Raw genomic sequence first — 144,179 nt, 5'->3', positions numbered from 1 at the left:
CCTTGGTATTCCTAGAAGACCCCTCAGGACCCCCATAGTTGGGGAGGGTGTTCAATGGAGGGTCTTATATTCAAGGTTCAGTGGATGTAGATGCTGGTTGCCTCCAAACTACTCATCTATCTCTAGTCTAAATATTGAAGTTCTGCATAAGCTTTTATTCTAATAAGGATTTCTGTGACCGAAAATGTTTGACAATGACTATCCTACCCAATACCTTTCCTGATGACCAATGAGAATCAGTTATTATTTTTATTATATCTTTGTGGAATGTGGTCTTACAACCTTTCCAGAGAAGCTGTGTTAGGAGAGTCTGCTTTGTATAAAAATTGAGCTCCTTGTGTGGTAGTTTAGGTCTGTTCGTGGCTCTCAGCCTGCTTTCACACTTCCTCCTGTTGTCCTCACACTGTCTGCCAGTCCCCAGCCTTTGTGGGGTGACCATTCTCTCAGTCCCCTCTGTCTCCCCACACTGCGTCTCACCAGCCACCTGCCTCACTGCTGCCAAGGTCACTGGGGGATGTCTTTACTCATTCCTGGAAAACTGTAACTGCATCACATCTTAACCTCTTTTTTTTCCTTTTTCTAGCTAGTTGGTCTAGCTTCTTTGTTCTTTTTTTAAAAAATAAATTTATTTATTTTCAGTTGAAGGTTAATTGCTTTACAGTATTGTGTTGCTTTCTGCCAAACATCAACATCAATCAGCCATAGATATACCCATGTCCCCTCCCTCTTAAGCCTCCCTCCCATCTCACTTCCCATCCCACCCCTTTAGGTTGTTACAGAGCCCGGGTTTGAGTTCCCTGAGTCATACAGCAAATTACCATTGGCTGGGCTTCCCTGGTGGCCCAGATGGTAAAGAATCTGCCTGCAATGCAGGAGACTTGGCTCGAGAAGATCCCCTGGAGAAGGGGGTGGCAACCCACTCCAGTATTCTTGCCTGGAGAATCCCATGGACAGAGGAGTCTGATGGGCTATTGTCCATAGAATCTCAGAGTCAGACATGACTGAACAACTAACACACACACATCTGTTTACATATGGTACTGTGTATTTCCATGTTACTCTCTCCAGACATCCCACCTTCTATTAGTAGAAGAAAGTCTGATACATTCCTTTGAAGCTTATTTCCTTCAAAATTAGCCCCAAATCACAAGTGAATATCAATACTGTTTCTAAATCTGGGCAGAGAGAGGCCTGGGATGCTCTGTCGTGCCATTAAAGTGCCATCCTCACTGTCCGATGCTGCCCAGAGCTCTGATGGCAGCGGCTCAGTGCTCACTCAAGTGCTCTGTGGATGCTTCCAAAGCATAATACTGGTCAGGATGGCTGGGCCCAGGGACCCTGCGTCCTGTGTCCTCATCTGTGCCACACCAACTGCTTTAACTTTGTGTTAAACTCAGAACCCTCTGCACAGGGCCCTCTTTACCTTGTAGCAAGTTCTTTCTGCAGCCAGCAGTGCCCTTCCCTACTCTCTGGCCCATGGTCAGGGCTATTTACTTCTGGCCTCTGCTCTGGGAACAGGGCTGTGGTTGTGGTCCCTTCTCCTCGCCCTCAGAAGGGCTCCTTTGGGGAATTGCCTCTCATCCTTTCCTGGCCCCAGGGCCCAAGAGCTTCAAGGACAACGAGGCGGAGAGGTGGAGCAGCCTCAGCTAGAGCACTGGACAAACTCCCTGTTCTTCCCTTTCCACAGACAAGGGCTCACTCCAGAGATTTTCCCTATAAACACGAAGTCCGCTCCAAGGTGACTTGCCATCCCCATGTCTGGATGCAGAAGAGGCTGGCATTGCATAGGCTTGCCTCACCAGCCACCCCCTGTCCAAATCCACATTTGGTCCAGCAGTGACTGGGCCAGCATGACTCATGGGTCACACCCTGCTGCATTCCTGTCCTGGTTCGACAATTTGCTGTTTTCTTAAACACGCTCAGAACTTTCCTGTTTTCAGCCCTGTACGCTACACTTGCTTCATTCTTTCGCTGCCAGAAATGCTCTCTTTTCAGTTTTCAACCACCCATCTCACCCATCCTTCAGAGGTCGGCTCAGAAACCCCGCCTCCCGTGGGTACCGAGATTGAAGGTCTCAAAATAACCAGTCGTCCCTCTTCTTTGAGTGCCCATCACCCTTTGCTTTGTCCCTCTCTCACTGCACTTATGGTTTGAATCCTGGCTCACTCTTGTCTGTGTGGCCTTAGGAAATGTACTTAACCTTCCTGGCTCTGGTCTATAAAATGAGGATGGGGATGATTCTTGCCACATGGAGTGATTGTGAAGCTTAACTGGGATCAGTGCTGACTAGCACATGAAAAGTTAGCTATTTGTTCATTAAATATTTCTTGCAGGCCTATCATGTGCAGGGCCCTGAGGATGCCACGGTGAACAGACCAAGTCCTGGCCTTCATGGAGTTCACATTTTAGTGGCAAAGAAACACAAGAAACAAACAAGAAAACAATAACAGCTGTCATGTATTAAGCAGTTTCTTTGTGCTCTGATATTTTCATTGATTATTCCCTTTGGTCCCCCCAGAAACCTTTGGTGCTACACGTAATTATTATCTGCTGACAGACAGGAAGCTGACAGTCAGGGAGTTAGTAATTTGTTCCAAATCACACGCCTAGAGGGTGGTGGAACCAGGACTGGAATCTAGACAATAAGACTTCAAACTTGCACTTAAGTATTAGGAAAAAATAAAGCTAGGAAAATAAAATAAATGGGGAAGGGGACTGAGAGTGTGTGTACAGATGGTCCAAGGGAGATCAGGGAAGGATGCTGAGAAAGTGACCTTGAGCTGGGGAAGGTCAGGATGGAGAGAGGGCAGGGCAAACACACAGACTCCAGGAAGGAATTGAGTTAGGTTTGTGGGACCAGCAAGGCTGGTCTGGTCAGATTTAGTGACCCAGGGGAGGAGGTACAACATGAGGTTGAGGAGCTGCTACCATGGACTATTTTGACTGCTGTTAGAGTATTTCCAGAGAAGGCAATGGCAACCCACTCCAGTACTCTTGCCTGGAAAATCCCATGGACAGAGGAGCCTGGTAGGCTGCAGTCCATGGGGTCGCTAAGAGTTGGGCACGACTGAGGGACTTCACTTTCAATTTTCACCTTCATGCATTGGAGAAGGAAATGGCAACCCACTCCAGTACTCTTGCCTAGAGAATCCCAGGGACAGAGGAGCCTAGTGGGCTGCCATCTGTGGGGTTGCACAGAGTCGGACATGACTGAAGTGACTTAGGAGCAGCAGCAGCAGAATATTTCCAGCCATTATAATTACAGGTCTTGCATCTCCCACTAGCCTGTGAGGCAGGGACTGTGTGTCTTGTTCACACTAATATGTGCCCAAAGCCCAGCTCTATGCCTTATTATGCATTGAACATTGTTGTTGAATTAGATTTTTAGTCTAATTGAGAAAAGCACAGGTTTTGCCAAAAATGAGAGCGGGGTTCACATTCTAACCCAGTCACTTAGTAGCATCCGTGGGGAGTTCACTCTCTCTCAATCTGTTCTTTCACTTGTCAAATGCCGAGAGGTCATGTTCCCTTTACAGCATTTTTTTGGGATTAAAAGAGATGCTGCATATAAAACAGCTAGTGCATAGTAGATTTTTGGTAACACTTCCCTTCTAATAGTCTAATCACTTACGCTTAGAATACCAATAACCAATCCATCGCCCCATCCAAGAAAGTTTTCTTTTAATTCCTTGAATGCCTTGGAAAACTGGCCTATTCTATACCCCAGATGGCCTCTTTTTGTGGTCTGGGCTCAAAGGAAGCTTGAGGCATCACCCTGGACGATAAGTCCTGGCAAATCCTCACTTCACATGTCCTTTGTGGGCATCACCTTGATAATCAGTTAAGATTTTAGGACTGTGCATTGCCTCAAAACTTGCCTAGGCAGAGGCCCAACTCTCAGCTCACCAGTGCTGGCCAGGAGGGGCTGGTGAGGACATCTGTGGGACTCCCCACTCAGAATAGAATTGGGCTGCAGTCAGGATCCTATCCAAATGTACAGGGTGATTGCTTTCTCCTTGCAGCAGGCCCTTTATGAGACCTCATATTCTCTCCAGTAAACAAACGATCCTTATTGTAGCTTCATGGTGAGTCCCTGGATGGTCACATTACTCAGGATGCCATCAAGTGGGAGGTTACCCCTTTTCACTCTTGGTCATTCTTTTTCACTCTTTGTCAGCTATTCACAGAGTTGAGGCCTTTTCTTTGTCTGATCTGTGATCTGAGACTTAAGGCTCCATTCCTTAGTTTCTCCTCCCCTTCTTAATCTTGTCCAGTGATAAATCCTCTGAAGCACATGATCCTCCCAGAGCTGAATTCGACTCCCCTGTGAGGAATTTCAGGGCATATATGTTAGGTAGGAAGGCAATTTACAGCTATGCTCCAAAGTCAAGAGTCCAGCTGTGCTGGCTACGTGCATCCCCCTCATTGCCCTGTCTGGCCAGCATGTTTGCTCAGCCCAACTCTTGGGTAAGCCCAGTCCTTTCTGGCTAGACCTCTGGTCTAACTCTTCTGAAGCCACTTAGTGCTAATAGTTTTCTGTCCTGAATTCTATACTTATTCAGAAACCTGCGATAGTTCTTCCACCTGAGCTCCCAAGTATGGGGAAAGTTTTGTTAACATCCAGAACCTCAATCAGGGCTTCCCAGATGGAGCAGTGGTAAAGAATCTACCTGCCAATGCAGAGACACAAGAGACATGGGTTCCATCCTTAGGTTGGGAAGATCCCTGGAGTAGGAAATGGCAACCCACTCCAGTATGCTTGCCTAAAGAATTCCATGGACAGAGGAGCCTGGCGGGCTACAGTCCATGGCATCACAAAGAGTCAGACACAACTGAGCAACTGAGCATGCACACATGCAGAATTTCAATCAAATGGCTCTCTTTTCTGTAGGCAGGTGCCCACTTACCCCCAAGGACTTCCTTTTTCTTTTACTTATCCTTCATGCAAAGATAAATTTACATTTACATGACAACTCATTGTATATTAAAATTATTGTTGGTCTTAACAGAAACAAGGAAGGTCCAAAATGTTAATTAGACCTGCGTATTCATCGGGCCATATGGAAATGACTATATAAACATTTGTGGAACTGAATTAAGGTTTTTAAGGAGTACACCAGGTTATATCCTTTTCAGAAATCCAACCCAGTCCTCTGTGAGTATGCTCAGCTAAGACACTTTCAGCCTTACCACTGAAAAATACTTCAGTAGGATGGTAGGAGATCCTCTTTCATGGTCCTTCCAAATGGAGCAGGTGCTGATGGGCTGGGGGTAGGGGTGAAAGATGTAACAGTAATGTCACAGGAAGGCAGAAGCTGGGCTGCAATTTGATCGAAGCTGCAACCTTATCTGTCATCAGCTAGATTAACTGTCATAGAGTGAGTGGGCCTTCTGGTATTATCACTGTGGGCACAGGGCCTTGGCAACTGTCTCATTGACCAGCACAGCCCAACATAAAATCCAATGGCATGGTAGGTTCTGGAGGCAGAAGCTATGGCCCCTGTTAATTTTGCATCCCTAATGCCTGGACCTTGTTCATAGTTGATGCCCAATAAATATATAAATAAATCAAGATATGGACTATATATAAGAGAGGCATTATTTTAGACTTTTCCAGGGCCTTGAAGGATGAGACATGAGATGGTTATATAATAAGTTACTGGGTAAGAACAATCTAAAACAGCTTGGAGTGGGAAGCTGCCGGCATGCTTCCAAGAAGATGGACACAGCTGGTCACCTTGGTTCAGGGTGAGTCCCTCAAATAGCGTCTCTCAGTTTAGTAAGTATAAGCAGACACCTACTGGCCTGAGAGGAAGGTGAAACGGGGACTTGTCTTTTGTGGCTTAACAGCAGCTGTTTCCCTCCTTGGTTTGCAGGACCCTGAAGAAGTTTGGGTCAATTCACATCCAAGGCCCAGGAATCTTCTGGCTGGGAAAGGACCAGAGCACAACCTCCTTTTGCAGAGTTTGGAAGTGACGGGAATTTAGTGGGAGTGGCCAGGACCTTTGACTGACTGGCAGAAAATCATTCCAAGGTCTACAGTGTCTGGTTTTGTGGTGTGGGTTCAACACAGATGGCTGTGGAAAGCCGCTAGAATCCAGATTTGGGGACATAGCTCAGCAGAGATGTAATGATAGGAGCTATAACCTGTGTCCTGGGTTGGGATGGATGGTGTTCTAAGGTGGTTTAGGGGTGATCCTTCAACTGTACCAGGGGATAAGAAGCAAAAGAAGAAGCGAACACTGATTGTTTCATTTATCCTTAGAAAGCTCTTGGGGTTCTTAGACAAATTTAGGAGAGCATAGAGGGAAATATAGTTCTAATAAGAACATGCAGGACCTCCAGGGGCTTCACTAAAAAAAAAAAGTGACTTTGTTTTACTGCAGGCCAATGAAGTAGATTAATGGGCTTCCTAAGTGGTGCAGTGGTAAAGAATCTGCCTACCAATGCAGGAGATGCAAGAGACACGAGTTTGTTTCCTGGGTTGGGAAGATCCCCTGGAGGAGAAGGAAATGATAACCCATTCTGGTATTCTTGCCTGGGAAATCTCATGGACAGAGGAGTCTGATGGGCTATAGTCCATAGAGTCATAAAGAATTGGACATGACAGCATGCACGCAATGAAGTAGATTATACCAGTTACAGGTTGAGAAGCTTAGAAAGTTTGTCAGGTGGGAGGCACCCAATGAGCAAAGATGTGGACATGGAAATAAGTCTACTGTGTGGTTTGTGGGTTGGTGAGAAATCTTGACCCACGGTAGAAGGGATTTAGCTGGCCAGTGGTCAGATACAAGTCTGTGTGGATGAATGAAGCTAGATTCTGGATGGATTACCACAGTGATGGACCAGGAGTGTATACAATATTCCCAGGAGGTCCTGGTTTTTAGGGCACTTAAGCCCAAGAAGTCATTCTGAATGGTGCCCAGAAGAATGGATGGGAGGGGCAGAAGCTGGGATTCTGGGAGGTCAGCGAGGCTTTGGTCCAGGGAAAGGTCTCTGATTCCTTGAGGGAAGGGATTCTGTCTTCTGCATCATGGACTCCCAGCAGAGCATCTGGCATATGGGTATTTGATAAAGATTTGTTGAATACAGGAATGCTGTCACATGGTGGGAAGCAATCTTTCGATGTCAGGCAGAGCTCCTGATTTCTGAAGTCAGGAGATGCAGATTCCAAATTCTGGCACTTCCTCTTAGTGGAATGTGGTGAAACTCTTTTCATCATATTGGAATTTCTGTTTCTCAGGTCTGATGAACAGCCACTCACTCACCAAGCATTTGGGGAGCACTAGTCACGTACCACTCGTGCCACGTCTCAAAGAGGAATGACAGGTACTGTTCAAAGCAGTGCAGGTACCGGCTCACTTGATACTCTGAGGGAGCTACTTGTAGGATCCTCATTTTCTGGAATGGGAACTGGAGCACAGAGGTTAAATAACTTGCCCAGGTTTCCACTGTTAGTAAGCGGCAGAGCTAGGACCCAGTCTGATTGTGGGGTTGGAGACAGAGGTTCATTGAAGGATTCATAGGGATGTGATGTTTGAACCATGCTGGAAAGCTGCATAGGCATTTGAAAGATGGAAAGGGGCAACTAGCAGAGAGAACAGCAAAAGCGCAGGAGTTTGAAAGAGCATTTTGTTTGTTGGAGAGGAGACTGGTACAGGGACTAGAGAGGACCCACACCACCATGGGGTTTGAATGCTATATGAGAGAATTTGAACTCTATCCAGGAAAACTTTCCCACATTTTCCAAAGTGTACAAAGAAACCTCAGTTCAAAGGGACATAAAGAGGTATGTATTAGGATTCTCCAGAGAGAAAGAACCACTAGTAAGTATGTGTGTATAAGAGATTTATTATAAGGAATGGGGGGCTGAGAAGTTTCCAGATCTGCAGTCAGCAAATGAGACCCAAGAGACAGGATAAGTTCCAGTCTGAGAGCCAGCAGGCTGGAGACTCAAGAAGAGATGGCATCTCAGTCTGAGTTCGGAGGAAGGAGACCCACGTCTCAGCTCAGGCAGCCAGGCTGGAGGAACTCACTTTTACTCCACCTTTTCATTCCACTCAGGTCTTCAACTGAGAATGGATGAGCTCACCTATACTGGGGAGGGCCAGCTGCTTGACCCGGTCTACTAGCTCACCCAGAAACACCCTCTCAGCCACACCCAGGGTAATGTTTGGTCAAAAGTCTGTGACCCTGTGGTCTAGTCAAGTGACACAGAAGATGAACCATCACAGATACTGGTTGTGAAAGGAAGTATGCATTTGGAGTAAATGCTGTGGGCAGCCCACTCCTTCTCCTCTGCCTCCAACAGAGCTCCAGTTCTGTTCAGAGATGTCACAGGGAAGCTGGCCCACCACCAGCCTGAGGGGGACTGATCGGAGGGAAAGGCTGTTCCTTTTGACAGTTCAGGACATGTGACCTGACTGTGGCCAGCGAGACCGGAAAGAACGCCAGGGGCCTTGTGGGAAAATTTCTTTTCATGAGGAAATGGTTGTTCTTCCTCTGCCCTGTCTCAGGCCATCTCATGACTGCCTGAGGAGAAAGCTGGCACTGAGGATGCCAGGAAAGAAAAACATGAGGATGTCTCCAGAGCCTGCCCTACATCTCTAAACATCTGCTTCGTGAAATATCAATGTCCTGATTGTTTATCCCAGCTTTGCTTAAGCTTTTCTGTCCCTTGCAGCTGTGTCCTACCTGACACCACCGTAAAGTAAGACTGGGGATTAGACTTAAAGCCAGTGAGGTTTTCTTGATTCCAGGACTCCTCAATGCAGCAGCATTTAGTATGTGGATGCACATTGCAACTACCCAGGAATAGCATTTCCCAAACAGGCGAGACCAGATAAAGTTTTTCAGGGAAGAATCTCCTGAAGCTGGTGTTTGTGGAAATATTGGTACAGGTCGTGGGGAGACTTGTGAGACATGAAAGCAGGCAAATGACAACACAGTAAACCCCACGCTTTCCTTCTCCAACCACACCAAGAATTATGTCTCTGGTGACCATGAAATTTAAGGAAATTCAGAAGTAGCTCCTCAGAAACAAGTTACCAGTCTTGACTTGCTCTAATGACTGATTTCCTTATCTCTTTCCAGTCCTCAAACTCTGTGAGGCTTGTATAATTTGGTACATTCATCTCTGAGCATTGAACAAAGTTTCCCTTCTTTTTTTAGTCACTTGCCAGCATCTGTGAATGAAGTTGAAGTTGATATATATATACATATATATCTACACACACACACACACACACACACACACGTACTCTTTTCTGGAGTGAATTATTTAAAGTAACCAACTGAATGAATCCCTGCTCAGTGGGCCTCTGACTAACGTTCAATTTCACTCAGTCTCTGACCATAATTTTTATTTCTCTGGTTTTCTGTTTTATTAGTCTAACAGCCTCAGGGAAACAGCTTGAGGCCACAAAGGACAGTGAGAATGTTTTCTCTGCAGTTAGTGACAAGGTAGACAAATGGCGTAAAATCAAAGCATCTACTCCCTCTCAGATGAGAAAAATTGCTTCTGTGACTCTTCTTGATCTATGTTAAATTCATCATGGTTTTCAGACTGAAACTACTTTGGCTCCATAAAAGCAAAGGAAGAAGAGAAAGAGGAAAATCTCTGGCAGAGTCTCTGCACTAAATGAGCGGACCCCATGAGAATATGAACTGTGGAACCTGGGCAAGACAACTCTCCTCAGTTTCCTTTTCCACACCATGGGATGCTGGCCATGACCTCCCAGAGACAGCATGATGTCGAAGTGAACTAAGGGACGTAGCAAACAGCAGAGCCCCTGTAAGGATGTGATGACGTGTCCCATGCTGTTTTCTGGTCTCCTGGGCAGCGGTGAAGTCACTGCTGAGAACAACTGTGCTCCAGGGTGTGAGTGTGTCTCGTAGATGATGATTTATCATGAGCTGGTGGTCATAGGAAGAAACACTTTCTCAGTCACCTCTCTCCTCATGAGAGGAAGGGCCCTGTCCTTTCCTTACCCCAAAGCCCAAACCTCAAAGGCCTGCCCTGGGAATTCCTCTTTAACCCTTAGAAAACCATGCTGCTCATCTGGGTCTTGTGGTGATCCAGGGTTGCCCACATTACAAGAAATCCTTTACTTCTCTGTTGACTAAGTTCTTATTAATATGGAATCTGCTTTAAAAAGCCCAGCTAATGCCAGGAAGGCCAGATGAGTGGACTTTTATTGTGGTGAAAGGATTGTGTGTTTCTTCTGACGAGGTCATTATTGGTTATAGGACAAGGTGGAAGCCTGATCAGCAGTCAACACAGTGAAATTAAAAATTAACATGCTCCTGTTTGCTGAACTATAATCTTTGAATCAGTCAATAGCCAGAGGCTGTGCCACTTACCTAATTTGAGGGCGGTCACAGATTCTGCTCAGAGACCGGCCCAAGTAAACAGTGAAGGCTGAGACCAATTGAGCAAGACTAGGATTAGATACATTTGGGAGTGGGGTCCTGACAAAGTGCTTAGGGATTTCGTGCAGGGAACTGGCATCTATGGTGCTGGGTGTTGGGGGCTTGAGAGGACCCAGAGCCCTTGACTTTTGGGAAGGCAGTTATTCCAACTGTCCCTTTCCAAGGAAGGCCAAGGTTAAGGGCAACATCTTTTCCTTTTTCTCTCCTCTTTTCTACCCCTTCTCATTTCCCAACCCAATATGGCAGGCAGTCAGTTGGAGGTTGTGGGCAGACGGCAGGAAGGGAGCTGATCAGAGCTGGTGCGAAATCGAGGAGTAACTGCACCAGGCTGGATGACTCTTTACCAACCACCTCTTCATTTTGGGGATGAAAATATCTATGAAGAAGGGGGTGATGGTGAAAATTTTAGCTGTAGTTTAGTATTTTAATTTTATCTCTGAGGACAGTTCCTAGAACATAGGAAGTACTCAATAAATATTTGGCAAATGGAGGAAAGAATGAATGTGTGGACTAGGACCACAGAAGACTGGGAATTAGGAACAGGAATTGCAGCTCATGTTCAACTATTTTACATATATGGGCTTCTCTGGTAGCTCAGCTGGTAAAGAATCTGCCTGCAACGCAGGAGACTCCAGTTCAATTCCTGGGTCGGGAAGATCCTCTGCAGAAGGGCATGGCAACTCACTCCAGTATTCTTGGGCTTCCCCGGTGGCTTAGATGGTAAAGAATCCACCTGCAATACAGAAGACCTGGGTTCCATCCCTGGGTTGGGAAGATCCACTGGAGAAGGGCATGGCAACCCACTCCAGTATACTTGCCTTTAGAATCCCCATGGACAGAGGGATCTGGCAGGCTATAGTCCATGGGGTCACAAAGAGTTGAACACAACTGAGTGACCCACCACAGCACATTTACATATATGTATCTGAACTGAACTGAACCTATGTCTAGGCCTTCCCGGGTGGCTCAGTGGTAAAGAATCCGCCTGCAAGCAGGAGACATGGGTTTGATCCCTGGGTTGGGAAGATCCCCTGGAGAAGGAAAAAGCAACTAGAGAACTAGTGATTAGCTAAGATGGCGATAGTCAAGCTCTCTTGCCCCACTTCCTCTAAACAATGACTTTGTATGGTTATATAACAACTGAGATCCTCTATAGCAATGCACACACACATCAGTATGCAACAGCTTGGGAAATTGCCACCTTTGTTCATGTATACCTATGTAAGTCCTCCTGGAACATCTCTGGCTGCTGTGCCAGGCACTAGAGAATAAAGCATATCTGCAGTTTCTATGGCTCCTAGCATTTTCTTCCAGCTTCCCAGCTCGTGCCTTACCTACCCAGGGTTCAGTGATAAGCAAGAGAATTGTCATAGTAGGCAGGATTCCCACCAGGTAGGGGAGCCTGAGGCTGCAATGAATGGAGGAAGTCAGTGGCCACTGCAAAGTGTGTGGTACCCGGTGGCCTCAGTCCTCTTGGTGTGGGCCCCAGTGGAACACACCAGTGGGAGGTGGTAGAAGGGTCACTGGATAGTCTTGATAAGGCATTACAAGCGGTAAGTTCCCATTTGCCAGACAAGGTGGCACACCCTGCCACCGTTACAGTGAGAAGGATTTTCTTAACTTCTCTGGAAGCTAATATGGATAGTGCCATATGCAATGCTGCACAGGTCTGCAAATTGCAGGAATGTAAGGAAGAACTGGAGCAACGTATATGGACATTAGAGCCAGAAATGCATGGCCGGAGGAACCCAATGTCTCCCATAGCGAGGCGACACGGGACGGTGATGATGAATATTATGATACCAAGGGTCCCTGCTTGTTAGCAAAACCCGTCGTGCGTCAGAAGATGAAACACCAGCAGCCTATGGCCCAGGTGTGGGGCATCCCCAAGGGGCTCCCAGTGTGACTGAGTTCACAACTTATCGGTCATGTATCCAGGCGGAGTTGGTTGACCTGGGTAAGCAGTTTCTACAGCAGCAAGGGGAACACTTGGCAGCTTGCCACAGGGGTGGATGGTATTATTTGAACCAGAGATGAGATAGAAGAGTTGGCATCTATAACCATTAACCCCTGGTTGAAACAAAGATTACAGAACATTAGGTGACACATGCAGGGGGTGCCTAACCAAACATACTCCCTGATGGAATGGATTAATGTTGCCATCCACGCTGTATGGACGAATGAGGGACAACTCCTGGATACTGCAAGTAAGTGGCATACCTTTGCTGAGTTAACTCAAGTTGTGAGATAGTTAAGAATGAAACAGTCTATGCTTAACTTAAATACATGGGGCCCAGATGAAAAGCATTTTACAGGCAGCGTGTGAGATGCCATTTTGAACAATGTCCCATCTACCTCCTTCAGGTCAACTGCTATTCTTGTGCCCTATGTTGGCCATGCCATCTAGGAAGTGACCTCAATGGTGGCAGCTTGGAAGAAGTAGAGGAATGGTGGCAAGCAGAGGGGATTAGAAGTGTGAAGACCCCAAAGGAGGGCCGAACTGGTAAAGGACTCATCTGGGTACGCGGATGCAGATGTGGGCTGATTGCTGACAGTGGGAGTCAATAAAACCAAGATGGATAAACAACCCAAAGCTACATCCTAGAGCTATGGAGGCAACTGAGGCCAAATCAGCAGTTTACCACGTGTGGGAAATGCCCACAGCAAGAGAAACAGACCATCTACATGGAGGACTATGTGGCCTCCAAAGGTGTATCTTCAGATGCCCTCTTTCAGTTTGAATAGGGCTCAGGCCAAGGTGTCCACCCAAAGAACCTAAGTGGGGACCAGAGGCCCCATGTAGAGCTCGAAACTTACTGATCACAGGCTAATGTACAGAAGGTAATGGCTCTGGGTGACACTGGTACCCAATGCAGCCGTATTTACAGTAAGCCAGAACAGTTTCTAGGCCCCAGTGCACACGTTGATGGCTATGGTGGCCAAACAGTTAAGGTAAAGTCTGTGTACCTGCCTTTAGAAACTGAATGGCTCTCTGTGCGGATGTATACTGTGGATGTATCTCTGATCCCAGAATATATTTTGGGGATAAATGTTCTGCAAGGCCTAAAGTTGCAAACCTCTGAGAGGGAATTTTGTCTCCAAGGCATGTGGTGAAGGCTGTTGTGAGGGGATACTTGAAGCATTCCCCACAGTTACTACTGACACCTCGGAGGGTGACAGCTGGGAGACAGTACCGTCTACCAGGGGGCATGAGGAAATAGTTGCCACCATTGTCAAGCTGCAAAAGTGGGCATTGTACAGCCCATTCATAGTCTAACTCCCCAGTGTGGCTTGTTCAGAAGGCTGACAGCTCATGGCGGATGATAGTGGGCTACAGAGAGCTCAACAAAGTCGTGCTGCTCTTGCATGCTGCCACACCGTCAATCTACGACGTGATGGACCAACTGACCACAGCATTGGGCATGAATCACTATGTGGCAGACTTAGTTAATGATTTTTTTCTATAGCTCTACCTGATCAGAGCCAATATCAATTTACATTTACATGGGAGGGTCCTTCCCCAAGGATACCTACACAGCCCAACTGTATGTCATGGGCTGGTTGTGGAAGACCTGGCAAAATAGAAGCGCCAATGTCAGTGAAATTGTTCCATTATATTGCTGATGTGCTACTAACCTGATTCTCTTGAAGATTTAGAACAGTGTGTACCAGAGCTTTTTAAGCATTTGAAATCATGTGGGTGGGCTGTGAACACTGCAAAAATCCAAGGGCCAGGATTATCTGTTAAGTTCTTGGGAGTTGTCTGGTTGGCTAAGACCAAAGTGATACTGGAAGCAGAAATTGACAAAATATAAATGTTCCCGCAATCTACCACCATGACTCAATTGCAGGCCTATGTGGGACTCTTAGGATACTGGAGGGCATTTATACCTCACCTGAACCGAGTGGCATGCCCCTTATACTCGCTTATGAAGAAGGGGGTGGCCTGGGAATTGTTGGATACCATAGAATAAGAATTCCGGGCCACTAAGTGAGCAGTGCAGCAGGCCCAGGCATTGCAGGTTGTGGGTCCAACCAAGCCCTTTGAATTAGAAGACCACGTCACCCATGAAGGGTTTGGATGGAGCTGGTGGCAATGGCAAGAGTGGTTATGCACCCCTTTGGGGTTTTGGTCTCAATTGTGGAAGGGGGTAGAAATGAGATATTCCTTAGCAGAGAAGCAACTATATACCACTTTATTGTCCACAGAAGCAAAAACGAGGAAGGCTCTCGTACATATCAAAGCAATGTACTCTATAATGGGCTGGCTACGGTCTTGGGTATCATCTCCCAAGATGGGGGTAGCACAAACCTCAGCTTTGGCTAAGTGGGGAGCATACCTAGAACAAAGGAGCTCCTTGTCTGCTAGTCCTTTGTCACAAGAGTTGCAGCAAATTCTAGGACCTGTTACATTTACAGAAGAAACATCTGCTGTTGATCTTGGGAGACACCCTGACAATAATGGAATGGAACTGGAACCCTTGCCATTTAAAGGAGATAAACCTTCAAAAGATGTTCGAGCCTGGTACGCTGATGGGCCCAGCAGAGGCCAGACTTCCTCCTGGATGGCCTTTACTATCCAGTCTGCCACAGATACAAATATGCTTTGACTCAGGACTGGGCCAAAACAGCCAGTTGGCCAAACTGTGAACTGTCTAGGTGGTAGCAAAGAACGAAGTAACACCCTTTACTGTTTGTACAGATAGCAGTATATAAAGGTCTTAACATTATGGATCAACACATGGAAAGCACAGCAGTGGCTTGCAGGACACTCACCCCTTGGGGAAAAGCTCTGCGGCAGGACCTATGGAACTGAGGGCATGAGAAAGACATAACAGTAGTACATGTGACTGGACATCTGCCTATGGCAGGCCTGGGAAAGATGAAGCTGACAGGCTTGTGTATGCCCCATGGGTGGAACCAGCCCTGACCAATGAGGGAGTGGGCTGGCTGCTCTGGTGCCTGCATTATGCAGGGATGAAAACCATGTGAGTGGTCGCTAAAAGATGGGATCTCCCCATCTCATGGAAAGAGATAACAGATGCTTGCCATGACTGCCCGACACGTGCCCGGGAGGACCTCTATCCCCGTAGATTGGCAGCCACTGATGGACAAGTGGTAAGAAGAAGGGTTCCCTTGACTCAGAGGCAAGTGGCCTTCATAAGGCCTCTGCCAGCATCAGATAACCCTCGCTTTGCACTAACAACTGGAGACACAGGTACAGGTTTGCTTTTTGCCGGGTCATGTAGAGCCATGGGTCAATGCTATACGCTTAAGGCATTTGATTGCCTGATGGACCTATACGGCTAACCTCTGACAATAGAAAGTGATCAAGGTACCCATTTCACTGGGAAGGTTTGGAAATGGGCTCGTAGACTGGGGACACAATAGATATTTCATGTCCTGTGCCACCCACAGGCAGTAGGTATGACTGAATGATGTAATGCCTTGCTAAAACAGAGCCTATGGATGTCTATTGATTCCCCGCTCTTTGAAGGGTTGGGCCTGATACCTATGGGAGATTTTATGGGTCCTTAATGAGAAACCCTTCAGGGGTGGAGTTGCCCCTCTGGAGGCTCTCCTATGTCGTGCCGCTGAACCTACACAATTGCAAGTAACAACAGCAGACATTTTGTTAAAGCCTAGATACGGAACCTGAGGTAATATCCTGCTCCTGGCTCCAACAGGGATTTCACAAGGGCAGATGGTGGACTGGACTTGGCCATGGAAGATAAAAGCACCCCACATGTGGTAGATGGCTTTTCTAGCCCCATGGGGACAAGGACTGCAACATGAGTTTCAGGTAGTACCATGGGTGATGAGTGCCTGGCCCCCTCGTGTGCAAGTCAGCTGGTTAGGACCACAGAGGGCCACCTCAGTGCTGAAGGGTACATTCATGCTCTCCGTGTGGCCCCTTATGAGTTCTCCTGTTACGCTTCATATAGAATCATAGGATGTGAGCAATCAGGCAAACAAAATGTGGTATACAAAGCCAAGTAAACCTCTGGGACCAGGAGCAGTTCTCTCCCAAGACACAAAGCTTGCATGCATTTTGTTAGATGGGAGGGAATTGCCTATGTTGGTACCTTTGACTTCTTTGTCTTTCTGCTTGTATGTGTGTCATGATCAGTATGACTGTAGATTGGGTATACAGTTATGCGATGGTACAAAATGTGTTGGCACGTTGGGTCTGCACCAAACATGGGGCTTCCCTGGCATATTCAGCCCATGACATTGACTAACTGGACCTGGAAATGAAACACCTCTGGTCAGAAAAGAAGAGTATTGAATATAATGAGGCAAAGCACCTGATTGTACAAGATGTGAAGAAATGGTGGAATATGCCCCTCCCGTGGGGAGAACATGTAATGTGGGATGGGTTTTCCTGGTTGCCCGCAGTAAGTGTTGAATTACAGGAAACTGTACCCTTCCTGCAGGGGAGAAGAATGGTACTGAGCCCGCAGGTTGAAACCCCCATCCCTCTGTGCTAACGTTAGCCTTAATTATACATATCAAGAGGCCAATAATGTAATCCCTGTCCCTCATGGAAACCTATGGGTATGTGGGCTATATGGGTACCTGCCCAGGAATTGGACTGGACAGTACACTTAAGGCCAGTGGTACCTGCCTGCCTCAGTATGTGTGATCCTCCCACAACAACCCACTAACTGGAATACAGTCTGTGCATCGTACCGAGTGAAAGGGACCCCCTGGTGGTACTATCCACTAGCCTTGTTTTGGCCCCAAGGGGCAGCTATAGTTACTGAAATACAAGTGACTACACTTGCCTTGCATACCACCTTTGCTTTGAATCACACGTGTCACATCAGGCCTTAACTCTGTTGGATGAAGACGTTTACCAACTGAGGATCACAGTCTTATAGAACTGAATGGCCCTAGATTTATTAACTGCTACACAGGGTGGAAGGTGTGTATTTCTAGGTATGGAATGTTGTGCGTACATCCAGATAATCATAAAAATATTACAACAGCATCAGATCACATGACAGGAAATGCATCAGATACAATGCCTTACTGGAGACCCACTACAAGAAGGGTGGGCCAGTCTGTCCAGTACCTGGTACTGGGTTTTGCTGTGTATTGGGGGTGTAGCTTGCACCCTAGCATTTTGTTGCTGTAGTCTCTACTGCTGTTGTGGAATGTGGGTTCAGGGGGTTTCTTTAGTCACTAAAACAATGCCGCAGAAGCTGGAAATTGCGTAGTCTGTGGGACGAGAACCCCTGAAGGGGTGGCATATAGAGAACTAGTGATTGGCTAAGATGGTGACGGTCAGGCTCTCTCTCCCCACTTCCTGTAAACAATGACTTTGCATGGTTATATAACAACTGAGATTCTCTATAGCAATGTGCACACATATCAGTATGTAATAGCTTGGGAAACTGCCACCTTTGTTCATGAATACCTATATAAGCCTGCCTGGAAAATCTCTGGCTGCAGAGTCAGCCAATAGCAAATAAAGCATGTCTGCAGTTCCTATGGCTCCTCGCATTTTCTTCCAGCTTCCCGGCTCATGCCTTGCCTTTCGTACCTGGGTTCAGTGATCAGCAAGACAGCAACCAACGCCAGGATTCTTGCTTGGGAAATTCCACAAAGGAGCCTGGTGGGCCACAGTCTATGGGGTTAAAAAGAGTCGGACAAGACTTAGAGATTAAACAACAACAACATACCTATGTCTATCTGTCTTTCCCTGCACTGTTGCTCTGGCTTGTTTTCGCTTTCTCTCTGTATATGTATAGAACAGTAGATCTCAAGGAGGGGTGATTTTGCTTCCCATCCCCCGCATATTTGGCAATGTCTGGAGATGTTTTTGGCCGTCACAACTGAGGGGATGCTACTGGCATCTTCTGGGTAGTGGCCAGATACGCTGCTGATCATCTGACAGTAAAGAATTATTCAGCTCCAAAATGCAAATAGTGCAGGGTTGAGAAAACCTAGTATGAAAGAATGTTTGTTGCCAAACTGTTAGTAATGGTTATTGATGGGACAGGGCGAGGAGGATGGAACAGAGTTTGGGAAAACTTTCCACTTACTAAGTTTATTTATGTGTTGTTTGGACTTTTTAACAACATGAGTGTATTACATTTGCAGTCAGAATCAATAAGTAAGACAGAAATTTTTATGGTACACTTAGTGTATCTCAGGAGTCATCTAGACCCTGGGGATATAGAGATGAGTAAATAGTAGATGTTGCTCTTAAGGGGCCCACAGGTCAACAGAGAAGATCAAACAGGACTCATTTAGAGAGGTAGGAAGTGCTCAGAGCTTGCTGAAAATGACATTTTTTTTTTTTTTAATTAAGGAGAAAAAGTACTTGGTGTCACCAGGTGTAATCACTGTGCAGGATGGTTCCAAAGCACACAAGGGCACGTTTGGCCTAAGGAGGAAGTGATGAGGCTCTGTCCAGGCCTGGAAACCCTCGTCTGGTTCTGGCCTCCAGGGCAGCCTCTCTGGACAGTCCCAGCCTCTGCTCTGGCATCACCAACTCTCTCCCAGTGCCTCTCAGCCCTGAGGGTTCAGGGAGCAGAGTTGCAGAGGAGACCGACATGAGAGGGAGCTCCCAATACAGAGTGAGTAGCAAGATTCTCTGACCAAGCCCAGGGTTTCTGCTGGAAGGATGCTGGGAACGTCAGTGTTAATAGCTCATTTAATGGAAGAGGCCAAGGGAGGGGAAAGGCTTGTCACACAGTGAGTTAATCTCAGGGCTGGGACTAGAACCCAGATGCTAACCCCTAGGCTCGGGGGTCTGCTGCCGCTCCAGGACACCCTTTGATTCTTTCAGGGCTGGCCAATTTCCTCATCCCCCTCCCATCACCATGTGGTGGTGGTGGTGGTTTAGTTGCTAAGTTATGTCCAACTCCATTTCGATCCCATGCACTGTATTCTGCCAGGTTCCTCTGTCCATGGGATTTCCCAGGTAAGGGTACTGGAGTGGGTTGCCATTTCTTTCTCCAGGGGATCTTCCCAACCCAGGGATCAAACTAGCATCTCCTGCATTGCAGGTGGATTCTTTATTGCTGTGCCACTAGGGAAGTCCCCCACCACCATAGCAGCCTTCAAATGTGTTTGCCTGGCCCTGAGATTGCTCCATGTTCCCAGGCTAAAGTTTTTACTTCTGCAAGTTCTGGTGAAGGCTAGGGAGATTCAAGAGCAGCCTGTTCAGACTCATAGGTGGAATGGTTTCCACCACCTCTGAGAGTCCAACCAGTGAGATTTTGAAAGCTGTTGTGAGGGAAAAACCACACAGCAGTAACCTTATGTTTAGTAGACTTGGGGCAGTGCCAGTATGAATAGCCTTGGGAATGAGTGTGTGTGTATAATAATACATACATCTGTGTTAGCAAAATAGATGTGGATTAAGTGTGTGGGTGTGCGTAGCCATTTAAAAGAGTTAGATCCACATGTACTGGGTGGAAGGAATGTACAAAATACAACGTTAAAGATGCGAGTTACCGAAAAACAAGCTTAGTAATAACACAATTTTTAGATCCAAAGTTCTTGATGAACGTTTACACATGTTTGTATTAGTTCAGAGAAAGATACAGAGGGATACACACCAAACTGCTAATGCATCTTATCAAGGGATTGAGACCACTGGTGGTTTAGAGGCTTCTCCGAGAAAATCCACATCCCCTTGGATAGGGTTTGTGGGGCATCTCCAGTGTGTAGAGTAGTGTGTGAAGTAGGAGGTTTTCTTGTGGTTGGCGGGGGAGGGGTGGTGGTGGTGGTGGTGGTGATGTGGAGGATGGCTATACAAAAAAGAGGGTTTAGAAATTTCAGCCTATGTTTTTTAAAATTTTTTTTGGCTGGTCGCCACTTGTAGAATCTTAGTTCCCTGAGGTAAATGTAGAACCATCTCTCTTTCTCTTCCCCTCCCTCTCCCCTTCTTTCCCTTTTCCCCCTCCCTCTCCCCTTCTTTCCTTCCTCTCCCCTCCCCTCTCTCATTTAGCAGGATTTCTCAGGCACCAGGATTTATTTGTTGAGTTTGACTATGGGTCAGTGAGGTGGTTTACAGTGAAGAGCTCCCAAAGTCCACTCCTACCCATTAGGGGTTAGAAAGACGTTTTTTCTCATGTTAGGTGAGTTCCTGTGCATGTGTGTACGTGTGTGCACCTGCACGCTCACTGTCCCTCTGAGGAGACACACCAAGACTGACTGAGGGTTGCACTGGCTGCTCCTCTGCGCGCACGCGGTCGCTGTGAAACAGAAGCTAGCCGTTCTAGTGAGCTGATGTCCTTCTTGCTGTAAATGCTACCACGTCCCTTCTCCCCCTAAGCTGTTGGTAGCAGCTTTGGGAGTCTGAGAGAAAGAGGGACACCCTTGTCATTGGGCCCCTTTCTTTGGGCAGGGGCTTCCCAGGTGTCACTAGTAGTAAAGAACCTGTCTGCCAATGCAGCAGATGCAAGAGACACAGGTTTGATCCCTGGGTCGGTAAGATCCCCTGGAGGAGGGCGTGGCAACCCACTCCCGTATTCTTGCCTGGAGAATCCCATGGACAGAGGAGCCTGGCGGGCTACAGCGAGGCAAACATGGCTGAAGTGATGTAGCACGACTTAGCATGCTGGGAGTGAGGCAGCTGGAGCCAGGCTGGCGGGAGTAGCAGGCAGAGGTGTTCTGGCATTTTTCTGATATTCCTGGGTCCAGTCACTGGGTGCGTCTGTCCTCCAAGAACTTAGGGCTCTGTGGCTGCTTTTCCCCCAGAAGCCAGAAAGTGAGAAGAGGAAGAAGGGAACAAAGGAGGGCAAGAGAGAGGAGGGGGAGGGGAGATGGACCTTCCCTCAGAACGACTTCCAAGAACCCAGGGGGAGCCTTGCCAAGCCCTCTGCTGACTGCCTGGGGGCACCAGTGTGAGGGGCAGGCAGAGGGTGAGTGGCGGTGTGCACTCAGGCCTGCTGAGGGGAAACCTGGTTGCTGCTGTCTACTCTGTGCTTTATCATGGAGCTCTGCCATTTCTGCCTTCACTCGGGCTTCTGCAGTCTGGCCATCTTCTTAGTCCTGACAGAATTTTCCTCCCCTGAGCCTTCAAACCTGGACCCCTGTTTCTGGGGAGGGAGTGGGGTGGGTCTCTACGTCAGTCTTGTGGTCTCCAGGTTCTCCTGTGCACCTTGGCTAGACCCCGCCACACCACTGCCCGAGAGTCTGCATCAGCTGCCGAGGGCTGGCAGCCCTCAACCACCTCAAACTCTTTGCTCCATTTTACTCAATGGCCAGGTCGCCTGCTTTTCTCCCACCCAAACCCTCCCCTGGTTTCCCGACTTCATCTCTGTGCTGTGCCTCTCACTTTGCTGCAGTTCTCATCCTTCCTGCACCAGTTTAAAGTTCACTCTTCTCCCAAAACCTGTTCACAGACTGGAAACCTCAGGAAGCCTCCCTGGTCTCTTCAACCCACACTGACCACCCCGGTTGCCCCAATCCTACTGCACACACGGTTCAGAAGTCAAGAGTTTGCTGCTCATAGTTTTTGTCCCCAGCTACATGCAGGCTCCTTTAGGGCATTTACCATGCCTTTTACTTTCTTCTCTCTCTTTCCCAACCCAAGACTGTGATCACTGATGGATTAAAATGGGAAAATGATCGCAAGAGATGAGAGGAGGCAGAGTGCTTAGCCCAGAATCCTCCAGCAAGGTCGTCTTTAGCTGTGTCTGTGTTCATATGTTTGATCATCGTAGGTGCCACCAACACTGTAGCAAATACTTGGATGTTCTACTGTTTATTGTCCTTTCTAGTTTCTTCTCCTCATATGGACACAGCCCAGGAGGCTATGCAGAGGCAGAAAACACGAGAATGAAAACAGACTTGTGAGTCATTTCCCCTGCTCATTCTGTGACAAGAGAATCAACCACTCCATCTTGCTACCAAATCAGTTTTTTTGACTCCCACACAACAGGCCAAAACCCTGAGACACAGAGATTTGCAGCAAAACCACCGGTTATTCACAAAGGTAGCTAGAGGAGAAGACAAGACAAAAAAGCTCAGACTGCCTCCTGGAGGGTGCTCTGAGGAGTGAGGAGTGTTGGGAGCGTGGGCAAGCTGATGAGAAACAGGTGTGGTAGTCGTTCTGCACAGGCGTTACTAGGCTGTGGGCATCTGCATGTCCAAAGGTCACCTAGAGGACACTCACGCATGCCCAGTTGGAGGGTCAGTGGTCTCATCCAGTCTTAACAAGCTCAGCTTCAACTAGACACAGTCGATCCCAAGTTCCTAGAAAATTGCTCTGGCAAACACCTTGTTGTTTAGCTGCGTGCAGCTTGGGGAACGTGCCGGTCTTAAAACAACCTTGATTAGTGAAGGCAGGTGAAATGGATTTGACTAATCATTACACCAGGTTTCCAACTGAACCACTGCAGCCAATTTTGGTGATCGGGAACTCCCTTGATCTTAGGTGCGTGCATGTGTGTGTGTTCAGTTGTGTCCGACTCTTTGTGACCCCATGGACTATAGCCCACCAGGCTTCTCTGTCTATGGAATTTTCCAGGCAAGAATACTGAAGTGGGTTGCCATTTCCTACTCCAAGGGATCTTCCCAACCCAGGGATTAAACCTGTGTCTCTTGTGTCTCCTGAATTAGCAGGTGAATTCCTTACCACTGTGCCACTTGGGAAGCCCCTGGATCTTAAGGCCACCCATTGAATCTCCATGTTTCCAAGCATGGGGGCATCCACCCTTCTTCACAGTGCAAACCTGCCTGTGATGGGGCAATGTCCTGGTTGTCTTGTCACCGGTATTTGTAATTTTCTCCTAACTTCCTCTCCATGATGTTATGGCCTGTCTTTCCATAGAATAAGAGGTCAAGGAAGAGGGTGGATTTGAATGAGATTATCAGTTAAGATTCCTTACAATTTAGATTTGTGTTTCAATTATGATTTGCTATTGCTGTTCAGTCGCTCAGTTGTGTCCAACGCTTTGAGACTCCATGGAATGCAGCATGTCAGGCTTCCCTGTCCTTCACCATCTCCCTGAGCTTGCTCAAACTCATGTCCATTGAGTCAGTGATGCCATCCAACCATCTCATCCTCTGTCATCCCCTTCCTCCTGCTTTCAATCTTTCCCAGCATCAAGGTCTTTTCTAATGAGTTGGGTCTTCGCATCAGGTGGCCAAAGTATTGTTGTTTCAACTTCAGCATCAGGCCTTCTAATGAATATTCAGGATTGGTTTCCTTTAGGATTGACTGGTTTGATCTCCTTTGACCTCCAATTATGATACATATCTTTATTATCTTTATAATGAGTCAGGAATCTCTGGTTGCAAGTTTCAAAAAACCTACAGATGTTTTCCACAGACACAGATGTGTCCATTGGAATGATTGTTACTGTCCAAGAAGTATTGATATGTCTGGTGGACACTGTTATAATTCCCCACAGCCATTCTACTCATCTTCTCCTCTAACAACCCCAGGGGCTGAATATTGGGGGTTCCTGCGTTGGGAATGCAGGCCCAAGATCATCCCCAATTCCAGTAATTTGCTAGGAGGACTCACAGGACTTAGCACATAGTTGTACTCATAGCTAAGGTTTATGACAGTGAAAAGATAAAAAACAAAATCACAAAGGGGGAGAGGTTCATGGCCTATAGTTCAGAGGAACCCAGGCACAAGCTTCCAAGAGTTCCTCCCAGTGAAGTCACATGAGACGTTCTTAATTCCTCTCTCGAATTGTGACAGTACGTGTGAGATGTTGTCCACCAGGGAAGCTCATTAGAGACTCCACGCCCAGGGTTTGTATAGGAGATTGGTCATACAGGCACTCTCTGCCTAGCACATATCAATAATCCAGACTCCCAGAAGGAAAGCAGGTGTTTTAACATACACCATACTATTTTCACGCACAGTTTTGACACAGTGAAGGGAGGTCTCTATGGGGAGGTCCTGAAGCAGAGGCAGATAGAAGAGAAAGGTCCCTTTTTGTGTCACTGGGTCTGGGACAGACCATAGCTGGTTATGGGCTTTCTCCAGAGACAAGGACTCTTGGGGGGAGTCAAATGACAGTTACCTCTGTGTGGTCTCTGGCTTGTTTCTAGGAAAGATGGTCAGTTTACTGTGGGATGCCTGGGAATGTCCTTCTGGTCAGAATGATTCTGGGCCTCTTGAGGATACTGTGTGGCCCAAGATTACTAGCTAAAGGTATAAGAAAGTCAGAGTAGTCACAAGCCCAACTCAGATTAATTTAAGCAAAAAATAAGATTTTATTAGCTTATGTAACTGGGGGGTCCAGAGCTGCAAGTGGCTTCAGTTGGATCAAGGGACTCCTGAGGGTTGGTTTTCTTTCTCCACCTCCCAGTTCATCTTGTTTTGTGAGGCTTCATTCCTCCAACTTGCTGTCTCTACATGACTGTCAAGGAAGTCGCTCGCACTCCTGCCAAAAGTAAATCCAGTCATGAGATGATCAGACAGACCTAATTTCAGAAACGTTCTACAAAACAACTAGCCTATATTTTAAAAAGATCCACCATGAAAGACAAAAAAAGGCTACAGAGCTCTTCAAACTATGTAAGACTAAAGTGTCTGATTTTTCATTTATGAAAATTAAATATAATGTACCAACCTGGATCCTGAATTAGATCCTGGAAAGAAATTGTTATAAAGAAATGTTCTGTATATTAGGCAGTAGTATTGTTTCAACGTTAAATTTTCTGAATTTGATTTTTGTATTGTGGTTATATGGGCTCTCCAGGTGGCTCAGAGGTAAAGAATCCACCTGCCAGTGCAGGAGATGTGGGCTTGATCCCTGAGTCAGGAAAACCCCTTGGAGGAGGAAATGGCAACTCAGTCTAGTACTTTTGCCTGGGAAATCCTATGGAAATACGAGTCTGGCAGGCTACAGTTCATGGAGTCACAGAAGAGTTGGACGTGCCTTAGCTACTAAACCACAACAAATTGTGGTTATATAAAAGAATATTCTTGTTCTTAAGAGATAAATTTAGAGTATTTAGGAATAAAAGAGTAAGATGTCTGCAACTTACTCTCAAATACAGTAATAATTATGACAACAACTATATACTATACTATTAGAATAGACTAGAATAGGATATGCAGGGAAGGGGCAGAGAGATAGAAAATGATAAAACAAATTTGGCAAAATGGTAATCTAGGTGAAGGACAAACTAAGTTCATGGTATATATTATTCTTACTATTTTCTGTAAATTTGAATTTTATTGAAAATTTAGATTTAAAAGTTGACAAAAAATGTTGTAATGGCAGACCTCTGTCTCTCAGTGTGCATGTACTGATCTCATGGAAGAGTCTAATTGATGAGCCTGGATCATATACTCATTTCATGGGAATCAGATATTGTGATTGACAGCCCCACCAGGGACCTTCTGAAATGGGGAGAATTCCCCAACGAATCCAAAGTAAAGAACATCCCATTCATCACAACCCTCTCTGTCTTCTCTCTTCTCACAGCTCCCGGTCTCTCAGGCCCTCTTTTGTTGCTCTCTTGATGTCCACATGGCTCCATCTTTCCAGACCATGACTCCCTCCAAAATGGCATCGGACAAGGCAGATTCCTCTCAACAAATAGTTGCACACTTGGGGCTTTTGGGGATTCCTCTCTCCTTTCATCACATCCATCCAGATCTCAGCCCTCTTGGTCCTACTTTCTCTTAGTTCGATGATGAAAAAAATCTGTATTCATATAAAAGTGTTAACAAGGATTATGTGTGTGCTCTTACACTCAGCTTACAGATTCACATTTTTGACTGGACCTTTCTTAACCCAGACAAGAGAAGTCAATGGCAGGAGTTTCAAGCACAGAAGTAGTCCAAGGAGAGAGAAGTAATTTGGGGCAGTGGGCCTATGGCTTCCTTTGCACCCCACTGTGTGGGTGGCTTTTTTCTTCATCTCAGGCCAGGATTTCTGACAGGGGGCTGACTGCTGTTCCTTGCAGTTGGAGGAAGCCAGGGTAGCCAAAAGGAACAGGGCCAATGTCACTTCATTTCCCAAAAGGCAATTTGATAATTGATTTGTTCCCAAGCAGGAAAGCCGAGTTAGCAAAGAGATTGCTGGAACTCCATCAGTGTAGTCTTGGCATGGATATCTCTGCATTCAGCCATTTTGAGAACAAGGCAGAACAAGGAGACCCATCTGCTGAAAGTGAAACTTGTGAGAAGAAATGAAGAGAATTCATTCATCCATTTATCCTGTATTCACTCATTTGTTCATTTATGAAAACTTTAGAGATACAAAGGGAAACTTTCATGCAAAGATGGGTACAATAAAGGACAGAACTGGCATGGACCTAACAGAATCAGAAGATATTAAGAAGAGGTGGCAAGAATACACAGAACTGTGCAAAAATGATTTTCATGACCCAGATAACCACAGTGGTATGATCACTCAGCTAGAACCAGACATCCTGGAATGTGAAGTCAAGTGGGCCTTAGGAAGCATCACTATGAACAAAGCTAGTGGGGGTGATGGAATTACAATTGAGCTATTTCAAATCCTGAAAGATGATGCTGTGAAAGTGCTGCACTCAGTATGCCAGCAAATTTGGAAAACTCAGCAGTGGCCACAAGACTGGAAAAGTTCAGTTTTCATTTCAATCCCAAAGAAGGGCAATACCAAGGAATATTCAAACTACCGCACAATCGTACTCACTGCATGTGCTAGCAAAGTAATGCTCAAAATTCTCCAAGCCAGGCTTTAACAGTACCTGAACCATGAACTTCTAGATATTCAAGCTGGATTTAGAAAAGGCAAAGGAACCAGAGATCAAATTGCCAACATTTGTTGGATCATCAAAGAGCAAGAGAGTTCCAGAAAAACATCTACTTTTGCTTTATTAACTACACCAAAGCCTTTGAGTGTGTATATCACAACAAACTGTGGGAAATTCTTCAAGAGATGAGAATACCAGACCACCTGACCTGGCTCCTGAGAAATCTGCATGCAGATCAAGAAGCAACGGTTAGAACCGGACATGGAACAACAAACTGGTTCCAAATTGGGAAAGGAGTACATCAAGGCTGTATATTGTTACCCTGCTTATTTAACTTATATGCGGGGTGAATTAAGAGAAATGCTGAGCTGAATGAAACACAAGCTAGAATCAAGATCGCCAGGAAAAATATCAATAAACTCAGATACGTAGATGGTACCACCCTTGTGGCAGAAAGTGAAGAGAAACTGAAGAGCCTCTTGATTAAAGTGAAAGAGGAGAGTGAGAAAGTTGGCTTAAAGCTCAACATTCAGGAAACTAAGATCATGGCATCCAGTCCCCTCACTTCATGGCAAATAGATGGAGAGACAATAAAAACAATGACAGACTTTATTTTTGGGGGGCTCCAAAATCACTGCAGATGGTGACTGCAGCCATGCAATTAAAAGACGCTTGCTCCTGAAGAAAAGCTATGACAAACCTAGACAGCATATTAAAAAGCAGAGACATTACTTTGCCAACAAAGGTTCATCTAGTCAAAGCTATGGTTTTTCTAGTAGTCATATATGGATGTGAGAGTTGAGAAAGCTGAGTGCCACAGAATTGATGCTTTTGAACTGTCGTGTTGGAAGAGACTCTTGAGAGTCCCTTGGACTGCAAGGAGATCCAACCAGTCCATCCTAAAGGAGATTAGTCCTGGGTGTTCACTGGAAGGACTGATGCTGAGGCTGAAAATCCAATACTTTGGCCACCTGATGCTAAGAGTTGACTCATTGGAAAAGACCCTGATGCTGGGAAAGATTGGAGGCAGGTCAAGAAGGGGATGACAGAGATTGAGATGATTGGATGGCATCACCAACTCAATGAACATGAGTTTGAGCAAGCTCCGGAAGTTGGTGATGGATAGGGAAGCCTGGTGTGCTGCAGTCCATGGGGTTGCAAAGAACCTGACATGACTGAGAGACTGAACTGAACTGAGTAACATAATGTTGAATGTAGGCTCACATGAACCTTCTTACAGGTTGTGCTGTGTTCTGCACAACTCCAGGGGGTGCTGTTCACAAGGATCGTACATGGCAGCCCTAGCTTAGAAGGCAGTTGTGTTGGGATTCCATCGCCTTGTTTCAAATCTGTTTACATCACCTCCAGCTGTGTGATCTTGACTAGACTCTTCACACCTCTTTGACTGAGTGACTTCATATGTAAAGTTAGGATACCATCTGCCTCAAGGGGTGTTGTGAGGATCAAACACGCAAATACATCTTCAGTACTCTGAACAGTTTAGACAGCCTTGTAATGATCTGCTCCTAAAGGATTGGTAGAATTCTCTTGGGAAGCTGTCTGAGTCTGGAGTTTTCTGTGTGTCTGTATGTGTTTTACCAGACATTTTAAAAGCAAATCCCAGACAACATATTATTTCATGATAAAGATTGTATGTGCCTGTAACAGAAGAAGATGAAAGCAAAAAGCAAATAACAATGACAACTTACTCATTTACAAGGCCATTATCGCATAAACACAGTTATTAATACCAATTCCTCATATCCAGTTCATATTAAAATTTCTCTCTCTCAATTTTTTCTTTTTGTAATATCCCAAATGTGTTTAGAATGGTGGTTTCCCCTTCATCCTGGGGCATTTAGCACTGCTTCCATCCGAAGGAGCATCCTTCTGTCAGCCTTGCCTTGCCTCCTGCAGTAGCCAACACACACAACAGCCATTTGTGCTTGGTCACATGCCATGGCCACGCAACAGCATCTGGGCATTTTGAATCCGTGAAGTAGGGTCTGAGGCTCTGAACCAGCAGTTCTTGTGTTTCCTCTCCTGTTTTTGAGAGTGATGAAGAGACAGAGATCCTTTGAGAGACATGGTCATGTAGGAAGCTTGGTCCTGCAGGAAAGCTCATGCTTTTTACAGGTGGTTTTCAAATCAGAATCCACACACAGTTCACAAATAGTATTCATTTGATATTTTACCTGACCAGTGTGATTTGTGTGTACAAATGCCTCAAACTCCTTCCCACACGCTATGTCCTGTGCCTTTCCCTGATAGGCACCTTTGTTCCATTTCCCACTTTGTGAAGGTTCTATATCCACATTTCCAGGTTTCTTGCTTTTCTCCTTCCAGCACCCATGCTGACATGGATGGTGGCCCATTTCCCTTTGTTTTCTCAAAACTGCTTGCATGTATTGCAGCTGTCAGGGGACTCAGAAGGGACTGGAAGCAGTGGTGGTATGGGAGGAGAACTGGTAAAATGGTAGCAACATACAGCACAAAACTCATGTCCTGCTTCTTAAGTGAACCCCTGCTCTCTCCATCACCTGAGACTTCTCCCTAGCCTTTGTTTCTCCTCGGAATCCTGGCCTCTGGCCATCTTGCTGGGCCCTCTCTCAGTTCCCATCAACACGATATCTCTCCATCTCTGAGCTTCCTCATCCCTTCCTCTGAGATTGCCAATAGTGACCTGTTTCTTCTCACATTATCCAGCCAGGCACAGAGTCCCCTTGGTCTAACTCCTTTCTCTCTCTCTTTAGTAGCTAAATTGGGTCTGACTCTTGCGACCCCATGGACTGTAGCCTGCCAGGCTTCTCTGTCCATGGGATTCTCCAGGAAAGAATACTGGAGTGGGTTACCATTTCTTTCTCCAGGGGATCTTTCCGACCCAGGACTCGAACTGAGGTCTCCTGCATTGCCTCTGGGCAAACCCTCAAACCTCTTACTACAAAGAAAATCCCATCAGAGTGCTTTGTTAAACAAAAACCGGAGTTCTCAGCTTCCCAACTCCCATCCCTAAATCCTCTACAGCCTCTGGCACTGTATTCATCCAGACTAGCACAGTTGTTCACCAGGACCATCACAGTAGCTTTTTACCTGGCCTCTGTGATGTCATCCTTGGTTCTCTCCAATGCATGCTTTATACTAAAACCAGAGTGATCTTCCAAAAACACTGATGTGGTCACACGGTTGTCCTGTTTAAAATACACCAGTGGTTGCCATATTTAAGATGGATAATCAACAAGGACCTACTGTATAGCACAGGGAACTCTTTTCAATGTTATGTGGCAGCTGGATGGGGGAGGAGTTTGGAGGAGAATGGATACACGTATATGTATGACTGAGTCCCTTTGCTGTCTACCTGAAGCTATCAGTTCAGTTCAGTTCAGTCGCAATCGACTTTACTCCAATATAAAATAAAACAATTAAAAAATAAATCATTGGTGTCATATTTGCTTCAGACAACACTCCAAATCTTCCACATGCTCAGTCCTTGCCTGAGTCCAATGCCCTCCCCACCCCCATCTCTCATTGGCTGCATCTGCTGGTTTTCCTTCAGGTCCTGCAGTTCAAATTTCTGTGGTTATCTCCAGTGGCCAGACTTCGGTCATGCTTTTTTCTTCATCAGTTCTGCTCTCCTTCCTCCTTTCACCAGGTACCTCCCACTCCTCCTTTCAGTATTTGCTTATAGAGAAATTTCCTGGCCTTCAGTTGCACCTTCCTCTGCCTTTGTTGTAGAGGACAAATGTCATAGCATTGTTGGTCTAAAGTCTGCTGTCCCTTTTACAGTGTGAGGTATGTAAAGGCAGGAGCCATGACTGTCTTATTCACACCCCACTGCCAACTCCTGACACAATATCAGGCACAGATATTCAATGAATAATTGTAAATTCAACGGAGCATCTAAAAGGATACCAGTGGTGCCATGGCCTCTGGTGATAATGAAAAAACTCCAGTAACTCCGAAGCAGACTCATCACTCTTTTAAGGACATCAACAACACTGCATTAGGCTCGTACACAGGTGCCAAGATTCTGCCATTTCAAAAGGGAAAAAGAAAAAAAAAGTGCATCCAAAGCTGCCCAGCTGGTGCTTACAGAAACATTGCTCTGCAATGTCTCTTTCTTCACCCAGGAGAGAGTACTTTTTAAACCATGTTTCCAGAATTATACAGTTGCATGAGAAATGCCTCCGCTCCTGCTGATGAAGTGATTTCTGCAGAAAACTGACTGCCTTCCAAGAGGAAGGAAGGGCCCCGGAGATGTCTCTGAAAAAGATGAAAGAATTTCTAAAATAACAGCTTAATGTTGTATCACATATGGGATTTTCAAATTCACAGCTGGTTGGAAAACCATTTCCGGCTTCAAGTCACTGACTTACTGTCTCTATGGCTGGAAGCACCCAGAGCTTTTATTTATCTCCTGGTTACCCAGGAGGTTTCTCTGCCTTTTTCCTCCCCCGGTCCCTCTTTCCTGTTGAGTATGTCCAGTTGTATGATATTAGCATTTGACTAAGTGTTCACATAGAATAGAAGCTCCATGGAGGTTGTACCACATTTGTGCTTTGTCCCTTTGATCCTGCATATGGCTGTATCTTAATATGTCATTGTTTTTCAGTTCAGTCGTGTCCAACTCTTTGCAACCCATGGACTGCAGCATACCCAGCTTCCCTGTGCTTCACTGTCTCCCAGAACTTGCTCAAACTCACGTCCATTGAATTGGTGGTACCATCCAACCATCTCATTCTTAGTTGTCCGCTTCTCCTCCTGCCTTCAATCTTTCCCAGCATCAGGGTCTTTTCTAATGAGTCAGCTCTTTGCATCTGGTGGGCAAAGTGTTGAAGCTTCAGCTTCAGCATCAGTCCTTCCAGTCAAAAAAGCATCCTGAAGAGAATCCCTTATGGGTATAAAAGAGAATATTGGTACCAATCTAAACCCTCAACTTAAATGCACTCACTCATGCTTTATGCACACTTCAGTTCCTATTGCTACCTAACAAACTGCTCCAAAACATACTGGCTCAAAACAACTATCATTTTTATTATGCTCACAGACTCTTGGGTGTTCATTGGAAGGACTGATGCTAAAGCTGAAACTCCAATTCTTTGGCCACCTCATGCGACGAGTTGACTCACTGGAAAAGACTCTGATGCTGGGAGGGATTGGGGGCGGGAGGAGAAGGGGACGACAGAGAATGAGATGGCTGGATGGCATCACCGACTCGATGGACGTGAGTCTGAGTGAACTCCGGGAGTTGGTGATGGACAGGGAGGCCTGGCGCACTGTGATTCATGGGGTCCCAAAGAGTCGGACACGACTGAGCGACTGAACTGAACTGAACAGACTCTTTGGGTCAAGAATTCAGACAGGGCCAAAGGGAATGGCTGGTTTCTACTCTGTGATTTCTGGGACCTCAGCTGGAAAGACTCAAAAGTTGGGGGTGACTCAACAGATGGGAACAGTTGATTGAAAAAAAAAGCACAACCTAAAAGTTGAAGATGTAAGCCCAGGATACAGCCTCTCTGATAGCTCTGAGGGACTGTTCTGAAGAGGTAAGGGAGGAATCAGGATATATAGGAGTTTTTGCAAAAAAACCCGTGTAGTTGGAACATTGTAAGATTACTGTTAATTAAAGAAAAACATATATCTAAAGTTAATAAATTTAGTGTTTTTCCACTATTTACAATATCCAGGACATGGAAGCAACCTAGATGTCTGTTGACAGATGAATGGATAAAGAAATTGTGGTATATACAGTGGAATATTACATAGTCATAAAAAGTGAATTCGAGTCAGTTCTGGTGAGGTGGATGAACTTAGAGCCTGCTATACAGAGTGAAGTAAGTTAGAAAGAGAAAAGAAAATATTGTATATTAATGCATATATTTGGAATCTAGAAAACTTGTACTGATGAATCTATTTGCAGGGCAGGAATAGAGACTCAGACATAGAGAACAGACTAATGGACACAGTAGGGGCAGGGGAATTGAACGAGTAACATTGAAATATATACATTACCATATATAAAATATATAGCTAATGGGAAGTTGCTGTATAACACAGGGAGCTCAATCTGGTATCCTGTGACAACCTAGAGAGTGGGATATAGGAGGGAGGTTCAAGAGGGAGGGAACACATGTATACCTATGACTGATTCATGTTGATGTATGGCAGAAACCAATGCAACATTGTAAGCAATTATCCTCCAATTAAAAATAAGTAAATTTTGAAAAAAATTTAGTGCTTTCCTATGTATGGGGAGATGCAACAGTTTCTAGGCTCATTGAAATCATTCCTTAGGTATCTAGGGCAAGTACCCTGCTAATCTCCATCCTGACTCCCATCAGGGTACACAGTCAGGGGTGGCTGTAGTGACTGATGACTTGATGACCACAACATCATTTGTTTATTGGAAGAGACATTCTTCATCCACTTGCTATAATCACCTGCAGGTCCCTCACTCACATATCTGGTGCCTGGGCTGATATGACTTCAAGGTCAGTACTGACGACCAGAGCACCTACTTGTGGCCTCTCCATGGGGCTTGAGATTCTTCAGAGTGGCAGCCTCATAATAGTTGGACTTCTTACTTGGCTGTGAATTTCCAGGGAGTGAGGTGTAATCTGTATCACTTTTAATTAATTAATTTATATTAAGTCTGCATTGTAGAAAGGAATGTGAGACAGGAGAGATTTTTGCAGTCATCTTTGAAAGATTCAATCTGGCACATTCCTCTAGGCTTTCCCTGCTGATGGATGGGTAGCCAAGTTCCAGGGTATTGGAAGGAAGGACCTGGAGACAAGGTCATCTCATGTTCATACTGAAACTCTCTTGGGATTTGGTTTTTCTTTTCAAGAAGAGATAAATGTCTTTTTTTTAAATCCATGTCTTTTTAAAACAATTTTTTTCAATGATAGTTGATTTACAATGTTGTGCCAATCTCTGCTATACAGCAAAGTGACTCAGTTATACACATGTAGACATTCTATTTTAAAATATTCTTTTCTCCAATCATTGGAGAGAATGGAATTGTAGCATGTATATTATCATAAGTGACCAGTCCAGGTTCGACGCATAAATTTTCCTCTGTTCAAAAAAAAAAAAATAAAATAAAATAAAATAAAATATTCTTTTCCATTATGGTTTATCATGGGATGTTGAATATAGTTCCTTGTTCTTTACAGTAGGACCTTGTTGTTTATCTGTCCTATATATCATAACTTACATCTGTTAATCCCAAACTCCCAGTTCTTCCCTCCCCATCCTTCTCCCCCTTGGCAAACAGGAGTCTGTTTGAAGAGATCAGTCTTTGTCTTCTTAATCAGGATTGATTTTTGGCTTAGGAAATGATTTTTTTAGATACAAATAGATAGGCAAGATGAGACCAACATTTCCCACCTCCGTTATTTATCAAGGCATTAATAATTGTTTGTTGTGTAAGAAGGGACTTGAAGTTTGAAAAAAGGTTAAAAATTATTTTGCTCTTAGAAATTAATGCACATGATATAAATACTGAGAAGCCCTGCCATAAAGAAACCTTTTACATTTCAATTTGGGTACCTATTAGGTGGTCAACAAAATGGTTAATTTTGGGGGACCAGAGTCTGGTCCTCAGTGCTTCACTGACCATCTCATGACCCTGGGGAAGTTAATTCCCTTCTTTGAGTCTCAACTTACTCCATTTATAAAATGAAGAAGCTAAATTAGATGATATGGAAGGTCTGGTGGTCTCGAGGGGCAGACATCAGTTCCCCAAGCCACCCCCAAGTCAACTCATAACAGTGTGTTTCCATGCACACCAAATTTCAAGATAATCCCCTTTCCAGGTCGCTGACCCAAAGAAATGACAATTGAGAAAACCTAGCACATGTGTGTGCAGAGAAGGCAAAGGCACCCCACTCCAGTACTCTTGCCTGGACAATCCCATGGACGGAGGAGCCTGGTGGGCTGCAGTCCATGGGGTCGCACAGAGTCGGACATGACTGAAGTGACTTAGCAGCAGCAGCAGCATATGTGTGACCCACTCCAGTGTTGAGAATCCCAGGGACAGGGGAGCCTGGTGGGCTACCGTCTATGCGGTCGCATACAGTCGGACACGATTGAAGCGACTTAGTAGCAGCAGCAGCAGCAGCAGCACATGTGTGTGCATTCTAAACCGCTTCAGTCATGTCCAACTCTTGGCAACCCTATGGGCTGCAGCCCGCCAGGCTCCTTTGTGCATGGGATTGTCCAGGCAAGAAGACTGGAGTGGGTTGCCACGCACTCCTCCAGGGGATCTTCCCGACCGAAAAATAGAACCTGCATCTCTTACATCTCCTACGTTGGCAGGTGGGTTCTTTACCACTAGTGCCACCTGGGGAAGCCCCTGAGAAAACTTAGGGCAGATGCCAAAGGTCTACCTGCTCTTAACCTGCTGGGCCAGCCTGGCCCCTTCAGCCTCATGGGGTTGTGGTGAGCTTTGAAGGGTAGTGTGTAGCAAAGATGCTGCATATGCTATGTAATTCATCTTTGTAAATAACATTTATCATTATATGTATCATTGAAATTCATCATTGTAAGTAACATTTATCATAACAGCTCAGAGGTAAGATCAAAGTCCAACCTGACTCGGTTTTTACAGTGATTGAATTGAGGAGGGGTGGATGATACATAGGGCTTCCCAGGTGGCCCTGCTGGTAAACAACCTGCCTGCTAGTGCAGGAGACATAAGAGATACAGGTTTGATCCCTGGGCCAGGAAGATCCCCTGCAGAAGGGCAGGGCAACCCAGTCCAGTATTCCTGCCTGGGAAATCCCATGGACAGAGGAGCCTAGTGGGCTGCAGTCCATAGGGTCGCACAGATTGGACACAACTGAAGCAACTTAGCACACAAGCATAGATGGTGTGTGCAGAGAAGGCAAAGGCAGAGCATATGCTTAGCAACAAGCATAGATGGTACATACCACTGACTACTTGAATTTGTAAACCGTTTGTCAGGAGGAAAATTTTAGACAAGCAGGTTAGGATTCACAGTTTCGTAGAAGGGCTAACAGACGGGGTGGTGAAATCAGTTGAGCAAACAGAAGTTTCCATAAAGCCTTTGCAACACTGGGCGGAGTGGTCTCTTGGTGGAAGAACCAATCAGAAGCTTGTGGTTGTGGCTTCTCTCTCTGTGACCCCTGAGAGACCCTTACCCTATGTCCCCACTATAGGCCATTGAAGGATTTGTGTTGGGGAGTACCAGTCAGCCTAGACTGCATGATCCATAAGCTGTAACAGTAGCCAACATTTATTAAGTGCTAAATAAATGCCAGGCCCTGAGCTAATGTTCTTACAAACTCATTGCATTTAGTATTCCCAACAACCCTCTGAGTTGGGTCCTATTATTATTCCCATTTTGTGGATGAGGAAACTGAAGTTCCAGAAGGCCACATCCTTTGGCAGGATTCAAACCCAGGTTTTCTAATTCCACAGGCATGTCCTAAACACGCTTTGACCCTTGGTATCAGAGTTTCCACTGTTTGCTCCTTGAAGAGGGGAAAATGCCTTCTGAGCATCCATAGGAGGGTAGCACCAAGTACATAGTCTTCAATAAGTCCTCAGTAGCCCTGCAAGGAGGGTGTTATTATTTCCACTTTACAGGTAAGACTGAGCATGGAGACTTAACATGGACAAAGTGACACAGCATGAGGTGGAAGATTTACACCTGATCTGCCTTGCTCTTCATCCTTCTCTGCTCCTGACCCTCCCTGAGCTGTCCCAGATCCACTGACAGAAATGATTGCTCCCTTCTTGGGATTCTGTGATGATTCTCTCCCCCAGTACACCCCGCCACACGCTCTGATATCAGTGTATAGAGATCCCATCTCTACCAGGTAGAGAGCTCTCATCTCTGCTATCTGGGCCTAAGGCCAAAGGAGAACATGATCCTGAGTGGGACTGCAGAGAAGCTTGGTGGTAGAGTCCTTGGGCAGAGCTTTGGGAGCTCAGACTAGCAGGAAGGATCCTAAGATCTTATAGGCAGGGGATGGTGAACCGGGACAAAGGTCCCATTAATGGAGTTCAGAGGGGTAGAGCCAGTGCTTTGGGGATTAAAGGCCTGGACAAGGATTTAGGGTGGAGTGGGGAGGTCATTGAGGGGGTAAGAGAGATAAGAGGCTCTGAGAGCTGATGCCAACCAACAGGCCAGTCTCCAGGGCTTTATGTACACACATCCCCCCAAGGTCCTTGTTGGGAATGCCCTTTAAAAATGCCAAAGGAGCATCGCATTGCCCGCACTGTCACCCCTTGGTCCACATCGTGCTTCATCAGCGCCTGGCAGTCCCTTGTTTAGAGGTGTCAGGCACAGCAGGCAGAGGCAGAAGAGGCCAGGGAGCTGGTGAGGGCTCCCTGTCACATGCCTCAGCACTGGGCCAGCCGTATCGAGGAGCCAGGGGTAGCAAACGCTCTTGCAAACTGTCCGGGGCCAGTACTGATGCAACCACAGGCCTTGCTGCAAGCTGACGTGGCCATCAGACCTCAAGGAAATCTTGAAAAGAGGAAGAGCGGCTCCATAAAGGCTGAGTCACCAGGGGAGCCCAGGCAGGGCTCTGCCAGCACTGTGAAACGAGGGTTCCCCCTCCCCGCCCCCCGCCTCCGGCTCCTCCTGCAGCTGCACCCCGAGGGGCTGGATTGGACGGGTGATGTTTTCTGTTTGGGGTTTTGGGAGCCCTGAGGTTCTGCAAAGAGGCCTGGGGGAAACTACCAGATGGAAGCCAGGTGGTCTGAACCCTGACACCCTCCCCCCAGGTTAAACAAAGTTGGCCCTCTGATTTCTGTTCTTGGTTACCAGCGTCTCTCCTCCTGCCTGTGTTGTCCAGTGCTCTGCCTCCCTCCCTGGCCTCTGCTGAAGAGCCGATGTGCACATACATGTGCGTGAGCTACAAAGACAGTCCGCTTAGCTCCATATCGCATGTTCACAATGAGGCATTCATAATTCAGACTACAGAAGTGGGTGAGGAGGCGGCCTGAACTCAGCCGCTCCATCTGTGCGGGGCCTTGCTCCAGCCCACGGAGGTGTCCCAAGCGAACTGCAGAGCATGGCTCCCTCATCACTTCTCACCACCCTTCTCTGCTCCTACCCCGAACGCTGGCTCCTTCTGCAGTCCACTCCCCTAGATGGGGAAGTCTCCAAGCCTCGAATACGGAAGGGGGCCCTGTGATGAGTCATTCTTCCTGGGAGTGGAAGAGGGAGGGAAGATTGCCAAGGTGGCTGGGGGCTGGGGTAGGGTGTAAAGGTGTAAGGGGACCCACCTGCCTTTTCTTGCTTTCTGACACACCCTGGAGAGTGAAGCTGAAAATCTGATGTGAAAAGGTAGCTTACTCATGAGATGATTCCCAGAGCTCTGGGGGCCTTACTTGCTGTATACACCATTCATCTCCTTTGTGGTCTTGGGTACAAAGCCTGGGATGCTGTGACTATGTTCCCTCCTAGGTGGTCTCTGAGTTCTGACCCAGTGTGTGAGGTTTCTGGTTCTGTGGGCTCTGACGTCCCTTACAACCAGGTTGCCATACTGGCCACAGTAAGGAGGCAAGAAAGAAGCAGGCCTTCAACAAATCAACCCAGAGTGAGGCAGAAAGGACTTTAGCATGGTCGCCAGGCATTTGAACAGAGGAACTCAGAAGCAACAAAACCCTCCCCCGGGAGTCAGAGCTCCCTGCTGTCCGAGATCTGGTCTAACATCCACTCTACATGCCCAAACCTGCTGTGCTGAGTAGGATTCCAGGTGCAAGACTTAGGGGTGGGGTGCTTTCTGCTTATAACACAGGCTTACAAGCAGTGTATGAGTGTATGTATGTGTGCTGGGGGTGAGGGTGGGAGGGATAATGGCTCCTTTTCCAGGGTCTTCTCTGGCTCTTGGGTGGGATAGAAGGACCACCTCACTGGCACGGAGAACAGCTTTTTGTCTTTCCCCACTGATGAGTCCTTAAAAACTGGGATTAATGAGAACAAAACTGTAGGTGGTTCTGGACGAGATTCTCAGTGGTAAAAGGATGCTGAGTCAGGATGGACCCTTCATCTCTTTTCCGTCTCACTCCCACAGAATAAAGCACATGTTTCCAGCTTTCAAGGGATGGCAGGGCAGTGATTGGACTCAGATGGTGTGGGATCCAAGTTCCTTAGAGACAAAGCTTGGTGACTTCCTGGGATCAGGCTTTGCTCATAGGTGGTGACACTATGGGGGTGTCACACAGAAGCTGCTCTACCCTCCTCACCAATGCTATGTGTCCCCAGCATCTACCATTGCATGCCCCATCCTGGCTGCATGAGGGTATGGTGGCCACATCAATACTAGAAAAGAGTCTGGGAAGAAAACGCTAGGTAGCTTTTCTAAGCTGGTTACCAGCTGAGCCTTTCTGTCTAGATTGCTGCCAACTTGAGAGCCCTGGGGCAAATGTTGCTGTGTCCTGAGACCTCCAGTCCTGACCCTCTGGGCGGATCTCAGGCCTTTCCATATCAGGTAAGTCTTCCAGCTCTTTTGATGCTCTTTTGATGTAGGTAAAGCATCTGACTACAATGCGGGAGACCTGGGTTTGATCCCTGGGTCGGGAAGATCCTCTGGAGAAGGCAATGGCAACCCACTCCAGTACTCTTGCCTGGAAAATCCCATGGATGGAAGAGCCTGGTAGGCTACAGTCCGTGGGGTCGCAAAGATTCGGACACGACTGAGTGACTTCACCTTACCTTACCTTACCTTAGGTGATATAAACACCCCCCAGTGACTCTTAGAAGCTGCTTCCTCTTGTCTGCATTGATAGCGTCACTAGCCAGAACCAGCCTAGGATCCATGAGTCATGTCACATTTAGTTCAGTCAAGAGAGTGGCATGGTTGTAAAACTCCACACTTAAGGAGCCAAGAGCTCCCAAAGAGACCATCAAGACGGCAGTGTTAACTCAGATGGTTTACAGCAGGAGCAGCCCAGCCATTTGTGATATGTGCATCTCTGAGCTGTTTGGGTGACAAATGCTCCCAGTATCACTCCCTACAGTCACCAGTGTCCCAGCCTAGGGTGAAGGGCATGAGTGGAACCGTTACTGCACAACTGGTCTCTGCCAGTCTGTGGAGCCCCAGGATGGAATCCCAGGGAGGACCATGTTCTGTGGTTGACCAGGGGCAGTCAAGGGGCGAGAACATGGCTTCAGGGGTGCAGCACTGCTGCTTACTTGCTGGTGACCCAGCTCTGGGCCCCAGGGTACAAGCGGGGCCCTGGTGTTCTGTGACCTCAGCACCCCTCCCCTTGAGAAAGCTCTCAGATTCTGCCCTCAGGAATGGGAACTGGCCTATTTTGCCCGAATGTACTGTTTTCCAAACAAAATAAACCCTAGTTACTAATTACCTGACCTACATTTCCTGTGATTGCAATGGTGGGGGGCAGAGCTAAGATTCTAAGGGAGAGTTGGAAAGAAGGGAACAGATAGTACTCAGAGGTGAGGCTGAAGGCTCGCAACAATTGAACAGAATCCTGAAATTCTGGTTGATGTCAGTCTCCAGAAAAAGCTGCTTTAGAAGATCCCCTTAGTCTTCAAACACAAATAAGAACTGTTCTATTTTTTTAATAGTTATAAAAATTAAGATGAGTTTGTTATACCTATCACATTATACAATTGTTATTTATGATATATTATTACTATTACTATTCTGTCAATATAATATATATTCTATATATATGTCGCTATATGATATTAATATATCATACATAGTAACTATTATATAATGTATGCAAAATAATTATTATGTATAATTCATATAATACACATGTGTGTGTGTTAGTTGCTCAGTCATGTCCAACTCTTTGCGACCCCACTGCTAGTCTCCTTTGTCCCTGGGATTCTCCAGGCAAGAATACTGGACTGGGTAGTCATTCCCTTCTCCAGGGTATCTTCCCAACCCAGGGTTTGACCCCAGGTCGCCTGCACTCATAACTAAAATCGAACACTACAGACATGATGATTTAGAAAGAGAAAATCTCCTGGAATTCTATGGTTATCTCCTCCTAGCTGTTCCCAACCAAGTTAACATTTTGGTTTATATTCTCATGTGTATTTTCAATGTAAAACCAAAAATAACTCTATGACTTTTATGGAAACTAGATGACACTGAACATGCTGCTTTGAAGGTTGTTTTTCATACTTAACCCATTTTGGATATCTGTCCACGTTAGCATGTGTCAATTTGTTTCATTTAACAGGAAGAGCTCTTCTTAAAGCACTGGGGAATTAAAAACAAGTTTTTGAATTATATAAAGTTTTTTTCCATTTTCAATATTGTTTCTGCTGTATTCAGGAAATGGAGACTATCTGAAATTAGTTTTTAAATGTTTTAGTTATAGTTGAAAAAGCCATCACAGGAATGATAGTTGGATTGGTGTAGGAAATCAGTGAGTAAATGGGAGATGCACTTGCCACGGGCTTCCCTATTCTGACCATTCCTTATCATTTTGTTTTTGTCTGTTTTTGCCTTCAACTGGACTGTTGAACAATGGAAAACTATCTGTGGTATGCAGGATAGTGGCTTCCAAAGATGTCCACATCTGAACCCACGGACTTGTGAATGTGTTACCTCACCTGGCCAGTGGGACTTTGCATATGTGATTAAATAGGGATGTTGAGGTGAGGTAGATTATCCTGGGTTATCTAGGTGGGCCTGAGGTAACCACAGGCGCTCTCATAGTGAAAGAGGAAGCAGGAGGGTCAGAGTGCTACACTGGTGGCTCTGATGGAGAAGGAAGGAACCTTGAGCCAAGGAACACGGGCAGCCTCCAGGTGCTTAACAAGGCAAAGAAATGGATTCTCCTCCAGAGCCTCTGGAAGGAAGGCAGCCATGTTGACACCTCAGTTTCAGCTGAGTAAGACCCACTTCACACATTGGAGCCTCAGAACTGTTAAGATGATAAGTCCATGTTGTTTTAAGCCTCTGGGTCTGTGGTAGTTTGTTACAGCAGCAATAGGAAATGAACATTCATCTGTTCGTCTGCATGCTGAGATGACATTTGATCCTTTCTTGGATCCAGCCACAAAGGCTGTGTCCTAAATCATGACACTGAAGCTCCAATACTTTGGCCACTCATTGGAAAAGACCCTGATGCTGGGAAAGATTGAGGGCAAGAGGAGAAGGGGGTGGCAGAGGATGAGATGGTTAGATAGCATCACCAACTCAATGGACATGAGTTTCAGCAAACTCCAGGAGATAGTGAAGGACAGGGAAGCCTGGTGTGCTGCAGTCCACGTGGTCACAAAGAATTGGACACGACTTAGCGACTGAACACCACCACCAAAATCATGACCCATCTGAGATCCCAGATGACCAGAAACCAACCAGAATTGGCTTGTGGGAAGCATTTTAGGTTATTAAAATGAAAAGACATATGAGAGAGGAGAGCCCACTGGTCTCCAAGAGGATGTGCAGGATCTCCTGGTTTAAAGGCCAGCAGAGAGACAGACTTCATATTCTGACTCCATTTAGTGGCTGGATCATGATGCTCTGTGAGGTTACTTTCCAAGGTCACAGAGAGTGCTGGGCTTGAGCAGGTCTGAGATGGTCTCCTTCCCCGGGTTCTGTGATGGTTCCCCAGCTCCCTAAAGGGAACCCCAGCTTTGGGCACCACTGAGGTGTGGCAGGGGGAGGGGTGGGCCTACATTTGCCCGTGCAGCCAGGCCCACCCCTCACCTACCCCAGCTGGAAGCCCAAAGGGTTTCCTGCCTGAGGAGGTGCCGTAGTACCCAATCCTAGTTCCAGGTGATTAGGAACTCACCCGGGCAGCCTCCCTGGCTGGTCAGAACTTGTGTTTGGCTGGAATTTCCCAATGCTTTCATGCAAGAGGCCAAAGAGGAGGACTGGGCAGTTGTGACCATCACAGAGACTTGCCCAACTTTTCCTCTGACCACGGGAACCTCAGACGTGACAGTCAAAAGGGAAAAGTGGGTCACTTGTTTCAAAGTGGGGGACTTACTCTAGGTCTTTAGATTTCTCTCTTGGATCTGAAGGTGACTGAAGGTCCTCAGCACCTCGCAGGTCAGAACTGACAGGCCCGCACATAAACAAGGGCAGTTGTATAACCCATTTTCATCTCTCCCTTTTACTTAATACATCACTCTGAGTCGTGATGAGAGGAACTCCAGCAGGGCTGGGTGTGCTCTCAAAGAAGCCAGATCCAGTCATGAAAGCTGAGACAGAAGCTACACAGATTGGGCACCTCCTGTCCAGGCACTTTACAGACGCTATTGCTAGGGTTAGGTCCCTGCGCCTGCCACCCTGCCCCCCTCAGGGTTCCAGCAGGTGTGGTAAACCCGAGGCCAAATGCAGTTTAGACTGGCTGCTGCGTCAGTTCCCTCCCTAGCTCAGGCTCCTCTGTAAAGTTGGAGAGCGTGCTGAGACCTTGTCTGATTGTCAGATGCCACCACACTGGGCTCTCCTTCCTCTTAGGCAGCTGGTCCACATTTCTTCGACTCCCTGGCAGTTAGGTGTGGCCATGAGTGGTAGACTGCAGGCCTCCGGAGCCCCTAGGGAATGGCTTGCTGACCAGGGGCAGACAGTGCCGTCAGCAGACAGTGTCTGGCTGTCAGCTCCTTCAAGGTTAGCCTCAACTGTAGAGAGTTGCCTGCCTTCTGTCACACCCTTCCTGGGGCCACCTGACTGCCCGATGCCTGACAGGAAGGCTGGCCATTTTGGCCGACTGAGGACAACTCTGAGTGGCAGCACTGTCTCCTGACATTGTCAGGACTGGGTTTTACCTCAGTGGACCTCTCCCTTTGCCCGATGAAGCTGCCTCTTTTTTCCCTTTCACAGGCATTGACTCCCAATAGCCTTTGTGAACCCCACAACTCCACGTCAGCATCTGCATCCTGTGAGTCCAGCCTGCGACTGTGTGCCCGCTCTCCAGGGCGGTGTGGGCAGAGTGGTGGTCAGAGGAGAGGTTAGAGTGAGGGATGGAGCAGTCCTGGAAGGGGGCCCTGAGTGTGATGCATGCCTACTGAGCAGGATCAAGCAGCTCTGGGTCTCACCCCTGCTTATCTGCCACTGTTTCTTGTTTCTAATCTAGTGTAGTTTTCCTTTTTATCTGATTATAATTTGCTAAAAGCTTATTGATTTTATAAAGCTCAAATCTCCTTTTGAGTTTATGCCCCAATTATGCTGCTTTTATATTTTCTAATTGAACTATTTATTGATACTTTTTTCTTTATTCCCTGTCATCTCCTTCCCTGAACTTTTGTTTATTGAATTCATTACTTTTATCTTGTAGGCGTCTCTGATCGCACAGCAGGTAAAACATTTGCCTGCCAATGCAGGAGACTCAGGAGATGTGGGTTCAATCTCTGGGTCAGGAAGATTCCCCAGAGGAGGAAATGGCAATCTACTCCAGTATTCTTGCCTCGAGAATCCCACGGACCGAGGACCTTGACCGAGGACAGTCCATAGGGTCACAAAGGGTCGGATACTACTGAGCAACTAAGCATGCACAATTTTATCTTTTAGTAAGTAAAATATTTAGAGCTATAAATTTCCTCACAAATACTCTGTCTATATCCCATGAGATCAAATATATAGTTTGTTGTCACTGTCATGGATTTCCAAGTAGTCCTTATTATAGACTTTATTTCTTCCTTGACCCAGAGCAAACTGTAATCTGTACTATATTTTAAAATTCTAAGGATATCTGTCACTTTTTTGGAAGACAAAAAGAGAAGCAAAAATATCATTTAAGGTTATATAGCAATTGAGTGTCAGACTTAGGGCTAGAACTCAGATTTACTGACTCTGATTCCTGTTCAAACAGGGAGAACAAGTTTTATCTATTTCTATCAGAACAGTTCAAGCTTGGGAGTTTCTGGGAAGCCTAACTAGTTGAGGGAGCATATGAAATGGGATATAGTGATATTTAGAGCCAGAGAGACATGAATTCGAATTCTTAATGCCTGTGTGATCTTGGGCAAGCTTCCAGGCCAGAGTTTCCATTTCTTATCTTTAGCATGGGGACAATAACATCAATTTTATTCTGTTGTAAAGATTAAATGAAACATGAAATGGTGCACCTCATACATCTTAGATGATCAATAAACATCCATTTCTGCTCCTTCAATTTATATTCTATAGATACTTAGGATACTGAATGATTTGTTTAGCCAGCGATTCGTGTCCAACTGTCTTGTGAACCTATGGACTGTAGTCTGCCAGGCTCTTCTCTCCATGGGATTCTCCAGGCACGAATGCTGCAGTGGGTTGCCATTTCCTTCTCCAGGGGATCTTCCCGACCCAGGGATCAGACCCATGTCTTCTGCACTGGCAGGTGGACTCTTTACCACTGAGCCACCAAGAAAGACCTGGGATACTGGATAACTGGTTTAAAAAATTAAACAAAGGGTTTTTTTCTCTTATTACAAACTGTTCATGTCAAGCAAATTTTTAAAGAAGCATGACAAAGCAAAAAAAAGGTAAAATCATGTATAATCCCAGTGGTAATTACGTTAACTGTGATAAAATTTTTCAGAACATACACGCACATATACACACGCATTCATATACATGTTCACACTCACTCACATGCACACCCTCAAAATCTGGGTGATACCACAGAGCTGCTCTACAACCATCTTTTTCTGCTTTCATAGTTAATCCACAAAGGCACCACTGCTCACTGGTTTTGTTTCACTTGTTGAATGAGCCCTTGGTCACTGGCGGTGGGCTGGCTAAGGCTCTGTGTGGGAGTGAAAGGCTGCCTAGACTGATGGGAACAGGGTAGTAGGTTAGGGGGGCAGGGTTTCAGAAGGCGCTTCCCTGAGGCTGCCACTTCCAAGTCATGACAGCCAGGCTGATAGCGGTTCTGTGAGTCAGGGCAAAAGGTAACCAACTATAGATCAGACTATTTACCCATGAGGGTTTCTGGTTCATTCCACTAATTTGATGAGTGTTTCACCTGCCCAGTCAAGGCAACAAGTCAGGTAGGATTTTTATCTGAGTTGACTGACCCTGCTCTGTGCTGGATGAGGACACAGGAGATGCTTCTGTTCTCAAGTGGCTAATATGCACACAATGAACCACAGCAAGTCTGAAAATATTAAGAGCCACCTGAGCAATGAAGACAGGTGGGATGGGTGTGAAAAAGAGGGAGAGACACCTTCCAGCTAGCTTTTTTCTTTGTGGGGGGAGGGGTGGTGATGGTGGTAGTTCAGCACAAGGTTTGGCAGGGGAGGAGAGAAAATTCTAGTCTGGGGAGGTTTAGAGGGCAGGAGATCTGAGCTGGACTGGGGCTGAGGGCAGAGTTGATTAGAAAGCAGGAGGAGGACCTCAGAAGCACTGGGCTGAGCAGTGATGCCACGGTGCAGGGTGTGCACAAGACACAGGAAAGGAGCAATCTTTCTGGAAGATGGTACTGGGGAATATGCAAAATAAAAGTGGAACACAGGCTAGCTTTGGAGTTAGGAGGTGGTCAGATAAGCATGGTAAGAACAGAATTTGATAAAGATTAATAGTGGGGACCTTATGATAAATGGGGGAAGAGTAAGTTTATAGTCAGGGAAGCCAGTCAGCTATTGAGGGTCTTAACCCAGGAGGGGTCTGTGGGAATGGAGTAGAAAGAAGGGTCAAATCTGAGAAATAGCATAAAGATGAGGCTTGCAGACATGAGGTTAAAGAGAGTGAAAAGTCAAAATGAGACCAATGTTTATGAGCCAAGCTAATCAGGAGAATAAGATTGCCAGTGACAGCAGTAAGGAAGGCATACTGCAGGTCTTATAAGCAGAGGTGACCTACAAGCAGGTGGAAACAGCACAAGATTATGCTCCTTGAGAAACCCTACTGAAATAATTCTCAGCTTTTTCTATTGCAATTTGTGTGTGTATTTGCACACACAGAAGAAGTCAAGTTGGGATGCTGAAAAAAAATCTACCAATTTAACTCAGTGGTGACTAATGCTTCTATGGTGCATATATCTGAGTTGTAAAATTTATATGGCATGAAAACTTTGAGTTGTACAATTATCATGAAAGCCCTAGAGAAATTTTCTTGCTATGATACACATTAATGTTTTGCAAGGTAAGTACTCAGAACCACATCTGCTTATGTTTGTAAAGAAAAAGCAAGTGATGTATGGAACTGATCAGCCTCCAACTTAAATATAATAGGCATGCAATACATAAATGGTAAATTAACACATAAATAAATTCGTGTAAATCATCTATAGGAAACAATGCATTTAATAGTTTTATGCACTGAATGGGGTAAAAAATAACCAAGGGGCAGGCCATGTATAGGCTGAGCTGAAATGGAAGAGGCCAGTTACTACCATAAACTTTTATAATTTTGGGGCAAAATACAGCTACAAAAGTCCTAAAATATAAATGTCCAAGATTAAAAGGAAGGGAAGAAGAGAAATAATCAGTAATGGGAAATGAGGAAGAAATGCAGAAATAAAAAGCAAGATTAGGTGACTCATGGGGGTCATGAACTCTCTAATGGATATTAATGCCCATTTTAATTCCATAGACATTCCTTAAGCCCTATTTAAGGTGAGGAGTCAAAACTGATTCCACTTCATAAAGCCCAGAATTTAAAAGGGCTGCTATGAAAATGGGATAGAAAAACTTTACTCATAAACCCCAACCTGTGCCACTATAGGGGAAGGGCCCAAACATACACAAGTGGGAAAGGAGCCCTAATCTGAGGAGGTCACATACAAATTGGTATAGAAACCTGTAGGGTCTTTGTTGACAACAATATGAAATTACTCTACTAGGACACTTGCATTTCTCAGGGTCCAAAATTAAATTAAAAGCAAAATTATAAGTGACACAAGGAAATAAATTACTATGGAAGCCCGTAGATGAACAAATACAGGAATCAGTATTTCAAGAACTGGGGTGAGTAAAAAAATAATCTAAAATAGAATATCTGTATACTGAAAAGGAACTGAAAGAATTTCTAGAAATGAAAAATACAACTATTGAAATATACCTTGGTTAAACAGCATATTAGGCATTGAGAGGGATTTAATGATTGAGATGGTCCAATATATGTTTAGTAGGAGAGATTAGAGAGAAGAGGGAAAAGCAGTGTTCGAAGAGGAAATAGCTGAAGAATTTTCTAAAACTGAAAGACAGAAATTCCTAGTTTCAAGAACCATAACAAATCCTAGAAGAGATTTAAAAATATACATATACACTATACATATTGTCTGTGATGTTTTGCAGTTTCACAAGAAAAAAAATATCTTAAAAGTGGCCAGAGTAAAAGAGACTATCTACCAAGGAATGACAATTATACTGACAACTAACTTCCCATCAACACCACCAATACTTAAAATGGACAACCAAGAAGGTCCTACTGTATAGCAAAGAGAACTCTGACCAATATTATGTATCAACCTAATTGGGAAAAGAATTTGAAGAACAATAGACACGTGTATTACTAAATCACTTTGTTGTACAACCAAAACTAACACAACATTGTTAATTAAAGGTGGGGCTATTGGTGAAGAACCGGCCTGCCAATGCAGAAAACATAAAAGATGTGAGTTCAATCCCTGGGTCAGGAAGATCCCCTCGAGGAGGGCATGACAACCCACTCTAGTATTCTTGCCTGGAGAATCCCATAGACAGAGGAGCCTGGCAGGCTACACGTCACAGGGTCGCAAAGAGTTGGACACGATTGAAGTGACTTAGCACACATGCACATAGTACAAAAAGTTAAACAAACAACCACCCTCTTAAAAAAAGCAATGAAATGCAAAGATAGTGGATTATACATTAAAAGTCCTAAGGGAACAGTTAAGTATCACAATAGAAATGCATGCTTGATGAATTTATCTTTCACAAATAGAGGTGAAATAAAGTCATTTTCAGACAAATGGAAAGAGAACTTACTAATTTTAAACAGCTTCTAGCAGATGTTTTGGAGGAAAAAAACTGATCCCAGAACTGGGTGTGAAGAACATTAAAAGAAGGAATGGTGTGCAAAGAAACTGTAACTATGTGGTTAAATCTAAACAAACTACATAAAATAATATGTTATGGGCTGTATTTAAAATTTTTTAATTCATATTATAAAAGATAGAAGTCAGGCTACAACGATATCTCTGCAATACATGAGCTATAACAATATGGTAATGATAATAATATCAAACATATAAGGCTTATTATAGGTTAGGCATGATATAAATATTTATTTATATATGCTAACTATATTTTATATGAGTATATATATATATATTATGTATAAGCATATATCTATATGAGTGACCCTAGTGGCTCAGCAGTAAAGAATCTGCCTGCCAATGCAGGAGGTATGGGTTTAATTCCTGGATGAGGAAGATGCCCTGAAGAAGTAAACTGTAACCCACTCCAGTATTTCTGCCTGGGAAATCCCATGGATAGAGGAGCCCAGCAGGCTGCAGTCCATGGGGTTGCAAAGAGTCAGACACGTCTTAGTGACTAAACAACAACAATATATATCTAATACATATATTTACAATAAGATATATACATACATAAGTATATACACACACCTATATAGTTCTACAGAGATTTAACAACTCTATGAATTATGTATTATCAGAAGCAGTGGTTATAAGAAGTAATATCACTGGAATCATGGTTCCTCTGGTGTCACATTATATTGCTTACTATATGCTGGGGACTGTGTAAGTGCTTTACACATACTAATTCATTTATTTCTCCCCAGAACTCTATCATTGAGTTAGGGTTATTTTCATTTCACAAATTATTATCACTTGATAATTAAGGCATGAACAGATTAACCTGCCCAAGGAAACACAAGTATTGAACAATAAACTCAAACCCAGGCAGTTTCAAAGCTTAGTTCTTAACCACTCACCAGGCCCTCTGCGTGAACCGATCTTTTACCCTCCCCTGTGAAAACTCACCTCAGTCTTCCACCCAGCTACCTATTTTCTCCCATCTATCACCCATGACACTCTCTCCTACATTCTTAGAATCTCCTCTCTCTGTTCATTAATCAAGGAAAATGTGGTAAGGGAAAACATGGCCAAACTAATGGTTTTGGTAGGGGATGAAGAAAGCTGATCATCAAAGAATTGATGCTTTTGAACTGTGGTGTTGGAGAAGACTCTTGAGAGTCCCTTGGACTGCAAGGAGATCCAACCAGTCCATTCTAAAGAAGATCAGTCCTGGGTGTTCATTGGAAGGACTGATGTTAAAGCTGAAGCTCCAATACTTTGGCTATCTCATGCAAAGAGTTGACTCACTGGAAAAGACTCTGATGCTGGGAGGGATTGGGGGCGGGAGGAGAAGGGGATGATAGAGAATGAGATGGCTGGATGGCATCACTGACTCGATGGAGGTGAGTTTGAGTGAACTCCGGGAGTTGGTGATGGACAGGGAGGCCTGGCATGCTGTGATTCATGGGGTTGCTAAGAGTCGGACATGACTGAGCAACTGAACTGAACTGAACTGAATAGATCTGAAGTTGTTGATTGATGGCCAATGAAATGTCAAACTTAATTCATTTCTAGGTGACCTCCGGAGAAGGCAATGGCAAGCCACTCCAGTACTCTTGCCTAGAAAATCCCATGGATGGAGGAGCCTGGTAGGCTGCAGTCCGTGGGGTCGCTAAGGGTCAGACACGACTGAGCGACTTCCCTTTCACTTTTCACTTTCACACATTGGAGAAGGAAATGGCAACCCACTCCAGTGTTCTTGCCTGGAGAATCCCAGGGACGGGGGAGCCTGGCGGGCTTCCGTCTATGGGGTCACACAGAGTCGGACACGACTAAAGTGACTTAGCAGCAGCAGCAGCAGCAGGTGACTTCCATAGTGCTATAATGTTCATTTGGTGGAATATTTGTGTGATCATCCAGTCATTGCCTATATGTTGTTTCATATGGAAAAATAATGCTAGAGGTTAGCTGCATTTGGTGTCAATAACCATCTTTTGAAGGAGTATGCATTAATTTTCTGAAGCACCAGTTTAAAAGACAGTGTAACAGAGTAGTTTGCATTTATATTTTAAACTTTTAATTCAGTGCATAATGTTCAAAAAAATGAATTGAAGTCTAGTTGATTATATAACTTTAATATTTGAAAAAATTTATCCAGAAATTAACAACATAATACAATACACATTTGTACAAAAAAGAGGGGCGGTTAAAAACTTCTGATCATACAGACAAAAATATGATTAATTAAACAAAGATTAAAAAAGGACAGAACATTTTGTAAATACTGATAAATACTGTGCAATGCTTTAATTTACTGTGGCAGATACAAAAATCAAGAATTCATGAACAGATTATATAAAAAGAAAGCAACTACATGAATTTTCTAGCTGTTTAAATTAACGAAATATAACAGTAGTGGTTCTTTTAAAAAATGAGGTATTAATTACACTGTAAACCAAAACGAGAGCATAAATAAATAAAGGCAATGTGCAATTTAGTGATAAATGATTATAAATTTCAACAACAGACAACAAAAATTTTCCAGTTATTTATGGACTCTGTCATTTAAAAATTTGGCTTGCTTGTATACTTCTTATTTTAAAATGACATACCTATTGATATACAAGCACATCATAGACATGCAGACCAGGCCAACACAATTTCCCCATCTCTACCAAATAGAAGTTTTTGTTTACATCTTATTTAACACTTAAATCTGGTTTCTTATACATGATTCTTTTGTGCTTATTAGTTAGCAGTAACCTACATTAAACACCTTACTTTATAGTTCAAGCAGTGTTAAGAGAGAAGCAGTTTTATTTGCATATGGATTAAAAACAGAGCAAACAAAACAAAACCAACATGCCCTTAAATCTCTTAGGTGTTCCAAGAATTTTAAGAAGAAAAATCCTTTAAATAGTATGTCCAAGTGGAAAAGTGGAGTCACTTCTGTCTCTAACAGAATAGTAAATGAACTAACTCCTTTCCTCCAAGATTCACAAGTTGGCTTTGGAAATGCAGAACAAGCTGATTAGTTCCTCCACCCTAGAAGAATTCTGCTGGTGGGGGTGTAGGAATCATAGCAATAAGATAGTAGTGTAACTTGGAAATCGGGAAAGTATTATTTGCATGTGAACCACGTGCTGGTACTAAATGCTGGCTTCATTATTATTGCAAATACATCTTCAGAGTTTTCTGAAGGAAAGCTATCAAAGTATAACACAGAAGTCGATTTGGAAATACTGTAATGTGCTAATAAAACTGCTTCATTTGCTGTAAATTGAAACCATGTACTGTCTGACTTAAAATGAAGTTTCTTTTTACATGCTACTTTATTAAGAAACTCCAAAAAGGGTACTTTTGAATTCGCTATATTCAGAATCCAGTGAAAAACAAACATTTGGGCCAAAATGTTGAACCTTATCTTTATATCAAGCTATGTCACTGAGTGACTTTCGCTTCGCTTCATGTCATTTTGACGCAAATGTTATCGTATTCACTTTTGTCAAATATCTTATCCTACTTGTTTTCAAAAATTAGTGTTTCAGTACAACAGGTGATCAAAAAATACTATAAATAAGTCTTGTATGCCAATCAAAGTATATATAAAAACAATTCTCTCTTTTTGTGCTTGTAATTGACTTAATTTATCAGTGACTAGTCAGATCTATTTCCTTTCTAATATTTTGACCCTTAAGAAGAAAGGATTATACAAACATTACAGAGTACTCAAAGTAACTAGTTTACTGTGCATGTGCATGCAGACTGACGATACTTAAAAGAATATAACCTCGAGTCCAATTAGTCTGAAAATAGTTACACTCTTGTACAATCATCTTTATTGATTTGTAAAAGCTGTACACACATCTAAAACCCTGAATTTACTTTGTAAAAATAAATCTTTAGCAATAAATGGCACTATCAAAATCCCATTATTTTCAGGCTATTATGTAGTTATTTACATGCTGATTTTCAGGAACGGTTGAAAAGAATCTTTAGAGGACCAAAGCCAGTATATCAAAAAAAACCCCCTGTAAATTGCATTTGCAATTATACTGTTGTTTAACCGCTATATGAAAATATGGCTACATGCCCCACATTAATGATAATGTAGCTATCCATGTTGCTACTGTGTGCGAGCAGCACACAATCTGCCACTGGGATCCACCCACTCTGTCATCACTGCACTCTTCACTGCACGATGCCTCCCCAGTGGAACACCTGTGACACACTACTGATGGAGGATGATAAAGTGCTATAAAAAGAGGGGCTGGACCCACCTGTCTCTGCCATCGGGTCTTTTTCTCACTCGGTGTTGTGTTTTTAGAAAACCATGCCTCTACTGAACACATTTCATATTGGATTTTTTTAAAAAAGTCAGTCTTTTAAAGTTGGTAAGCTTTTTCAAGGTATTTTGAGACAGAAAACATGAAAAGGTTAAAGGCACAATAAGAGGGAAGTGAATGCTACATATAAATGTATTTCAAGTCTTCTTGGTTACTCAAGTCCAAAACCTTCTGAATTTGAAATTCCAATGATCAATTTCTGTTTCAGGTCCTTTTTGCTCTTGTAGGGGGGAAGGCAAAGTTGATTGAAGCAGGTGTGGGCCACAGGCAACCTAGGGGAAACATTTTCTTCAAAGATACCAAGTCTTAAAACACACACAGAATGACTGCTAAGCAACTTTCAAAGCACCTGAACACACATACTCAAATCTATTTCACTAGACTGAGACAACTCATCCATTCCTTTACTGAACAAATACTTCTGGAGTACCTGTTGTGTATGAGGCACCATTCCACACCCTGCAGCTGGGTTTACCGATAAGACAATGGCCCTGCTCTCACAAAACTTACACTCCAGAAGCATTATTTTTAGAGTCAGACAAATCAATCTGAATACCATCTCCCTCACTTTCTGGCTGTGAGATCTCGTTCAAGTGGCTTCATGTCTGCAAATCTCAATTGCCTCATCACATAAGGCAAACTATCCGAATGGGTGGAAAGACCCAATAGAATAACCCAGTAAAATAACTATTATTTTAGCCTTGACTGTCAAAAAATCATAAGAACATTTCTGAGACACTTGATACCCACACTTCTCCTGTTGCTTCCCTCAACCTTGAGGGATGCAACCTTCATCCTCCGAATTTTTCTGATCAGATCTCCCAACCCTCTACCCGATGACACTTTTATCTATATCCAAGATTCCAGTAGAATTCTTAGACCCTTTCCCTCAGTTTTTATGAACTTCACAGAATCAGAACAGCTGTTGGTGGTAGCAGTGATAAAGGAAAGGACAGATTTCAGTTCTAATTGATGAAAGGAAGAACTGACAGAGCTCAGGGAATATATAAGGCAGGAGAAAAAAATATTTATAATCAAAGTAGTATCTACTCAGATTAGCTTTAGAAATTACAATAAGATTGGGAAAAGAAGTAACTAGATCAACATTATCCCACCAACACTCTAGAAAATAATTTAAAGCCATCATCAGCATCACTTTCATATGCAAAGAGCACTAGATAAAGAAAAAAAAAAAAGACCAGCACTAGAGGTATTCCAGTACAACAGGACTTCTGGAACTAATTATAATAATAGCCAAAAACCTCACCTGGCATCTTAAATAAAAAGACTTTTAAGTAAAAATGAAGGCAAGACAATCTAAATACCATGAAAAGCAAGTTAGATTCTGGAAGTGATGATAAAGTAATTGACTTAGCAAAGTAAAAAGTTGATGGAAAGGAATTATTATCAGTTAGTATTGGTATGTCTCAAAATTAATAAAGAACCTTAAGCCATAGTCTATCTTATTTCAAAGCCATGTTTACTTCGAGGATTTTTCTAAGAAAACAACTTCATATTGAAAGAATCTTCTAATTCCAAGCATACTATTATTAGCAAAACCTATAGATTAAAAAAAAAAAGAATGACAATCTGGAAATTTACCAGTTAGTAGAAGTTTCATTCTTTGAGATTTTAAAGTTTAAATCAGCCATTCCTCCTACAGGAACTCTGTCACTTCCTGTAGTAAAATGTAACAACTTCTTTTGAAGATCAAGAGGAAATCCAAGCACAACATCCCAAAAGTATCTAGGGAACACCAAAGGAAATTTATATAAAATGTATATAAAATGACAAAAGTCCTGCAGATGAGAATAAAATGAAGTAAGCACTAGGGAAACAACTTCCCTTAAAGGTACATACTACTCTCAAACTGAAATGGAGGAACGACAGGCTTCTATATATAAATTAGATTTTTGACTAACATCATTATAAAAATAGTCCAACAATGGACAGTACATAAGCCATTTTTCTTCTATATAATTTTCCATATTTTTCAACACAGTGCTATTAAAAGGCTTTTTATAAGCATGGCATCCCTGCAATTCTAGGACCAAAGTCATTTTTTAAAAGAAGTCAACTCTCTGGACTTCTGTAGAAACTTATTTATATCACTTTCTCCCAAGGGGACTGCTAAGTGATTTTATATTGAATATCCTCACATTATTTTAGAGATAAAATAAGGCAGTGTGGGCTGTACAAGATTTCCGGTGACTTGATTCAAAGATTGTAAGTTACACAAATAAACCAACCACAGTCTCATTCCCTCTTCAACAGCCTCACTCTCAGAAGTATAAAGAGCTCACCGGATAGTCAAGTCGGTTTTTGCGTAACCATCATACTGTGTACTTCTCTGTAGGGCATGCATATCCAGTTCAGGACTTCCACAGACCAGAATTTCGACCTCTTCTGGACGAAGCAGCTGCCAATAATTATTTATCAAAAATGATAAGAAAAAGTGATGATCCAAAAAAGTGAAACTGGAAATGTTTTCATTGAATCAAGCAACAAAAATCATGACCTTCTTATAGTAAATCAAACCATTTTTTAAGGAAAAATATTCTCCATTTATATTTTTCCTACTGAGATATTTTTGCTTCTGAAAGTTTATAAATCCTGTCCAACTCTTAGATTCCCCCTTTTGCAAATAACAGCAATTAGCTAGAAAAACAAGCAGAAGACTAAGCATAAATCCAAATTACAGCTCTTCCCCAAAACCCAGCTTGAAACTCTTTCAGCTACTCTAGCATCTACTGACATGCCTGGAACCAACATCCATGAAGCCTCCTGTGCACAACGTGGAGTTTGAGTAGTAGGTTAGTCCATTTTGTGTTGTTCCCTTGTTTTTTCACCTACATAGCTTGTCTCCCACCTAAAGAGATTAGAATTTAAAAATGAAGACTTGCTACACTATTTATTTCCCCTCCTTCCACCCCTATAAATACAGTGCATCGCAGACAAAACTTAATTAGAAATCAACAAGTGCTTCATATTCAAAGGTACTTTCAATAAACATGTGATAAAGACTATCACACAGTGAGAGATGGACTATAAAGAAAGCTGAGCGCCTAAGAATTGATGCTTTTGAACTGTGGGGTTGGAGAAGACTCTTGAGAGACCCTTGGACAGCAAGGAGATCCAACCAGTCCATCCTAAAGGAAATCAGTCCTGAATATTCATTGGAAGGACTGATACTGAACCTGAAACTCCAATACTTTGGCTACCTGATGAAAAGAACTGACTCATTTGAAAAGACCCTAATGCTGTGAAAGATCGAAGGCGGGAGGAGAAGGGGACGAAAGAGGATGAGATGGTTGGATGGCCTCACCGACTCAATGGACATGAGTTTGAGTAAACTCTGGGAGTTGGAGATGGACAGGGAGGCCTGGTGTGCTGCAGTCCATGGGGTCACAAAGTGTTGAACACGACTGAGCGACTGAACTGAACTAAACTGAAAGACCATTGATCTAAAGCAAGTTCTCTCCTATGCAAAATAATTCACATGGAAGACTTCACTCCAAACCCTCCTTATAAAACTGAGTGGAGATGGCTTGATGGAGTGTGCCCAGAGGAGGAGGGATGAAGAGACACTTCTATGACATTTCTGATACAGTGTTCTCAACAGCAGTGGACCCATACTCACACAGCTAAGAAAAAGTCAAACCGACCAGAGCCCACCATGACTCTGGAGACAAACTACTTCCCGTGGGTAAAAGGCTACTTAGAGTTGCTGGGGGACCCCTGAAGAGGAATGAAACAGCTATAAAAACCTGTTCCTTAAATGGTGAGAAGTTGTAGCTTTTGCCTGGAGCTTGTGTGTTAACCATTTTCCGCACTTTGCACCTCAGTTTTAAAGATCTGGAGCCCTTGGGGATCTCTTCATCCACTCTGTTTGGGGAAATTTTTTAAAGCTTAGAAGACATAGTTTAAGACATAGCATAATGGGTGGGGGGGATGGAGTTGACTGGTCTTTCTTCCCTTTAGAGAATTAAGGCTGAAATGAGAGAACTATTTTTATTTCCAGCTCTATTTTTAAAAACTAGAAAACAAATATTTTTAAAATTTAAAAATTAAAAAAAAATTTTTTTAATTTAAAATGTTTTAAAGAATTACTTGTCAATATCATGGTATTACAAACCCTAACTGAAAGCATGAAGCTTTAAACTCACCATTAGGGCATTTGAAGCACACACACTATGAAATCCATAATAAAATGCAGCAAACTGCTTATAGATGGATTTGTTGAGAAGAAAGTCAATATAAAGCTGTACGTATTCTGAAAAGCAATTTTACATCTGTTAAATAAAAGTAAATGGCAAACACTAATGTACTTTAATTAAGAAATGGTGTTTTAACTTACCTTTCCTATTTTGATTGGTAACTGGAATTTTATCACCACCTGGCTTTAAATTATAGGACTTAATTATTCCGAATTCTTCTTGAAACACCTGATGGGAGATACCAACACACCACATTTCTTGGTATATGTTAACAGATTGCAGTGAACAGGTTTGTAAAGAGAAGTTTTTTCCCCCTTTTCTAAATTACAAAATACAGAAAGGTTAGGCTCTTGTGATATTTGTATTAAGAATGGTGTCATGAAAGCATTTTGGAGTAAAAAAGTGGGGTCTTAAAACTCTTGAATACGGCTAAACACTTTACTGACGTTTAAAAAAATTTGTGTGACCATCTGGGTAGCACTCAGACTCCAGCACTCTTGGCTGGAAAATCCCATGGATGGAGGAGCCTGGTAGGCTGCAGTCCGTGGGGAAGCTAAGAGTCGGATATGGCTGAGCGACTTCACTTTCACTTTTCATTCCTGCATTGGAGAAGAAAATGGCAACCCACTCCAGTGTTCTTGCCTGGAGAATCCCAGGGACAGGAGAGCCTGGTGGGCTGCCTTCTACGGGGTCACACAGAGTCGGAGACGACTGAAGCGACTTAGCAGCAGCAGCGGCAGGCCTTTGGAGCTACGTGGATTACTATCATTTCCACCTTCCGATTATTTTTAGGTGAGTGGAAATGAGAGAATTTTGGTCTGATTGATTAACTTCTGCTCCTTACTTCTTGTACTGAACCAACAGAAGAGGCTTGTTTTTAGAAGGTGAAAAGCTCTGAGAAAGTAACTGCGTCCAGGATATAGGCCAGGTGCCTTTCAGAGTACTCACACCCTTGCTGGCTTTCCTTGATTGCTTACTTATACATGTCTGCTTCAATGTCTTTGGGCTTCCCTGGTGGCTCAGACGGTAAGGAATCTGCCTGCAATACGGGTGACTTGGGTCTGATCCCTTTGTCAGGAAGATCCCCTAGAGTAGGAAATGGCAACCCACTCCAGTATTCTTGCCTGGAGAATTCCATGGACAGAGGAGCCTGGCGGGCTACAGTCCATGGGGGTCACAACGAGTTGGATGCAACTGAGCAACTAACACTTTTTCACTGTTTTTATCAGGTTAAGATCCTTTAAGACAGGGAGTGGTACGTACAGATCAATCCTTGCTCCTCTTTTTTAACGATGGGTATATGGTAACAAAAGGTATTTTTCATATATAAAATACCTGGTTAACAGAGAGCTATTTGCCCTTAATGGTACCTGAAATGTGGAATAGAAATCTTCTTCAACATTGCCTTCATATGACAGGAGTTCACTTAATCCATGGGCCAACTCCTGTAAAGAGAAACCTGTTATTTGTGTTTTTAAATCAAATAGTACTACCCAAAACAGTAAACCAGATCTACTATAGCTCACTGACACATGAGATAAACTCAGATTTTGAAATAAAAATAATATTGGGACATATTTTCCAGGGTAAAAATTACTGGTTAATGATTTCTACCATGTAAAAGGTTTGGAAAAATTTACTGGAAAGGTCACGTGAAGGAAAATATCCAGTTATACCCATAAAGGCATAACTCTGGGGTCTATTCTTATGCAGTGAGCTAAGAGTACAGTTTCCATCATAATTCACTGCTATCAGAAATATCACTGTTTATGAATTTGTAGTATTTCTCATTCTCAGTTTATATTCTTAAAAAACCTGTTAATGTTTTATAATTCCTCTCTTAAACACAAAAATACAGTTTATATGTGTTAAGTGGTTTTTACATTTCAGTTAAGGGCTCTCCCCTCCCAATAAAAAGTTGAGGACACTGGAAGAAATGTTTTGCTACATTGCAAGTCATGTTTCCCCTGAACAGAGATTTAAAAACAGAAAAACTAAGCCAGTATTTTTTAAAATTTCAGATTGTATGAAAAATGTTTTAAATATTAGCAGAAAGATAAAGAACAGCATGTTTAGAATGATCTTACACACTTTACATATTAAGTTTTCCATTCCACTAAAATAAATTTTAAAACAAATCTAGGGTGACATAGGTTTTAGTATTATTCTTATCCATTTGTTTCAATTACTAATAAAGTTATGGCTGCTGAAAATTATAATTGGGAGATCTGAATTTTTTAAAAGAATTCAAGGAACTAGTAGATGAATCCAATTGAAAGGATTTACCATATTCTTTTAAAGATCAAATTTTTAGTGATAAAATACAAAATCAACTAGGTTATAAAGTTATATACTCAGATCTGCTTTATTCAACTGTAGGGACTTTTATTCCCAGCCTTTGTATTTTCAAAACTCAGTTTTAAATATTTTTACCTATAGTTAAGATTCTTAAACGTAAAATATTATTAATTAGCCCATAGTTCAACATTTTTATATTTTTATAAATATAAAAGTGCATGAAGATATATAGGTTTTATATACTATTTAAATACCCTGGTATTATTTAACAGACCGTATTGGACAGTGTCTCAAACAGAAAAGAAAAGAACTACTATAGTTGCTGATTCAAGGTTATACCTAGCCTCTCCATTCTCAACTGAAACCCTCAAAGGTAATTTTCACAAGGCTGTGTAGGGAAGATTTGTTGTTGCCATGGGACAGTTCTGATGCTTTGAGTCATGGATCCCTTCTCTACAAAGGCAATGGAGTTTCCATTAACATGGTCACGGAAAAGCACTGGCCTATTAACACTATACTGAAGGCTCCATCATTGAATATTTTGCTTATTTTCTGTGTTTTTTTAAAAATCCTCATTCACAAATACTGTGTTTAAATTAAGAAATGTATCACTATAGGTCTCTCTTTGCTTGCCTGCTTACACTTCTTGAAACACATATTGTACAGATACAAATGGTAAACAAAGCACTGAATAAAAAAAGCACTTAAAACTTTTTTCTAGATATATTTTGCCATATATGAAATGAGAATTAGGTGCTAATTTTAACAGATGCCATTAATAAATTGATATTCCATTTTATTTTTTAAAAATTTATTTGTTTTAATTGGAGGCTAATTACAATATTGTATTGGTTTTGCCATGCACTGACATGAATCCACGCCGGGTGTACTAAGAATAGTAAGGGGAATTCTCTGCTGACCAATGGCTATCGAAATTCAGTTGTGAAAAGTATTATTATTGTAGGGGATTGTCAGGATGATGAGCATACTATCCATTCTTCTACTAAATTTTAACACTGGATTAAATCTGATGATTGGAAATCTAGTCTCTGAATAGCAGAATATCAGAGACAGGTCTGTGAAATTCATTAATTTTATTAAGGGTGTTGTTGCAGACATTGTTATCGATATTGCATAGTGACACATTGATAAGAATCCACAGAAGCAATCAAGTATTGAATACTGAGTACTTTATCATCTCATGTAATCTTCCCGAAATGTAAGTTTTACTATTCCACTGTTCACATAAAGAAACTAGAGTTCAGAAATATAAACAGCTTCAAAGTCACAGAGCTAGTTAAGTTGCAGAGGCCAGATTCAAATCTTTGCCTCTGACTCAAAGCTTGTTCCACTACGCTGGAAGAACTAAGTGCTGCAAAGTGGGTTATATATCTCTACAGGGAAGGAGAAAATTAGACAAAAGAGGAGATGGGTTACAAATGCAGAGGGAAACCATATCTGAACATAAAAACAGTTATCAGGAGGAGAGAGACTGTAGTAGAAGAAAGATGATTCAGCAGTAAGGGATAAGATACTAAACAATTGTATACTTACAGGCATAATTTGACACAAGTCGTCAGTGGTAACACTGCAGATGCCCACTGGTGTATTTTGATCACTAGGAACGATGGGAGGGCTCAATAATTTCTTATAGCAACAGGGGGGGAAACGAATATCCAAAGTAATGCTGTTATAAACAGCTAGTCCCATAAGCTATGCATACTAAATGTTAAGCATTAACATAAAATCCATGACAACAAATGAGTTTTGAATTATGCATCTATTTCTTGCATACTTCTTTCAGATCTAACACTGATTTTCTAATTAATCCCACATACTTACTCTTTCCTTTATTTTCCCTTTATTTTATGTAACATAATTCCTTGATTACCAAAAATCATGTAAAAAGGAGAGGTTCAGGTAATAGTATTTAACAATTTCCCTAGAAAACTTCATATCTAAGATCACAATAGCAAGTTTACACATTTCTATAAAGTATTTAACATATAAGAAAACTTCTAAATTTAAACAAAGACGGTGATTTTATTAGCAGCAGTTTATTCAGAACTCGCTGCAGAACATGCCACTGATTTTGGTGACTATTCTAGCTACAGGCTACGCAGAGAGAGCTGTATTGAGCAGGCATATAGAAACACGCACACAGACGTCTGCATACACACACACTGCTGATAAGACACAATCTCCCACAGTAATACCCGAAAGACTTATTACTTGGAGTTTATTCAAAGTGTTAAGTTAAAAAGCTACAGATGTTATATTTATAAACTTTGCCCAACTGTATTTTTTTTTTATCAGTAATACAGCAGAATGTAACTTCATCCATTTGCTAAACGAGGGGTTTTAGAGCAAATTTTATGACATTTCAACTGTCAAAGATTATAATAACAAGTTCTTAAGGAAGTCATTACTTCTACTTACTTAACAGGAAATCTAAACATATGATCTGGACAAATCACTAAAAACAATTTAAAAGATTAGAAAATAGCCAATATTTTAATTTGCTAGGCCAGAAAAAGGCTAATAATAATCTAAGGAACAGCTATGTTATTTCATAGGTAACCATACCAACAGAGACTGAGCAGTGTGTTCTAGAGGAAAGATACTGAAAATAAGCTCTAATATACTCCTATAAATAACAATAACAGAGGCAAGCACCATACTACTGCAGTTACCATTTATGATCATTTACTGTAGTGGTAAGTGCTAAGCATTTTTCATTACAATTTTTTAAAAAAAATTATAATCCTGAAGGAAGGTTTTTAACAGATAAGGAAGTAGGTTCACAGGATATGCTTTAGGGCACCTTCACTGCAGGAGAATCACACTGCATTTCAAACTAAAGCTGCTCTGGTTGAAGTAGGGGTAGGGATGTGGGAATTCTGTTGGAGATATCATGTGGTGCAAACAGGGCGGAGTTTGAAAACCCTGCATTATATTATATTGCCTTAGCCTTAGTTCCTGGAGAAGGCAATGGCAACCCACTCCAGTACTCTTGCCTGGAAAATCCTATGGACAGAGGAGCCTGGTGGGCTGCAGTCCATGGGGTCACTAAGAGTTGGACACGACTGAGCGACTTCACTTTCATGCATTGGAGAAGGAAATGGCAACCCACTCCAGTGTTCTTGCCTGGAGAATCCCAGGGAGGAAGAGCCTGGTGGGCTGCCGTCTAGGGGTCGCACAGAGTCGGACATGACTGAAGAGACTTAGCAACAGCAGCCTTAGTTCCAATGCCTTTCTGGTAATTCTGCTTCTAAAAAACTATTAGATTATGGCTTTTCATGTGATCTTCAAAACATTTTATAATTACTACTATAGGTTTCATTATAACATTTCTTGTAAACTCCAAGGCCTTAATGTTTAAAAATAATTATATTAGAAATACAATACTGTAAGAACTAACAGACCAATAAATCTTTGGTTCTGAAATTTTAGTGAATGCTTTTGTGTGTGTGTGCTCAGTCGTGTCCACCTCTTTGCAACCTCATGGACTGCAGCTCTGTCCATGGGATTTCCCAGGCAAGAATATTGGAGTGGGTTGCCATTTCCTTCTCCAGGGTATTGTCCCAACTCAGGGATCAAACCCATGTCTCCTGCATTGGCAGGCAGATTCTTTTACCACTAAGCCACCTAGGAAGCCCCTCTGAAATTTAAAAACTGGAATTATGTATGGAGCCAAATATATTTTCTTAATCACCACACCTATTACTTCTAAATGTTTTGTTCTCTTCACCTTTGGTAGATTTTTCAACCACTTATGTGACCACAGTCCACTGTCATCACACATTTTTCATATACAATATCATGCTTTTCATGGCAGCAACCTTTCCATAGTTTGTGTGTGAGATCAATACACATAATAATGAGATAGTGGTGGTTATAAATTAATTTTAGATATAACTGTTCAACTTGTAATATAAAACATCTAAATACATTTAATATGCTCTTTTGGGTAATGATTGAATAGAAACTAATGCCTATTGCCAAAAAAAAAAAAATACCTGGTAAGCAAGTTCACGATGTCACTATACTTCTCTAAAAATGTAGTGTAAGAGCTAATACTTGATTACAAACATTAGAAAGTCAAAATAAGCCAAACCTAAGCCATAATGGAAAAGACTCTGATGCTGGGAGGGATTGGGGGCGGGAGGAGATGGGGACAACAGAGAATGAGATGGCTGGATGGCATCACCGACTTGATGGACATGAGTTTGAGTGAACTCCGGGAGTTGGTGATGGACAGGGAGGCCTGGCGTGCTGTGATTCACGGGGTTGCAAAGAGTCGGACACGACTGAGAGACTGAACTGAACTGAACTGAAGCCATAATAAGAATATAAAGTATGACAAACATACTTATCAGGAAATTCAAATGACTTCTAGTGTAGTGAGAAGCGTTAATAACGCAGGCCTTCAATGAAGTTGAAACATTCAAAAAATGACTACTGTAAATGACAGAATGAAAATATGAGTCTAGGAATTGTTACACGTTCCTTACTGTGGGCTTGGCACTTTGGACCTTTAGATACGACAACACACAGACAAATTTCAGATTAAGTTTACTATCACAGTGTGTGGTTTTCCCTACTCCCTTTTCTTCCATGCAGTTTCTTGATTTCCATATACATTCTTCAGGATGTATTCCAACATATGTCACAAAGTCAGATGATATTCAAAGCCCTCCATCAGATGGCTCTTAATCTTTTTTGCCTGAATATTCATTGGAAGGACTGATGCTGAACCTGAAACTCCAATACTTTGGCCACCTGATGCGAAGAACTGACTCATTTGAAAAGACCCTGATGCTGGGAAAGACTGAAGGCGGGAGGAGAAGGGGACGACAGAGGATGAAATGTGTGGATGGCACCACTGACGCTATGGACATGAGTTTGAGTAAACTCTGGGAGTTGGTGATGGACAGGGAGGCCTGGCATGCTACATTCCATGGAGTCGCAAAGAGTTGGACATGACTGAGCAACTGAACTGAACTGAATCTTTTTTGCCAGCACCATCTATAGCTCTCAGAGAGCCCCCTGCTCCCATCAAGTGGACCTACACATTGCTCTGTGACAGCCAGCACAGTGTGGACTCTTTCCCAGCCATTCTCCCAGTCCAGGACTCACTCTCTCCAGTCCTGGTTTAATAAAATATATTGGTTCCATTTAAAAACTCTACCTTCTCTGGGAGGAATACAATGAATTGTTTCCTTCTCAGAATTCCTTAGCACTTAATGCCAAGTGGTCATTTGACCCTGAGAACAAACTACCTGCACGGGTGGTCATCTGTCCATCTAGATGGTAAGGTTCTTAAAGTAGATATTTTTCTTTTTTTAACCTATGTATCCCTAGGGTTTGCTCATTTATTCGTTCTTCTCTTTCTTCCACAGACAGTTATATTTTTCAGAATTTAAAAATGAATGCAGAAGCCTTCCTGTCCAATCTCCCACCCAGTGTAGGAACACCCTCTCCAACAAACCTGAAGGAATCAAGAGGATGGCATAGGAATTTATATCATTTAAAAAAACACTACAAAATAATGCTGTACACTTCAAATGTTCCTATTCCATTCAATTTTTAATTCTTATGAACGTCTCAGGATTTGAGGCCACATTAGATTTAATTTCAGTTTAGAAAACGGAGTGAAGTAAGCACAAAGTGAAAGAACTGACAGGATAGTTCACTATGAATAGGAAAGATACTCTGACTTTTAAAAATGTCTTAAATTTCTGATAATTTAGGTTGTAAATGAAATACCAAATAATGCTTGAAATAAGCTTCTCAGAGAAATATGTTAACAGTTCAGTCACTCCTTCCTGTTAACTAAATCTGCTAATAATTATACAGCTGTGATATTACAAAATAATAAAGACTACTGAAAAATCTACTAGTAAATTTAATAAGAATTTTGAATCTGAATAAATTAATGAGAACAGTTTTCCAAAATTCAGATAAAATTCTTAAAAATCTCTAATCTACTAGCACCTCCTAGTGGAAAGTTTAAAGGATACAATTCCAACCAATCGGAATTCAGAATAGTTATCACATTTAAAGCTGCTAAACCAATGGCAGTATGAATCCTTATGATACGTAAACATGCCTGGAAAACAGAAGCATAATTTCATCAATACGATTGATCTAAAAAATCAGAATGGTAAACATGGACATGATATCTTATCTATTAGAAGTAGAACAGTTCAGCAATAGTTATGTTACAGACCAATTTTCATGTTAAAATATATCAAATATGGGTCCAGAGAGTGTGAAGAGCCTTTTATTCTTCACTGGTATCCTGAACCAAGGGTTGAAATGGTAAAAAGACAGAAACTAATCAGTTGATTTATAGAAACTATAGTTTTATACTTTATAAGTTATCAAAATTAATTCTGAGGATTATATGGAGACTTCATCACTGTCATCTCTATTTCCCATTACCAGAGAGATATTATATAAACATATATACAAAATTAAGAAAAATAAAGAATAAAAAAACCCATTTACAACTCTTTTGAAGGAAACGCTTAACAATACTCAGGATTATATAGGCGTTTTCTCTAAATCAAATGAAACCAAATTAAAGTTCAAAGGTTTATTTAATACTTCTTATTTATTAAAATGGCTCATTATTTTATGAAAGAGACTTTGAATATTAGTGATGAGCAAACTATAGCTCTGATCTTAAAATTTTTAATGTTATTTTTATTTCAATGACAAATTTTTACATATTTGGCTTAGTCAGAAAACATGTGAATGCTTCTATGCTAATGCATTTTGTGTAGGATTCCCAGTAAGATAATAAATATCATAATCATCAATTTGGTCAATTTAAAAAAATGCAACTAACAGTCTTTAAAAAATTATTCAACATTTATGATTGACAAAAAAGTCTGTAAAATCATAGATTAAAAATGAGTGACTACTTAAATCTAACGATCAGGAAGAAAACACTTGAATAGAAATTAACTACTCACCATAATCTGGATGAAAAATTTGGCGAATTAGAAGGAGGAACCATTCTTTAGTCAAGCCACCCATATCCAAACCAGCTTCCCCTACAAATGTAACTTTCAACTTCTTTTTCAGGTCTGCTCTTTTTCGAGTTAACTGAGGAAATTATAAGATAGAGGAGAACAAAAGGTAGTAAAAGAGGAAATTAACCTTTTAAATTCTGGGAAATGTATTATCATATTTACAATGTCACAAAACTTCATCCATCCATCCATCCAATAAATCTGCCCAACCCTATTGTAATTTTAGTTGTATAGATCAAGCAACAGAATTAGGAAATCAGGGACCGTGCTCAAGGTTATTGCCTACTGGCATCTTACTGACTCCAAGATTTTAATTTAGCCAAATACAATACAGAGTAATTCATTTAAACTTGCCTTCAACACCAAAGTTTAAAAAAAATCACATAACTAAATCAAATATTGTAATATTCACATGAAAATCTGGTTGAAGAACTGTACATGCTTGAGCTTAATAATACATGTATATACAATCAAAGTATCAATATGTTTGACCCTAAATATACCCAATATATCCTGTAGATTAGACTTACAATTTTACAGATGAGTAATCTGAGGCCTGGAGAAATTAAAATGACTTGTTAGGCACCCAACCAGTTAACAAAGGTGGTCTAGAATCTACATTATATATTCAGAAATATGAATTACTCATTTAAGTGTTCTATGTGAAATCCTTTTCTGAATATTTAACAACAAACCACTAAAAAACATATAAATGAACACAAGGCTTAACTGTGAATACAGAACTGTTTTTAACCGTTGTATCAAAATATAAGGAAGCACACCACTGGCACACAGAAATAAAGAAAGCTTACTAAGATTTTAGTAATAAGCCATATTATCAAATTATTTAAAGCTTTAATCATTTAATACTATTCTGGAATAAATAATCTATACCTCATCAAGAGAATCGCTAACCAGATGTGTCCGCCTTACTTTCATATTTAGAAATAACATATTCATATCAGGTCTCTGTCTTCGAGATACTTTATCCACCAGACTTTGCTAATTGAAAAAGAAAGCAAACAATTTGAATTTTACTTGAACTATAATCTCATTTAAAACATTTAAACACTTAGGTAAAAATAACTTATATTCTTCTCTTTACCATCTCTTACATAAACAATTTCATAAACTCAAGTATGCAAATTTTGATTTATGAAAATGCCTTATTATTTAATTTTGGGACCTTGATAACAGAAGGGGATACAAAATGGAGGACCCCAAAATAATTCAACTTGAACAGTAAAAGAATGCTGCATTAGTGCTTCTGTATGTCTCACCTCTTACATAGCAAAGTTTTCTGTTTAATAAATACAAAGTGGGAACATTGAGAACATGGTACATACTTCTGATGATAAACTTTGCTTATGCTTTTTAAGATACTGGATTTACTCTAAAATCTACTTTTAGAAAGTAATTTTCAACATATTTCAGAAACCATCAACAATGTTCAATCCTTTGTCCCAATACTAAACAGAGGAAATATTTTATACAGTGACACTCATCACAGCATCATCTATAAGAGCAAAACTTTAGAAATATACTAAGTATGAATCTCTAGTGGAATTATAATACAGTTATCAAAAATGATGGTCATAAAATTATGTAAATAACATGGAAAATGTTTAAGGAATGTACAACTAAAAAAAGCGAGGAAACAAAATTGTATACACAATATTGTTTCAACTCTGATGCCTTTTAAAGATAATATAGGTAAAGACTATCAAAAGCAAATTCCCTACAATGTTAACAATATTTATGCCTGGGTGTTGGAAGTAAGGGGATGTTTTACAAAAATATAAGAAATATATGAATGTCATTTATCATATAAAGTCTACATGCTTGTATAATACATTTAATTTATCTAAACTCTTTTTCAGACTACCTCATCCTCTGTGGTAGCAAAGAAAATGAATTATTGTGCAGATTAAAGGTAAACATTCTGACGTTTTAAATACGTGCATCAATTTGCTTTATCAGGTAAAATTTTAATACCCCAAATCTATACAGTAAGGCTACTTTCATGATTTTGTATATTACTATAATAATACACTAATTCAGAGCCCTTCTTCATCTCTCCAGTATTCGATTCTAAAGGCTTGTAGTAGGTTTTTTTTTCTTTCCCCTTCTCTGGTCCTCTCTTTTGTGCTCAAACAGATCTATATTCCTAGTATAGTATGCAGTGTCATGGACCTGTTTTTCCAACCCTTTCTTATCTTCTGTTCCCAGTCGAGCTCCTGGGAAGCCATCACACTGGAAATATCCCACACACAAATTTAAACTAGGATGCTAATGGAAGACAAAGCTCAGTGGCTACTCCTCCCATCAGAAATTCATACTGCATAGAAAGTGCTTCAGATGAAAGAAATAACCCAATGATGGTAGAATTTTAGACACAGACTGATGAGGAAGTTATTTTTAATCTGGGAAATCACTTTCACAACTTTAAATTATACTATATAAGTTCTTGCTTATATTAACTATCTATAAGGTTATCCTGTGTCAAAATAATCACCAGTCATTAATTCCAAACGGTATGGCAGTTTACAAGCTAAAATAATGGGAAATACCCATAACTGAGAACACCACTGGACTCTTCAATTGCTACTCATTTGTGCCCATGCTCTGTGGAAGACAGTCCAGGAAACATTCTACAGCTGCCACTCTCCTTTTAATTGGAAGGAAATTTAAAAGAAGATATTTAAAATCTTAAGTGTGAGTGGCACAGCAGAAAACTGCTCAGAGGAACTTAAACTTCTGGCTCTTTAGATTTTTTTCTACTTATAAGAAATCATAGCCCAAGGCTTAAAAAAAAGAAAAACTGAAAAGGCACATGAAATGGCATAAATGCTAATCATCAAAATGACTAGCTATATATACTAATCTTTGAGCCAATATCTAACCAGGATTAATAATTCTGGTGCTAAATATACCTGTTGAAATCTACTTTTCAGCAGGGTAATATGGCTATGTTACTCCTTTGGTACACAGAGGGAACACCATATCTTCTAATACTCCAATACTCAGTATAAACTGACTCTGGGATGTCACTAGTCACTCAAATCTTTTGCCCCAATCTGTGATAGGAAAAAATACTCACCTTCTGGTAAATTACTGAAGAATCAACAATTCTTACTTTTATGGTATTTGAAGTATTATAATTTATTCCTTAGAATTCTTTTTATATCCTTGAACAAGACATGGAAATTATTTCCTTTTACCCTACAGGTCTCTCTTGGGGTCTCTATTTTAAGAAGACTATAGCCAACCTCTCTAAGTTTTAAAGTTGTAAGTAATCATGTTGCAAAAGCAGAAACTCAAAAACATATGAGTATAAAAATGTATAGTCTAGAGCTCTAATTTTTTTTAAAAAGCACAAAGTAATTATGTACTTCATCTACAACTTTACTGTGCTATGCAGAAATCATGGTAGGTAGTGGACAGGACAGGCCCAGAGATGAACTTCATCCTGCCCGAAGCCGGCCTGACTGCTACCCGTTTCAATGGGCCTGCAGGCATTTTGGTTCCCTAAGAATCAATAAAACACCTCTCACCATCTACGGACATATTTCTCAGTTTTCTAAGACTACACTTTTTGTTACACTTTCTAATTTTTCAGCTGTTTCTATTTGACTTTTATAAAATTTAGAAAACGTGTCAGTGGTTTGAGTGGTTTGCTCTTAAGGACACCCCTTTTCTTGTCCTCACAGTAGTTCTTTCTCACCAATGCGCTGCCAGTGACCCTGGAGGATGGTATCTACAAAATGATGTCCAAGTTCCCACTACTTTGGATCTGTGAGAGGCATTTAACCTTCCTGCTATATTTATAAAACAATGAGAAGTTGATGAGATTTTTTTCCCTGTATCATGAATAGGTTTAAGTACTTTTTGAGGGAGTATGATATGAATTTTACTTTTGACATTTCCTGATTATGCTAGAACAATTCACATGACATTTGACTTATTTGTTAAATTATTTACTATATATTGATTATAGTCAGCATAAATGTTTTCATAGCTGGCTTACCCTTGCGATGCTTATCATCTGTTGTTCTGAGTCTCTTTGAATAATGATTTTTTTTGCAGCTATAGAAATAACGAATGGGTACTGACAGAAGGAAAACCTGCTCAACAAGTGAAAACAGAAAAAGCAAAATGGTGTATTTTTAGCAAAATTATACTAAGGGAATCTAAGGTACCGCTTCCAACAATATTAAACCATTACTTTTGTACTGTGCTTTACCATTCACAAAATGATTTTATGAGCATAATTTCTTTGAATCCCACAGCCTTGTGACCTATACATCATTGTCCGATGTGCAGTGGCTTTATTCCCTAGAGGAAGCTACATCCAATGTTCTGAAATATGTGCTGACAGCTTATACTGTTTATACAAATAATCTCAGTTTATGCAGCCACTTGTACATCATTACCTGGGAAAAATATGGCCAACATCAGAAACAGGAGGCAGAAGTGCTGATGAAGGAGTAGGACAGAAAATCATGTGCAGAAATTAATGTAAGAATGCATTATGAGTATGCATATGCATCAGAAATGAGGAAATCTAGCAAGAACTATGGTAGGAAGAGTAACACATTCAAGAGCAATAAAAGAAAAGAAAAAGTGTTGCTTTAGCACTTTTATTTAATGAGGCAGTAATATGAAATGGTATGTATTTGTACACACACAACATATGATCAAAAGTTATGAAAATAACTTCTTTTCTGGGTCAGAGCTCACTCTATTATATAAAAGAGCCATAAAGAACACAGATAAAATGCATTCAGAGAGAACTAGTAAGGCAGCAATGACCCTTCGGGAGCTAGACTCCCACATAAGTGGCTGTAATGAATCCATCAGCCGTAGTTGGAACACATCCAAGGACAGTTGATCAGCACATGTGTGACCACTGGTCACACTGCGATGTAGGCATTAGGAGGAAAAAGCAGATAGCCCTGGAATGACCTGAAAATGAAATGGTTTTCCTCTTGGAATGAAACTGTTAGAAAGCAGTAAGAAAATTGTTCAGTATTAAGGTGTAATAATTTTGAATCACAAAGTGCTAACTAAAAATTTGGAAACAAAAAGTGCAATGAACTTAGTAGGAAAATGCTGGTCTAACTATGTATTTAAAATAGTGTTCTCAGCCCTTCTCTAGTCATAGCACCTAGACAAACAATACTACGTGTATGACACACTGATATAAAACAAGAGGCTGGCCATGGCCAGACAGTGACATGCCCTGGGGCTCTGATCCCCTTCTAGGTCCCAAGGGCTGAAGGGATCATAGGATCAAACCTCTATAACTCATTCTTGGTACCACAATGTTACAGTACAGTGTTTAGAGGAGCTTTGCATTAAAAGATGTCACCGAAATATGCACAGTAACTCTTGGCATTGTATTATAGATTTGTCTAAAACATTACAAATACATTAAAGTGGGACCAAAAATATCTTTGTAGAATAAACTCTGTCAAGAAAAAATCCACCAGACTGGCCAAGGTCCCCCAGAAACGGAATTCTTACTCAGTTCAGGTGTGGACTGAGATATATCCAGGATTCTAGTCTATGTTTTAGGTCAGTTCTGGTAGAAAGGGTCCCTGGAAGCTTGAACCCATTCCGGTTTTGGGTTACTTATATCCATATCATACCTCTCAGTTAGTCTCTCTTAGAATAATGCATTCCGTAGGACATCTCAGAGTCTGGGAATAAATTATGTCTGGGATAGTCTTGCTGGTTTAATCCAAACTATAAATGTGACTGTAAGGAGCAGGTGAAGAATGTGGCCAAGTGTTTTGAAAATCTATTACACTAATGTAACAAACCGTTTCTGGTGAAGCCCTTTCTCTGTAATATCCATTCTTTTAATGCTATGTATAAAGAACAAACACTTCATCTACAGGAAAAGGGAGAAAAGAAGTGAATTCATGTGTGTATGTGCACACATGTGTGATCACTGTGTGAGATCTGGCACCAGCATACTGTGGTCCATGGGACCAACATGGCCTACAACCCAGGCTTGTGAGTAAAGCTCTGGAACACAGACACACCCCTTCAGTTACATATTTTCTAAGGCTGTTTTGTGCTATAATGGTAGACCAGAGACTGCATAGCCCAAAGAGCCAGACACATTTATAACCCTATACTTTCCAGAAAAAGTCTGTTGACCTTTGTCCTGGGTGATGGCACACAGAATAAGAAAATTTATAAAAAACTGCATACTAAGAACTTTTCCCTCCTTAAAAAGATGTTACTAACCAAACAAAAATCATATTAACATAAACATAAATTCAGATGAAATAGAAAAGGAAGATGCTTTAGGAAATATAATGATTTCAAGGCTGGATATCTAAAATATACTTAAAAGTTTATATGTTAAGGTATGTGTATATGTAAATTTACTTACACAGACTTAAAAGCCAGTCATTATTTTGAATAGTATTTTATTCAGGTGAATAATCAAATGAACTTTTGATCATACCTGTGAGAGTTTCCAAAGCTCTGCCAGGTGTGGTATTCTTCCATGAGGTCAATGTGATCCAATGTAGAATTATAGAAATCAGTATAAGGAATAAGGGGAGGGTGAACCAAATTGTTCGCAGTATCTGTAAAGATAAGTTCTAACATAATGATCTTTCCCAATATGTACATGATTCATTCTAGTAGGAAGAATATTTTAATGCCCACCAGAAAGCCTTTATCTAGAAATTCCTCTTTTAAGCAATTACAGTGCTAAATGAAGAAGGTAACTTTAAAATTAAGGTAAAAATGCAGCCAATAACTACTTGCTTTAAAAGAAAACTTGAATGGTGAGGATTATAATAGTATAGTAAAGGGAGTAAGCAAATGGCATACTCAGGAGTGAATATAAGTTTGTGTATTCTTAGGAACCACTACTTAGGAGGTCATATGCAGTTGACAGTCATAAAACAGAATTCTGCTCAATAAAATGCATAAAGCTTTTTCATGCTTATGCATTAATTATGAAATCCATTAGCAAAATAGAAAATATATTACTACAACTCTCCTCCTCAAAGGAATGATTTAAGATGTACGTAATGCCTCTATAGTACTTTCAGGTCCTTATGGAAATATCCTTATATTTAATAAAAGAAAAGTAAAGATGATTGAATAATGAAACCTACTAAGTAAAGCCAATACTTTAGATGCTGATGGGATCCACCACGAACACTTTGATATAGGTGGAAATTCTTCAGGTTTTGCAGGAAACAGGCGTAAAGAAATAAACTGCAGCAATCTCTCTACCAATGGTTTGAACCTCTTCTGGGATAATCTGGTAAAGATTTTGAAATAATTCCAATCAAAATTCACATTTTCTATTTTGGCAATATATTTGTTAGAGATCAAAGTTCATCCTTTATGCATAAAATTTTAGACTATTCCCCCAAATTCTATTTCTTTAATTGCCCCAAATTTGAAAAGATGCAAAATCTTACCTCAAATATTGTTTCTTAATTAAATAAGAAATAAACACTAAAATTACTATACAGTTAGCATTAAACACTTCACTTTTAAGGCTTTACTAAAAGCCACTCCACATTCATAGACTCTGTATCTGCAAATTCACCCATTTCCTACTATTTAATTCTAAACCCCAAATAAATAATCGTGGTGCTTTTGTGGTCATTTCATGGCAGTGCAAAGTGACGAAAAATGGGAGTTGCTTATGCTGAGGCTGAATAGGTGATGCTCTGCCTTCCTTGTTTTAGCTCTCATACTGCAAATAAGTATTCTTTATGCAATCTACGGAGAAGGCAATGGCAAGTCACTCCAGTACTCTTGTCGAGAAAATCCCATGGATGGAGGAGCCTGGTAGGCTGCAGTCCGTGGGGTCGCTAGGGGTCGGACACGACTGAGCGACTTCACTTTCACTTTTCACTTTCACACATTGGAGAGGGGAATGGCAACCCACTCCAGTGTTCTTGCCTGGAGAATCCCAGGGACGGGGGAGCCTGGTGGGCTTCCGTCTGTGGGGTCACACAGAGTCGGACACGACTGAAGTGACTTAGCAGCATGCAATCTACTCGGGTCATGTTTTTCAGATTCTTATGCTTTTCATTTGTGATTTTGCCCCTAACTCCAGTGCTAAAGTTCTAAAGTTCTGACTAGTGTTCATAAAGGATGTGATGTGCCTTATGGAGAAGGTACTTGTGTCCAATAAACTTTGCTCAGACATGAGTTATGATGCTGTTGGTGGTGGGTTAGCTGCTCAGTTGTGTCGGACTCTTTGTGATCCCATGGACTGCAGCCTGCCGGGCTCCTCGGTCCATGGGATTTTCCAGGCAAGAATATTGGAGTGGGTTGCCATTCTCTTCTCCAGGGGATCTTCCCAACCCAGGGACTGAATCTGGGTCTTTTGCATTGCAGGCAAATTCTTCACCTTTTGTTGGCTGTGAGTTGAATGTGAATAAAATAATGATTTTATCAAAATAAGGTGTCTTTAAAATGAAACAGATAAAGTAAGGCTATGTATTGATATGCTGATGGAAATGTTGTGAGCAAAGGCTTGTAGGAATCTAACCCTCTTGAGTGGGAATAATGGTTCACTATTCACCAATTCAGTACTCACAGTAGCTTTACAGAACGTAACTATTGCTAATAATGAGAACTGATTGTACTTAAAATTAATTATGGGACAATTTAGCTTCTTTAGCTTGCATCAGTCATGGGGAAAAGTAATTGTTAATGTAAGTACAGTACTGTGAAAAAATACTTTTATAAATTGATGTTGATGGCTAATATGTTCAATGATAGAAATGTGCTGCATAAAATGCAAAAGCAGTGGACAGAAATCTCAGCAGCTGGTACAAGCAAAATGGTTACTTACACACAAAACAGATCTTTAACGTATCCTCTATGTAGTACTAAATAATACACTTGTAATTGGCTTCTGAAGCACTGTGTCATTTCTAAAGACCTGAAAACATTTAATGTTGTTATAAAATTAAAAGTTCTTAATATCATAGAGTAATTTACTTTTTAAACCAGTGAGCTAGTAAATGATGGTCAGCTTCCACTAAGCTGGCTGTCTGTCGTAGCAAGTGGGCATAGATGACATACGTAGATGTGTTATTAAATTGAGGATTCTGAAAAAGATATTGAAGATAATTGTGTTAAAATTGTGTTAACATGTAAAAGGAAAGACACTAAGCTTAATGAGCTAAGTGGCAAATTCAGAAAACTAAATTTGAGATTATGAAATACTAATTTCATATTAGTATTGTGAAATCCTTTAAAATAAGAATCTATTTGTTTCATTATTACAGAGACTTGGATTTCCACAATGGTCCAGTGGCTTTGAATTAAGAAAGATTTAGGTCTGAGGGCTAATTCTACCACTTACTACTATACACCCTTAAGAATGTTCCTTAAACTTTGATGCTCAACTTCTTCATCTAGAAAATGGGAATGATAATATCTATCTTGGAGGTTGTTTTGAGTATTAAAAAAAGAAAAGCTATAACATAAAGCACCTAGCTCACTGCCAAGTATAAATGGAGGGAATCACTCCTTTCCAATTAAGCAAAAACCTGGTTCTTTCTTGATTTAAAAAAAAGGCGGGGGGACAGAGAATCATAGAAAAATAAAAGCTGGTAATGAAACTTTTGCAATGTGAAAAGAGTTATTTGCATATTTCATAAAGAACAAGGGGAGAATCACCTAACAGCTCCTGAGAACTCATAAATGTTAAAGGAGAGCTTGTAAATGAAGCACAAACTCTAGTTACATTTCCAAAATCTAAAACTCACAATGTACATTTCAGAACTTGATGGTAAAAATAAGCATTATTGAACAATAAACTGAAATTGTAAAAAAGAAAAGAGGATCATATGTTTTTCAGCTTATGGTCAGGATGGTTCAAAATGAAGGAATGACCCCAGCTGATAACCTCATCAAGTGATAGCTCTTAAGAGTACAGCTTGCTGAGGACCAAATACACTCTCCTAAAAATTTGAGCTCCATGTTGTCACTTTCTAGCTTTTACTATCGTCACATATATTTCCTTTTTTTTCCCTCCAGTTTTGTCTTTATCTTCTTACCTTTTTACCTCCCCTTCCCCTCCTTACATCTCTCAACTGCCTTTTATCTATTTCCCCCTATTTCCCCCAACTTTTTCTTCTTTTTCTTTTTTCCTCTCTCCTCCTCCTTCTACCCATATCTTCCATATTTTTTTGTTGGACATAATATTAAATTAAACATTATACCTTATTTAACATAATTTTTCTTATCTTTAAATGAGATAATCCATACAACCATCTTTGGTAAACTGTAAAGAATAATACAAATATAGTATACTAGCTATGGGAATACCATGCTTCTCAAAAAATTATAAAAGTTAAAATTACTTTTCATTTGTTTGAACCTTATTTATTTATATTAATGAATCTGTATCTCTTGAGAGGAAAAAGTTCATCATCTGTGCTTCAGCAAACATAAACAACCACTTTGATTTTTCCATTAGAATTCTAGCTTAAATATTTATTGAAAAGTTAGAAACCTAACTAATTGGGAAACAAAAAAGAGTTTTCAAGCCCCCTTAAAAAACTAGTTACAAGAAAGGAAGTTGACTGGAGGAGGAAGTGCTTCTATTCTGTTTGTTCCAGAATCCAACAGCAGGAAGGCAAGAACTAAATTAAAACATTAATTCTGGAGATAATTTAGCTTCCCACTGTTTGTTATAACTTTAATTCTCTGATTGAAAGTAATTATAATCTAAAAAGTATCAGAAATGCCACTCAAAATAATACTTAGTGTTTGATATCATTTTACTTACACATGTACAGATCAAAGTATGAATTATACAATTTCAACTAAGTTCTTGCTTTCTTACCTGTAAAAGTATAAAATATGCTCTAAGATCATCTTTTGTTCGTGGACTGAAAGAGAAAGAAGTGTGACTGATGAGAGACACTTACTCTTACACCATCTAATAAAAATTATCAATGTTTCTGTGAGAATTGACTTGATAAAAGCTAAAACCTAGACTTAAATCTGAAAACAAATGTAAATCACTGCCCAAAGTGTAGTGTACTAGATGCCCTTTATAAATGTAAAGCTACATCATCTGAAATATAAATAAATAACATGTGTATTAAATTTTGAAATTTATATGTATGTATGTATATTACATATATAGTTTTAAAATTAGTAGTAATATTCCTCTATGGAAGAATTATCTGACTGAATAATGATTTAAATTATTTGGGTTTAAATAAAATCTAAACTATTTCTTTCTATAGTAGTCAACATAATTTCCAGATTATTTTCTCAATGGGACTACTGTTTTATTTTAGAAATTATATTTGAAAGTATTTTAATAAGATCAAAGCAATTCATAAATATTAAAATTCCTGGTGATAAGAGAGTCCTGTTTTTTTTTTTCCATTTTATAGCTGTACCATTAAAATTTCCATCTTCCTGTCCTATGCACTAGTATTTTAGTACAGTGTACAGCTTTGGGTACAGAAATGATGGTTAAGATCATAGGCTCTTTTGCCAGATAGCCTGGGTTCCAATTATGACTAAGGCACTTATTGTGTTATTGGAGAAGGAAATGGCAACCCACTCCAGTGTTCTTGCCTGGAGAATCCCAGGGACGGGGGAGCCTGGTGGGCTGCCGTCTATGGGGTCGCACAGAGTTGGACACGACTGAAGCGACTTTGCAGCAGCAGCAGCAGCAGGCAGTTTACTTCTCTGTAAATTAATTTCCTCAAGTGTGAAGTGAAACTAATCCTATTACCTATTTCACAGGATTGCAGTGAAGATTCAATATGAGAAATACATGCAAAATCATTTGAAAGGTGATTGATTAGCCCATAGTCAATAAGCTATAGATCTTGTTGTTGTTACTATAAGTCCAAAATAAAACACAATTTTGGGGGTAGAGACCACATGACCCTTTAATAAGTAAGTTGCATCAAATTATTTTAATCTGTCTCAGGTACACATTTGAGGAGCAGGGGTTAGAGAGCTGTGGGAGCGTGCTCAGAGGGGACTCAGGTCCTGCAGTTTCACACCACTGGATTTCCTCACTCTCCTAATTTGACATTCTAATTTTTCCTCTTCATCTCCAATGAGGCATTATATATTCAACCAGAAACATAAAATACAAGGAAAATGCAAAAATATTACTAGAACGATAAACTAGGAAAATATTAAGATAAAAATCACATACAAAATATATGATTTCAGTTGTTTTAAAAAGACAACTAGAAAAAAAACTGCACAGTTACATTTTTACTTTTTTAATACTATTCTGCCTTTTCTCAATGTTCTATAAAAAACCACAAATTTCTTTGAAAATTGGAACAATGTTAAAATATATAGGGTATATTTAACATATTTAAGAACTGTGGTCTGGTATTTTCAAACCCAGCTTAATATAAACATTTAAATTATAATTTAATGGCACTGCTTGTCTTTAACAGCAGCTATTATTTAAATTATGTTATTTAAGTAATATCAATTTAAATAAGTACTTTTAAAACTGTATTTTTGGTTCTGCATATTCCAAACACTATCAATTACATTGTCCATCATTCTTTATACAACAATTCAATATTTAGTTCTAGAAAAAAAAATATTTTAGTGGCTAAATTTATGTTTCCTTATATTAGAAATAAGGAAATGTCTACTCTGCTACCCGGAAGCCCAAGAAAAAATTTAATGCTCATATTATTTCATTCTAGGTTACTGATTTAACCACCCATCCTATTTTTGTAAAGCACGTATATCTCTACACAACAAATTTTATATACAGTTTTAAAGAATTCACAGATCCTCTGAGGCTCACATGTGGATCCTCCTAATAAGTCATAAGTCTCGAGTTAAAAAGCTTTGTTATAAATGGTTTACAATTTCATTCTATGTTTTTACTGTATCAGCTAAAATCTTTTCTGAGTAAAACACACACATATATATTAAAGTTGGATGAGATGTACAGATTAACCATCTATACTGATGAGCTACAACTACAATATTGGTCACAATTACCCTTTCCATTCTTGTAACAGGCTGTTAATGATTCCCTTTAATACTGTCTTCTGAATGTCTTGAGGCTGTAGGCAAAAGAAAATCATGAAATAATTAAGATTAGATATTTAGGTGACTTTTATATGTTACTTATATTTACAGATCTGTTTCAGTGGTTAAAATTGGACTTGATGACCGATTACTGCCACTTATGGTGGTCTCAATTTCACTTCTGAAAGATTATAATGAAAATGCTCCCTGGGATGTACACTGTACAACCTGCACAAACACATGTGGTGGCTGCTTGATGATTACAATCAGTTTTAAGTAAAAGTGAAAAACAGAAAAAGAAAAATAACTTCACTGTCTCTGGATTGACAAGATTAAATCATGAACACAAACTGAAGAATAGCATGTTTAACAGTATAAAATGATGGAATACATTTTGTACATATTTATATGTTATAATTAGGAGTTAAGTCCACAGTTCATTATAAAGTACAATCAAATTATGTTAAAAAAACGATAAAAAATTTTTCTTACAGAATTCGAAAAACCTTTTAATTAGAAAAATATAAGAATTAAAAAATAATCTAACTTTCTGAGAATTTCAACCAAATTTACCAAAAACGTTTCTTATGTAATTATGTTACAAGGTGAGTTTTACAACATTTGTGTGGCTGATTTCAAAGTACAGTATTAGACTCAAACAGTTGTATGATTTGCATGTGTTCGTAAATGATACTTACAGTATTAAGTAAGGCATCATATACAGCATTCACAAATTTAGTATTAATCCCAGAGTCTTCAATAGTATTAAATGAGGCAGAGGCATCTTTCTGAAAATTCAATTAAAGAACTAAGTGTATATAACAGTTTAAAAACTATTCTAAGTAATATCTGAATCATAACTATTCCTTCATAATTTATAATATTCTTAGTATGACAATATAAAAGAACTGTTATGGCTATATTGCTAAAAAGGAAGATAAATACATAAAGTTTATTTTAATAATTTCTTTTTTAAAAACTGAAAGAATTGAGTCAAACGTTGTTGTTATTTGCTAAGTCATGTTTGACTCTGTGATCCCATGGACTGCAGCACACCAGGCTTCCCTGTTCTCTATATCTCCTGGAGTTTGCTCTAATTCATGTCCATAGAGTCAGTGAGGTTATCTAACCATCTCAAATATTACATTAGTACAAATAAAAACAATTGTTAAGATATCACTTAAGTAATTATTGTGATACCTATAATTTCAGAATTAATACATATTTATATCTGCTTAAGTAGCTGCTTAAGCCAATATTGGGTAGATAAAGAGGTAAATTCAGTGTCTTTTTTTGGGGAAAATTTAAAAAGTGAAAAATGTGCTTTACGGGTTATTACCTTAAATGCAGCACTTAGTTCTGGAAAAGAATCAAATGTTGTAAGATAAAAATCATATACTGTTTTCCAATCTCCCGATGACTTAGCTTTTTCTACATCTTCCCTAAAATAAAAGCATTTATTAGCCACAACAGATAAAAACATTATTTGGATAACACAGCACTGATTCTTTACAGAGAAATATTACCCAACATGCAACTTGAAATAATGAAGCTGAATACAGGAATGTGTTCCAGTTAATGTAAATATGTAGTTTCTGAATTTATAATTCTTAATTGGATTAAGATATTAATCCAGCTTCAACTTTCCCATTTATTTGCTTTTTTAGAAGTTCATTTTTGGGCTTCCCTGGTGGTCCAATGGTTGTGAATCCAACTTGCAATTCAGGGGACGCCAGTTAGATTCCTGGTCTGGGAGGATCCTACATGCCACAGGACACCTAAGCCCATGCACCACAACCACCCAGCCCGTGTGCCTAGAGCCTGTGCTCTGCAACAACGGAAGCCACTGCAGTAAGGAGTCCATGCATCACACCTAGGGAGTAGCCTCCACTTGCTGCAACTAGAGAAAGTCCATGCACAACAAAGACCCAGCACAGGCTAAATAGATAAATATTTTTTAAAAGTTCATTTTGACATGCTCCTTATAATTATCTTTCTTTCCTTTACAGCCAAATTTCTTGACAGATTTTGTTTACATTCTGTCCCTACTTTCTCTTTCTCACTTAGTCCTTCAAGTATCCATTTGGTTTTTATTATTAGGTTGGTGCAAAAAGTAACTGTGGTTTTGCATTGTTGAACTTTGCCCTTTGATATTGGAATACACTCTTAAATAAATGTGGTTATGTTATTATACATCATTTTAATGCCCATTTCTTGCTTTATGTTTTTTTGCTATTGGCTTATTACTAGCTATTTATTTTATATTTTAGACTATACAAATGATGTTAGACAAAAAGCTAATTTGAGCAATTTCTGTATTCGAGTTCAAAATGGGTCATAAAGCAGTGGAGACAACTAACAACATCAACAACACATTTGGCCCAGGAACTGCTAATGAATGTACAGTGCGGTGGTGGTTTAAGAAGTTTTGCAAAGGAAACGAGAGGCTTGAAGATGAGGAGCATAGTGGCTGGCCATTGGAAGTTAACTATGACCAATTGAGAGCCATTATTGAAGATGTTCTTCTTATAACTACATGAGAAGTTGCCAAAAAACTCAACGTTGACCATTCTAAGGTCATTCAGCATTTGAAGCAAACTGGAAAGGTGAAAAAACCTCGATAAATGGATGCCTCATGCTGCTGCTGCTGCTGCTGCTAAGTCACATCAGTCATATCTGACTCTGTGCGACCCCACAGACGGCAGCCCACCAGGCTCCCCCGTCCCTGGGATTCTCCAGGCAAGAAAAACATCATTTTGAAGTGTCATCCTCTCTTATTCTATGAAACCAACCATTTCTCGATTGGATTGTGACCTGTGACGAAAAGTGGATGTTCTATGACAACTGGCAACGACCAGCTCAATGGCTGGACAGAGAAGCTGCTCCAAAGCACTTCCCAAAGCCAAACTTGCACCGGAAAAAGATCATAGTCATTGTTTGGTGGTCTACTGCCTGTCTGATCCACTACAGCTTTTGGAATCCCAGTGAAACCATTACATCTGAGAAGAATGCTCAGTAAATCAATGAGATGCACTGAAAACTGTAACACCTGCAGCTGGTACTGGTCAACAGAAGGGATCTAATTCTCCATGACAACACCTGACCACACATCACACAACAAATGTTTCAAAAGCTGAACGAATTAGGCCATGAAGTTTTGCTTCGTCTGCCATATTCACCTGACCTCTTACCAACTGACTACCACTTCTTCAAGCATCTTGACAACTTTTTGCAGGGAAAATACCTCCACGACCAGCAGGAGGGAGAAAATGCTTTCCAAGAGTTCGTTGAATTTTGAAGCATGGACTTTTATGCTACAGGAATGAATGAACTTATTTCCTGTTGGCAAATATGTGTCAACTATAATAGTTCCTATTTTGATTAATAAAGATGTGTTTGAGTCTAGTTATAATGATTTAAAACTCACGGTCAGAAACCAATATTACTTTTGTACCAACTTAATAGCAGCAAGGTAGCTTTTATGATCTGTGTGTCACTTAGTAAATGAAACCTTATTTTTTAAAAAGGACACATTCCTTCATCTCTGCTTGTTTTGATTCATTTTCTCTTATTTGGTGTTTCTTTTGTTGCAACATTATCTATCCCTTACCTGTTAATTATATATTTGTTCTCACCTTCAACGTGAGACATCTAATTTTTGGTGCCTTCACTCTTATAATACCTTATGAGCCATAAGTTCAATTAATTTCCCACACAAAAATATTAAATTATGTGAAGCGCTGACATGCAGTTGATTATATGTCTACATGTAACAATGAGCCAAAACTTACAGAAAGTCTTTCATAGTTTTGGGCTGAACTGGAAGGACGGGTTCTGGAAGAACTGGGGCTTTCATTTCAGATGATAATGGATCTGTGGAGATGCGCTGTTTTTGTCTAACATCAAGGGAAATTGGTGGTAGGTCTCTCACTGTGAAGGATAAAGTATTCAATGTAATTAATCATAAACTTTTCCAAATTATAAAAATGCCATGCTAAGTCAACATGAACAGAAAATGAATGGATTATTTTGTATTGCATTCACTTTGGGATCCTATAATAGAAAAACCTACCACACTGAAGGGTACTTACTGGAAGAGTCTGTTGTCACCCTACCCAATTTCACCCACAATAGAAAAATTATATGACATTAAAAGCTATCTACAGATATAATATGGGGCTTCCCAGGTGGCTCAGTGGTAAAGAATCTGCCGGCTAAGCAGGAGATGCAGGTTCAATCCCTGTACCTCCAGAGGGCTGGGAAGATCCTTTGGAAAAGGAAACGACAACCCACTCCAGTATTCTTGCCTGGAAAATCCCATGGAGAGAGGAGCTTGGTGGGCTATAGTCCATGGGGTCACAGAGTCAGATGCAACTTAGGGACTGAACAACAACAAAAATAGATATAATACAGAATTTTTCTTTCACCGCCTCCCTTCCTATAAATTATCTTTTAGAGATTATTTCAGTGAGATTAGATGTTTTTAGTGATTATTAGGTTTCTGAATATAGTTGCTCCTTGAATGGTGCAGAACTTGGGCACTGACCCCTCACATAATTTTACAGATGGCCTTCTGCACCCTCGGTTCAGCATCTGCAGATACAACCAAACACAGATTCTGTAGTAGTACAGTACTTCTATAGTGAAATTTATTGGAAAAAAAAAAAATCAGCCTGTAAGTGGACCCACACAGTTCAAAGCCATGTTGTTCAAGGGTCAATTGTATATGTAGATCACTTATTTATATTCTCTGCAATTCTCTGTTGGAGTTTTAGCACTTTGTTATCAATTTGCATGAACAGTTTAAGTATTTTTCTTTTCCCCCAAATACCCACTGGTTCACTGACTGGCCTTTTTGTTGCATTTCATAACCTTATAATGGTAAAATAAAACAAGTACAGAAATATCTCATAAAACAAATGTTTGGTTTAAAGAATTACTGCAAGGCAAACACCTGTAAAACATAACCAGTCAAGAAATAGAGTGCTACCAGCCCCTTCCTGCTCTGTCTATTCCAATGTTAGTTAATTTCTCTCAATTTCTTTATAACTCTTTCCTCATTTCTTTTTTAAATGTTAAATATCTTCTCATTTTTTAGGTCTCATAAGGTGCTTTTAGATATGTTTGCTTTTATGTTCCTTCCAGTTTATTTCTAAAATTAAATTCTAGTTATTTCCTTTATTGTCACCTCAGTTTTCATTTTTTGCAATTCTAATTTATGACATTCTTTCAGGTGTCATATCATTTTCTTAATGAATTTTAGCTCATTTTGAAATAGAATTTTATCTTTTTTTGTGTGTATGTGTTTCTGATGTGCTCTTATTGCTCAAGTGGCTGTTATTTGGCTTTTTTATTACAATAACATTTTGTAATTAAAAATTATAGAATTTTGTAGCCAATTTGATTTGAAATTATTTTCCCCGAGTTTTTAGAAGGAGGTGTAGCTCTCCTTTTTATGTTTTTATGTAGAACTCAAATATATGGTAGCTTGCTTTCTGGGATTCCAGGCCCTGTTTCCCTGCTCCACTTTTATTCTGGTTTTCTCTGTCCTTAATCTCTATTGTCCCAGAGCTGCTCAAATTTGATTCTAATCTCAGGATGCCCTCCACACCCACCCCCAGCCCGGAAGGAAGTATTAGATTGGAGAATTCACAGGGGTTACCTGCTCCCTTCAGACCTTACATGGGCCACCTGCACGCACTGCTCTTGGCAAAACCTCCCAATTTCAGTTTCTGTTCTCTAATTGGCCTCCTGAGCTTTCCAATGAATAGCCATTCCCTTCTTCAGAGGATCTTCCTGATCAAACCCCTGTCTCCCGCATTGCAGACAGATTCTTTACCATCTCAGCCACCAGGAAAGCTCTTATTCAATGAATACCTGCTGCTTATTTGAAAGCTCTCTTGGTCTCAAGCCCGTCAAACAGACCAGATGCTTCCTTCTGCTTACATCACGCTTACATCTTCTGATTCTGGTGATTTGTCCTGCTATCTTTTGGGGTTTACAGGGACATTTTATGAGCTTATTCTGTAATAAATGATGTCCAAGATGTTTAATTTTGCTGTAGAGGTGGTGTATGTGTTTTACTAGGGACTCAGGAAGATTAAAGAACAATGCTGCTTCTGCTGTTACCTTCTTTAAAATCCTTTTGCCTTTTAATTCTATTTCTGAAAACAGAAAAGTAATTTTTCTTATTTTATTCATTTTTAATTGGAGAATAATTGCTTTACAATATTGTGCTGGTTTCTGGCATACATCAACATGAAACAGCCACAGGTATACATATGTCCCCTCACTCTTAAACCTCCCTCCTGCCTCCCACCTCATCCCATCCTTCTAGGTTGTCACAGAGCACCAGGTTTGAGCTCCCTGTGTCATACAGCAAATTCCCACTGGTTATCTGTTTTACATACGGTAGAGTCTATTTTTCAATGCTACTCTCTCAATTCATCACACCTTCTCCTTCCCCAACAAGTCTTGGAAACAGAAAAGTATTTAAATAATACTTCTATTACTTAATATATCAACATATTCCTTTAGTAATTTTTTACGATTAGTAAGTCGCAGAGAGTCGGACACGACTGAGCGACTGAACTGAACTGAATCCAAGTCTTCCCTCCCTAGAGATCTAGAGAGCAGATGACCATGCATCTCTTCTAATCTGTGCTTCTTTTCCCACTGCAGTACATGTGAAGGGTGTACTTACCACATTGCCTAGCAAATAGTAAATGCTCAATAAATTTTATCATTTCTAGAATTTATGAGGCAATACAACATAAGATGTATTTTTTTCCTAAATGGCCCATTTCAGAATACCAAGTATAAAAGTATGTCACTGTACACTGTTTCTTGATACTTTTATCATATATTAAGTTCTTCTATATTCTGGAGCCCATTACTGGGCTAATGCATATGACTCTACTGACCTGTTAATTTTTGTACGAAACAATTTCAGTTACTATAGCTTAATATCTATCAATACCTGGTAAGGCAATAGGCTTGGTGAGAGATAGCTGGTGGCTTGGACCTGAGTGGTAGTAGTAAACTGATGAGAAATGGTTGGATTTGTGACATATTCTGAATATAGAATGATAGGAAGACGTGTTGGCAGACAGGCAGAAATGCCAGGATTTGTTAAAAGAAAGATGAGCCAAAGATGACTTTGATAATTTAGCTTGACCATTAACTGGGACCATTTACTGAAATGGAGAACACTAGACCAGTCAGTTCAGTTCACTCAGTTGTGTCCGACTCTTTGCGACCCCATGAATCATAGCACGCCAGGCTTCCCTGTCCATCACCAACTCCCGGAGTCCACCCAAACTCATGTCCACTGAGTCAGTGATGCCATCCAACCATCTCATCCTCTGTCATCCCCTTCTCCTCCTTCCCTCAATCTTTCCCAGCATCAGGGTCTTTTCAAATGAGTCAGCTCTTCGCATCAGGTGGCCAAAGTATTGGAGTTTCAGCTTCAACATCAGTCCTTCCAATGAACCAGGACTGATCTCCTTTAGGATGGACTGGTTGGATCTCCTTGCAGTCCAAGGGACTCTCAAGAGTCTTCTCCAACACCACAGTTCAAAAGCATCAATTCTTCGGCGATCAGCTTTCTTTATAGTCCAACTCTCACATCCATACATGACCACTGGAAAAACCATAGCCTTGACTAGATGGACCTGTGTTGACAAAGTAATGTCTCTGCTTTTTAATATACTATCTAGGTTGGTCATAACTTTCCTTCCAAGGAGTAAGCGTCTTTTAATTTCATGGCTGCAATCACCATCTGCAGTGATTTTGGAGCCCAGAAAAATAAAGTCAGCCACTGTTCCCACCGTTTCCCCATCTATTTGCAATGAAGTGATGGGACCGGATGCCAGACCACTAGAGGAAGTTTTGTTTTTTTCAGGGGTTGGGGTGGGTGGGAGTCAGAAAATTTTCTTTTGGTCACATTAAAGGTAAGATGCTTATGAGACATCCAAATGCAGATGTTGAGTAGATATGACTCTTGAGTGCAGGGGAGCTGTGAAGGTTTATAGCTCATAGTAAAAATGTTTGATTAACGAGATCCCTAAGGAGAGGGTAAACAGAGAAGAAGCCTGAGAACTGAGCTCTGGGGACTGTGTCCTGGAGCAGTCCAAAACTGGAAGCCAATTAATTCTCTATCTTTTATTTCACAGTGAAAATACTGAAGGCTTGACTTTTATTTTGAATGTAGCTCTATCTTCTCTTATAATTTATGATGCAGTACTTTCATATTAAATAGTCACTATTTTCTAAACCTATAAGTTCAGTCTTAAATTTCTTTAATATAGAAATTAAGGAAGCTATTAAAATTTTTTTAGCCAGTGTGCTTAAATTCCTATTATTAATTCTAGTTTTATGCCACTGCAGTTAAGGAATATAAACTTAACAATTTCTTATATAAGTAATTTATTGAAAACAACTTTGTCTATTTATTATAAAATTTTATTAAAGACTCAGGATTAGAAAGGAAGAATAAACAGCATCATTTTCAAATGATTTAATTATAAACACAGACAAAAACACAGACAAATCCAAAACAATCTCCAAATATCGCCAATAATCCAAAATAGAAAAACTAAAGTTTAGTAAGGTGCATGGATTTTTAAAAAACCAATATATAACAGTCAACTGCATTTATAAGCACCAGCTGCTGCTGCTACTCTATGCGACCCCATAGACGGCAGCCCACCAGGCTTCCCCATCCCTGGGATTCTCCAGGCAAGAACACTGGAGTGGGTTGCCATTTCCTTCCCCAATGCATGAAAGGGAAAAGTGAAAATGAAGTCACTCAATCACGTGCGACTCTTAGTGACCCCAGGGACTGCAACCTACCAGGCTCCTCCATCCATGGGATTTTCCAGGCAAGAGTACTAGAGTGGGGTGCCATTGCCTTCTCCGATAAACACCAGCAACAAACTACAAAATACAGTTTTTAAAATTTGTAAAACTATTAAAAAAATAATAATAAATTGTAAAATCTCCGTAGAGAAAATACTAAAAGTTTGTTTACAGATGAAAAAAAGATCTAAATAAATAGAAAGCGATACCATATTTGTGGCTTATGATCATAAAGGAGACAATTTCCCCTAACTGGTCATCAGATTCAAAACAGTTCAATAAAATCCCAAGCTTCCCTGGTGATTCAGACATGAATCCACCTGCCAGGGAGGAAGACATAGGTTCAGTCCCTGGTTCAGGACGAGCCCATTTGCCATGGAGCAATATACTGGGCACCACAGCTATTGAGCCTGTGCTTTAGAGCCAGGGAACTATAACTACTGAAGGCCACGTGCCCCAGAGCCTGTGCTCCAAAACAAGGGAAGCCACCACAATGAGAAGCAGCTCATGAACTGGAACTAGAGAGTAGCCCCTCCTCGCTGTAGCTAGAGACAGCCTGCACAGCAACAAAGACCCAGCACAGCCATAAATAAATAAATAATTTTTTAAAAAATCCCAGCAATATTTTGGACTTGGTGAACATATTCTAAAAGTCATATGGAAGAAAACATGCACAAGAATAGCTACAACATTTCTAAAGAAACAGGAGTAAGAAGAGGGGACCTTGTTCTACCCTCAAAATTTTTTTTTGAGATTACAGTAACCAAGACAGTGTTTTACTAACATAGGGTTAGATAAGTTAACCAATGGAATAGAGAACCCAGAATGATGTCCATCCATACATAAAAGTTCAATATATGAAATCTATGGCAGATAATTGGAAAAAACAAAGAATTTGAAAATATGGTTAAGCACATGGGAAAAATATGAAGTTGAATCCCTATCACATACTTTATAAATTAGGAATAGGAGAATCCTTCTGCTTTTGGGACAAAGAAGTTTCTTTTTTTATAGGTGTAACCAAAAAGTACAACTATAAACAAATTGATACTTTTGACTATGTTAAAATTAAAAACTTCTGATCACCAAAGGTACCGTGAATTTTAAAAATGTAAGTTACAAATTGGAGGGAAAATCTGAAATACATACAACAAAAGATGAGCACCTAGAGATACTTCCTAAAAATCACTGAGAAAAAAAAGAAAAGAAAAATAATCCAAACAGAAAGTCTATTGTATTTTTTGCTTATCATGTTCTTTCCTGAATTCAACATAGCTTCTTTCATTGTTTCCCTTCTGTTCAGGGAACCTCTTAATACATTCTTTTAGACCATCTACTGGCAACACACTTCTGTTTGTTTTCCTTCATCTGGGAATGTCCTGATATCCTTTCCATTCCTGACAATAGGATATATGATTCTGGGTTGGCAGTTCTTTCAACCACTTCCTTCTGGCCTCCATGGTTACTGATAAGAAGTTGTTATTTGAAAGATTTCCTCTTATCAGTAAAGGTATCATGTTTCTATGGCTACTTTTCAATATTTTGTTGCTGTTGTCTTTAGTTTTTAGAAGTCTAATTATGCTATGACTTGATGAGGATCTCTTTGGGCTTACCCTGTATGGGATTTGCTCAGCTTCTTGAACCTAGAGGTTCATGTCTTCTGCCAAGTGTGGGAAGTTTTCAACTATTTTTTGAATACTTTTTCAGCCTACCCTCTTCTTCCTCTCCTTCTAAGACTCCAATGACAAGAACGTACTATCTTTTGTTACAGTCCCACAGGTCTCTGAGACAATTTATTTTTTTCTATCCAATCTATTTTCTCTTTATTGTTCAGATTGGGTAATTTCCACTGTTCTATATTCCAGCTCATTAATTCCTGTCCTTTCCATTCTGCTGCTGAGTCCATCTACTAAGCATTTTACTTTGGTTACTATATTTTGTCAAGCATTAATACTTACAAACCAATAGATTAATATTCTGTAGATTCTAAATTCCACAATAATGAAATGTAATTCCATTACTGTAATGTAATCAGAATATACTTCAACTAAGAGAACACAGTCATCATAGCAGTAACATAGCTATAAGGTTCTTCCTTCCTTCCTTATTCACTCTCCTAATAAAGCATTATCTTTGGATCTCTCACTGACTTCAAATTTAGAGTCTCTTTTAAAATAAACTTTTCACATTAGAAGACAGCACAGAACTGCTTATTTCTTATACTCAAGAGCAATAATTTTTGAACTTTACTGTACATCAGAATCACCTGAAGACCCTGTTGAACTAAAACAAAAATTACTGGGTCCCCTCAAAGGTTGTGATTCAGTAGGTCTGGGGTAGGGACCAAGAATCTGCATTTCTAACATGCAAGTCTGAGGATCACACTGAGGAACACAGTTCAGTGATTTAGAGAGAACAAAGACAGTGAAAATACACTGAACAAAACAGATGATAACCTTCTTTAATTCGATTCTACAATTTAATTTTATGCCCTCTATTAAATATGGAAATATCTAATTTCTAGCAATTTGTACTTTAAGCACAAATCAGACAGAAGTTCATCAGTTAGTAAAATTAGATAGCTCTGTAAATGATTTGTTATGTGTTATGTCTGGCAATCGTTATTAAAGGGAAAGAAAGCTGCAGAAAAGAACCTCTCTCCAACACCATTCTTGTTTTATTATTACTTTTTGAGGTTCCTCTACAGTTTCTCTTCCTCTTCACCAGGCTTACCCTTTCCTATTCCTTCCCACACACCTTTCTCAACCTGGCTATAAACACCCACTATTAGATACAAACAGGCTCATTCACATATAAATTAACTTATTCACTCACAGAGCATATATACACATTTTTATACCCACTCATTTTTATTAATATCACGCTGAGGTGGAAGAGAGAAATTTTAGTTAGTAAGAGAACTGGATTTTGGCAAAGATTGAGAGTGGGGAGATTCTTACATAAGAGAAATCGTAATGCCAAAGCCGAGAGCATTAGAGGATGAGGTTAGAACCAGAGGCCCAGATGGAATTTATTTTTAGTTTGGAAGGTAACTTGGGCTGAAGAGTAGTGCAGAATGCTAACGTACTATGTTAATGGGACTTCAGTCACAAAGAAAGGCAGAGTTCTTTGCTCACATTAGTGAATGAAAGCCAAACTACAGGATGTGACATTCAGTTATTAAGAAAGGAAGAATAACAGCTCACAGCTGCTCTCCTGTCCCTGAATATCAAGGCATTGTTTCCAGAGACAGGCTTTCAGCCTGTTCTCGCAGATGGTTATTAAAACCTAATTCAAAAGAGAAAATCAGTAACGGTGGTGATGAAGGATTAATTAAATCTCAAACTGATATTATAAATAGAACAGCAAATCTTGTTCTATCGTATACAGCTCTCTCTGCAATATAGAATATCATAATACACAGAAAAAAGTCACAATATACGCTTATCAGTGAACCTGTCATTTAGGTTTCATTCAGCCAATACTTGGGAACACTCTGTGCTAAATTGATAAGCAGTAATCATTTTCCCTTTCTGTTAATATACTGTTGCCAATTTTAGTTGGTTGCTTAGAAACATTAAGGAAAATACTTGATGCCATGTGAGAAGAGTAAGGGTTATGGTGGGGGTTGGTAGTGTATTTTTTAAAATGTGAGGATCATAATATAACCACATATAAAGGTGTGAGATTATTAGCCAAAATTTATCAGCTCACTGTTTTCAAGAAGCTATCTTAGGCTGACTCTGGTTGGAGACAAGTAATACGCAGCTTTCCACAACCGCATCACCGAGATGGTGACTGACATTGTAAACTAGCCACATGGATAAGAGACTGAAGGTAGCTTCTAGTCAGTCAGCACAGGTAACAAGAGCAGCATCAAAAGCAACAGGAGTCTCTATGAAGGTTAGGCATTCAACAAGAGAACTGGGTCTCCGATCCTTATCCCCCTGTTGCAGGAAAGCAAACGATGATGTAAAGGCTTGCTGCTGGTGACACACTGATGCAAAACGCTATACCCTAAATTATCCCAAATAATTTGTAATTAAATAAGTAATAAGTAATGGAAAAAGCACCAGTCTTGGAAACAAGAGCCTAGGTCTTGTTGCTGGCTGGGTTACTAACTTTCATAACCTTAGACAAATCATTGAAACTCCTTGGGCCTTGGCTGTAACCTTAAAAAATGAAAGAGATGGCTTAAGCTGATCATTCCCAAGGCTCCTAAGAAGAACTTCAAGGGCCACCTCAGGGGAATGGTGCTGTGTCCACTCAGGGAAACTAAGCTTTTCTCTGCTTAATACACTAATGCTCTAAGAAAGATTGTTTTTCAAAAGGTGCTTGCTCTGAAAATTAAAAAAAAAAAGGTTTGAAAAGCACTGGTTCAATAATTTTTAATTCCCAATTCTAAAACTTTTAAGAACAAAATGGACAGGACTTAGAAACCAACTGAAAAGGTAAAAATTCTCTATTATAGAACATAATGTAATGACCTATGAAAGAAAAATTGAAGGAGCTTGGAAATTTAACATTCATATGTCATCTAAACACCTGATTTTAGTTATAAGTTTCTGTATTACAACAGGGTAAAGGAAAAAGTTCTGAAATAAGCCTCGAAAGACTTTTTATTCCCCCTCTGGATATACACCTTACTTTCACACCATGTGGTAGTTCTAAGATAGGTCCAAAAATTCTTTGCTATTCCTCCTATCAAAAGATGGAGTCTAATTCTCCCTTTGAATATAGGCCAGACTTAGGGGCTCCCTGATGATGAAAAATGTGGCAGAAGTGATGCTATATGACTAGATTACAGAATAAAGCCAATCTATCATGTATAAAGACAACTGGCAAAAATGAAGCCTAAATTTACATGAAAGTAGGAGCTAGTAAACTATGAAATGTCAAAAACAAAACTCAACAAGGATCAAACAAGATCAGTATCTTGAAAAATTAACCCTTTAAATAAAAAAAACTCAGGTGTAGAAGATATTTTACAACTCATACTGCCCCATTTCCTCAGTCTATAGATGAGCAAATGAAGGGCCATCAGGTCTAGGTTTAATGTCTAAGGTCCCAATGACAAGATATTCCCTGGGAGCTCATCTGGTAAAGAATCCTGGTTCGATTCCTGAGTTGGGAAGATCCCCTGGAGAAGAGCATGGAAATCCACTCTAGTATTCTTGCTTTGAGAATCCTCACGCACAGAGGAGTCTGGCAGGCTATGGTCCATGGCGTCGCAAAGAGTTGGACATGACTGAACGGCCAAGCACAGCAATAACAAACTCCAAGAAGACTCAGTTCATACTTAATATCCTAAATGACAACCTGCGAGTGCTGGGCAGCTAACAAGTGAGTTACAATTTGAAGGCTCCCTCTACCGGTTGAGTACTCTGCACTGCTTCTGACTACTTCAGTAATGGCAAGCCGTGGAAACGGAGAGACCAGAGTGAATTAGTCATAACAGGTGGTGTTTACATCTCTGTCTATAGGATGACTTTTCTGAACATTTGGCAGAAAATAAAACTGAAGGCAGGAGAGAGAAAAGAAAGAAGGGAAAAAGAACCCACTCTGACTCAGAGTCATCAGAGCCAAATAAAAGTGACATATTCACTGGTGTTTGGAGATGTACTTTCTTACTAAGTTCAATAGTGTGTTTGTAAAGCTTCAGTAGAAGCATACATAAAATGTTCTTTTCTGTGTCTAGTCATAAAAATATTCAAAAGCGAGGTCGCTCAGTCGTATCCGACTCTGCGACCCCATGAACTGTAGCCTACCACGCTACTCCGTCCACGGGATTTCCCAGGTAAGAGTACTGGAGTGGGTTGCCATTTCCTTCTCCAGGGGATCTTCCCAACTCAGGGATCAAACCCGGGTCTCCCACATTGTAGGCAGACGCTTTATCATTTGAGCCACCCAGGCTGCTTATAAAATATTCAAAAGCCCTTTTTTATATAAGGTTACTTCTAATGGAATAGATGTCTTACCCTGGACATACATTAGAGAACTGTAGCTCTGAGACAGATTACAGGATGAATTGGCCAGAAACCCAGAAAAAGTTCTTCCCACATATTTCCTCAAATTATTTGTTGAGTAAAGACTCTGAGTACCATGGACACTGGATCCTGGGGATATACAGAGATTGTAAATGAGTTTACTCCTGAACCCAACAATTCCACTTCTAAGAATATCCTACAGATAAGCCACATGGGAACAAATGACACACATTTAGAGCACATTTGGAGCCATTCATTGTGGAGCCATTCACTGTGGCACTGTACATAATGCAAAAGATAAAATAAGCAATTTATTGATTTTAATATCTTGGTAGGTCCAATATAAAGGGCTATAAAAAAAAGAGTAAGGAAGTTCTTTATGCACTGCTACAGAAAGATATCCATGATACATTAACAACAACAAAAATAACAAGTGCTAGGTAATATGTAGGCAGTTACTTTTTAAGATAAAGTGGAAAATCAGCATGTACATTTATATTTGCTTTCATTTGCATAAAAACACAGGAAAGAATACAAAAGACAGCAGTGTGAAAGTGAGACATCTAAAACATACCTATTTTTATAATTTTGATTTTTGAAACACATAAGTGTGCTAGCCATTCAAAAAATTAACTATAATTTTTAAAAGTTAGATGAGCCTTTTCCCTCTCCCCACAAAAAAAGCTTAAAGAGTTTATAGACTGGTCAAGAGACAGATGAATCAACAATTCAATGCAGCAAGGTACTCTAAGTTCTTGACAGATAAATCGCTCCCACAGGCATGGTTAAGAAAAAGTAAGTCCAAGGTGAGTCACTCTGACCTAGAAAAGGATCTTGGAGATTTAGCCCCAAATCAATTCATTCTCCCAGGAATCCTGGAGATGGGGTCATCTGAGGCCTTGAAAGTGAAAGTGAAGTCATTCAGACATGTCCAACTCTTTGCGACCCCATGGACTGTAGCATACCAGGCTCCTCCGTCCAAAGGATTTTCCAGGCAAGAGTACAGGAGTGGGCTGCCATTTCCTTCTCCAGGGGCTCCTCCTGACCCAGGAATCAAGCCTGGGTTTCCTGCATTGTAGGCAGACGCTTTGCCATCTGAGCCACCAGGGAACTCCTTGGAGATACTTTTTTTAAGGCAGAAATCCTACAGCAGCTATTATGAGCCCTTTTCTCTTCCCAGATGCCAAGTCCTGTGCTGGGTTTCTTCTCACAGTGTGTTTCCCTGTCGGCCTCTAAAGCTGCTCCTAGAGAAGCTGTGAAAACTCTGTGGCACTTCACCGGCGAACACCTCACAGCACCCCACCACTCACAGATCCAGCACCATCTGAGCTAAGACCACTCTCTTCTTCCCTGGGCTCTTGGAATAGCACGGAGCATGGGACACACTTCTCCAGGTAAAAACCACACAGTTCACTATGGCACCTCATGGCTCGTCTAGAGTCAACTCAGAAAATGGACTGAGCAGGGAGAGGACCGGTGCCCCTGGGCGCTGTCAGAGTTCATGTCAACTTTTCCTGAAATAACTGAGAGTGCAAAGACATTTGAAAAGACATGGAGAGGAATTACTTTCCTTTTTTCCGAGATGGTCTGTGCTGTTTAAAAATGTCTTAAATAATCTGACAGGAGCATAATCACTGTAGAAAAGAAGGTACGAAAGAGTAAGAGAGGAGGTAGGGCTCACCCTGTTCCCCATTACTTGCCATTTATGTTGTTTCTCTGAAGATGTATCATCCCCGGCAGCTGTTATAGTAGGTAAAACTCCCACACTGCTCTGATCTTTAAAAGGACAGCCAACTCGAAAGGCATACCTAGTCATGTGATCCGCAGGGAAGCGAGGCATCCCTGGGCTGTTAGGTAAACCCACGCTGGGCTTTTGCAGCTTCTCTAATACCACTTGAAGATCAGACGGGGAGACAAGCTGTTAAGAGAATACCCAGCATGGGTCCCGCGAGAGGGAGGAAAACTGGAATAACTGCCAAGAAAGAGGCATCTTTGAGGAAACAATCTTATTGGCAAGAGAGGCTTTGCTAAAGATCAAGGAATTATAAACATGCTTACATTTGGAAGACTTGGTCTAACTTCCCACTCAATAAAAGAGTTCTTTTGCAGCAGCCCTGACATATGAACTCCACATCACGCCTGAATTCAAGCGGCACCCAGACAGAACTGTTACGAGAAGTCAGCGCTAGCAGTTCCAACACAGCAAAGGAAGTCTGCTAAGAGCCCTATTCCCATAGGGTGATATATACACAAAGATATATACACTCCAAGATCAGGGTGCGGCTGAGTGCAGATTCCACAAGAATGGAACAGATGAGACGGCCAAGTGGTGGGAGCCCAGATATGTGGAGCACATTCCGAATCAATACATGCACCCAGGGAGGCGGCAGGCAGGTGTGGGCACCAAGGTGGTTAAGCTGGGTTCAGAGGTCAAGATAGTAGTGGCATAGAAAGAATGGAATAGAGGAAATCAGGGGGAATCAAAAGCAAAGGAATTTGAACAAACTGTCCAAAGGTTATGGCTATGCGTTGCTTCTTTTTGACTCCCTGTCATTCTCTTTAGCAGGTAATTCAGTGTTTATAAGGTTCCTAACCCTCTGCTGTGGGCTGAACTGTGTCTGCCAAAAAGATATGGTGAAGTCCTAACCCCCAGGAGCTGTTAACGTGACTTTGTTTGAAAATAAGGTCTTCGCAGACATAATCCAATTAAGATGAGGTCATATTGGATTGGGGTAGGCCCTAATCCAGTGACTGATGCCTTTGCAAGAAGAGAGAAACCCGGGCACAGAAAGATACACAGGGGAGAAGGCCATGTGAAGACAGAGGCAGAGGTTAGAGTAAGACATCTACAAGTCAAGGCATATCAAGAATTGCTGACAACTGGCAGAAGGTCGGAGAGAGGCATGGGATAGTTCTTCCTCAGAACCTTCAAAATGAACCAGTGCAGCCAACACTTGGGTTTTAGACCCCTAGCCCCCAGAACCAGGAGAGAACAAATTTCTGTTGTTGTAAGCCACCATGTTTGTGGTGCTCTGTTACAGCAGCCCTAGAAGGATGACTGAATTCAGGGCAAGAAAGAGTGAGTTTCCTACCTCCTTCTTCTACCTCCTGTCTTCCTTCAAGTCCACAGTCTGAGCAAGAAGTGCCCTTCTCTCTTTGCTGGAGCCAACCCCTGAAGCCTCTGCCTGCCTCTCCCTTGATCCTATCCTTTTACCACTGCTCTGTTCTCTGTGCATTTTATTAGCTTCTATTTCTACTGAAACTTTAACCTCTCCCTGCATCACATCTTTTTGCTTGATCACACTATCCTGCAAGATTCCACTGTTCTTTCTTCATTTCAGTTCAAGCTACTCTAAAGGCTGTCTACACTGCCCCTAGATCCTTACTGTTAACCTACACCTTAACTTTTTACAACCTGAATTCTCCTGCTAACTATCCTACTGAAATGGTTCTCAGAGTCACCAACAAGCACACTGACCAACAAATCCTTAGCTCTGCCTCAGCACTCACTCATCTTGTGCTCTCTCAACAGTGGCACCACTGACGAAATCCTCTTCTTTAAATTCTCTTTTCCCTTGAATTTTCAAGGCAGGGCACAACCTGGTTCTTTGACTTCCTTCAGGGCTTATTTCCTTTTACCAACTCTCCTTTTAAACTAGCTTTTCCTTTTCTGTCTCTTTCATTAGTTATAAAAATTCATGCAGGGCAAGGTACTTACAACTCCCTGTGGTTTATTTTTTTATTTTTATTTTTTTGATTGGAGGCAAATTAATTTACATTAATATATTGGGTGGTTTTGCCATACATTGACACGAATCCGCCCCGGGTGTACATGTGTTCCCCTCTTGGTTTAGGTTTCCCTACCTTTGGCCTGGGAAAATCCTTCCTATCTTAGGCTGGAGGCTCAGACGGTAAAGAACCTGCTTACAGTGCAGGAGGCCTGGGTTTGATCCCTGGGTCGGGAAGATCCCCTGGATAAGGGAATGTCTACCCACTCCAGTATTCCTGCCTAGAGAATTCCAAGGACAGAAGAGCCCGGTGGGCTACAGTCCATGGGGTCGCAAAGAGTCAGACATGACTGACTGACCGATACATAAGAGGCTGCTGCAGGAACTACATGTGTCTGTGGATGTTCAGTGCTGAGAACTGTGTCCAACATGCATGAGGCACTCAGTAAAGTTGCTGGTGTCACTCCTGTTGTTACTGCTTGAATGCATCCACTTTCCCATCCCAAGCTGTCTCTTGTTTCACTCCATGCGATAAATACGTGCTTGTAGGAAGTCAAGAAACACCTGGAATAACGGGCAAATTTGGCCTTGGAGCACGGAATGAAGCAGGGCAAAGGCTAATACAGTTTTGCCAAGAGAACGCACTGGTCATAGCAAACACCCTCTTTCAACAACACAAGAGAAGACTCTACACATGGACATCACCAGATGGTCAACACCAAAATCAGATTGATTATATTCTTTGCAGCCAAAGATGGAGAAGCTCTATACAGTTAGCAAAAACAAGACCAGGAGCTGACTGTGGCTCAGATCATGAACTCCTTATTGCCAAATTCAGACTTCAATTGAAGAAAGTAGGGAAAACCACTGGACCATTCAGATATGACCTAAATCAAATCCCTTATGATTATACAGTGGAAGTGAGAAATAGATTTAAAGGACTAGATCTGATAGATAAGAGTGCCTGATGAACTCTGGACGGAGGTTTGTGACATTGTACAGGAGACAGGGACCAAGACCATCCCCATGGAAAAGAAATGCAAAAAAGCAAAATGGCTGTCTGAGGAGGCCTTACAAATAGCTGTGAAAAGAAGAGAAACAAAAAGCAAAGGAGAAAAGGAAAGATAGAAGCGTCTGAATGCAGAGTTCCAAAGAATAGCAAGGACAGATAAGAAAGCCTTCCTCAGCAATCAATGCAAAGAAATAGAGGAAAACAACAGAATAGGAAAAACAAGAGATCTCTTAAAGAAAACAAGAGATATCAAGGGAACATTTCATGCAAAGAAACCTAACAGAAGCAGAAGATATTAAGAAGAGGTGGCAAGAATACACAGAAGAACTATACAAAAAAGATCTTCACGACCAAGATAATCATGACGGCATGATCACTCACCTAGAGCCAGACATCTTGGAATGTGAAGTCAAGTGGGCGTTACAAAGCATCACTACGAACAAAGCTAGTGGAGGTGATGGAATTCCAGCTGAGCTATTTCAAATCCTGAAAGATGATGCTGTGAAAGTGCTGCACTCAATATGCCAGCAAATTTGGAAAACTCAGCAGTGGCCACAGGACTGGAAAAGGTCAGTCTTCATCCCAATCCCAAAGAAAGGCAATGCCAAAGAATGCTCAAACTACTGCACAATTGCACTCATCTCACACGCTAGTAAAGTCATGCTCAAAATTCTCCAAGCCAGGCTTTAGTAATATGTGAACTGTGAACTTCCAGATGTTCAAGCTGGCTTTAGAAAAGGCAGAGGCACCAGAGATCAAATTGCCAACATTCACTGGATCATGGAGAAAGCAAGAGAGTTCCAGAAAAACATCTATTTCTGCTTCATTGACTACGCCAAAGCCTTTGACTGTATGGATCACAATAAACTGTGGAAAATTCTGAAAGAGATCGGAATACCAGACCACCTGACCTGCCTCTTGAGAAACCTGTATGCAGGTCAGGAAGCAACAGTTAGAACTGGACATGGAACAACAGACTGGTTCCAAATAGGAAAAGGAGTACGTCAAGGTTGTATACTGTCACCCTGTTTATTTAACTTATATGCAGAGTACATCATGGGGAATGCTGGGCTGAAGAAGCACAAGCTGGAATCAAGATTGCCGGGAGAAATATCAATAACCTCAGATATGCAGATGACACCACCCTTATGGCAGAAATTGAAGAGGAACTCAAAAGCCTCTTGATGAAAGTGAAAGAGGAGAGTGAAAAGGTTGGCTTGAAGCTCAACATTCAGAAAACAAAGATCATGGCATCTGGTCCCATCACTTCATGGGAAATAGATGGGGAAACAGTGGAAACAGTGTCAGACTTTATTTTTTGGGGCTCCAAAATCACTGCGGATGCTGATTGCAGCCTTGAAATTAAAAGACGCTTACTCCTTGGAAGGAAAGTTATGACCAACCTTGATAGTATATTAAAAAGCAGAGACATTACTTTGCCAACCAAGGTCCGTCTAGTCAAGGCTATGGTTTTTCCCGTGGTCATGTACGGATGTGAGAGTTGGACTGTGAAGAAAGCTGATCGCCGAAGAATTGATGCTTGAACTGTGGTGATGGAGAAGACTCTTGAGAGTCCCTTGGACTGCAAGGAGATCCAACCAGTCTATTCTAAAGGAGATCAATCCTGGGTGTTCATTGGAAGGACTGATGCTAAAGGTGAAACTCCAATACTTTGGCCACCTCATGCGACAAGCTGACTCAATGGAAAAGACTGATGCTGGGAGGGATTTGGGGCAGGAGAAGAAGGGGATGACAGAGAATGAGATGGCTGGATGGCATCACCAACTCGATGGACATGAGTTTGAGTGAACTCCGGGAGTTGGTGATGGATAGGGAGGCCTGGCGTGCTGTGATTCATGGGGTCGCAAAGAGTCGGACACGACTGAGCGACTGAACTGAACTGATGACCCCCTGATGGATAAGGGAACTGCCCTTAGGCTCTGCAGGGGTTACAAAGGTATTTATTCCCTCATGAAACATACAGTTAGGAGATTAAAGTACACAAATGATACTACACAAGACTGAGACTAAAATAGGTGAGAAAAAAAGAAACACCTATATTGTAAGAAGGGAAGAATTACAACAGTTAGGGAGAATCAGCAAGGGTTCAGTAAAAAGGTAGCACTGAAGAACAGACAGGATCTGACAGCTAGATAAGAGGGAAGACTGCATTCCAAGGCAGTGGGAACAAACTGCAAAAACTCTGCAGTGAGCAGGTATGAGGGATGCAGGAGAATAGTTGAAATGTAAGTTGTATGGAGGAGAAAGGTGGGAGATCAAGTTGAAAAGCTGTCATATTATGAACATCCTTGCGTGTCAAGGTAAAAAATTTGTATTTAATTTTGGAAGCTTTAGGGAGTATTATGGATGATGTAATTAGAGTTGTGTGATTAATGTCGTATGATTAATCAGACAAGAGAAACAAGTCAATCAGGAGTTTCCTCTATCTGTCAGAACAAGAGTTTTGTTGTCAGAAAATGTGGGATTGAATTGCAGTTCTGTTACTTAGCAGCATGACCATGACCAAGTCACTTAACCCTGTCTGAGTTCCAGTTTTTTTACTTATTAAATATGTGTTATAAGCAGAGATATAAGAGGGCCTCAGGATTCTTAGCCACCTGGTGGATCACATTACATGACCAAAGGGATTGTGCAGATCTAATTAAGATGACTAATTGTGTTGTTGTTCAGTCACTAAGTCATGTTTGACTCTGTGATCCCAAGAAGTACAGCACACCAGGCTTTCCTGTCCTTCACTATCTCCTGGAGTTTGCTCAAACTTATGTCCATTGAGTCAGTGATGCCATCCAAGCATCTGATCCTCTGTTGCCCCTCAGGTGGCCAAAGAATTGGAGCTTCAGGTTCAGCAATAGTCCTTCAGTGAATACTCAGAGCTGATTTCCTTTAGGATGGACTGGTTTGATCTCCCTGCTATCCAAGAGATGCTCAAGAGTTTTTTCCAGCACCACAGTTCAAAAGCATCAATTCTTCAGCGCTCAGCCTTCTTTAGGGTCCAACTCTCACATTCATAGATGACTACTGGAAAAACCATAGCTTTGAATATACGGACCTTTGTTAGCAAAGTGATATCTCTGCTTTTTAATACACTGTCTAGGTTTCTCATAGCATTTCTACCAAACAGCAAGTGTCTTTTAATTTCATGGCTGCAACCACCAACTGCAGTGATTTTTTGAGCCTAAGAAAATAAAATCTGTCATTGTTTTCACTTTTTCCCCTTCTATTTGCCATGAGGTGATGGGACCAGATGACATGATCTTAGTGTTTTGAATGTTGAGTTTTAAGCCAGGTTTTTCACTCTCCTCTTTCACTTTCATCAAGAGGCTCTTTAGTTTTTCTTCACTCTCTGCCCTTAAAATGGTATCATCTGCATATGTGATGTTGTTGACGTTTTTCCCAAAAATCTTGATTCCAGCTTGTGATTAATCCAGCCTGGCATTTCACATGATGCACTCTGCATATAAGTTGAATTATCAGGGTGACAGTATATAGTCTTGATGTACTCCTTTCCCAATTTAGAACCAGTCCATTGTTTCATGTCTGGTTCTAATTGTTGCTTCTTGTCCTACATACAGGTTTCTCAGGAAACAGGTAAGGTGGTTTGGTATTCCTATCTCTTTGAGACTTTTCCAGTTTGTTGTGATCCACACAGTCAAAGGCTTTAGTGTAGTCAATGAAGCAGGAGTAGATGATTTTTTTGAATTCCTTTGCTTTTTTCTATGATCCAATGCTGCTGCTGCTGCTAAGTCGCTTCAGTCGTGTCCGACTCTGTGCGACCCCATAGATGGCAGCTCACCAGGCTCCCCCATCCCTGGGATTCTCCAGGCAAGAACAATGGAGTGGGTTGCCATTTCCTTCTCCAACAAATGTTGGCAATTTGATCTCTGGTTCCTCTGTCTTTTCTTAATCCAGGGAGATTCATCCAGGAAGGCAAAACCTTATAACATGAGACCTTTACAAGCAGAGGGTTTTCTCTCATTGGTTGCAGAAGACAATGTCAGAGACACTGAAAGCATGAAGGGGATTTGACACAAGGGATCCTGCTGCCGGCCCTGACAAAGAAGGCTGGGAGACAGCCAGTGAGCCCGTGAGCAGCCTCGGGGAGCTGAGGGCAGCCCTGGGTGACAGTCAGCGAGGAGATGGGACCTCCGTCTTACAACTGCAAATAATAAGTTCTGCCAGCAACCTGAGGATTCTTGCCCAGAGTCCAGCCCAGCCTCCATGTTGTGAGACCGTGAGTAAAAAACTCAGCCACACTCACCAAGATCTGACTTAAAAGAGCTGTGAGCTAATACGTGGTGGTGTTTTTAAGTCATTGTTATTGTTGTTTGGTCGCTAAGTCATGTCCAACTCTTTTGCGACCCCATGGACTGGACTGTTGCCTACCAGGCTCCTCTGTCCATGGGATTTCCCAGGCAAGAATCCTGGAGTGGGTTGCCACTTTCTTCTCCAGGGCATCTTTCTGACCCAGGGATTGAATCTGTGTCTCCTGCATTGGCAGGCAGACTCTTTACCATTGAGTCACCAAAGAAGTACCCTTCTGAGTCATTAGGTTTGTGATAATTTGTTAAGCAGCAACAGAAAACTACATCACAGCAATTCTAGTATATATTTTATGTGATTGCAATGATGCTCAAAAAAAAAATCACATGAAAGCTTTCTCTAAATCATAAATATTACTCAAATAAGTTACAGTTACTATATAGCTAAGGTCTAAAATAGAAATCATCTCTCTCAATTTCTCTCCCCCATCGAACAGGCTCATTTTATTTCTATAATTTTATCGATAATGGAATCACAATTATAAGTTTGTTTTGTTGTGGGACTGTGACATATGGGCACTGGTGCCTCCTTAGAGTAAGACTGAGGTGATGAAATGTTTGTGTGTATATATTATATAAATAAAAGAAGAAAGCAGTTATCAGGGACAAAGGTTGATAAATGAGATAATATAAATACTATGTAAGAGTGCAGAATAGGTCTAGCGATCCCTTGGAGTGTCAGCAGAAAATATGTGCAAGAATAATTTATGCCATGTGCAGCTTATCAGTTCAGTTTAGTTCAGTCACTCAGTTGTGTCTGACTCTTTGTGACCCCATGGACTGCAGCTTATGGGCACAGGCAATTTACCAGGAACAAGGTCCTTAAACATTTCGAGGTTTGTTTTGTTTTGTTCAGGTGTGAGGGACATTTAAACCTTCGCTGATTTGTTTTGTTACAGGGTAAGGGGCACTTAAAATTGTGCAAGTAATGTATGATTCCTGTGATAAAACAATATAGAGTTATATAAAGAAACAGAACATATTAGTAATATCCACCCAATCCTACTTTTCTGAGGAAACCACAGACAGGCTGGTGGTCATCCTTCCACACCTCTGTATCTGCTCAAAGAAGCCTAAAAGGTTTCCCCACACTTAAAAAAACTGGAGTCATATTCTACCTACTAAGGTGTAACTTGCATTTTTCATTTGATAATGTATTGTATTTCTCCTAGAAAATTTATATACATGTCATATTTCTCTTAATAGATGCACGGTATTTATAATATGGATTACCACAATTTAGTCAACCAGTTTATTCAGATAGCTTTCAAATCCACTATTGTAAACATTCTTTCCATATGTCTTTCAACATATATATTATTTCCTTAGAATAAATTCCTGGAAATGGAATACTGTGTCAGTAAGTATATGGATATTTTAAAATTTGAATGTATGTCAAATAATTTGCTCTCCAGAAAAGCTGTATCAATTTCCAAGCCCTCTACTCAATAAAAGTGCCAATTTTCACACTCCATAGACAAGACCACAGATACACATGCCTCCTTTCTCTGCCACTAGGTAGGGAAATGTTAACTCCTTGTTTTAATCTGTACTTCTTTAATACTAGTGAGACTGAGCCTCCTTTCACATGTGTATTAATTATTCATATTTCCTTTTTGGATCGGTCTGTTCATACCCTTTGCCTTTTTTTTCCCCCCCTCCTTGAATGTTCATTTTACTGATCTATTAATGATCTCTATGATACAAGAATTTATTTTTCACTGACTTTGACATCTTACTTTGTTTATCTTATAAAATTTCTACAGAAGTTTTAAATTTTCTTATCCCTCAAACATAGATATTTTTGTTTGTTTTATGGCTGTTGGCATTGTCATCGTGCCAAAAATTTATTATAAAAACAACTTCCTGTGCTTTCTTCTAGTACTTCTGTAGTTTTTAAAAATCTAAAGTTACTATTTTCCAAAAGTTGGGAAGTTTCCATAATTCTACTTTTTTAAGTAATTTAACATCCTGTATAAACAATATTTTCCTGATCCATTTCCATCTGTTTGACTATCTTGGTAGTATCAAGAGTGCAGCTTTATAATATATGTTCGACAAAGGAATGGGATCCTTCGTTACTTTTTCTTATACCCTCTTTTTTATTCATATAGATCAAATAGAGCATGCATCATTTTCTTAAGTTTTCTCCCAAAAAACTGTAGAAAAATTCATCAAATGTTAGAGAACAAACTGGTGTAGCTGATATCTCTACAATATTTAAGATTTTCCATTAAAATCATCTTTTAGCTTTTTGATCAAATTTTACAGGTTTATTTCACATAGGTTTTGCTCCCTTTCTCTTTATTTCTAAATATTTCGTATATTTTCCATCAAGTCTTCTAATTGATTACTGATCAAATAAAGGAAATCTATTTAATTTTTATATATTTTTATTGTGTCAGGCTCCCTAACCAAACTTTCTTATTCATGAATTTTGTATGTTATTCTCTTACTCTAGGTAACAATTACCTAAATAAAATGATTTTGCTCCTTTCTGTAAATATTTATAGAGCATTTTTAAATTGTATTGACTAACCAGACCTAGCAGAACAATGCTGAATAATTAAAATCTACTTAAAAAATTGTTTTTTAAATGTTATGTTGGAGCATAGCCGGTTATCAATATTGTGATAGTTTCAGGTGGACAAGAAAGGGACTCAGCCATACATATCTATGTATCTATTCTCCCCGCAAATCCCCTCCCATCCAGGCTACCACATAACATTGAGCAGAGTTCTCTGTGCTATAAGTAGGTCCACACTGGTTACCTACTTTAAATAGTAGCTGTGTGTATATGTTCATTCCAAACTACCTATCTCTCTCCTCCATTCTTTCCTCCAGCAACCATAGGTTAAAATCTACTTATTTAATATTTCATTAATATACTTTCAACCAAGATAAATAGACTGTGTATACTTTTAATAATTGTAATTACATTTATTTTTAAATTTTTAAATCTTTTACCATTCTTGATGTTAGGGAAAACAAGATGTGTAGGTGAACTTCTGTTTTCAGTGGCTTCTTTCTTTTGATTAACAGTTGAAATAACACTGTTGAAAGTAGAAATCTGGCCTTTGAATCCTCTGTCCAAACCCTAAAAATAGAAAAGTTAACACTGCAGCATAATTCCTACTAGGTATATTTAATTTTACTGTAAAAATCATAAACATTTATAATAGAGATTTTAGCTTGATAACAGATGCATGATAGATAAAACATGTATATAATATTGACTTACCTTTTCTAGGACCAAATTGTTTTAATTACAAAATGAAAATAGTCATACCATCTAATGGCTTATAAGTTGACAGAGTTTGGAAGTGGGGATAATAACAGTACCTTTCTCACAGGGTTATTGTGAGGTTTACCTAAGATACTGTGTGTAAAGCAATGAGTTTTCTTGTCTTCTGATGCAACTTTAAAAGCTCAGGTAAAAAGATAAACCCTTTAGAGTTCATTTCTCTCTAAATATATGATTAGACTTTCAATATAAGAGGATTAGAAAAAAATAGGGCAAAGCAACTTAAATGCAAATAACAGAGCAATCTGCCTATAGCATAGAATCTATCCATTAACGTACTTTCCACAAAATAATACCTACAAAATTCATAATATATAATCAATGCGCACTTTAATTATAAATAAAATCACACTACCAGTTCAATACTCAGTTATAAACCTAGCTCAGGGCTTATTCTCAGTTCTCAGCTCTTTACAACTTACACTATATTCCAGTTTCCAGATGCTTAATCAAACATAGTAGTTAAATTTTTCCCTAACATTCACTTTTTCACACTAAAGATACGTAATTTCTTTGCCTTCAGAGGAGAGTTTCTTTTTCATTTTCTTCTACATTTACCAGACTGATTTTCACTTACCTTTTCAGAATTAGCTCAGGTGCCATGTAGCAAAAATACACACTCACCAAATATCTACTCTCCTACATCACCCACTCTCTTACAGCTAAATGAAACTATCTGATTAATTCTAACAGGCAACAAGTGGAGGTGATGCTGACCATTGGTGGACCAGAAAGTACTAATACATTTAAGGCTGGTGGTAAAATCACCAGCTCCTTTTTCTCCTCTCACTGTGACAATCACAGAGGCTATGAGCCGAGATGTGAGAGCATCCATTGGCTCAGGTCTCCAAATCGCTATGTGGAGCAGAGACACTGATGACCAACAGCGGCTTATACAATTACCAATAAATGCACCTGTAGAATTTTCAAACACTGAAATTTGGGACAACTTTGTAAATGCAGTCTAACCCATTCTGTCATAACTTCTCTGCAAGAATTTTCTGGTGGCCACCATGTCCACAAAAATCAGTCGTTCTTACTTATGTTTGGGATTTACTTAACTTATTCCACTGAAATTATAATTGTTTATATACTGGTCCTTCATGTTGGACCTGAAATTTCTTATTCATCACAGAGCTTGACATCCAGTGAATCCTGTGCACAGATCCTACACTTCAGAGTAAATTTATTTTTCTTTTATATTTATTTTTCTCTTATAGTAAGAGATTACTATAGAAAATAACCCAGAAAAAAATCAGATACACAGAATTTAAAAATTTCCAGACTTGTGACTTTTTAGAAATTAGCTATCTAACCCCTTTATTTCACTGATGAGGAAAATAGTATTGAGACTCACCTAAAGTCATTCAGCTAACAAGCAACAGAAATGTGATGGGCACTAAATGAGAACTTGAAGAATGCTTCCATAAGGAAAGGACATGTATGCAATTCTGTGTATGCAACATTTTTGGCTGCTCACAGAATATGGTTTTTTTTTAGTTGTCGTTTGTTAGCTTGTTTGCTTTTTGGCTAGATTTAGGCTCAGTGAAGTCTGAATCAGTATTTCTGTTAGGATGAGCCTACATGATCCAGCCTACAAAAGTTAAACAACTGAAATAAGGTCTTCTTCTAACAGATGTAGGATATGAGTCTGAAGTTTCAGAATCACAGACAGTATCAACAAGGGTCTTGTACAGAGTCTATGACACACTGGATGTTCCATAAATGATTACTCTTGTAACAACAACACTTAAAACAAATCATGTATTGAGTGCTTGGTAGAAGGAAATAGCAACCCACTCCAGTATTCTTGCCTAGAGAATCCCAGGGACAGAGGAGCCTGGTGGGCTGCTGTCTGTGGGGTCGCACAGTCGGACACAACTTAGCAGCAGCAGCATACTACTAATTATAATAGGTGCTTTAATACAACATTTCTATGAGTTATATATTTACACCTCATTTTACAAATGAGGAAACTGAAGTACCACACCGAGTTCACAGAGCTGGAAAGTGGGAACTCACACTAGTCTGAATGACCTTGCTCACTACAGGAGCTATCACTTATTAAGAGCTGAGCATGAGACAGTAAGTGTGTTCCATATATCAGCCTGTTTTCACAACCCCTGTGGCTGATATTCTCTTCTCTACTTTTATAGATACATGCCAACAGCTTTGGGAGCAACTCACCTAACCAGAGGAAATCAGCATAAGTGGAAAAACTAACTGTACTTTAGGGAACCCTCTGATATCCTAGCAATCTGGGAAAGGCTCAATATTTTATTTCATTTTCCTCCTCTTTCCTCTACCCCTTCTTAATAATAAGAGATTCCAGAGAACACTGCTTGATTCACATGTGGAATCTTCAACTAATAATTAAAAAACCCGTAAGTAACTGACTGAATCAACAAAAGCATTTAACAACTATCAGTTCTAATCTCTAACAGATTTATCATATAGATTCCCAAGGAGGAGAGACAAAATTGGAGAAAAAGATTGAGTGGTATGCAATACTTTTCTGTAAAAGTCTTAGTAAATTACATACTTTGCATAACTTTGTAAATTAAAACATTATGCTCAAGTTCACAGAACTGATTAGAAAAATAAAATAACCCATACATTTGAAAAAGTATTATCATTCCTTGCTATAAATATCATGATACTTAAGTAAAACTGTATTAACTTCTGGGCCAAGTTTGTTTATTTGTATGTTTTGTCCTATCAAAACATCTTAAATAACAATGGGAATGAATGTCACATTTGATACACATATATTTCATTTATGCATGAGAGTTGATAAAAGTAACCAGTCTATAAAATGAGGTCAATGAATGGCCCCTTGGAACTTTGTTATGTTGTTATTGTTTAGTCACTAAGTCATGTCCAACTCTTTGCAACCCCATGGACTGTAGTCCACCAGATTCCTCTGTCCATGGGATTTCTCAGGCAAGAATACTGAGTGTGTTGCCATTTCCTTCTCCAGAGGATCTTCCCGACCCAGGGATCAAACACATCTCCTGAATTGGCAGGTGGGTTCTTTACCACTGAACCACCAGGGAAGCCCAGAACTTTGTTAACTTAGCTGTAAATATTTACAATAAATTAATATACCAAAGGTGTTTTCATTGATAACTGTCACTGATGTTATCTAAGATTAAGCAACTTAGAGGATTTAAAGAGCAGTGTAGTTTCAGTACAGAATCAGAAAGGGAGAATGGTCCAGTGGGGTGAGATTGGAAAGATAGGCAGGGATAATACTATGAAGGCTTCAGGACAGGGAGTATAGATTCTATCCTGGAAGGGGATAGGGAACAATCGGGGAGGACTTGTAAGAAGGCCGTGACATAATTATACCTGTATCTTAGGAAAATCAGTCAGTAGATGTAGGGAATAGACTGAAGGGGAGAAATACCAGAAAGATACATCAGGTCTACTTACTGGGAGAAATAAGTCTAAACTGAGAAAGGAGTTAAAGGCAATGAAGAAGAATGACAGTCTGGGCCAAAGGTATGGCAAAATAGCCAGAGTTATTTAAAGTCATAATGAGAATCAGGAAACCCTTCGACAAATTATAAAATAAATGAAAGGAACAATGTAAAATGCTTCATTTCAAATTTCAGGAAAAATACTTTGACACCTCACCATAAAGAAGAGGGCATATGATTAAAGACCATTGACTATGCCAAAGCCTTTGACTGTGTGGATCACAACAAACTGTGGAGAATTCTTAAAGAGATGGGAATACCAGACCACCTTACCTGCCTCCTGAGAAATCTGTATGCAGGTCAAGAAGCAACAGTTAGAATTGAACATGGGAAAACAGACTGGCTCCTAATCGGGAAAGGAGTACGTCAAGGCTGTATATTGTCAACTTGCTTATCTAACTTATATGCAGAGTACATCATAAGAAACTCTGAGCTGGATGAAGCATAGAGCTGGAATCAAGATTGCTGGGAGAAATAACAATAATCTCAGATATGCAGATGACACCATCCTTATGGCAAAAAGCGAAGAACTAAAGAGCCTCTTGATGATAGTTAAAGAGGAGAGTGAAAAATTTGGCTTAAAACTCAACATTCAGAAAACTAAGATCATGGCATCTGGCCCCATCACTTCATGGCAAATAGATGTGGAAACAATGGAAACAGTGGCAGACTTTATTTCTGGGGCTCCAAAATCACTGCAGATGGTGATTGCAGCCATGAAATTAAAAGATGCTTACTCCTTGGAAGAAAAGTTATGACCAACCTAGACAGCATATTAAAAAGCAGAGACATTACTTCACCAACTGTTGAGGTCTTTTAATGGAACCTGGTGGTCCGGAGTCGACCGATAAGAAAGTAAAGGAGGGAGAAAAAGGCTGATATTCCCTGGTTTGCGCAGAAAGCCAATAAAGCCCCTGCACTGGGCTTGCTCTGTTCACAAAGGCCTCAGGTGCCCTCTTGATGGGGTGAAAGCGCAGAGCGCCTTCTCCAGAGGGTCTTAGAAGCCCGGGCAGGAAAGTGAACCCAGAGGACCTCTGCGCTCCAAGAATTAGCCTGAAAAGAGAGAGAGAAAGCAAGACACGGGGACCAAAGCTCTGATGGAGCAAAGATGTTTTAATCAACATGGTGTGGGCATATATACCGTAGTTATTCTCAGCAAAGATAAAGATTAAAATTCCAGACTTACAAAACATAGGTGAGCCATATTAATGAGAGTTGTAAATAATCACTTTTACCATATGGTTCATAAAAAGGAAGAGGGTACTTATCACCGTATAGAAAAACTAACGAAGGAAATGCCTGGATTCCTCGGCCCCCGGGAGAGGCTTGCCACTCCTCTTAATTCCTCAATATTCAGGAATTAATAAGGAACAGAGAATTCCTGACAGAGCCAAAACAGCACACAGGAAGTCTCCTGCTAAGATGCTTCCTGACAACCAACAAAGGTCCGTCTAGTAAAAGCTATGGTTTTTCCAGTAGTCATGTATGGATGTGAGAGGTGGACTGTAAAGAAAGCTGAGCACCAAAGAATTGATGCTTTTGAACTGTGGTGTTGGAGAAGACACTTGAGAGTCCCTTGGACTGCAAGGAGATCCAACCAGTCCATCCTAAAGTAAATCAGTCCTGAATATTCACTGGAAGGACTGATGTTGAAGCTGAAACTCCAATACTTAGGCCACCTGATGGAAAGAACTGACTCACTGGCAAAGACCCTGATGCTGGGAAAGGTTGAAAGCGGGAGGAGAAGGGGATGACAGAGGATGAGATGGTTGGATGGCATCACCGACTCAATGGACATGAGTTTGAGTAAACTCTGGGAGTTGTTGATGGACAGAGAGGCCTGGTGTGCTGCACTCCATGGGGTTGCAAAGAGTCAGACATGACTGAGCGACTGATCTGAAGAAGTGAAGAAAATTCTAGACTGGGTTATATAAATGTATTTGTGGAATGACTAGAAAAGGAACCAATGGTCATTAGGTAAAAGTATGCGTCTCATGCCAAAATAATGTAATTTTTCTAGCTGACAGGGTTATCATTATGATACTGTCATGTAGCAACTGCTATGCAAAACTAGTATAAGGGCAAAACCATGGAAACACTGGCAAATATGACATGAGCTTACAAAGAACATGAAGAATGAATGACCAAAAAAGATAAGAAATCTAAGAGAAGGTCATGTGTTAAAAATGAAGGATCATCAAGAAATACGTGGTCAGCAAGGTTGAATAATGAACAGGGGCTAGGTCTAAAGTGTGCCTACTAGCATGTGCAGCTGTGAAATCTTGGAGACAAAGGAGACAACAGATTCCGGGGAGAAACTGCCACTGCTGGTGGCAGAAACTGTATGAAATAGATTGGCAAATGAATGGGAAGTCAGGAGGTGAAAGCACTGAGTAGGATTTGCTCTGTTCAGAAGCTTTATGGAAGGGTACAAAATGGCTGGAAGGGTACAATGATGCGAGGAAAGATACACTGAGCATGTAATCATGGCTGCCAAATCCAGGGTTCGCTTCTATCGACCCCAGAGCATCACTGCTATTCTTTGTGCAGCAAAAGCCACAGATTGGAGCAGAAACAGGCACTCAACCAAAAGGCAGCCATCTGTCGACTGGGTGGCCACACATTAGGTGGCCTGGCATACAGGACATTGATGCTTCCTAATATGTCAATCAGAGGAGGTCTTTCCAGATTTCAGATGGAGGAATATGGAAAAGAGCAAGCAGCCAAGAATGAGAGAATAGCAGGCACACAGAGAGCAGCTGGTCTCTGCTCCTGCCTGCTTTCTGGTTCTATCTATGTATGTTATTTCCATAAATCCCCCTTTTCCAAAAGGAGGCATATATGGCCTGATTTTCTGTTCCTTGTGATCAAAAAAGCTTAACATGAGAAAAAAATCTTTGGTCTAATAAGTCTCTTGCTTATAAGACGACTGTGCCCTGATACCTCACACTTGAGATGACAGGAAATAAATCATGGACAATTTCACAGGTTGACAGTGTACTACAGATAAATAAAAACACACTCTCAAAAGAGCAGTTGCCCCACACTAGTTTGCACAAGAGAAACCTTCCCGTAGCCTAATACTTCCATGAGAATGCAGAGTTGCATGTTGTACGAAGGTAAACTGATTAAAAACTAGAGAATCAAGATGCTATTGAGTGTTAATAGGACATGAGTAAATTAAAGGTTAGGGAACATTACAAGTCTTCTAAGAATTGGATCTACCACCGTTGTTACATCTGGTCCCCGAGGAGTTTTGTCTATGAGCAACTGTTGTCTATGAGTCCTAAGGAAGTAACACACTAGAGATGACACCCTGGAATGTGGCCAGCCTACAAACAGTGGGCTGCATGTGTTGAAGAACAGATAGTAGCAGGATACCCAACCAGCTGTTACAGAGGAAGAAGAAGTACAAATAGGGAACATAGGGGGAAAGAGACACTGAGAATTCATTGAGGAGAAAAACTCAAAATACACCTAGCGTAATAAATAAGATTTGACTCTCTAGGTAGAGGCTGACCATGAGTTTAACAAACAGCTGAAAAATTTTATGTGGTAATTGCAAAACTAACATAGACCTCAATGGTCTTTTTGACTATATAATCACAGAGATTATATGTAAGATTATAATACAGTTTCAAGAAATTAAATATATTTCAAAAAATTAAATAGAATTAAATTAAATGGAATACCTGTTTTGCCCTGTTAATCTGTAATTAAGTACTGCTGACCTTATTTTAAATTTTAATACATGAGCTCCTACTTTCAACATTTACTGAGGAACAGACTACATCTGAGTTAAATTTCTGATTTATCATATTCTTCTACTAGAGATCAATAAGAAGCATATTTATGGTTTTCCATCATAGCTTTTATATTTTATATTGAATACCAAGTTCTTTTTATATTCAAAATTCTGATAAAATTTACTTTGGTCATCTCTTATTCCACCAAAAGCTGCCTTAGAAAATAAAACATTTTCATTCACATTCTAAACCAATCTTTTTTGTTTTTGGTCATACTGCACAACATGTGGGATCATAGTTTCCTGACGATGGACTGAACCTGCGCCTCCTGTAGTGGAAGTGACTGAGTCCTAACTACCGGGTATTTCCTAAACCAATCTTTGATAAAAGAATAACTGCTGGCTCTGTTCCATCGTGAGGAGAAGGCAATGGCAACCCACTTCAGTGTTCTTGCCTGGAAAATCCCAGGGACGGCAGAGCCTGTTGGGCTGCCGTCTATGAGGTCACACAGAGTCAGACACGACTGAAGCGACTTAGCAGCAGCAGTAGCTGTTCCATCATGAAACCCTTTTTAAAACCAAAATATCTCACTATATTTCTCACTATATATCTTTGAGGTGAAATATTTTAAATTGTATACATAATTCATTATTTTGTACTGTTTAACATTCATTGACTATTTATGCTAAATCCTTTGACTGTGGATCACAACAGTGGAAAATTCTTAGAGATGGGAATACCAGACCACTGTATCTGTTTCCTGAGAAACGTATATGCAGGTCAAGAAGCAACAGTTAGAACCAGACATGGAACAACTGACTGGTTCAAAACTGGAAAAGAAGTACGCCAAGGCTGCATATTGTCTCCCTGCTTATTTAACTTCTATGCAGAGTACATCACGCGAAATGCGGGGTTGGATGAATCACAAACTGGAATCAAGTATGCTGGGAGAAATGTCGACAACATTACATATGCAGACGATACCACTCTAATGGCAGAAAGTGAAGAGGAACTAAAGAGCCTCTTGATGAGGGTGAAAGAGCAGAGTGAAAAACCTGGCTTGAAACTCAACATTAAAAAACTAAGATCATGGCATCTAGTGCCATCACTTCACGGCAAATAGATGGGGGGAAAAGTGGAAGTAGCGACAGATTTTATTTTCTTGGGTTCCAAAATCACTGCAGACAGTAATTGCAGCTATGAAATTAAAAGATGCTTGCTCCTTGGAAGAAAAGCTATGACAAACCTAGACAGCATATTCGAAGAGACATCCTTTACCGACAAAGGTCCATATAGTCAAAGTTAAGGTTTTTCCAGTAGTCAGATAAGGATGTAAGAGCTGGACCATAAAGAAGGCTGAACACTTAAGAATTGATCCTTTTGAATAGTGGTGCTGGAGGAAACTCTTGAGAGGCACTTGGACAACAAGGAGATCAAGCCAGTCAATCCTAAAGGAAATCAACCCTGAATATTCATTGGAAGGGCTGATGCTGAAGCTGAAGCTCCAATTCTTCAGCCACCTGAGGTGAAGAGCTGACTCACTGGAAAAGACCCCGAAGCTGGGAAAGATTGAGGGCAGGAGGAGAAGAGGGCGACAGAAGATGAGATGGTTAGATAGCATCACCAACTCAATGGACATGAACTTGAGCAAACTCTGGGAGATGGTGGAGGACAGAGGAGCCTGGCGTGCTGCAGTCTATGTGGTCACACAGAGTAGGACGTGACTTAGCAACTGAAGAGCAAACATATTTTAAACTACAGCTTTGCAAACAGCTGGAAATGTTAGCATTTTAAACCATATCAAGTGGAAATTAAAGCTGTATTTTAGCTATTATATAGGTCCGACTGGCAGACGTTTTATTTACTATAGAGATAACACACACAAATAAATGCACAGGTAGATGGATTCTACATAGAGCTGTCTGGTTTGGCTGGTGATACAAAGTTGTCATACAGGATCCAGTCACCAGCATAGGTTAAATTATGTTCAGTAGCTTTTATTTGAGAAGAGATGTACATATTTCAGACAATGCCTCATGCAATAAATAAATGCATATTCTAAAATGTCCAAGAACACTTGGCTAGCTGGGAAATTCACTTATGTGGAATACCTGTCATTGATAATACAGAACAAAAAGCACTAATGGTAATAATACAAAGGAAATTCTAGATAAATTAGCACAGTGGTTTTCAAACTTTCTGGTTTCAGGACCTTTTTACATTCTTAAAAATTATTATATGTATGTACTCATTCCTGTTTAAATAGCAATAAATCCATTTATGGACAACAACTATTTCCCAACAAACAAAAATCAGTGAGAAGAGTGACATGGTTTGCATTTTGCAAAACGATTTTTATATTTGTTTCTGCATTCAATTTGTCGCAATATCATCTGTCACATAGAAAACTACACTGTACACTAGAGAGAAGGAGTGAGAACAAGACAACACAAATAACATCCTACTATCATTACAAAGGCAGTGCTGACCTCATGGACATCTTCAAGGATACTGAGGATCACATGTTGAGGACTGCTATAGTAGGAATAAACAGTAATCAGCACTAAGGATGAATCTAAGAAATCTCGGGAGAATAAGAAGACAACATTTTAATCTGCTCTAATACAAGCATTTGCCACATGTGGCTGTTGAGAACTTGAAATGTGCTGCTGCTAAGTCGCTTCAGTCGTGTCTGACTCTGTGCAACCCCATAGACAGCAGCCCACCAGGCTCCCCTGTACCTGAGATTCTCCTGCAAGAACACTGGAGTGGGTTGCCATTTCCTTCCCCAATGCATGAAAGTGAAAGGTGAAAGTGAAGTAGCTCAGTTGTGTCCGACTCTTAGCAACCCCATGGACTGCAGCCTACCAGGCTCCTCTGTCCATGGGATTTTCCAGGCAAGAGTACTAGAGTGGTGTGCCATTGCCTTCTCCGTGAAATGTGCTGCTGCTGCTGCTAAGTCACTTCAGTCAAGTCCGACTCTGTGCGACCCCATAGACAGAAGCCCACCGGGCTCCCCCTTCCCTGGGATTCTCCAGGCAAGAACACTGGAGTGGGTTGCCATTTCCTTCTCCAATGCATGAAAGTGAAAAGTGAAAGTGAAGGCGCTCAGTCATGTCCGTCTCTTCGCGACCCCATGGACTGCAGCCTACCAGGCTCCTCCGTCCATGGGATTTTCCAGGCAAGAGTACTGGACTGGAGTGCCATTGCCTTCTCCCGTGAAATGTGCTAGTAAGTGTAAACTACACAGTTTTCAAAGACTTAGTATGAAAAAAAGGTAAAATATCTCATGAAGTGTCCATATGATTAAATGTTGAAATGGTTAAGTTTCTGAATATACTGGATTAAAAAAATGCTATTAAATTTTATTTTACCTCTTTTTATTGTCTTTAATTAGCTATTAGAAAAATTAAAATTACATATGTGGTTCACATTTTATTTCTACTGGACAGAGCTGATATAAATGAAAACACACTTTCCTAAACTAGATACAATCCAACATACAATCTTAGGAAACAGGACAGAATTATTATCTTGATTCATCATTTCTCTGCATCATTCTGGAGAAAAAGATCTGATGTAGCAAAATGTAAACATGGTATAATATGTAGATGAAGAATCAAAGATATCTGAAGGAATAAAATCTGAGTTTCTTGCTTTGGTCATTTCAGATATGTATACAGAGACAATGGCAATTTCTACACTTAAGGCCACACCTCAATGAAATTTATTTTTCAAACCCAAAGGTAAATAGTTTGGCAACATATTGTGTGTCCCAGATTGGTTCAGTAGCGTCTGACTCTTTGAGACCCTATGGCCTATAGCCTGCCCGGCTCCTCTTTCCATGGGATTCTCTAGCCAAGAATACTTGAGTGGGTTGCCATGCCCTCCTCCAGGGGATCTTTCTGACCCACAGACTGAACCCTTGTCTCTCATGTCTCCTGCATTGGCAGGCGGGTTCTTTACCATTAGTGCCACCTGGGAAGCCTGGCAATACATTCACTGCTTCTAATATAAAGCAGGGATCCTTCAGTCTTATGAGTACACGGGATACCTATGACACACAGGAAAAAACCTACAAAAGACTGAATGGCTTCCTGAGATACTGGACAAATGTTTCTGCATCAGAAGACTGGTGAACAAAGTACATTTATACGTTTTAAGTTAAAGCAGAGTCACCAGGGAAGCCCTTCAGCATTGACTATACTTTGCTTTACTAACTTTTAAAATAAACTGACCTAAACTACCTGCTAGGGCCACACTAGATGAGAGGCCTCAACTGTATTTAGGGTCTAACAAAGGAGACTATTTTAGGCCCTGTTCCTAGGTAAAGAGATTTTGCTTTTCCTTTTTGTATGTTTTTTCACAGTTCCCTATTAGGATGCTGGGTTATAAAATCAGTGCTCTACCTCCTTCTGCTTAGATGTGAAAAGTTGGCTCCTTTTAAGGTGTGAACCCTCCTCCCCCCAACTAAAAGGGACCAATCCAAGTTGAATTGTTTTCTTTAAGTGATAAAACCCACAACTTTCAAGAGAGACTAGGAAGGAAGGGGATTCTGAAACAAAAGTTTAACACCAAAAAAACCACAATGCAATTGATCTTATAGATAAATGAAAATTAACCCTACTTGATACAAAGAAATGTTAGTCCTGAAGCTCAGAAATTTCAGTGTCTGCTTATCAGGAAGGCAATGTGTCTTGGGAGACTTTATTATTTTACAACATAGGGAAAAAAAGCAATTATAACAACAGATTACCCTTATACAGCAAAATGCTACTTTTAAACTGTGTGATTTGATGAACTCACAATTCTCAATTTATTGTTCTTTAAAAAAGAAAAGGATCAAAACCAAGTTAATTTGAAACAAAGTTTTCTTTAATGAGTAGGTTCAAACTTCAGACTGATTTTTCAATTAAGTTGAATTAGTAAAATTTCAATAATTTCTATTTTTAAAAGGCACATTCATCTATTATAATTATTCCCCTCAAAATGTTTCCTGACTGCTTACTAAACTGTTAGCAAGTTATAAATATCAACTTAGCAACAACTAGTTATTCATATAAGGCTTAGCAGTCTAACATTTTTAAACTGCAAGGAGGTATCCTCATAATAAATGTAGAAAAACACAAATTTTCCAGAGGTTTCTCAGCTCCACCCACTTCCTTTTTCATATTCCATTGATTTTTCTCTACTCTCTCTTCCTCAATTCAAGTAAATATAAGCAAATTAATTTCCAAACAATATGCCAAAATAAGCTGCTACCCTGGGACACCAGCAGTACCCCTTTCTGAAGCCATTACTTTTCCCTTTCAAAAAAATTCTTCTGAACCCAGGAATACCCCAGCCCTTAAGACTTCAGAGAGCGCAGGATACCTTTTAATTCAGAGGGCATGTGTGTGGAGTGCAGGAAGAGGAGGGAGGTACATTGGTAAAGGTAATATCTACAGAGTAATACAGGTAATATCTACAGAAAAGGTTGTAAAGGGAAGTACCATAGCCACAGGATAGATCCGAAAGGGAGCTACAAATAGTAAGGCAGTATCATATAGGACCGGCTGGCTTCCCTTGTGGCTCAGTGGTAAAGAATCTGCCTGCCAATGCAAAAGACTCAGGTTTGATCCCTGGGTCAGGAAGATCCCCTGGAGAAGGAAATGGCAACCCACTCCAGTATTCTCACTTGGGAAATCCCATGGACAGAGGAGCCTGGAGGGCTACAGTCCATAGGGCTGCAGAAGGACTGGACACAGCCTAACTAAATGACAACATACTGAACACTTTGGGAAGTTCTCTGGCTCATAACTTACAACGACCATTTTTCATCAGTTGTTAAATATAGTCAAATTATTTGTGTCCTAACACCCTGCACTAATTATGAAAGGGAGGATAAGCAGGCAACTACAATACGGCTTCGAAGTTTAAAAAAAAAAAAAGTGGACAAACGACTTTAAAAGTCACTCAAGATTAAACACGCTCTGGCTAAGTATTTATATAGCTACAGCCCTCCCTTTCTGTATCTTAAGACTCTCTGATCACTTCTTTAATAAGACTGCTTTATTTTACATAGAATTTAATGATACATTAATACCACAATGAAAACTGATATTACCAGATACATATTTCTCTCCTAAATAGTTCTATCTCTGCTAACAAAGTTTTGACCAAATTTGTCACTGGACGACATCCGCTTTTCTAATCTAAGAAATACTGCTATAGGTGGGGGTTCGCTGAACCACACGGACCATGACCACAGGGAGTGCATGGAGTAAGGGAAACAGCATGGGTTTGTTTTTTTTTTGAGTCAGAAAAGTCTCCGTTGAAACCGAGTTCTGCCCCCTTACCAGCCATCTTACCCTCTGGCAAGGTATACTATATGTAACCTGACTCTTAAGATTCCTGTCTGTGTGAACTGGGAACAGAATCTTCCTCATGATTAGAATGATCAAGTGGTTTGTGATGAATTTTGGTTGAACTAAGTGACCAGATGAGGGACACATGGACAATGCTTACACAGAGAAGGTACTAAATAAATAGTAGCAATCGTTTGTATTGTTTATATGTATTTCACATATGGATATATGATATACCTGTGTTTTATTAAATTGCTTAAGACATCTTCACTACAACAACCTCTACTCTTCCCTATCTCAACTCTTGTTGAGAAAGGTACAAGATTTTCCAAAAATAAAACTCTTCCAAACACTTAGATGGGTAAGTTTTAACAAAGTTCACACATGCATATGTTCATTTGGAATGCGGTTGGCGGGACTGCCTTTTTATGTAAATGTTTTCCTCTGAGAGAATTCATCTGCAAACTTTAGAATTCTTTTCCTTCATTAATCTTCCTTCTCTTTCATTTCACTGGATTCCACTTTGCAGGGGTTCTTCCATCTCTTACACCTTACCACACGGCCGTGACCCTAGTGGATGCTCCATCATCTCTTGTATGAACTGCAAAGCTCCTTCCTTGCCTTCTTTCTCCTCCCTCCTCCAGTCTAACTACCTCTAATCACTTCCACTAATTTCATTCTGTTGTTCCTTTATTTAAGAAACTCCAATGGTTTCCTGTGAAGCACAGAAAAAAAAAGAAAAAAAGTCCCAACTTCCCTGCCTGCTGATGTGGTCCAGCCCCCATGCAATCTCACTTACCTCCCACAAGTTGCCAGCATGCTTCCATTGGGCTGACTTTATTACTGCCTAATTCTTCCCTTTAAGCCTTGTTCACGTTCTTTTCCCACTTGCTTTTGCCCATCCAAATCCTATCACCCTTCAATGGCCAGCCAGCTTAAATAATTACTGCTGCTTGAAGGCCTTTCTTCACAGTTCTACACGCACTGATTTCCTTTCTCTGATTTCCTAGAGCGCAAATTGTTTCTACGGCACATGGTGGCTTTTACACATTGCTTTGCTTTGTTGGGTTTTCCTGTGTTAGCTCTGCCTACCCTGACGCAGGAATCTATTTTTCTTTTTTAAACTTTGCGTTTTCTGTAGCATCTAGCCCAAAGCTAAACATAATAGAGGTTCAATAACTGGTAGTTACATTGTGGCCCAGCAGATCCATCAAGCCAGGTGACACACCCCTGATAGAACCTGTACAAGCTTCTCATTTTTATTACTGGACTTACTACCAAATCCTCTCCGCATACCTCAAGACTTGCTCTCAACTTCCCCCTGCTTGACAAATCTCCTGACCTTCACTGTGGGCAAACTTTCCCTTTCCACCCTAAACTGATTTCCTCCATTTCCCTTCACTGCCCTGACCTAAGTAAAGTCTAGTTCTTTCTTTCGGAGAAGGCAATGGCACCCCACTCCAGCACTCTTGCCTGGAAAATTCCATGCATGGAGGAGCCTGGTAGGCTGCAGTGCATGGGATTGCTGAGACTCGGAAACGACTGAGCGACTTCACTTTCACTTTTCACTTCCATGCATTGGAGAAGGAAATGGCAACCCACTCCAGTGTTCTTGCCTGGAGAATCCCAGGGACAGGGGAGCCTGGTGGACTGCTGTCTATGGGGTCGCACAGAGTCGGACACGACTGAAGAAACTTAGCAGCAGCAGCTCTTTCTTGAATCCACTTCATTTTTCATAAACCTATGCCATGGAGAATCTCCCCTTCTCTTCTCACCTGATTTAAATGATGAAGTAGACAGACTCATCTTCACTTATCACTATTATTTGCTCCTCTTTTGACCCTTTTCTCCTTCCCTATTCACCAATTTTTTCTAACTTCCATATTACATCAGTAACTAATTTATAATATTCTTCTCCAGTCCAATCTGTCAACTTCAGCAAATACTCACATCATCAGTCCTTCATATTTTCTATTCCCCCTGGCTCTCTGGGCCTGCATCACTTCTCCACAGCAGAAAGGCCAAAGCCCAAACACTGACAGGCTTCTGAGGGCTCCATCTTGGGCCCTTGAGCCCCTCTAACTAGGAACCACCTTAACAGCCATTTCCCTCAATTCCCCACTACACCTCGTTCACTTAATCCATTCCTTCCACTGCTCCGTTTCAAAGGCTGCTCCATAAACTAAGCAGACTTGGGGCAGTGCAGTTAAAACACAGACTCCAAGGAACTTTTAATTCAGTACACAGAGCATCAATTTTCAATCTTAGCTACACCTGAGAATTAAAAAATAAAAAAAGATGCCTGCGCCCCACTCCCAGAATTGATCTAATTGGCCTGCATCTGGGCCTGAGCAATGATGGCTTCAAAAGTTCCCATTCCCCCATGCAGCAGCAGAGAACCGGTGAGCAAAGGTGAGATCAAGGAAACTGGACTTCACCAAGCTACCAAGGGATCCTGGTGGTCAGTCGGGTTTGTGTGTTAGGCACTTCCTGGCTGGAATGGACTTCCTGCGTGCTTAGAAAGTTGTAGGATCAATCACGTTAGGGTTGTTTTCCCGGCACCCTCAATCTCACTCCTGCACCTTTTAAAAAAAAATTTCTGGGATACAGTCCCAACTCTTCAAGTGTAATCAGGGTCATCATAACCTGGCCTTCTACTTATTTTAGGGAGCTGTCCCTCTAAATTATTTCCAAACTCTCATAAAAATGTAATACGGTGATTTTTGGAAAATGTTAGTACTGTAAGGTTACAATAATTGAGTCATAAACTCAATCAACAGAGACAGAGCTGTTAACCTGGGGCAAAAAGTAAGCATCACTAAAATAGCTCAAAGAGTTAAGTGATTGATAATACTCAGTTTCCTAAGCAAACCTCCAGAAGCTCTATTTGATCCACATGGAGGCTGCAAAAGAACCAAGCAGGCCACAAGCTGTCTTTCCCTGTCCCCCACACCAAGGCTTTCCCATCTATACCGGTGAGCTTGGATGTCATCCAGGCTGCCTGGCTTTCTTGCCCTCAGGAGGATCAAGCACACATTTTCTTGACTAAGGCTTTTCACTGCTATCACTCAGGGTTCCAGCTTTAGAAATCTCTCTTTAACAAATACACACCAAGTATCTTCATTACTTGGCTAAGTTTCTCATCCTCCCCCTTGCTCTCCCAACTCTTGCTGCAAAACCTGAGAACTCCTTTTCTCTCCTGAGGTGACTCAAAACCTCAGTGCTAATGATAAACTCTATCATTTCAAAGAGTCTGAAATTCTGAATGTCATTAAAAAACAAAAACCTGTCATTAAAACAAACAAACAAAAAAAACCAATGTTACCAACTCTGCTTGTAAGGCACCAAAAATTGCCTTCAAAAATCTCAAGTCTTCATTCTTATCCTCTTCTAATTTAACCTATGTTTTTTTCAAAGTTTTATTCAAGATCTTAAAAAACTTTTTGAACTCTGTTCTTCTGTCTGTCCAGCAGTACAAGCCCATATTCCTTTATTCACACTTATGAAATCCTCTAAGCTCTTAATACTGAAAGAGTTTATTTGGTAATTAAACACGTACCTGAACTGAACTTGTTGACAATCCAACCTGAGCTGAAGTGACAGGAAGCTACTGACACACCTTATGTCATTTAGTGTGAACAACCCACACTTTTCACTGCAGTTATTAGTATGCTTAATTATGAGAACTGGCCAGGACCCCACTGTGGATATTATACGTGATATATATATACTAAATTAACTTTCTAAAATCCAAAGAACTCTCAATTTCAAAGCCCCAAGGTTTCAGATAATAGTCTGTAGACCTATGTCCACACTGTATCAATTTCTCCAAGTTTTTATTCCAAGCCTTCGATTTTTCAATTACACAGAAATAAATAAGATCTGGGGAGCGTCCTTACTTGAGGACCTAAACCCATTAACACAACTGTTCCTATAAGCATGCATGCATTCATTGGTTTAAACTGACTTAGAAATCAACTGCTGAAACACTATTTGCCAGTTAAGAACACCCCAGATAAGCTCCGAAAGCCCAGGAAATCAACAGCAAGAACTGGGTCTATAAGCAGTTGAGTGACAAATTCCTTCAAAGCATTTCCCAAAGTAATTTCTACCTGCAACTCCAATTTACCAATAAACTGCAGTAATTTTTTTAAAGTGTCTTTTTATCACTGTCTACACTTTGCTGTGATTTAAGGTATGGTGCTCGTTCTAACAATTTTCAGTTATCACAATCCTTAGACATTTTCCAAAAGCCTACTGAATCAAACGTTATTTCTATAACATTTTAAATTAGAGTTAGCTATTTTAGTAAGTTCTTAGTCATTTAAGAGGGAGGTTTTAGGAAATGAACTGCAACCAGGAATAAGGAAAATGTATCATGTTCTCTAAACTTTTACTATTTTGTCACACAGGCTGCATAAGTCATGCTCTTTAAATGTACTGAAGTTTCAAGAAGTATATAAATATGGGATCAAATTAAAAAAATTTTTAAATTAGAGGTTAATTTTGTGTTTGTGTGCGCTCCAAAGTAAACAGTCATAACCACCAGTAAAAGTAGGGAAGAGGGGCTGTCCCATTACATCATCTGGCAATCTGTAGTTTGAAGCCTGAAAGCGCTCTCCAAATAATCCTTAAGAAAATCCAGCTGGGAAATCATCCCCGAGGAGCTTAGATCTGTTGAGTTTAAATATAAGGTTAAAAAAGCTTCCCCACCTTACGTCACATGTCTGTACCATATGAAAAAGAAAACCCATCACCGAGGCATCTACCTCCCACTATCCTGACAGCAACCGAAAGGTCACAATTAAGTGGAAACTCGCCTCAGAGCCTGTTCAATCTGAAGGGGGAACGCAAAGAAAAAGCGAAGAAAAGGGGAGAAATCTTCGCTCTCCCACGGCAGGCGGACGGCTCAGCGGAAAACCCACTCCCGCCTGCCCGACACCTTATCCTCATCCAAGAGACGATGGACTCCAAAATGCTGGTTATTTCCTTAGACAAAGAGGGAAGCCCCCAAACCAGAAAATGACCGAAAACAGCCAGCTGACTCGGCCACCCCGGCATTCCCCCGAGGGTGGAAGGTGCAGCTCGAGAAATGATCACGGTTGTCCTCGAGAAAGAACTCCTCGATTTCAGCCAGTTCTGGGCAGCCTGAGCGCTTGTCCCCGGGCGGGTCCGGGGCTCCCTGGAGAAGAAGCGGGTCCCCGGGCGCCCCTCGCCCCCCTCGCGACCGGCCGTCGGGGCGCCCCGCGGCCCCCGCCCGGCACCTACCGCAGGGGCACTGGCGCCCGCCGACACGATGGGCGGCAGCTTCTCACGCTCCGGTTCCTTCCCTTTCTTCTCCTCGGGCGCAGTCGCCGCCACCGCCGGCGGCGCGGCGGGCGAGGGCACCCGATCCGCTTCACTCATGTCGGGCCGGGCGGCTGGAGTGCGAGGCGGCGGCGGCGGCAGCGGCGGCGGCGGCCAGGCTGCTGCTGGGGTTGGCGCTGCTGCCGCCGCGGCCGCGAGAGGGCTCTGGGCCACCGCGTCCAGCCTCCGCCGCCGCTCCGCCCCCGCGCCCGCGCCCGCGCCGCGGCCCCGCGCCCGCGCCGCGCGCGCGCCCGGATGCCCCGCCCCGCCCCCGCCCGCCGGGCCCGCCGGGCCCGCCGGCCCGCGGCGCCCGCCAGCTCCTGGCCTCAGGCGCCCGCTCCCCGCCCCCGGCTCGGCTCGCGGGTCGTGGGTCCCGGCCGCCGGCCGCTGCCGCCCTCGCCAACCCCGGGGGCCTGGGGCGGAGGCGCCGCCGCCGCGCCGCCATGTTGTTTGCCGACCGTCGCCCGAACCGGCGGGGAGCGGGTCGGGACTAGAGGGTCGCTACTCCGGGGGACGAGGCCAAGCCAGCGAAGGTCGCGCGGGGATAGAGCGTTCCCGAATGGCTTCTGTGGGGCGGGGCGAGCGCGGCAGCCTCCTCTGCACGGACGACCCTGACTTGGGGCGCCTAGACCCGCGGGGGGATTTTTCCTCTCCAGCGCCCGCAAAACCGTCGCCTCCGGGCCGCTGCTTGTCCCTGCCACCCCAGCCCGCGCGCCCGCTGGCCCCAAGAGCGAGGTCTCGAGCCTGGGCGTCCTCAGGAGACAACCTTCCTTTACAGTCGACCGACCCTTTCTAGATGCCCCGAGAGCCCCCACCTACAAAGGGAAAGGCCGAGGTGGGGCGAGGGGAAGTGAGACGCCGTGGGCTCCACCTTCCCCACCGCAGGGCGGGACGGCCAGGCCACACTTTCCATTCCTGTTCTTCCCGGCCCTACTTGGACTGCCAAATCCGCCTCTCCCTTCCCGTCCCCGCGCGCCTACATCTCGCTCTCTCCCCGCATCTCTTTGCTGCCTCCTATCCCTTCCTTGTTCGTTTCCTTTTATAAGTTGCAGATGGACAGACCCACTCCGCTGCATAATCCTTAATGTCAGATCGTTAATATGGGTGCGAACTTTAAAAGTGAGGAGGAAAGCTTTTAATCATATTAAACCATCCCCCATCCCCACCCCCACGCCCGAGCCACACAGACATTTCCTTTCCTTTCCGCCCCCTCCTTTTCCTTTTCTCAGTCTACTGGAGCTGCGGAGACACCTGCTGATCTGAGGGAAAGGAGAGCGTAACAATGTGCTGCATCGTCTATTAAAACAGGGAATTCTTGACAGTCACACAAATCACATTTCTCGGTAGCGGCTCTGTTATTTTACTTGAGGATCAGTGAATTTTCAAATCATGGATACCCAGATCCAAATAACTAAAAATATCTCTGAAACATGTTTGGGAGGATGTTTGGGTTATCTGTTATTTTACATAATTCAGAATTATTAGCATAACTGAGTGCTAGTTATAGTGCCCAGTGAAACGAGGTTGCATGTTTTTTCCTTCCAATCCACTGTTTGTAACAAACATCTGAAGTAAATCATGTAATGACTATAATAATTAGATTAAGGATTGCCTTCTGTATTATAAATTCCGACTTTCTTTTGTAGAAGGGCTTTTTAGTTTTAATATAGTTGCTGTCATCACCTATTTAAATGTTAATTAGCAAAAGGTTTGAAGTGCCATATAGTTAGCAAAAGGTATTTCAGTGCTAATTAGTCTTGGAGGGAAAATGACGTGGACACACATTACTTTGACGCGTTCTCCTATTTTTCTTGAATTCTTTTTCGGGATTTTCATTTCTTCTTGAACCTATGAAATATTCACCCTATAGGAGGAATATATAATTATTTCCTACTTTTAGCAGGTCATTGTTCTGATCTTTTGATACAGCAGCAACTGAAATAAATGGAAGGCTTTAACTGCAGTTGAAGATAGTCTATGCTGCCAAGCTATATTGATAGAACAAATTGTTGTTGTTCAGTTGCTAAGTCTGACTCTTTGCAACCTCATGGACTGAGGCCGGCCAGAGACCTTGTCCTTCACTGTCTCCCAGAGTTTGCTCTAATTCTTATACATTGAGTCGATGATGCTATCTAACCATCTTATCCTCTGTTGTCCTGTTCTCCTGCCCTCAGTCTTTCCCAGCATCAGGATCTTTTGATGCTTAGCCAATGAGTCGGCTCTTTGCATATGGTGGCCAAAGTATTGGAGCTTCAGCATCAGTCCTTCCAGTGAATATTCAGGATTGATTTGCTTTATGACTGACTGGCTTGATCTCCTTGCAGTCCAAGGGACTCTCAAGAGTCTTCTCCAGCACAATTCAAAAGCATCAGTTCTCTTTGGCACTCAGCTTTCTTTATGATCCCAACTCTCACATCCATACACGACTACTGGAAAAACCATAGCTTTAACTATTTGGGCCTTTGTTGGCAAAGTGATGTTTTTGCTTTTAAATATACTGTCTAGGTTTGTCATAGCATTCCTTCAAAGGAGCAAGCATCTTTTAATTTCATGGCTCCTGATAGAACAAATACTAGGGGAAAATAACAAAATCAGCCCTCCATATCCACAAGCTCAGCCTCTGTGTATCAAAAATACTCGAAAGAAATTTTTTTAGGAAGTTCCATAAAGCAAAACTTGAATTTGCCACCAAATGTTTATATAGTATTTACATTGTATTAGGTATTATAAGTAATCTAGAGACAATTTAAAGTACGTGGGACCATATGTGTAGGTTAAATGCAAATACTATGCCATTTTACAAGGGACTTGAGGATCCTTGGACTTTGGTATCCATGGGTACCTGGAAACAATCCCTCTAGGGTAGAATGAACAATTGTATCTTTTGCTATCCTTTTAAACTAGATTTAGTAATTTGTGATTAAAATGCTTGGAAGAGAAACCAGTTGAATTACAGGCCTTATGCTTTCTCTTTTCATGTGCGAGACTAAATAGAAGTTTGTCTGTACATGTAGTCACATTCAATAGAACAAATGCTTCAATATTGGCAAAACAAGGCAAATCAGAAATTTTAATTTCTGCTACTGTGCCAGAATAGTTAATCCACTTCTAAACAAGTATGCTGATTAATTCACCTGGAAGTTACATTCTCCCCCCATCCCCTGCATAAAAAGAGGTAATTCATTGATGTTTTCTTTTACTTCCTGTTAAATACATTGCTCTCAATACACTGCCCTATCCTTTCATCAGCTACATGTGCTCCAGAATGGAGAGTGGGAGAGGGGCTTTCTGGAATGCTGCAGAGTGATGACTCCAGTGGGCTGGAGAAACAGAGTCCTAACCGCCACCAAGACACTTCTGAAGGCCCAGGCAGGAGTGAGAGGTTGTGGTACAGGACACACAGAGCATTCTGATTGCTCTGTACAGATGTGTGGAAAAGATGCTTTTCAACTCTGCCAAGCATTAACAAAAAGTGCAACAGCAGTGGCATCCAAGTTCAAACTCATTAGCCCAGGAGAACTTGGGAGTGAAGCAGGAGAAACATTTCACCTTCCTAAGTCCAGATGAAAATGTGAGCTGATTCATCATACCTGTGGGGTATAAGAGTTTGGGGGTGGGGTGGGGAACTTAGAGAACGGGTTATTTCTGTGAAAGCAAAGACAACTACAAGGTAATTAAAAGATCTAAATTATAGGTAACATTCTACTGTAATTGTATACAGTGGTACTAATCTAGTGAACAGTAGCAAAGTAAGTTCTGGAAGGTTGGTTCAGTTCAGTCACACAGTCGTGTCTGACTCTGCGACCCCATGGACTGCAGCACACCAGGGTTCCCTGTTCATCACTAACTCCTGGAGCTTGCTCAAACTCATGTCCACTGAGACAGTGATGCAATCCAACCATCTCATTGTCTATCGCCCCCTTCTCCTGTGTTCAGTCTTGCCCAGCATCAGGGTTTTTTCTAGTGAGTCAGTTCAGTTCTTCACATCAGGTGGCCGAAGTATTGGAGTTTCAGCTCCAACATCAGTTCTTCCAATGAATATTCAGGGTTGATTTCCTTTAGGACTGACTGGTTTGATCTCTTTGAAGTCCAAAGGACTCTCAAGAGTCTTCTCCAACGCCACAGTTCAAAAGCATCAATTCTTCGGCGCTCAGCTTTCTTTATAATGCCAACTGTCACATCCATACATGACTACTGGAAAAACCATAGCTTTGACAAGACGGACATTTGTTGGTGAAGTAATGTCTCTGCTTTATAATATGCTGTCCAGGTTGGTCAGAGCTTTTCTTCCAAGGAGCAAATGTCTTTTAATTTCATGGCTGCAGCCACCATCTGCAGTGATTATTTTGGAGCCCAAGAACATAAAAGTCTCTCACTGATTCCATTGTTTCCCCATCTACTTGCCATGAAGTGATGGGGCTGGATGCCATGATCTTCGTTTTTTGAATGTTGAGTTTTAAACCAACTTTTTCACTCTACTCTTTCACTGTCATTAAGAGGCTTTTTAGTTCTTTGCTTTCTGCCATAAGATTGGTGTCGTCTGCATATCTGAGGTTATTGATATTTCTCCCAGGAATCTTGATTCCAGCTTGTGCTTCATCCAGCCCAGCATTTCTCATGATGTATTCTGAATATGTTAAATTAGTAGACTGACAATATACAGCCTTAAGGTACTTCTTTCCCAATTTGGAACCAGTCCATTGTTCCATGTCCGGTTCTAACTGTTGCTTCTTGACCTGCGTACAGATTCCTCAGGAGGCAGGTCAGGTGGTCTGGTATTCCCATCTCTTTAAGAATTTTCCAGTTTGTTGTGATCCACACAGTCAAAGTCTTTGGTGTAGTCAATAAAGCAGACGTTTTTCTGGAATTCTCTTGCTTTTTCTATGATCAAGGAATGTTGAAAATTTGATCTCTGGTTCCTCTGCCTTTTCTAAATCCACCTTGAACATCTAGAAGTTCTCAGTTCACGTACTGTTGAAGCCTCACTTGGAGAATTTTGAGCATTACTTTGCTAGCATATGAAATGAGTACAACTGTGAAGTAGTTTGAACATTCTTTGGCATTGCCTTTCTTTGGGATTGGAATGAAAACTGACCTTTTCCAGTCCTGTGGCCGCTGCTGAGTTTTCCCTATTTGCTGGCATAATGAGCGCAGCACTTTCACGGCATAAGCTATTAGGTTTTGAAATAGCTCAGCTGGAATTCCATCACCTTCAGTAGCTTTGTAGTGATGCTTCCTAAGGCCCACTTGACTTCTGACTCCAGTATGTCTGGCTCTAGGTGAGTGATCACAGCATTGTGATCATCTGGGTCATGAAGACCTTTTTTATATAGTTCTTCTATGTATTCTTGCATCACTTGTTAATATCTTATACTTCTGTTAGGTCCATACCATTTCTGTCCTTTATTGTGTCCATCTTTGCATGAAATGTTTCCTTGGTATCTCTAATTTTCTTGAAGAGATCTCTAGTCTTTCCCATTCTGTTGTTTTCTTCTATTTCTTTGCATTGATCACTGAGGAAGACTTTCTTATCTCTCCTTGCTATTCAGTTTTGCTCATGCTATGACAGTTTGGTTAAAAGTGGTTTATAACTAACTAGCGCCTTAATTATGTAAGATAAAGTTATGAATTAGTGAGGGCTTCCCTGATAGCTCAGTTGGTAAAGACTCCGCGTGCAGTGCAAGAGACCCTGGTTTGATTCCTGGGTTGGGAAGAGCCCCTGGAGAAAGGATAGACTACCCACTCCAGTATTCTTGGGCTTCCCTCGTGGCTCAGCTTGTAAAGAATCCACCTGCAATGTGGAAGACCTGGGTTCGATCCCTGGGTTGAGAAGATCCCCTGGAGAAGGGAAAGGCTATGAATGCCAGTATTCTGGCCTGGAGAATTCCATGGACTGTATAGTACTTGGGGTTGCAAAGAGTCAGACACGACTGAGTGACTTTCACTTTCATGAATTAGTGAAGATTTTTAAAAACTTCTTTTTCACATTTCAACTGCATGTTGTTCTGAAGTACTAGACTTGGAGAAATGAACTTATTTTAACCATGTTGATATTGTTAAATTGTTAGAATTCTTCCTTAGACTTAATCACTGTGACTTTTAAATATTATTTTAAAGAATAATTTTGGTTTATTATATGAACAATACATTGTCATTACAGGAAAAGTTATAAAATACAGTTTAACAAAATGAAGAAAATAAACTCTGGATCCTTCCCAACTTCAGATAATGGCTAAGACCTTGGTATATATCTTTATAAAATATCCTGTCTGTCTGCCTGCCTGTCTATCTGTCTGCACACATACACATTGTGTTTCTTGCTTTGTTTTTGTGAAAATAGAACATCCTGAAATACTGTTTTGAACCTGTGTACCTCCCTCTTCAAAATACCCACAGTTGTGTCGTAAATCTATCTTTAGAGGATGAAGTTTTTAAAATTACTCAGTGTTACGTAGGACCAAGACTGAGGAAAAGAGTGAATGATGACCAAGCTTTATATTTTCAATCTGACCTCTCTTGGATCTATTCTTTCTATCTGAATTCCCTTGTCTATTGACCTAGTCAATCCTTTAACATCTCTAACTGAAAATATTAACTTAGTTTTCAAACAGGTCTTGCCTTCAGTGTTTTACCTGCTCCTAAAACTCCAATACTTTGGCCACCTCATGAGAAGAGTTGACTCACTGGAAAAGACCCTGATGCTGGGAAGGATTGGGGGCAGGAGGAGAAGGGGACGTCAGAGAATGAGATGTCTGGATGGCATCACCGACTCTATGGACATGAGTTTGAGTGAACTCTGGGAGTTGGTGATGGACAGAGAGGCCTGGCATGCTGTGATTCATGGGGTCGCAAAGAGTCGGACACAACTGAGCGACTGAATTGAACTGAACTGAACTGATTGCCACCAGAATGGCCTTTTCAAAATATGTAACTTCTTGTCAGACCTTTCTTGAACAAAACTTTAATGATCTCTTGAAGCAAAACCCTGAAACCCCTAGTATAACATTCACCTGAATTGTTTATGATGAACTCTTTTTCTTAATGTCTTATGTATGTGCTCCGTTGCTTGGTTATATCTGACTCTTTGCGACCCCACGGACTACAGCCTTCCAGGCTGCTCTGTCCAAGGGATTCTCCAGGCAAGAATACTGGGAGTGGGTTGCCATTTTCTTCTCCAGGGGATCTTCCTGACCCAGGGATTGAACTTGAATTTACTATGGCTCCTGCACTTTTAGGAGGATTCTTTACCACTGCCCCACCTGTAATCTTATCCTTAATGTCTTAACTAGAATCAATTGTTTCTTTCTTTCTGCTTCCAGAGTGTTGTACATAATTATATTTATGTACCCAGTTACTTTTTCCCCCAGTAGGTCATGACAGAGAGGAGTTCAGTTCAGTTCAGTCACTCAGTGGTGTCCAACTCTTTGGGATCCCATGGACTGCAGCACACCAGGCCTCAGTATCCATCACCAACTCCCAGAGTTTACTCAAACTCATGTCCATTGAGTCGGTGATGCCATCCAACCATCTCATCCTCTGTCCCCTTCTCTTCCTGCCTTCAATCTTACTCAGTATCAGGGTCATTTCAGATGAGTCAGCTCTTCGCATCAGGTGGCCAAAGTATTGGAGTTTCACATTCAACATCAGTCCTTCCAGTGAACACTCAGGACTGATCTCCTTTAGAATGGACTGGTTGAATCTCCTTGCAGCCCAAGGGACTCTCAAGAGTCTTCTCCAACACCACAGTTCAAAAGCATCACTTCTTCTGCACTCAGCTTTCTTTATAGTCCAACTCTTACATCCATACATACATGACTACTGGAAAAACCATAGCCTTGACTAGATGGACCTCTGTTGGCAAGTAATGTCTCTGCTTTTTAATATGCTGTCTAGGTTGGTCATAACTTTCCTTCCAAGGAGTAAGCGTCTTTTAATTTCATGGTTGCAGTCCCCATCTGCAGTGATTTTGGATCCCCCCAAAATAAAGTCTGCCACTGTTCCCACTGTTTCTCCATCTATTTACCATGAAGTGAAGGGACTGGCTGCCATGATCTTAGTTTTCTGAATGTTGAGGTTTAAGCTGACTTTTTCACTCTCCTCTTTCACTTTCATCAAGAGGCTCTTTAGTTCTTCTTCACTTTCTGCCATAAGGGTGGTGTCATCTGCATATCTGAGGTTATTGATATTTCCAGCAATCTTGATTCCAGCTTGTGTTTCCTCCAGCCCAGCGTTTTTCATGATGTACTCTGCATATAAGTTAAATAAGCACAGTGGTAATATACAGCCTTGATGTACTCCTTTTCCTATTTGGAACCAGTCTGCTGTTCCAGTCCAGAGAGGAGAAGGGTCATGTTTAATTACACCTTGCATCCCCACATTTAGCACACTGTGTGGGACATGCTGTTGAGGCACTCAATAAACTCAGAGTAAAGGAAAATAAGATGTTTTTCTTAATGTGGCTTGTAAGGTGTTATAAAAACAGTTTCCAAAGGGGAATAACGAAAATTCTTCAAGTGAAGAGACATACTCATTTTTTTTTCTTTTTTAAATTGAGGTATAGTTGATTTGGACCCCACGTCAAAGGTAAGAGAAACCCAAGTAAGACAGTAGGTATTGCGAGAGGGCAGACACACTGAAACCATAATCACAGAAAACTAGCCAGTCTGATCACACGGCCCACAGCCCTGTCTAACTCAATGAAACTAAGCCATGCCATGTGGGGCCACCCAAGACGGACGGGTCATGGTGGAGAGGTCTGACAGAATGTGGGCCACTGGAGAAGGGAATGGCAAACCACTTCAGTATTCTTGCCTTGAGACCCCCATGAACAGCATCAAAAGGCAAAATGATAGGATTCAGAAAGAGGAACTCCCCAGGTTGGTAGGTGCCCAATATGCTACAGGAGATCAGTGGAGAAATAGCTCCAGAAGGAATGAAGGGTTGGAGCCAAAGCAAAAACAATACCCAGTTGTGGATGTGACTGCTGATAGAAGCAAGGTCCGATGCTGTAAAGAACAATATTGCATAGGAACCTGGAATGTTAGGTCCATGAATCAAGGCAAATTGGAAGTGGTCAAATAGGAGATGGCAAGAGTGAACGTAGACATTCTAGGAATCAACGAACTAAAATGGACTGGAATGGGTGAATTTAACTCAGATGACCATTATATCTACCACTGTGGGCAGGAATCCCTTTGAAGAAATGGAGTAGCCATCATGGCCAACAAAAGAGTCTGAAATGCAGTACTTGGATGCAATCTCAAAAACGACAGAATGATATCTGTTTGTTTCCAAGGCAAACCATTCAATATCACAGTAATCCAAGCCTATGCCCTGACCAGTAACGCTGAAGAAGCTGAAGTTGAACGGTTCTATGAAGACCTACAAGACCTAGAACTAACATCCAAAAAAGATGTCCTTTTCATTATAGGGGACTGGAATGCAAAAGTAGGAAGTCAAGAAACACTGGAGTAACAGGCAAATTTGGCCTTGGAGCACGGAATGAAGCAGGGCAAAGGCTAATAGAGTTTTGTCAAGAGAGCGCACTGGTCATAGCAAACACCCTCTTTCAACAACACAAGAGAAGACTCTACACATGGACATCACCAGATGGTCAACACCGAAATCAGATTGATTATATTCTTTGCAGCCAAAGATGGAGAAGCTGTATACAGTTAGCAAAAACAAGACCAGGAGCTGACTGTGGCTCAGATCATGAACTCCTTATTGCCAAATTCAGACTTAAATTGAAGAAAGTAGGGAAAACCACTGGACCATTCAGATATGACCTAAATCAAATCCCTTATGATTATACAGTGGAAGTGAGAAATAGATTTAAGGGACTAGATCTGATAGATAAGAGTGCCTGATGAACTCTGGACGGAGGTTCGTGACATTGTACAGGAGACAGGAATCAAGACCATCCCCATGGAAAAGAAATGTAAAAAAGCAAAATGGCTGTCTGAGGAGGCCTTACAAATAGCTGTGAAAAGAAGAGAAGTGAAAAGCAAAGGAGAAAAGGAAAGATATAAGCATCTGAATGCAGAGTTCCAAAGAATAGCAAGGAGAGATAAGAAAGCCTTCTTCAGCTATCAATGCAAAGAAATAGAGGACAACAACAGGATGGGAAAGACTAGAGATCTCTTCAAGAAAATTAGAGATACCAAGGGAATATTTCATGCAAAGATGGGCTCAAAAAAGGACAGAAATGGTAGGGACCTAACAGTAGCAGAAGATATTAAGAAGAGTGGCAAGAATACACAGAAGAACTACACAAAAAAAGATCTTGATGACCCAGATAACCACGATGGTGTGATCTCTCACCTATAGCCAGACAACTTGGAGTGCAAAATCAAGTGGGCCTTAGGAAGCATCACTGTGAACAAAGCTAGCAGAGCTGATGGAATTCCAGCTGAGTTATTTCAATTCCTAAAAGATGATGCTGTGAAAGTGCTGCGCTCATTATGCCAGCAAATATGGAAAACTCAGCAGCAGCCACAGGACCGGAAAAGGTCAGTCTTCATTCCAATCCCAAAGAAAGGCAATGCCAAAGAATGTTCAAACTACTTCACAGTTGCACTCATTTCACATGCTAGCAAAGTAATGCTCAAAATTCTCCAAGTGAGGCTTCAACAGTATGTGAACTGAGAACTTCCAGATGTTCAAGGTGGATTTAGAAAAGGCAGAGGAACCAGAGATCAAATTTTCAACATTCCTTGGATCATAGAAAAAGCAACAGAATTCCAGAAAAACATCTGCTTTATTGACTACACCAAAGACTTTGACTGTGTGGATCACAACAAACTGTGGAAAATTCTTAAAGAGATGGGAATACCAGACCACCTGACCTGCCTCCTGAGGAATCTGTACGCAGGTCAAGAAGCAACAGTTAGAACCAGACATGGAACAATGGACTGGTTCCAAATTGGGAAAGGAGTACATCAAGGCTGTATATTGTCCATCTGCTTATTTAACTTATATTCAGAGTACATCATGAGAAATGCTGGGCTGGATGAAACACAATCTGGAATCAAGACTGCGAGGAGAAATATCAACAACCTCAGATAATGCAGATAACACCACCCTTATGGCAGAAAGCAAAAAGGAACTAAAGAGCCTCTTGATGGTAGTGAAAGAGGAGAGTGAAAAGACTGGTTTAAAGCTCAATATTCAAAAAATGAAGATCATGGCATCCAGTCCAATCCCTTCTTGGCAAATAGATGGGGAAATAATGAAAACAGTGGCAGACTTTATTTTCTTGGACTCCCAAATCCCTGCAGATGGTGACTGCAGTCATAAAAGACACTTTCTCCTTGGAAGAAAAGCTGTGACAATCCTAGAGAGCGTATTAAAAAGCAGAATCATTACTTTGCCAACAAAGGTCTGTCCAGTCAAAGCTATGGTTTTGCCAGTAGTCATGTATGGATGTGAGAGTTGGACTATAAAGAAGGCTAGCACTGAACAATTGATGCTTTTGAACTGTGATGGAGAAGACTCTTGAGAGTCCCTTCTTCTACAGGGAGATCAAACCAGCCAATCCTAAAGGAAATCAGTCCTGAATATTCTTTAGAACGACTGATGCTGAAGCTGAAGCTGCAATACTTTGGCCACCTGATGCGAAGAGCTGACTCATTAGAAAAGAGCCTGATGCTGGGAAAGATCGAAGGCGGGAGGAGAAGGGGACAGCAGAGGATGAGATGGTTGGATGGCATCACCGACTTGATGAACATGAGTTTGAGCAAGCCCCGGGAGTTGGTGATGGATCCGGAGGCCTGGTGTGCTGCAGTCCCTGGGGTCGCAAAGAGTTGGACATGCTGAGCAACTGAACAACAACAAAGTTTGTTTCCTATGTCTATGGGTCTATTTTTGTTTTGTAAATAAGTTCATTTGAATAATTTTTTAATATTCCACATATAAGCGATATCATATATTTGTCTTTCTGACTTACTTCACTTAGTACGATAATCTCTAGGTTGATCATTGTTGCTGCAGATGGCCTTATTTCATTCTTGTGTTTTTTTTTAGTTCTACCAGTTTATTGCTACCAGCCCATCTCCCTCTGCCCTTGTGCACGTGTGCTCAGTCATGTAACTCATGGACTGCTGTCTGCCACTCTACTCTGTCCATGGACTTTTCCAGGCAAGAATACGGGAGTGGGTTGCCATTACCTTCTCCAGGTTTATTTTATTCTTTTTTATGGTTGAGTAAAATTCCATTCTTGGAAAAGACCCTGATGCTGGGAAAGATTGAGGGCAGGAGGAGAAGGGGATGACAGAGCATGAGATGGTTGGATGGCGTCATCAACTCGATGGACGTGGGTTTGGGTGGACTCTGGGAGTTGTTGATGGACAGGGTGGCCTGGCATGCTGCGGTTCATGGGGTCGCAAAGAGTCAGAAATGACTGAGTGACTGAACTGAACTGAAAATTCCATTCACATCTTCTTTACTGAGCTGGACCCATTTAAATGATTTTATCTGGTATTGCTTCTTAAAAATCTAGATTTTCTAGCACAGTCCAATAGAACTTCCTGCTGTGGTGGAAATGTTCTCTATCTGTACTATTGTGTATGTAGCCATTGGCCACATGTGGCTACTGAGTACTTGAAATGGGATTATTGTGACTGAGGAACTGAATTTTAAATTGTGGTCATTTAGTTAACTTATATTTGAGTAACCAAATGGGACGAGTGGCCACCATATTAGACAGCACAGCTCTAGAGTTTTATGAACTTTAAAAGAATAGCCAGCTCCCAAATTCGTGGCACCTTTATTAATGAATTTTATTATATCTTAGGGTTTCTCTGGTGGCTCAGGGGTAAAGAATCTGCAATGCATAAGACCTGGATTCGATCCCTGGGTTAGGAAGATTCCCCTGGAGGAGGAAATGGCAACCCACTCCAGTATTTTTGCCTGGGAAATCCCATGGACAGAGAAGCCTGGCAGGCTACAGTCCATGGGGTTCCAAGCATCAGACATGAATTAACGACTAAACCACCACCATGATTCATTTCCTTCTTCAGAATATATGCAGGCAAACATTTCCAAAATAATGAGGACAGGTTTAAATGAGATCTGAAAGGCTAAACCTAAAAGACTAAATAGTTTTTTTTGGAGGTGGTGGTTGGATTCTTTTCTTTACTATTTTCACAGAAATTTGCATTTTCACAGTAGTAGATGAGACAAACTACATTTGACTGCATCTTGTTTTAGCCCAATGCTGTGTGGAAATGACCTTAGTCTGTTGCTGTGGAGAAGAAAATGTTAATGGCAGTAAAAGTTGAAATCTGTGTGTTTTCAAATTGGTTTTAGATGCCCTCCTTAGATGTTTCCAAAGAAATAACGATACCTAGGTACCTGTATTTCGGAGAAGGCAATGGCAAGCCACTCCAGTACTCTTGCCTGGAAAATCCCATGGATGGAGGAGCCTGGTGGGCTGCAGTCCGTGGGGTCGCTAGGGGTCGGACACGACTGAGCGACTTAACTTTCACTTTTTACCTTCACACATTGGAGAAGGAAATGGCAACCCACTCCGGTGTTCTTGCCTGGAGAGTCCCAGGGATGGGGGAGCCTGGTGGGCTTCCGTCTATGGGGTCACACAGAGTCGGACACGACTGAAGTGACTTAGCAGCAGCAGCAGGTACCTGTATTTATACCTCTTTTAGATCTTAATCCCAATTTTATATTTGTTTTCCACTCACAGGAGACAAAAAACAAATCCCAATAAAACAGTAAATGGCACAATAAAAACATTCTACGTGTGATTCACCTATTTCAAATTTTCATCAGTTTAAGTTAACAGAAGGTCTGTATGTCCTTTGGTTGTTGAAGGCATGAAAACAAGTCAGAATAGCAGACACTGCTATTCATTCTTTCCTTTTATCTTGCTAGCAGAACCTGGTTTTAACTTGGTTGGGAATCTGCACAGTTAAGAGGGGTTTCTTTTTTGGACTTCCTTTCAGTTTAAGGTGGCCATCTGACATAATTCTGACCAATGAGGTGCAAGCTGGATGGTTTAGGGGAAGTTTTTGCTACCTTTGTCCTGCTTGAAATGAGGGTATGATATATGGATGTGGTGCTATAATCTTATGACCATGGGTCTGCAATCATGAGGATGAATGTCAAAGGACTCTGGGGAGTGTAGTGGAAAGACAAGGAATTTGGAATGTTTCTGAAATTGGGGAGCTGATACACCAGCTTGAATTATCTATATGTGTTTTTTCTCTCATTTTAGCTAAACACATTTCTTGTATATTCAGCTTGCACACATATGAACCCACAGTTTTTTCTTAGTTGATCCTCAAACTAGTTAAGTGGTTGAATTCCTACCGGTTAAACATGTTGTTTCAGTTATGAAGACACAATCCTAATCAAGTAAAATATCTTGTCTTAATTCTAAGATTTTTGGAAATTGCAGTAACCTTTACAAAAGCACGAACTTTATTGTTTGGAATTAGAAAAGATGCCTCTATATTTCAACTCAAAATACTGGAAAGAGTTAAGACTTGTGACAATTGGCTCTTAGTTCTGGTTTTTCCTATTTTTAACTATTTTATGGTCATGGCAAAATCATTCTGTCCTTTAGTTTGTTTCCTGGTCCTTGCATGGGTGTTGTGAAGCAAAATGAGGGAATGTACAAAAGTGCCTTTTGAATTATGAAGCATTTTAACAAATCCAATTAATGAGCTCTCACTGGGTACCAAAGAATCTGCTAAACACTTTCCAAGGACTGGTTCATATATTCTTCTTAGGAACCCACTTTTAATATTGCTACAGAATAGCAACTTGTCCCCATTTATACATGGGGAAATGAAGGAGTCACCCAGTAAACTGTGCAGATTCATCTCTTTATTCCCCACAAAGCACAAAGAATAGTAGGTCAAAAAATATTTCTGGCAGGGACAGATGTGCATTTTATTCCCTTTGATGTCCTGTTATTGTGTACCACGTATGGACAGAGGAGTCTGGCAGGCTACAGTCGCAAAGGAGTCAGACACGATTCAGCGACTAACACACACACACACACACACACACACACACACATGCACACTAGGATTTTGTAAATGCATAGGTTTAGCCATGATAAAGGATGGCTACTGAGGGCTTACCTACCACCTCCCTCTTGCTTGATATCCTAACCATTTCCTACTACAGATACTGAATTAATCATCCTTTATTAAGGTGGCAGTCAAGGTTCAGCATCTTTGGCTAACAATTTCTCTTGCCTCTAGTTGTTTTTGAGGACAGATACAGAGGATCCCCAGCTTTTTGAAAACTGCTGGCCCACAGGTTCAACAAACAATTTTTAATGGACAATGTTTAATGTTTCACTGAGACCCTGCTTTTTGAGTCTCTGCAAATGTTATTATGTTACAGTCATGTTTTGATCAGGAGAGAAACAAAGGATATTCTCAAAAGATTTGAGTAAATCTTACATTATTTAAATACATCAGGTATTATAGTATATTTCTGAAGAGCAGGTGAATATGTAATTGGGATTCCAGTGGCTCAGGTGGTAAAGAATCTGCCTATGATGCAAGAGACCCAGGTTTGATTCCTGGTTTGGGAAGATCCCCTGGAGAATGAAATGGCAACTCATTCCAGTATTCTTGCCTAGGAAATTCCATGAACAGAGGAGCCTAGTGGGCTACAGTCCATGGGGTCACAAAGAGTCAGACACAGCTGAGCCACTGTCACTGTTTGGTGAAGGTGTTAGCATTTGGGGGATGCATTCACATGGTAAATTTCCTCCAAAATCAAAGGCAAGGCATTAAACCTTCCTGGGAATGACCCTATTTCTGTCATATTTTCTTCACAAGAAGCTGAAGTCGAGTCACTTTATTGGCAACTGGATAGTGGGACCCTGTGATGGGATTGCTAGCATGACACCTTCCAGAATATCAAGGAGCTCCTGGCTTGAGGGTCAGTACTAATTCATTCTGATGATCATGAACCATTGTTTCTTAAATCTGACCCTTCTTTTCACCATGCAAGAACTTTGCTTTGTGACAGAATGCTAAATGGCACTAAAGCATCTACTTGGAAAAAAAAAAAGCAACATGTTGGTAAAAATTTCAAGATGAAAGAAGTTCCTTGACTGCATTAATACTCATATGCTTTTATGTTTATGCTGATTACAAACCTCTTTTGGAAACCCATTTTAAAGGATGATTTTGGATGCTTTGTGATGGTTCTATTAGAAGGTTGTATTCTCTTGTCTGCCACTGCAGATGGGACACCAGGCTATAAGCCCAGAAAAGGCAGGATGAATGTCAATGCCCTCAGCTATCTCCCACTGTAGAAACTGTGCCATGGAAAGGTTTAATTTTAGAAGGCCTTCCTGACTGTTGCTGGAACTCGGCCTCTGTACACCAGTGCTGGATTAAATCTCAGAGAATTCTGGGTGAAGTAGAAAAGAATACCTTTCTTACAGGGCACCAAGCAAGGAATCCAGGCAGCTAGTGCTTAAAAGGCCCATACTCCCTGAAAGCTTTCAGGGAAAGGTTCATAAAGACAGGGCGAGGGAGAGGGGTTTTGGGTGTGTGACCAGCTCGTGGACATTCTTCTGATTCGTTGATGGTGATGTAATTGGGAGTCAGCATCATCAACCTTCTGGTTTCAACTGGTCTGGGGTCTACATGCTTATGGGTAGCGTACAGTGAACTTCTTCCACCTGGTGGGGATTTCAGTATCTGCAAAACAGCTCAAAGGATATGGCTCAGAGTATTATCTGTGGTTCTTCACGAAGAACTAAAGGTCCTTGACTTTGTTTAATGGCTAAAGTATTATTATTTTGTCTTGCTCGATTGTTTTCCTTTCTTTCTGCATCTTCTCACTTCTCTGACTCAATTTATTCTTTGACTAAAATTTTTCTACAGACAAAGGTAGCCCAAGGACTTGGTGGGGGCTTATTCTGGGAAGGCCTCATCAGGTCCAGCTCAGTTATTTGATTACCTTTATCTGGTTGATAAAATTGATAATTCAGTCACCAATTAGCCAGTGTTACTGATCACTTACTATTCAGCAGGCAACATGCTGGCCTTGGGTGCTAAGGATACAAAAGTATGAAACTATCCCCAGAAGTTTACAGTGTAGTGCCATGTTCCTCAAACTTTTGTGTGTAGCCAGCTTTCTTGGTAGATTTTTAAAATGTAGACTTTCAGACTTCACCCAGAGATTGAGACTGTCAAATTGCAAAATCTTTAGGTGGGAACAGGGGAAGGGTAGGCCTTCATGCTGTAGTCAACATGTAGTCAATTTTTGTAAAAAATTTCTGAATTTTTGTAAATGTACTCTGAAATCTCTAGAATTTTTGTAAATGTACCACGTATGCCTGTAGAATCTTGGAAGTAGAGTCAGTGTTGTGAAGTCTTCCCAATATCTATTTTCCCATCTTTTGGTAAATGCACACTTTCCATCCCCACCCAGTGTGCTTGAGGAGACCGTGTCTTGATGTCTGGTCATGTGGGTGGACGCATTACTCAGAGTTCATCAGCACAGTCCCACTTCTCCATCACAGTATTTGGCTTGGGAATGGGCCCGTGACCTAATGAGAGGTGAAGAAGTGTGTTCTGAGAACTTTTAGGGGAGGACATGTCCTTACATAGACAACTTGCAGGAACAACCTCCTCTCTTCCAAGATGTGGTAGAGGAAGCAAGTTCCCAGGGAGTTAGGGATACCACTCTGCAGAATGAAGCTGACACCATGGAGGGCAGAGAGGACGGAGAAAATGGAACCGAATGTTTAATGGCATTGATGAGCCACTTAATTCCTTTGGCTCATTAACTTTTGTTTCTCTTAAGAAACAGCTCTGTGTGTGTGGTGTTTTTTGTTTGTTGTTAAGTTGATGTTACTTGCAGTGATATAAGTCCTAGCTATTGTAACTGTGAGATGGCCTCAGGAATCCTCATTTTAAACAAGTTACTCCAAGTGATTTTAAAGTAGGTGGTGATGGACCTAGTCTAATACATTTGGATAGGTATCATTTTCAGAGTAGAGGTGTTCGCATTATTAGCTTAGTTTAGAAAATCCCTAAGGAAAATATGTAATGTAATGTA

General features: G+C 41.1%; 1 protein-coding gene across 2 annotated transcripts; it reads right to left on the bottom strand.

The window, feature by feature from the left end:
- Positions 1 to 51,187: 51,187 nt before the first annotated feature.
- On the bottom strand, positions 51,188 to 126,335 carry HECTD2 (HECT domain E3 ubiquitin protein ligase 2). Of its 2 annotated transcripts, XM_055425094.2 has the most exons (22): positions 126,048 to 126,335; positions 106,868 to 106,997; positions 88,828 to 88,911; positions 83,766 to 83,904; positions 81,314 to 81,416; positions 80,673 to 80,762; positions 79,945 to 80,009; positions 77,783 to 77,828; positions 75,928 to 76,037; positions 74,076 to 74,224; positions 73,412 to 73,535; positions 70,958 to 71,054; positions 67,825 to 67,932; positions 66,871 to 67,003; positions 65,911 to 65,999; positions 61,442 to 61,600; positions 58,960 to 59,034; positions 57,730 to 57,817; positions 57,539 to 57,645; positions 55,676 to 55,791; positions 54,975 to 55,118; positions 51,188 to 53,644 (listed from the first exon to the last, which is right to left on the bottom strand). In XM_055425094.2, exons 1-22 carry the CDS (start codon positions 126,183 to 126,185, stop codon positions 53,524 to 53,526), a joined length of 2,415 nt encoding a protein of 804 aa, XP_055281069.1. In that variant the 5' UTR covers positions 126,186 to 126,335; the 3' UTR covers positions 51,188 to 53,523. The 2 variants fall into 2 exon arrangements, with proteins under 2 accessions (XP_055281069.1, XP_055281070.1); XM_055425095.2 differs by lacking the exon at positions 88,828 to 88,911.
- Positions 126,336 to 144,179: the final 17,844 nt, after the last annotated feature.

This window comes from Moschus berezovskii, chromosome 12 (genome assembly GCF_049115385.1).
Source record: "Moschus berezovskii isolate FMDL1 chromosome 12, NW_MosBer_1.0, whole genome shotgun sequence".
NCBI lineage: Eukaryota > Metazoa > Chordata > Mammalia > Artiodactyla > Moschidae > Moschus > Moschus berezovskii.
The sequence above is the reverse complement of the archived record's forward strand: the minus strand, read 5'-3'. Positions and strand labels throughout refer to the sequence as shown.

Excerpts from the sequence above, each read along its gene's own strand:
- HECTD2 (XM_055425094.2), bottom strand. The coding sequence starts at position 126,185 with ATGAGTGAAGCGGATCGGGTGCCCTCGCCCGCCGCGCCGCCGGCGGTG. Across the intron at positions 83,905-88,827 it reads CCCATGGATGGAGGAGCCTG|TGAGAGACCTACCACCAATT; the intron begins GTAGGTTGCAGT and ends TATCCTTCACAG. Across the intron at positions 71,055-73,411 it reads AGCTTTGGAAACTCTCACAG|GTTTTCCTTCTGTCAGTACC; the intron begins GTATGATCAAAA and ends CTTGTTGAGCAG.